Below are 121,772 nucleotides of genomic sequence, written 5' to 3' on the forward strand. Positions count from 1 at the left end.
CTCTCCAATCCCTCTCTCTGCCGCCGGCTCCCCTTCCTTGGTCAGATAAAATAGGCTACAACACGTTATCAGCACGCTCATGCCGCTGAGCTTAGGAATCTAACGTGGAAGTTTTCTCCATCAAACCAGTTCATCCAATATCATCACGCAATCAGATTCTTCCAAAACAACGGTTTTTATCTCAATATTTTGGCAACCCTGATAGAATGAACATTTACCATAATACATGACCAAATTTTACGTTTTTCGAATTTTAGATTCTACATAAATTGTGTATACATTATATCCATAATTGTTGAATTATGTGAATTTGATATTGCCATGAATTGCGTCAAATATATGTCCATGCATTAAATTATTAAACTCAATATGCATGCAATTGAGTTTTATAATCTTAAAAAAAAAAAAAAAAAATTACAAAGTGCTAGGGTTCTTCGAACCCCACAATCTGAGGCACAAACCCGAGCTGTTAGCCTAGGGCTGCAGCCTATATGGTTGAGCCGCGCCGAGTCGCGAGACTGCAAGCAGGAGCCCTTGGCTCCAAGTTTGAAAACCCATAAACCCCAACGTCTTCACCATCACAGGTGGGCCTACAACCCAACCTTGACCTTGGGTCACTGTTCCGACGGCCTGAAGCTCGTCCACTGATGTAGATTAACCGAGATTCCTTCAAATCTCGTCGGATATTCTTTGAAATTCCTATTTGAATTTCTAAGGTTTTTGTTGAAACGTTGAGATTCATCTATCTTCATTCATATTCGTGATTCCCGTTGCCTCATGAACTTGCCCCGAGAATTTTTGTCCCAAAACACGACCACTTGAAGCGGCGGAGCTAGTTTTCTTCCCCGATGAGCTCACCCAGGTACGCTTGGGGTGTTTTTGGTCCCAACTCGAGCCCAATTGGGCCTTGGTTTTCTCGGCCTGAAAGATATATATTTTTTTTTCTTCTTCTTGGGTTTGCTTGAAGTAGCCCAAACCTTTAGCTCGGCCCAAATTCGACACCAACCCATAGGGCTATGATTTCCTCGTGCATGTGACCACACCTAATCCCAGCTCGTAGTTGGTGAATTGATGCACATGTACCGTGATGTATAGGATTGCGTCCCCCAGGAACACAGACGCTGTGAAGAAGTGGAGTACTTTTCTGCATAGGACATACAGTCATAGCCTGCTCATCATCGTACCAGATCAGAGCTCGTTTGGGCCTCTGTCTTTGGGCTTGCACTTGTAGCCCCTTTTTTTGTGATGCTGGGCCAACCTGCATGCTAGGCCCATGCCCATTCCAGCCTAAGTTTGGGCCTGGACCTCACAGTGCAAATTTACTCAGCCCACTCGTGGGCTTTGGTCCAAGTTTTTAGGCCCTAAGTTTTAATTGCCTAATTTTTTTTAGGCCCAATGGGTTTTATAATTTTTTTCACCCAACTTTAAATTTTGCCCGAAGTCCAAATAATTACTTCAATTATAATTACAGACCTGAAGTTCTATTTGTATATTTTCTCATATTTCTGTATATATATTTGCATTTGCCTACAAAAACATATGAACTTGAAGTTCATAATTATTTCGAAACCTGAAGTTTCTAGAAACATGCCTTGTTTGAAAACCTGAAGTTTTCTTTAAAAACATCACCCATGAAACCTAAAGTTTTTTCATGTGAATTTTAACCAATACATGTCTATTAGAACCTGAATGTTCTCCTCTTATGTGAATGGATTGATATTTTTCTCCATTACACTGATCACATCTTGTCCTTTATTTTGTGATAGGAACATGTCGAATTTGAACAAACTTGACTTCACCTCTTTAGAGGTCTGTGGAAGGAACTACCTCAAGTGGGTCCAATATGTGGAGCTTCACCTCACTACAAAGAATTTGCATCCCGCTATTGAAGATGATACGGAAAACCTGGTTAGTGAAGTTGAGAAAGCCACTGCCATGATCTTCATCCGAAGACATATTCATAATGTACTACAAAACCGAGTACCTTACTGAGGAGGATCCACGAGCACTATAGGTTGTTTTGGCTGATCAATTTGATCACCAAAATGACATCTTCTTGCCTGAAGCAAGACATGACTGGCAGCATTTATGTCTATGAATGAATATAATTCTGAAGTTTGTCGAATCCAATCACTTCTCAAGTTTTGTAACAAAATTTTAACCGAAGAAGATCTCATGGAGAATACCTATTCGACTTTCTTTGCTACTACTTTTTTCCTGCAACAACAATATATAGCTCAGAAGTTCACTAAGTTTTAGATTTGATCTCTGTTTTACTTCTCGCTGAAAAGCAGAATCAGCTGTTCATGAAAAATCATCAAGCTCAACCTACTGGGGTGATTGATGTGCCTGAAGCACACTATAGCACGAACCAATGCTAGGCTAGAAGCCACCCCGACAAGGTTAACAGAGCCAATGCCTATCTAAATGAGGAAACAAAGCCCAAAAGCGCACTAACCTCGCTCCCAAGGCTCCAAACTTTAAGAATAAAGGGAAAGCACCTAAAACGATAGATGTAGACATGTGTTATCGTTGTGGTTCAAAGAACCATTGGTCCCGTGTTTGCCGAGCTCCCCAAAAGGTTGTAGCTGAATATCATTCTCGTTGTAAAAAGTTTGAATCAAACTTTGTGCAAGTGGACGAATCGGAGAGTACCAAGATGGAGGTTTTTTACTTTCAAGAGGCCGTTACCCCTATGGAAGATTAGAATCTTAGATATAAACTATTTTCTAGTTGAAATTTAGACATTAGGGCCAAATTCCACCAAGTGGCTAAACCCCCTTGTGTTTTTGGTTAACTTTGAACAATTTTCCTTTATGTTTGGATTATTTGTTGGTGATTTGTTTTTTGGATATTAATTTTAATTAATATTCGTCCTTGAATACTTAAAATTATTTTGAATGGATATTTGTTTTAAAGAACTTTTATGCATGTGACTGATTCAAATTAATTTTCATTATAGGTATGAGTAGTGTTGACGTTAGTTGTTTGGCAGATAGTGGAACCACACGAATCGTTTTACGTGAATGCATTTATTTCACTAACTTCTTACCTAAGAATGCACTTCTGACAACCCTCTCAGGATCATCCAACCTGATCGAAAGATACAGTAAGACACGTATAATGTTGTCTAATGGTACAATTTTGACCATTGATGAGGCATTTTATTCTTCGTGTTCCGAAAGAACGTTGTTGAGCTTTAAGGACATTAGAGGTAATAATTACCACGCTGAAACCTATGTAGAAAATGGAGTTAAATTTATATGCATAACTTCCTACGAATATGACTAAAAGCGTATTCTAGAAAAGATGGAGCGTATCCCGAGTGGTCTATTTACTACAACCATACGCCCCATAAAGAGCCACTATGTGGCCGGCCCTAACTCTGGGACTACACACAAAATTACACTTTGGCATGATCATTTGTGACACCCTGGACAAACAACGATACGCTGTATCCTTAAATCTTCACACGAGCATCCACTAACCTGAAGTTTACATTCGATTCAAGGAATTGCATGTCAAACCTACTCCATGGGAAAACTTATTATTAAGCCTTCTTATGACAAGATTCGTTCAAATCCTCCTATTTTTTTCTACAAAGGATTTTGGGGCACATTTGTGGAATGATTCACCCTCCATGCGAACATTGAGATATTTTATGGTTTTGGTTTACGCATCCACACATTGGTCACACATGTGCTTGTTGTCCACAAGGAACGTTGCATTCTCTAAATTGTTGGCTCAGGTTATCAAGCTTAGGGCTCACCGCCCTAATTATCCGATCAAATCTATTCGATTGGATAATGCTGGAGAATTCACATCTAAAACTTTTGATGACTATTGTATGTCAGTTGGGGTTGAAGTTGAACATCTTGTACCCCATGTTCACACCCAGAATGGTCTGGCAGAGGCATTCATTAAGCACTTACAAATGAGTACTCGATTGTTGGTCATATGTACCAAGCTCCAGATCGTTGTTTGGGGCCAAGCAATATTGCACGCAGCCATGTTGGTCTGCTTGAGCCCTGTTTTGACCCAACCATATAGCATAATTCAGTTGGTTACCAGATACGAACCCGACATATCGTATCTGCGCATTTTGGTTGTGCAGTATATGTGTCGATTTCGCCGCCATTACATACAAAAATGAGACCTCAACGAAGGATGAGAATCTATGTCAGATATGATTCTCCTTCGATTATTCGTTACTTACAACCTTTGATAAGCAATTTATTTACCGCTCGTTTCTTGGATTGTCACTTCTATGAGACAGTCTTCCTGTTGTTAGGGGGAGATAAGAACGTCAACGTTCCTGAAGAATGACACAAATTATCGTGGATGACTCCCACTTTGTCTCATTTAGATCCCTGCACCACTTAGTTTGAAACTGAAGCGCAACGCATATTAGATCTACGTAGGGGAGATAACACATCCTCTACATTCTTCTACACAAACCCTAAAAACACATATCTCTCAGCCGCCGGCTCCCTTTCCCTTTTCAAATAAGATAGGCTACAACATGTTTTAATTTGATATCTTTTTTCTATATATTTATAAAGATTTTCTTATTCAACAAAAAAATTGAGCTTTTCTTTAATTACAAGGTTAAATTAGTAAATTTATATGCTAATTTTATTTAATTTTTTTACTTAAGGGGTTATATGAAAGGAAACTAAAACCTGAGAGGGTGTTAATATAATGTCTTAAACATGAAGTAAGTTTTGTGAAAACTCGATACCCTTCAGTGGGTGTGTGACATCCCACATCGCCCAGGGGAGTGATCCTATTGTAAGATCCCACATCACCCAGGGGAGTGATCCTTAAATGTATATTCCCATCCTTACCTAGCATGAGGCCTTTTGGGAACTCACTGGCTTTGGGTTTCATCGGAATTCTGAAGTTAAGCGAGAAGAGGGCTAGAGCAATCCCATGATGGATGACCAACTGGGAAGTTGCTCGTGAGTTCCTAAAAACAAAACCGTGAGGGAATGGTAAGCCCAAAGCAGACAATATCGTGCTACGGTGGTGGAGCGAGCCTGGGAAGGGATCCGCCCCGGGCGGGGATGTGACAATTGGTATCAGAGCCTAACCCTGACCATGGTGTGCCGACGAGGACGTCGAGCCCCTAAAGGGGGTGGATTGTAAGATCCCACATCGCCCAGGGGAGTGATCCTTAAATGTATATTCTCATCTTTACCTAGCACGAGGCCTTTTGGAAACTCACTGGCTTTGGGTTCCATCAGAACTCCGAAGTTAAACGAGAAGAGGGTTAGAGCAATCCCATGATTGGTGACCCACTAGGAAGTTGCTCGTGAGTTCCCAAAAACAAAACCGTAAGGTATCGTTTGGTATGTAGACGGGACGGGACAGGACGGAACGAAACGGAGCAAGAGCAAAGATGCCCTCGGATGGAAACAAGGAGGAAGAAGAAGGAGACGGAGAGGATATAATTTTGTGTTCCACAGATGTGGAACGAGTTGTTCCAGGGGGTGAGGCGGAACGAAAATTCACCCAAAACTCGTCCCATGGAACGGCTCGTTCTACCCGTTTTAGGCGCACCAAACATGGGACGGAATGCCTTGTCCCACTCTATTCCGTCCCGTCCCACATACCAAATGGTACCTAAGGGAATGGTAAGCCCAAAGTGGACAATATCGTGCTACGGTGGTGGAGCGGGCCCGGGAAGGGATTCGTCCTGGGCCGGAATGTGACAATTGATGGCGTGGTAGGGACCCAAAGCGAACAATATCGTGCTATGGTGGTGGAGCGGGCCCGGAAAGTGGTCCCCCTCGAGCTGGGATGTGACACGGTGTTAGGGTAAATAACCCAAAATATATTTATATCCATATTCGAGTTTTGTATACATCGAATATATATGTTTTCATTTTCGGACAGCGTATCATGTTGTATTGCTAGATTTTCAATTTAGGTTGACAGGGTCATATAGATATAGTTACCTTTTGGCCCCATTACAATAAATTCCCCAAAATACAACCGTTAGGTAGGTAGGATCATGCCACTTGTAACCTTCAGCAAGTGAAGAAAATCAACGACAGCCAATAAATTAAATGTACGTGACCATATCATATTGCCACGCATAAAGGGCTTTGCTCCTGCAACGGTAAGATAAGCCCTCGTTTGCCCTTATAAGTAAGCCACTCTTTGTTACTCATCCCCTCACCAGCTTCAGTTTCCATTCCCTCTCTATCTTGCTCCTCGATCTCTCTCTAAAAAATCTCTGCCTTTTTCTTCCTAAATTGCAGATCTTCGTTGGTGTTTGTGCATCTCAATTGCATCGCTTTCATATATTTGAAATATACATATATATAGTCACAGTATATATATTTGATCTGTTCTTTTCGTTTGGATCTTATTGATTAATTCTCCTCTCATGGAGTTTGGGAGATTTGTTTGGATTCAGATCTTGTTCTTTTCGCTGTGTTTGTGTTTGTGTTCAACTACACAAGGATACAAATTCTATGTCGGTGGGAGAGATGGGTGGGTGTTGAACCCTTCTGAGAACTACAACCACTGGGCTGAGAGGAACAGGTTCAATGTCAATGACAATCTATGTAACATCTCTTTCTTCTCTCTCTCTCTCGATCTCTCTCTCTCTCAATATTTTCTCTTAGGGTTTTTTTCGTCTGATCCATCTGATGTTGTTTTTGTTAACGAAAAATAATTTTCAGATCGTGTCTCACAATTTTGATGATTTTCGTCATTTGAATATAAGCATCATTGTGTGAAAATTATTTCTCTTTTCGAATCCTTTGAACGCTGCGACAATGTCGTTTTAGACATAAGCATAATACCAGCAAATAAAACATGAAAAATCTAATTATTATTGGTTCACAACATCAAACACATAAAACATGAAAAAAAAATTAAATAATAGGGAAAATATATGGAAGAGATCCTAAATTTCAGTTGTTTTTCTCTTTTTATCCGCCCTATATTTTAGGTCAAATTTTGTTGCTAATTTTTGTTTCCTCATGCCACGTGCACACATATACAGATTTCAAGTACCAGAAAGGGTCAGACTCAGTGCTCGTCGTGAACAAAGACGACTACTTCAACTGCAACATCCAAAACCCTATTCAGAAACTCGACGGTGGCGACTCAGACTTCACCTTCGACAGGTCTGGAGCTTTCTATTTCATCAGTGGTCAAAATGGTAATTGTGCAAAGGGTCAGAAGCTTCTTATTACTGTCCTCGCCCCGAGGCACCCCAAGCGACCAGTCCTCCCTCCTCCTCCTACTAGCCCCACCCCTACAGCTCCTGGCCCTAGCCCTACCACCCCTACAGCTCCTGCCTATCCTCCCGCCACGTCTCCTCAGCAGCCCTACCAGCCTCCTGCGGCATCCCCACCACAAGGGCCAGGGCTACCACCAGCTGCAGGCCCAGTCTCTCCATCACCCCCACCTGTGATTACAAACCCTCCTCCATCTGCATCACCAGGCCCATGGTCATCACAGCCGTCACCGTCGCCATCAACCTCCCCGGTACCAGCTGCCGGCCCAGTCTCCCCATCACCATCACCTGCGATTACAAACCCTCCTCCAGCTGCCTCACCAGGCCCATGGTCATCACAACCGTCACCATCGCCGTCAACATATCCGGTGCCAGCTCCCTCAATGACAACATCTCCGGTGCCAGCTCCGTCGTCAGGCTATACTCCAAGTACTTCTCCGCCCTCACCGCCCCCGGAGGGGCTCGCACCTACCCCTTCTGGCGTGCCTGAGGGGCCCACACCTACTCCGTCAAACGAGCCTGCTGGCCCCACACCTCCGGGAACTGTTACTTCTCCGCCGCCAGGGTCCGAGGAGTCGACTGCGCCGAAGCCGTCAAATAATGGAGCGTTACGTGGTGTAACGGCTCCTTCGAGTGTGTTGGTGTCTTTGGCTGTTCTTCTGGTCAGTGTGGCTCTCTCATGAAACGGATTTGTGCAGGGTTGAAATAACGGGGGAATAAATAAATAAAGTTAGTGCAAGGTGTTTTTTTTCAGTTTGATGATTTATTAGGGGCTGTTTTGTTAATTAGTTAATTTTCTTTCATTTTTCATTTTATATCATAGAACTCAAGAGGGAATTGTTTCGGTCGGGAATTAATTCGTATTTGTTTTCTAGTTAAATCTGAGATATTATTTTGGTTTTGTTTTCTTTACTTCAAGTAAAACTTGATCAATTCATTCTCTACATAACCTTATTGTTAATTTCCATATTCAATATTTTCTTTGACTCCAGTGATGCAAATGACTTGGTGATTTAAATTTGAAAAGGAGCATGCACCACATAAATTGAAGAATTAATGTTCATCTTTTCAAGGGATAATATTTGACTCTTTACATAACGTTACGATTGGAACAATTTGTTTTATTTATTATTTTATAAATATTATTCTAAAAAAATTATTCAATATGAAGACATCTAGAGATGATTCCTTGAACTTATTTGATTCATATTTATGTTTAAAAGCTTTACAAATTAAAAAAAAAAAAAATTATATAGATATGACATTTGATTACACGATGATAAAGTGAATAAAAGGCTTGCATTATGACATTTATATAGAAAAATGGCTTCTTACATGTATAAAGTCAAATAATGTCTAAGGGTTCAAATGAAAATGACCTCACACGTCCAATGAAGACCTTAGATGAGCAGCACTGTTATTTTTTATTTTATTTTATGTTGATGTTGTAAGTAAGATCTAAATATTTTATTGTAATAATTATATTACATACATATATCGACATAAATAATATCTGGCCAATAGATAATGATCTAATTATAGCATGGTAGTCACTCCGAACGTAATTGTGGTTTTCGATTAGATTAAGTCGGTGGGTTAAGCTGCATGAATACTGGCCACATGCATTTTCAGTGTCAAAATTCCCCACCACGTGCATAAATAGTAGTGAAAATTGAAGAATTCACGTCAAATGGATCACAATTTGACCATACACAGTGACCGACTACATTTATTGAAATTAAACATGTTTATTTGGTCAACGTGATAATGCTTGAGGTGAAATTTTTTTCGGAGGTAAATAATTAATTGGGGCGCGAATTTCTCTGATCATTAAATCTTTACATTCTTTTAGTACTCTCCTTGTATCTAATTTGTATATATTTGAAACGAAATTGCGTGTGTTAATTAAAATAGGATATTACGGACTGAAGTTCGTAATTTTAGATCTAGGGCTCATTTAAGAGTGTTTTTAAAGTAACTAAAAACGTTTTTAGTGAAAATATTTTTGGTACCAATCCTTAGCAAAAATATAAATGCATATTCGAAAAGCATTTAAAGTGATTCCTGCAAGAAGCAACAGTTATGTGATGCTTCTTGATAACTGTTGCTTCTTGAAGGAAGCACTTCAAGTGCTTTTGAAACCCAAAACATTTTCTCTAAAAACACTTACAATCATTTTAAATGCACTTCCAAACAAGCCCCTAGTTTGCATGGATTTCTCTGGTGTCAAAATTTTTTTGGATATATATTTGTAATATCCTTTTTTTGTAAATGAAATATCGTACTCTTCTTGAAAGGGAAAAGCTTTGTATACAGTGGGTTTGGTTCATCACGAATTGACCAAAAAACAGAAAACAAAAGACCAAAACAATATGGTTTGGTTGGTTTTTCGATTTCATTTGTTAATTTTATACTAGACCGTAGTGCAAAGTGACTAATTTTCTTGATGGTAGGAACCAAATTTACATGAACTAGGGTTTAGGGTTTATGTCGCTAGGTATTCTACTTAATTTTCTATAATGCTTCAGAGTATCAGATATTTTGGACTTCTTAATCATGAAATCTTTTTTCAATTTCATAAAAACCAATATCTAACAGATTAAAAGTCCAGCATAGTCTATACTCCGAGCACCATAAAATTTTTGTTATGTGATTAATTGCAAGTATCTCAGACGAATAGCTTCAAGGACTTTTCTAACCGGGAGGAGGAATAGGACCTGTCAAATATTACTCGACCGGTACTCATTTCATATTGGTTTTCGTCCCTACAATTGTCATTGAGGGCATTTTTCATATGAATATGTGTGGCCATGGATGTTGAGACTACTGAACCTCAACCATTGACTGGAAGCTTTGCTTGGCTTTTACATTATAATTCATTTAGAGCAATAAATCAGTGACCTTTCAGTCGTGGAAAATCAATAAATGTTGCACAATTGGACGTGTCATAAATAATTGTCCTCATCACATTATCATATATTTTGTAGAATTTGACACCTTCTTTCTTCTATAGTAAATTAAATAAAAGTCCTAAAAATTTGGGTGTATTTAATTAATCAGGAATTTAAATGTATAAAAAAGTCTAGGTATGCGTCATGTTTTGATTTTATAAATTTTTAAAAAGTCTTGGATTTAGAGAGCTTCGTAGTGTATTTTAGTCTTTAACAAAATCAACTTCTCCCCCTATAAGTTTGAGGGAATTTTCTTGAAGTATACATTATATGTAACTCCATGAAAATTCTTTACAATCCAATTGAATACTATCTTATATATAAGACATGATAATATTGTATGAAAAATTTTTCTTGAAGTATACATTATATGTAACTCCATGAAAATTCTTTACAATCCAATTGAATACTATCTTATATATAAGACATGATAATATTGTATACAAAATCCAATTGTTACGATTTACAACCCAACTTTTCATATCGATCGTTTTTAATATTTTTTTTTTCACTAAATACTTTAGCATTAGATGGTCATTAAACTAAAATATGATCTGAAAAATTCTTATTTATCTATGTAATTTAAATCAATAACTTAGAAAAATAAGAAATCTAAATTATCCTTCTTCTGCTTAAGGCCTTAGAAAATACATTATCCTAACTTGGGCTTTCATTTTCATGGAATAGAGAGGTGATACCTGATTCATTTGCTTTTGCAATGTGTCGGCAAGAACTACAGAGAGATGTGATGGGTAGGGTAATGCTGTATATATGTCCTTTGTCTATGTAGAGATGGCAACTAATGACGGTCCATGCATATGACATCTGGGAAGCTGAGTGATGTCAAATGCTTCTGTTCAACAAATATTAATAAAGCTTCAAAATTGTGTATTTGAGTATATTTTTATTTGTATTGAAATTGGATTAATAATAAGACCTTAGATATTGTTGGATGTTTAATATTGGATTAGATTGAATATTTCATTAGATTAATGTGTGTTGAAGAAGAAATATATATTAAATTGGATATGTCACTAGATTAATGTATGTTTAGACAAGAAATAAATGTTGACTTTTGAATTTTGTCCAAACTGAAGATAGAACACATACAAAATTCAAGCGAATGAGATTAGTCGAGTGGTCTTTTTTTTAGCAGAATAATTCATGAAGGAAGAAGAGAGTCTAGTTGTCCTTTTGTTGAAATTAGATTAGGGTTAGGAACTTAATGTTAATGTGAACTTTTACCTGAAAGAGGATGCCACGCACGGTTCTCAAGTTAACTAATTAACATGTGTGTGTTATGACTCATAACTCCCTTAATTTGCATTATAAGATCAATAATGATTCCTAACCACAGATTAGTACTCAATCCGTGTGAAATTTCTTTTCCTTAGGAGATGGGGTTGATTGGATAGTCCAGTCTACTACTTTGCCGTCAGATCCTAAACCCTAAACCCTACATATTTTGTATGACCAACATAATTTGATCATACCCTTGATATATTGGTGATCCTTTCCTAATGTTTGAGCTTTTGATCCTAGCAATTGTCTAACATAATAATATCATCGCCTCCTTTGCGCAATATATCGAGTTCGATCTCCGTTTCCCATCTCTTTGTTAGTATGTTTGTATAGTTTAGGTTGAGACTATGCTCAACTCTCTCTCTCCCACCGTTATGCCTCTTCAATGTAAAAGGAACCAAAAAATGAGCAATCGAGGACGTAAGTTTGATATACGTTATTGGCCGGTTCTCTAACAACTTGAGTTTTTGGGCTAGTTACATTTTGCACTCTTATAACGCATATTTTGAAACCAGTAACAAGCACGTCTGTTAAAAGTTATTCTTTTGTTAGCCGCAAGATAGAAAATATCTATTGTAAAACCAAATTTGGTTTTGAGTGAATCATATTTGCCTATTTGTCGATAATATTTTTGTTCATCACCCTTAAGTGATGGGATGCTCACCACCATATTTAATATTTATCACTGTTTGATGAATTTAAGTTTTGAGATCTGTGTAATGAATGGACTTAAATCTCAAAATTTCAATTTAAGGAAAACTAATGAAAAGTCTTAAAAAAAAACTTTAATTTTAATGAAAAATGATAAATAAAGGTGTAGTAAATAGTATCAGAGAAAGGTAAAAATGTTATTTTTCGTTAAAAGTGAATAGTACCGGAAGTGTTTCGTTAAAACTTCCTTAAATTTATCCTATGATAACAAGTAGGATGGTGAATTAAAATGTCATCATATTCTGAACACCTTGCTAAAATGTTGGGACCGAACTTGATGTGTTTCAGTTGCTCATACCTTAAGCAACCTTCCATCACTCAACATAGATAAAATACTGTTTACGAAATAAATTTTCAGTTTTAGAGGAACCGTGAAAACCTTGGCCAAAAAGAAAACAGTACAAGTCAAGATGCCTAATGCACACGACACGTGGATACAGTGACTTGTTCTGCTCTTGACAGTTACCGGGGAGTGACAAAGAAACGAGAAACCGCTTAATCATACAACGTGTCTATCTAGTCATGCACGGATACATTATCACTGTGAAATTTCGTATCAATGATACAATGTTATAAATAAAAACTTACATAGAGTAATGTGTTATTAAAAAGAAACGTCATAGTATACTAATATATGGAAGTTGCTCTCCTACAACGAAGAGAAAACTCTTGCATATGAGAACCCGTATGCAGCACCTCACAAACAAAATGTCGGCCTGCATGGTGGGATGCATGTTTAAAAGGCCCGTTTTTGTGTGAGATGTTCGTATGCTAGAATTTCTCCACAACAGGCTCATTCTTGTAATTAGTTTGTTGTTTCCATTTATCCAAATATGTTAGGAGAGTAAGAATTCAACATTCGTCAATGACCATTTGGTCTAAGTGACACTCAATCTCCGATGAGGTCTCGAGTTCAATCTCATAGACAATAGTGGATAAAAGAAAACAAATACACTGAACTTTGCTCATCATAGATAAAAGGCTTATAAATTTCGGGATGCACCGTCAATCTGACAATAGGCTACGCTAGTCATTTGCTCCTCATTTACATCAATCGATCTCCCAATAGCCTCAATAAAGGAATAGATGAAGCTGAGAGTTACAAGGGAAATAAACTAATAAAGAGGGCAGTGTAGCGACAAAAAAATACAAAATGAAAAGAACAAGAGGCGATCTGTGGTGCTTTCCGGGTACAAAAATGGCTGAAATATCATCAAAAGAACCACCATCTCCATTGTCGGGTCCTCTGCAAGGCATGAGACAGAGTTACAGTATTGTCGGATACATAGATGTATACATCGGCATAAGGTGAAACCTCAATTTTAAAAACTACGTTTTTCATAGATCAAAACCAATGCAGCATGAAAACAATGTGTTGAAAGTGAAACATGTGGTCCTAAGGTTCACCACCCGTGAACTAAGGTTGACAAAAGCTAATATTTAGAAAGCACTTTCTTCAATTTGTATGGAAACCCAAGTAGGATTCCAGCAGGATCTTAGACCTTTCATTTTACAGTTGGGATACCAACGGACTTGATAGTAAAGGGTGCTGGTACTGTGATTAGTTGAGGCAAAATAGCTTTTCACCAGTATTTAAACAGACTGCCGAACCATAAAGTTCTAAATGGAGCTATCTAATGGATGTTCAATAATGAAGAGAAGCCTAAATCAAGCATTACAAAACACGGAAAGCATCGTCCAAATAACACAAAGTTTGGACACGCAAGACTTCGTTAAACTTTGTATACGATTCCAGTACTACATGTCACAGTCAATTTTAACACTTCTATTACAATCTAAAGTCTAACTCGATTTTTATTTGAGAGTCGGATTGTAGCTAAATATAAGACACAAAATCAATCGCTATGATGCATTACACCACAAGGCATGCTTCGTTTAGAGACCAAAAATCTTAAAGATGATGAGTCAGGACTGAAACAGCATGAAGTTGAGCATCATAAGCTGACAACAAATAGGGAAACTGGAAATATTCTGGAAAGAATATCCGAGTAGTAGGGCATTAGTATTCTTCCTCCTTTCTTGCTTGGATAATAGGATACTAGGATTCATCAAATAAAGCATTTTTGTCATTTTTTTTGTAATTTATACTCAGAATCAATGCTCGCCAATAGCTAATAAAAGAGTGAAAAGGGAAAAGTGGTAAAACCTTCTGATTCTGATCTGGTGATTGTAATATAATGGGCTGGGAGAGGGTCGTCCCGCCGTCAATATTCTGCATGTACGGTCATACCTTCCCCAACATCTCATTCAACTGACCATCAAAATGGATATATAATGTCATTGCTCTGAAAAACAATGGTTCATGGCTAAAAATGATCACAGGAAAAGATGGCCTTCATAGTTGTTGTTATGTGCCTCTCATATGAAATTTTATCTATGATATTCTATTTGCTTCATTTCTTATACGTTTACTAAACTCATTAAGAAATAGAAAGGGCAAAGCAGGCTGTTCGTTTTTTTAGCTACATAACATTATTAAGTTACTAACCCTTTCTTGACGCCATCTAGTCTCCCACCGCGCATCCAAAATTTTGTCACCTAATTCTCTTTGAGCATTTAGAAGAACAGTCATTTCATAGAATTTTTCAGGGTTTTTGAGGTCCTCCTTGCTCCAACAAGATGCATTCAACGGAAGGTCCAGTTCCTGCCATTGCTCTGCTGCTAGTTCATAATTATCCGAAGTACAGTGAGCATCTTCCTTTTTCTGCCTGGTACATTCATGACTTAGACTAATATTATAGATTGAAGATAAATTGCTTACTGTGGAGCAAAAAATAATCAAGAGGCAACACGTGGATTTTTAGGTGAAGAGGATAAAATTACCCTCGAGACACACCGGTTTTCCTACACGCGAGCAGTGGGGAATCATCCATCAACCGAGTCAAGAGTGCCCAAAATAGGTAACAAGTTCAAATTTATCTCATCCATCTTTACTTCATATCCTTTACAAGGAAATCATTCCATAGCCTTCAAAACTTTCAACATAGATTACATAACCTCCAAAATATTCATTCCAAAAATGTGTTAATTGGCTAATTAATGGATTAATTACCTAATTAATTCATTAATTGCCAAATAACTCACACATTAAACCACAAAATGCACACAAAAAGCATCCCAAAGGCCGGCCACCTTTTCTCCAAAGGCCATGCCCTATAAATACTACCCATTTTTCTCTAAAAACCTAGTTCCACACTCTTACAAAACTCCAAAAAACTCTCCAAACACTTTTCTATCTAAATTCTAACTTTGACATCGGAGGTTCTTCAGCCAAAGCCGCCCCCCCCCCCACCTCATCGTGGGCACGTGAGGCTCTTGACCTAGACTTAAGGTGTTAATTGTTTTGTAGGTGCAATTTTGTCCAAGAAGAAAAAGGCGGAAATTTGCATCCACATTTACACCCCAATTTTGTGGCCTTGGTGGAGGATCAAGTTTCATGACTTCTGTTTCAAGGGCCTTCTTCGCTTTATAGTAAGGGATATTTTTCACAATAACAGGATCTTCCTTGGTTCAAGCAGGATCTATGGAGATCAAGGTCTATCAATGATGAGCAAATTTATATCAAATATCTTTCTCAAGAAACAAATTACAAAAAATTGCAGAAACAATGCACTCTTAAAAATGTATGAGAGTTCGATTATCAACATATGAATCCAGTTTTTGAACAAATGGAAATGTTATGAAGCAGATGGAACTCAAATGTTCCCTCAGTAAGAACAAAATTCACAATAGACTAATCACTGTTATATGACATTAAGAGCTGAAGCTTACATTAAGGTTTTTTTCTTCTAAAAATAAGAAAAGAAAGAGTTGTTAAAGAGAGACCAAAAGGCCAATAGTGGAACCTTAAATTTGTTTCCAATAAACTTTTCGAGAGATGAAGTGGATTTTTTCAACTAAAAATACAAATACGAAAAAACCAAGCTCGTTAGCTGAATGTTCCACAGAAGTGGTTATTATGCACAGAAATTTTCTTACTTCGTGCAACTGCTCCCAGCCAGGTTTTCGCTTGACCACCACATCACGAAGTTGATCATACCGCATAGATTCCTAAACCAAGAATAACAAAGTAACAAGGAAATAGATGAATAGATAATTAGACTAAGGTAACCAACGTTAATCTCACATTTCTCTTATATTGTTCTAATATCTTTAAAGTACAATACATTGGGATGTTGCCGTCACAATATGTAAGAAACAACATAAAAGCAAGGCTGTGTATAACTTTTGATGCCGTATTTATAAATTGTGAACCTTGTATTGCCACCAAATTTTTTTCTTGACATCATCATCGAAGTCGAATCCCCCCACAACCTGAGGCAAGGTAAACAGCCAAAATGCAGCAATGCTGGGATATTTCATGTTGTGAACTATATACTGAAACAATTAACAAGATCGTTAATAGGAATTCAGATAAAAACAAAACTTAGAAACTAAAATCTCACAAGAGTAAATAAATTTCCTTGGTTTGTGGTTTATTATTATAATGCTTGGGAATATGGAGCTCTAATTCCTTGATAGTTCCTTGACAACGAAATCATTATCATTCAAAAGTTTATAGATCCAATGCTAGACTGACTATCTTCAAACCCAAAGCATCTCCTCTAGCAAGGCCATGCCCACAACAGTCACCAAATTTCACTCTTTCGGCAGACTAAACTATAAGCGAAACTTTTATCGCTGCAGCCAGAGTGCCTATATTTAAAAAAAGGTTGACTCTATTAACTGTATTCAGATTAAAGAAGATATTCCTATTATCCTTTAGAAGCCAAAAAGAATTGAAGAAATGAGATACCGTTGTTTAATAATCAAACTGTGTCTCCAATGTTGAAAATAAATGAGTTCATATTGTGTCCGGGGCCTCATTTGTTGGATTAGGGAGGACTGCAGAAGGGAAAGGTCCCATTGTGTTCCCAAGAACGTATGCCCTAAGTCTTGGTCTTTCCGAGAGAGGAGTGGTGGGAGGAAAATCGCTTCTTGAAGTCATAAACTTAGATGGGAGCTTGTTATAAAATTCTCTTGCTAGTAATTACACTTGTCAAAACAAATATTTTCCCACTAAAGGTAAAAGCAGATGGCATAGGAAAAAATTGATACTAGCCTCATAGGGGTAGTCCATCTTCCTCAAAACATTGTAGGCTTTCCATGGAGGCTCCATGATCTGTGAGGAAAAATAAAATGGACCTATGAGGATGGAAGCATCATTAAGAATGAATTCATGAAATACGAGAACATGATTATATAATGCAAAAACTCTTTAAACTCAACTTTGAAAAGATAAATAAAACAAAGTAACATGGCTAGAGCTTTTTGATTCTTAACAAGTTAAATGGATATAGATTGTATGATTTGTATCATCGTACTAAACTAATTCCTTTTGAATGATTGACACAGGTTTGCTTGAAATAACACACGGCCCTTCTGAAACGTATTAAAGCAACTCCAAATATTACAACACTAAATCAACTAATGTATTGAGAACTCTACGAGTAATTGGAACTATCAATTGCTGAGGCAAGTTCACACATTAGTGTTGAATTATGCATTGCAGTGAAAGTGAAGATCTAGTTGGAACATTCAGAGTTTCAGATCAATGTAAGACATAAAACAATATAATTTCAAGCTTTATAAAACCAAAAATAGCTCACATCATCTGCTGAGATTCTGACTTGTAATTTGCCCTTGCACTCCGTACAGTCCATCACACCCTGCAATACAACATAAATTTCGTGTCAAGTTTATGAACGCAGATCTTCAGTTATGTGAGATGGTAACCCACATGATTTGGATAAAATTACTGATTATGAGTATGATATAGTGTTAAATATATGTAAATAAGTCAACTTTACAGGGTGCCAAAAGGTTTACCGTGCCATCACGGTTGGGCACTCTTTAGATGGCAATGGCGCATCAAGATTTATGGCGGATGGAAGGTGAACCAACTCAGCCCGATTATCAGCAATGGCATCTGCAATACATTCAGCTGTTGCTTTCTCTCCACTGCATAAAGATTCACGGAGAAATAAAACACATGAAGATAATATCATGTTGGTGGTTGAATAAAGGACTGACTGCATGATAATATTTATAAACAAATACAATTAAATAGACGAAACATACTACAAACAAAAGATTAAAATAAAATGTTCAACTAATCCAGCCTTAACTACCAACCTCGATTGTCTGAAACTATGGTAACAAGGAGAAAGAGTGAAGCAGAGCTGCATGTAGTTTCAAAAAGCATATTGCAACATGTTAATTTGTTTCTGAAATGCTATTAACGCCCACTTTTAGTCAAACAGAAGAGACTTTTTAAGAAATATTTGCCTAGAAATATAATAAATTCCAGCATTCAAATGGACTCTATTTTTAGAATGACAGCCATAGTTTAGTTTTGAAGGACTATACTATGAGACCCATAAGGAGCAGTAAAATCTTCTTATCGGGTTCATATCACAGATTTTGGCAACAGACTGGAGATTTTTTAGCTCATTCTGGGACTCAGTAGACATAAGTTATTCAAAATTATAGCACAACTTACAATTTTTTCCAACATATGTTTGGCTAGTTAAGACTTCAAGAATAATAGTTGTTGAATCATGCATCCTACAGCTCCATTTTTACATAAATATCTTTTCACTTTGTAACAAATAGGAGCACATTATAACTCATAGAGTTACCTGTTTTCCAGACATAGAGGTCAAAATCTAAATGAAGGAAAGTCTACCTTCTCAGGGTGTAATTCTTTGTTGAAAATCAATGTCAAAGTTAGGCATGGAAAGTTAGGCAATGTTAGGTATGGTTGAATAAAAATTATTAGGTGCAATTAATGTGTTTTGTGTGGTAATAAATAATCTTAGTTTAATCATTTGGTTTGCTATAAATACCCAAGTCCTTAAGCATTGTAAATCATCCAAGGAAAAACAAAGCCTAGAGCTAAGTAAGAAAAGCTTTGCTAATTAGTTTGTTTTGTGAGCTTTCTTTAAGAGTGTGTTCTATTTTCTTCTTCTTGGGATCATTAGAGTTATCTTGGATACTCTTCTTATTCAACAATTGGTATCAGAGCTAAGTCGGTCAGGGATCGTTCTTGGTAGAGCATTGGTTGTAAGTCTCTTGAAATTCCGAGTATGCTCTGTGGTTGCAGTTTTGACTGATCTTCCACATCAGAAAAGGTTTCTTGAGATTATTGCTGGGGTTATCACAAACCTTGAGAGGGAGCTTCTTTGTGTCGAGAGTAGTGTATTACTCTGCACGGTAGTCACTCAAGCTTGTTCGGTGTAGTCAAAGTCTTGCCGATACGATGGGTGATCTTCAAGTTGTTGGAGGAATCAAGAAGCTCAACAACCAAAACTATAACACGTGGGCAACGTGTATAGAGTCTTACCTTCAAGGTCAAGACTTGTGGGAGGTTGTCGGTGGTAGTGAAGTTACACAACCGGCAGCGGAAGATGCTAACGGCGTCTTGCGGAAGTGGAAAATTAAAGCAGGCAAATCAATGTTTGCCTTAAAGACCACAATAGAAGAAGAAATGATGGAGCACATTCGGGATGCTAAAACACCAAAGGAAGCATGGGACATTTTCGTTACACTCTTTTCGAAGAGGAACGATACAAAATTGCAACTTCTCGAGAATGAGTTGCTATCGATGGTACAACGTGACATGACGATTGCCCAGTACTTTCACAAGGTGAAGTCGATATGCCGCGAAATTTCAGAATTAGATCCAACAGCTCCTATTGGGGAAACCAGGATGAAGAGAATAATTATCCATGGTTTGAGACCCGAATATCGAGGGTTCATTGCCGCTATACAAGGATGGCCGACCCAACCATCACTTGTTGAGTTCGAGAATTTGCTTGCCGATCAAGAAGCTTTGGCAAAGCAAATGGGAGGGGTCTCGTTAAAAGGTGAGGAGGAAGCGCTCTACACCAAAAGTAAAGGCAGCTTTAAGCAGCGTGCTGGTGGTGGATCTAAAAGAAATGGTGACAAGGAAAAAGGTCATCAAGGAGGAGGGAGTTCTCGGCCAGGGGGAGCTCCGAAGTATCACGGCAACCGTGGTCAGTCCCAGAATAATAAAAGATTTGAGGGCAAATGTTACAATTGTGGAAAGAATGGCCACATGGCGAAGGATTGCTGGTTCAAAAGGCCTGCAGAAAGTAACGTCGCTAACTCAGAGAAGAAAATTGAAGATGATTGGGATGTCGTTGCGTCTCTAGCTGTGGAGGAAGAATGGGACGCAGAATCATCATCTTGTTGGTGCTCAGAAAATGAGGCATCACTTGACCCAAAAGAGTTTGAAGATACGTTACAAGGGAAACTGGGAAACCAAGCTGCCCAAATCCAATCAAGTCCAGATGAGCCTGAAGATTTGATTGTTGGAGACGATGTCGAACAAAGAGTGGCTCAGAATCCTTGGCAAACTGGCGTGTATCAACAACCAAAAGAAGAAGGTGGGCCAAGTGAAACGGAAGAATCAACTCCACAATCTCAACTCCGAAGGTCAACAAGAGCACGGAGACCAAATCCCAAATACGCCAATGCAGCCATAATTGAAGAAGCAACAGAACCTGAGACGTTCGAAGAAGCATCGCAGAGTTCTGAGTGGATGACAGCTATGAAAGAAGAGCTTGATGCACTTCAGCAAAATCAGACTTGGGATCTCGTGCCAAAGTCAAGAGATGTGAAACCCATATCCTGCAAGTGGGTTTACAAGATAAAGCGTCGTCCAGATGGGTCAATCGAGAGGTACAAGGCACGATTGGTAGCTCGTGGTTTCTCTCAACAGTACGGACTAGACTATGATGAAACATTTAGTCCAGTGGCGAAGCTTACAACAGTACGAGTCTTACTTGCACTTGCAGCCAACAAAGACTGGAATCTGTGGCAGATGGATGTGAAGAATGCTTTTCTTCATGGAGAGCTGGATCGGGAGATCTACATGATCCAACCAATGGGATTTCAGAACCAAGATCATCCTGAATATGTGTGTAAACTGCGGAAAGCACTCTACGGATTGAAACAAGCACCCAGGGCGTGGTATGGTAAGATTGCTGAATTTCTAACACAAAGTGGTTATTCAGTAACACCTGCAGATTCCAGCTTGTTTGTCAAAGCCAATGAAGGAAAGCTAGCTATTGTGCTAGTGTATGTGGATGACTTGATCATAACCGGTGATGATGAGGCAGAAATTCTTCGGACGAAGGAGAATTTATCAGTTCGTTTCCAGATGAAGGAACTTGGCCAACTCAAACACTTCCTTGGTCTAGAGGTTGATCGCACACAAGAAGGAATATTTCTCTGTCAACAGAAGTATTCCAAAGATTTATTGAAGAGGTTCGGAATGCTCGAATGCAAGCTGATCTCTACGCCGATGGAGCCAAATGTCAAAATGAGTGCACATGAAGGAAAAGATTTGGAAGATGTGACGATGTATCGACAATTGGTAGGTAGTCTGATCTACTTAACCTTGACTCGACCTGACATTTCTTATGCAGTTGGTGTGATGAGTCGGTACATGCAAAATCCAAAGAAGCCTCACTTGGAAGCAGTTCGACGAATACTGAGATATGTGAAGAGTACAATTGACTATGGTCTTTTGTACAAGAAAGCTAAAGACTGCAAGTTAGTTGGTTACTGTGATGCTGACTATGCAGGAGATCATGACACCAGGAGATCAACAACTGGGTATGTGTTTAAGCTTGGTTCTGGAACCATCTCTTGGTGTAGCAAGAGACAGCCAACGGTATCTTTGTCAACCACAGAAGCAGAGTATAGAGTAGCAGCAATGGCAACTCAAGAGAATGCATGGCTGGTACAGTTGATGAGTGATCTACATCAACCAGTAGATTATCCAGTACCATTGTACTGTGATAACCAATCGGCCATTCGCTTGGCGGAAAATCCAGTCTTTCATGCAAGAACTAAACATGTGGAAGTGCACTACCACTTTATCAGAGAAAAGGTTCTACAAGAAAAGATTGAGATGAGACAAGTCAAGACGAATGATTAAGTTGCGGACTTGTTCACAAAAAGTTTAAGTACAGGCAAGCTCGAAAATTTTCGCTGTCTGCTCAGCACAGTGCAAAGAATGAGAGCTGACATTGAGGGGGAGTGTTGAAAATCAATGTCAAAGTTAGGCATGGAAAGTTAGGCAATGTTAGGTATGGTTGAATAAAAATTATTAGGTGCAATTAATGTGTTTTGTGTGGTAATAAATAATCTTAGTTTAATCATTTGGTTTGCTATAAATACCCAAGTCCTTAAGCATTGTAAATCATCCAAGGAAAAACAAAGCCTAGAGCTAAATAAGAAAAGCTTTGCTAATTAGTTTGTTTTGTAAGCTTTCTTTAAGAGTGTGTTCTATTTTCTTCTTCTTGGGATCATTAGAGTTATCTTGGATACTCTTCTTATTCAACATTCTTCACTTGGTATTGCACTCTTCACTTGGTAGTGCACCCTCCCTGATCCTCTGCACATGGTACACCGCAATGCCTGCCAACCATTGCAGGTTCCACAGTTCCTGCACTTCAAGATTGCAGTTAAGAAATCATCCAACTTCTATAAACCATGAACCTAGTAATGTCATCAAGTTCACCAAGGAAAAATTCACAGCTAAGATTCTTTTACACCTAATTTGGCAGCTTAGAGAGAAACCATCATTAGTACCATGGTTTAAAAATATTAATATACACATAAAATGTTCTACATTGTTGTGTGCAAATTACTAGTGAATGATAGAGAATGATAACTAGCACAACAAAAGTAGTACACTACAAAATTATAGAAAGGCAGCACCTTTATACAATAATACATATAAGTTTCATTTTCTACTTAGTTTAACATGTTTTCCGTTAGATGATCAACTACACACACACAGACACACAAACATATATATATACACACACACGAATATATACATGGATATATATAGTGCAACTACAAACGATTACAGTGCTAGACACTGTAATATCAAGCATAGAAAACAAACATAACTAAAGATAAGGACCACCGTGAAAATTGAACGGATAAATTACCTTTGGCATATCACCTTCTTTCCCATCTCTAATGCTATGCCATAAGTCCCTAAAGTAGCAACTCGGGAACGCCAAAGCCACGTTGAGCAGAGCCGGCAATGTCGAAAGCAAGAGTGAAAGGAGCGAGGACAAGCTTGACAGGGAACTCGAAAATGTCAATGAGCTGCTGGCCATATTTTTCTGTGAATATTTTGTATTGAAAGTCAGCGAACTTCTTGACGTTCTTCAGCGTACGGCCTTTGCCTGACATGGTTGGATGAGGGAGGGACGGATGGATATTTGGTTTTGTAATTTGCAGAGGTTGATTTTTGGTTAGAATTGGATGATGTACCGCACACTGGGAGGAAAGAAAGATGTTATCTGGGATATGTATATAATCTCATGCACTGCGGTTAACGTCTCTACATAACCACAACCAAACGACCCGCTATTACTTTTTGATATTATGACACGATAAGCCAATAATAATTTAGTTTGAACTTGAGACCTATTATTTATATCGATGAAGTAGACGATTAAGTTAAGTCATACAATGTGTTAATTATAATAATATAATAAACTAGTTATTTATGGAAGTCGAACCTAAGACTTAATTTTGAATACAATAATATGATAAACCATCACTCTAAATAGAAGCCTCTACCTAGTCATAAAAGGTTTCGGTCCTAGCTTGGACCAATTATATATAGAAATAAACTCTATATTGTAATAAGTTATAGTTCTTCTTAGTCTCGTTTAAAGAAGCTTCTTTCACATCGTAATAACTATCAATAAGTCCAAAAATATGCAATGTTACAAATAAAAATTTAAGATTAAATGAAATATTTCGATAAAGTTATAAGGAACAATGATTTATCCTTTTGTGTATTTTTAATGATGGGAAAGAAGGCTCTGGGTCGCAGTTCTTGAAAAATGCTTTGTGAAAGTTCTAGCGTAATATATATAGTTTATGACTCTGCCATGCCATAGGCAGAAAAACGTGTTGAAGGAGATCATGTTACGTATTCACGTATTCGAATGTTAAGATGGTCTGCTAGGGTCTTCGTACCTACTATGAATTGATAAAACTTTCCCCATTGCACTCACTAGCAGCCTAGGTCCTCTAGGAAACAGATCCTCTCCAAATCTTCTCCTTCAAAGCCTAGAGATCAAGTGATTCGGACGTTTGAAATTTGATTCTACAGTAAAAAATTAATATAGTTTTTAAAAGTTTTTAGTAACTTCTATGTTTTTAGCCGTTGATCAAATTTCAAAGATTCAAATCACTTAATTCCTGAGCTTTAGAGAGGAAGATCCGGATAGAACTAATTGAAAAATGCAAAAATAACAAAACAGACTTTGCCCAATCACAATTAACATTTCAGTCACCGTCTGGTAACAGAATACAGACTTCAGTCAGAACCCTTGAACTTTCTCATTCTTTATTGCGTAGGCTTTAACCTAGTGCCGAAGCACACCACCAATCACAGTTTCTCTCTCTAGCTAGACCAGCAATGGCAGTGAACGGACTGAAACTCGGTACGACGTCGCAGGCCTACTTAGAAGGCAAAGCAGTGAGCGACACCAAGGCTCTGATATCCGAGCTCTGCCGCCAATTCTACCATCTCGGATGGGTCTCAGGAACAGGTGGCAGCATCACAATCAAAGTTCACGATGACTCTGTTCCGAAGCCTGAGCAGCTTGTAGTCATGTCTCCGTCTGGTATATCTCACTCTCTAAAATAATTTTGTTCATTTTTTTGGGTTTTTGGGGTTTCTGGGTATTCATGGATTTTCACCAATTTAGTAAGTCTCTGTTCTGTGTGGTTCTTTTGGTTGTTTGCTTTCTGGGTTTTTGTAATTTATGCTAAATGTTGAGTGTTTTGGCGCTTCTGTGTTGTTTGGTATCTGGGTTCGTATTATTAGAATTTAATTGTGGGGTTTGTGTTGATTAATTTCTGTAATTTTTTTATGATGTGCCTATGTTTTGATTAAGGAGATTTCATTGTAATCGTGGTTGGTTTTTCGCTTGTTAACATTTGGTTGATTGTGTTAAGAACTAGAACTTTGAAAGCTAACGAGTGCAAAAGTCTGAGAGAATGTTCTTCTTATTCATTGACTCAAAACACCGGCATAAATAGCCGTTCAGGAAACAAGCAATCAGAAAAATAAGCAACAAAATATCCCACGTCTAACAACCCTAGACTATTGGGATTCTCCTAAAGATTAGGTCAAACACTAACCATGTTCCCTGACAAATAGGGATTATTAACAGAAGCAAATTAACTCAATAAATCAAATAACAATAACAGATAAATATCCAACATTCCCTCCCTTAAACTGAAAGCTATTCAAGCAATCAGTTTACAGAAGATCCTGACCAAACTCCAAGTAGACCACGCAGCTTCTCAAAGGCTTCTAGCTTCAGAGGCTTGGTCAATATGTCTGCAACCTGATCTTGACTTTGACAATGAACTAGATCAACAACACCTGCCTTTGTAAGATCACGAAGGAAATGAAACCTGACATCAATGTGCTTGCTTCTTCCATGCAGCACCGGATTCTTGGAAAGTTTGATTGTTGAACTGTTATCACAGTATATCAGTGTAGGCTTCTTCTGAATGCAATGTAATTCCTCAAGTATTCTTCTTAACCACACAGCCTGACAAGCACAAGAAGCAGCTGCTATGAACTCAGCTTCGGTTGTAGACAATGTGACAACTTGTTGCTTCTTTGAAGACCATGAAACAGCTCCTGAACTTAACATGAACACATGACCAGATGTGCTCTTTCTATCTTCCAAATCCCCAGCATAATCACTGTCGCTAAATCCCACTAACTCATTGCTTTCATCCTTCTTATAAAATAGTCCATAATCCATAGTACCTTTCAAATAGCGAAGTACTCTTTTTGCAGCCTGATAATGAAGTTCAGTTGGTTCCTCCATAAACCTGCTAAGGAGACTAACAACATACATCATGTCTGGTCGAGTGGCTGACAAGTACATTAGACTTCCAATGATTTGTTTGTAATAGGTGCTATCAAATCTCTCTCCTTCAGCATCTCTAGTAATCTTAAAACCTGGTACAATTGGATTTTGGACTGGATTACAATTTGACATTTGAAATCTTTCCAGAACCTCCTGAGCATATTTCTTCTGGCTAATAAAGATTCCAAAAGATGATTGCACTACTTCAATACCAAGAAAGTAACGCATCTTTCCCAGATCAGTCATATCAAATTCACTCATCATAGATGTTTTAAATTCAAGAAACATGGCTTCATCATTTCCAGTGAATATCAAATCATCTACATATAGACAAACAATCAAAAATTTACCTCCTTCTCCAGATTTGACGAACAAAGTATGCTCATGAGGACACTTTTGGAATCCTGCCTTAGAGAAGTAAGCATCTATACGACTGTACCAAGCTCGGGGTGCTTGTTTCAGTCCGTATAATGCTTTTTTTAGTCTGAACACCTTTTTTTCATACCCTTTTTGCACATAACCTGGAGGCTGGTCAATGAAAACTTTCTCATTTAACTCACCATGCAAGAAGGCTGATTTCACGTCAAGTTGATAAACAGGCCAAGAGTTTTGTGCTGCCAATGATACCACCAAACGAATGGTGTCATGTCTTGCAACTGGTGCAAAGACCTCAGCATAATCAACTCCATATTCTTGAGTGTATCCCTTTGCCACCAGTCGCGCTTTGTATTTGTCAACCTCTCCTTTCTCGTTGAGCTTTGTTTTGAAGATCCATTTAACCCCAATGGTTTTTTCTTCTGCTGGAAGATCAGTCAATTCCCAAGTATCATTTTTCTCGATTGCCTCTATTTCTGCATCCATAGCTTTCCTCCACTTTATATTATTAACAGCATCCTCAAAGAGCACTGGATCACTGTCTGCAAACAAAGCATGATGAGTAACATTATCATCATCTGATAATTCATCTCCACTTACATAGTCTGTCATCCAAAAAGGCCTTTTCCTGATCCGTTGAGCATCTAAGTTTGAAGGTTGATCTTCAGAAGGTTCGATTGCTGGAACATTTGACATCAAATCTCTGGAAGATTGTGCTCCATGTTCTACTATGTTTTCAGTTGCTGGAACATTTGGCAATATACCTTCTAAAATTTGTACATCACTCATTCTTTCATTATTGATATCTAAATCAAATGGAATTGATTCAGATACAGTGTTGCCCCAATTCCAACCGTTGCCTTCATCAAACACAACATCACGGCTGATAATGATCTTCTGAGTGACTGGATTGTACAGCCTATACGCCTTTGATTCTTCACTTACACCAAGTAGCACACATTTCACACTTTTGTCATCAAGTTTGCCTCTTTTCTGATCAGGTACATGTGCATAGGCTAGACATCCAAATATTCTGAAGTGATCAACAACTGGTTTGTGTCCGGTCCATGCTTCTTCAGGTGTCATGTTTTTAACAGCAAGTGTGGGGCTTCTATTCAAAACATGAACACTCCAGTTGACAGCTTCTGGCCAAAACTTCTTTGGGATGTCTTTCTCTGTCAGCATGCTTCGTACCATATTCATAATAGTACGATTTTTCCTCTCTGCCACCCCGTTCTGCTGTGGTGAATAGGCTGCAGTAAGCTGTCTACGAATTCCATTCATTTCACATAAGTTAGCAAATTCATGTGATGTGAATTCACCACCACGATCAGTACGAAAAGTCTTTATGCAATTTCCAGTTTCTTTTTCAACATGTGCACGAAATCTTTTAAATGCCGCAATGGCCTCAGATTTTTCTCCCAAAAAATAAATCCATGTCTTACGACTAAAGTCATCAGTAAATGTAATGAAGTACCTTTTGTTGCTGTTTGACGTTGGATTAATTGGTCCACATATATCTGAATGAACCAATTGCAATACTTCTGTAGCTCTCCATGTGCTCTCTTTTGGAAATGAGTCACGATGCTGCTTTCCAATAATGCAATCCTCGCATATCTTTGAAGGAGTCTGAATTTGAGGTAGTCCTCTTACCATCTTCTTTTGCTCCAGGGTCTTCAATCCATTAAAGTTTAGGTGCCCATAACGATAATGCCATAGCCATGTTGTGTCTTGTGTGGTTGAAGTGAAGCAAGTTTGATCATCATGTGGAATCTGTGTGTATAGAGGGAACATCCGATTTGTTGTCATTTTGGCTTGTGCAATAAGCCCCTTCTTCGGATGATGAATCTGACAGTTGTCTTTCTGAATAAGGATTGCAAAACCCTTTTCTTGTAGCTGACCAAGACTAATCAAATTACTCTTTAGTTCTGGAATATAAAATACACCAGTGATTGTTTGCATGCTACCATTCAATCGAATTTTAATATTCCCTTTACCCATAACACAGATGCTAGAATTGTTTCCAAGCTTCACATTTTCTCTAAAATTTTCATCTAGATCAGAGAACAAGAGTTTATTACCACACATATGATTGCTGCAACCGGAGTCTAAATACCAAGTATCACCTGATGGGTTTTCCTTTTTGTCGATGTAAGCCATTAAGAGCATTTCTTCTTCGGTCTCAGCAAGATTCACCTTAGTTTCCTTCTCTTTATCAGGGCATTCATATTGATAGTGGCCAAACTTGTGACAGTAAAAGCATTCGACACTTGCCTTGTCAAATTGTGCTCCTTGATTGTAGGAAAATTGGCGTCCTCTGCCTCTGCCTCTTCCTCGAAAGCCTCCGCGTCCTCTACCTCTACCTGGAGATGTTCCTTCATAAGTGGTGATCTTCAAGGCTTGCTCCTCCACAACATGACTAGTCATCCTCTGCTCATGAACCAATAATGAGCTTTGCAACACATCAATCGAAAGACTGTCAATGTCATTTGATTCTTCAATGGAACACACCACATAGTCAAATTTGCGGATCATTGAGCGAAGGATTTTCTCAATGACTGCAACATCTTCCATATTTTCGCCATGAATACGCATCTTATTTGCGATCACCAATGTCCTTGCAAAGTAATCATTGACTGACTCTCCTTCCTTCATGTGGAGAATCTCAAACTCTTTGCGAAGAGCTTGAAGTTGGGCACGTTTCACTCGTGCTGTACCTTGATATTTCTTCTTCATGGAATCCCAAATATCCTTAGCAGTATCCTTCTTAAGGATGGTTTCCAGGATGGCACGATCTATTGCTTGAAACAGGTAGTTCTTTGTCTTCAAATCCTTCAATCTTTGCTCCTCCAATGTCTTTCTCTGTGTCTCTGTCAAGACAGCCCCACTAGCGGGCTCTGCGATACCAGTTTCAACCAGAGTCCAATACTCCTTTGATCGCAAGAAATTTTCCATTAGCATGCTCCAATGGTCATAGTGACCATCAAAGCGTGGAATCGCAGGTTGCACAAAATTGTTTTCAGACGCCATTGAGTCTTGCTGCTGCAAGATGAAAGCTGCTGCTTTTTCAAACCAGGCCCCAGTGGGGGGCTCTGATGCCAATTGTTAAGAACTAGAACTTTGAAAGCTAACGAGTGCAAAAGTCTGAGAGAATGTTCTTCTTATTCATTGACTCAAAACACCGGCATAAATAGCCGTTTAGGAAACAAGCAATCAGAAAAATAAGCAACAAAATATCCCACGTCTAACAACCCTAGACTATTGGGATTCTCCTAAAGATTAGGTCAAACACTAACCATGTTCCCTGACAAATAGGGATTATTAACAGAAGCAAATTAACTCAATAAATCAAATAACAATAACAGATAAATATCCAACAGATTGAGGATATGCATCTTTGAAGCTTAAAGGCAAAATATTGTTTGCTTTTTGGGTTTATACTCTGTGCTAAAGAAATTGGAGTTTCCTAATTGGAACTGTGGGTTCATTTTCAATATGTGACCTTCTATTTTGTTTCTGGGCTCAATTTTTCATGTTTTTTTTTTCTATGTGTGCAGGCGTTCAGAAGGAGAGAATGGTACCGGAGGACATGTATGTGTTATCTCCGAATGGATCTGTCTTGTGTTCTCCATCTCCGAAGCCGTACCCGCATAAGCCTCCCAAGTGTTCTGATTGTGGTCCACTTTTTATGAAGGTTTCAATTCCTTGTGCTTCTTATAAATACTATAAAATTCTTGTTGGAAAGAAAGTGTGAATTAGTTCCAACTAATGTTTGATTTGGATAAATCAGTCAGAACATTTTAAAACTTTGAAATGACTCTTCTCCAGTTTTGTACATTTACAGTTGATGGCTGAATATGTGATTATGGCATTAATGAAAACTTCTGAGGTTCTTTTAATTTTATACACTGTATAAGCTGGGTAACAACTTTGTTGGCACAATGGAGTGGTACTTCTAAGTTTTAGCTCTCATAGAATACAATATGAAATCTTAGTTTTACAACCAGAGTACCTTTTCCAGAGCTATTGGTTGTGGCATGCTAAAGCCGCTGACCAGGTGGGGACTGTAGTTCCTACCTGCTCCAAATATTGAAGATGGTAAAAGAAATTTGATCCATTATCTTTTCCCACGTTTCATTAGCCATCAAAATAATCACTTTTGAAGACTTGATTGCTTATGACTATTGGATCCCTATCAGAATAGAGCCAAGAGGCAATTGATTTCGCAAAGAGAAATGTCAATGAATCTCAGTTACAAGGTACAATGCAGATCGATTTGAACCTTACATGACTTAGGATGTAGAGGGTCCCAAGGACTCATCTGAATCATGTCAAGTTGGAATATTGGATAGAAGTCTGGAATTTAGTCATGGGCCGAATTTGAAATCTTCTTATCTAAAAGAAAAGAAAAGAGAAGTTGTACTTTGTTGATACTCTGTAGCGGCATGTGAGCTACCATCTGTATAAGCTATTTCTCTTTGCTCACACTATTTATTTCACCATCATTAAGTAAAAAATGTGGTCGATGCATTATTGTGGTTCCATTGTTCCATATTTGATGTTAGTGACCTCTTATTTATGAGTTTTCTTTTTGTTTGTTAGTTCTGGATACATGTTCTAATTAATGTTGAGCAAGTACTACTTGCTATATTTTTAAGGCCAGGTTGCTTCTTGAAGGCACTTCAACTGCTTCAGACATGTAAATTTGACTAAAACATTGTTTTAACCTTGTAATGCGATCCATTGATCCTGTGTCTGTGTTTTCTCATTCCATTTTATGACAAGTCCTATTTGAGGATGCTGGGGTTCATGAATACTCACCATTAGTTTAATTTTTGGGAAGACTGACACCTGTCTTATGAAAATTAGTAGTTAATAATTATTTCCCTTGTTTTCCAGGCATATGATATGCGTGATGCAGGAGCTGTTATTCATAGTCATGGGATGGAATCTTGTCTTGTAACAATGATCAATCCATTAGCAAAAGAATTTCGAGTAAGTTTTTAATCCTGGCATCCATTAGTGAGGAATAAAGGAATTGCTAATTGATAAATAAACACAGGGACCTGTTGTTTTTATTCTTCTGTCAATGTCCTATTTTTTTGTCCGAATTTTTATGTTTGCCTCCCCCTGCTTGAAAATTTGGATATTTCTTCATTTAATTGACTCCCGCTTTGAATGAGAGTTAAAGCAGGGTATGGATTTCAGAAATTTGGGTAGTTCAGAACTTAATGTTGCAGTGATTTGTAAAAAAACACGTGCAAAATAATGGCGTGCATGCTTTTCAGTTTTTTTACTTTCTTTTTCAGAGGGGAGAAAGAGAGGAAGGGGGGGGGGGGGGGGGAGACTGTGGGTGTTGCCCTTTCTCTATGTGATATTCCTGCCTACTTTTACTGGTTGTCTGTTTTAATGGTTTGTGTTCCTATTTCTGTGTACAAATATGCAGATCACTCATATGGAGATGATTAAAGGAATCAAAGGGCACGGTTATTATGATGAGCTTGTGGTCCCTATAATAGAGAACACTGCCTATGAATATGAGCTCACAGAGTCTCTTGCCAAAGCTGTACGTTCCTGTTTTAAACTCAATTTGGTTTTGGTGTGATGATTCTATCCGCTTTCGATGAAATAAAGCTGCTATTATGAATGATGGACTCCAAAGCTAGTATCATGATGGACTCCATCCTAGTATATGGCTGTTTCAGTTTATGCATGACACAGTTATGTACTTAATTCTTTGTCATTTCATATTGTTAGCTTTGCTAATGGATAAGGTTTTTTGTTTTCAAAATAACTGTTTGATTGTTATTGGAAGAAAAAAAAAATCAATATATTAAACTTTGAATTTCTATGTGGATGAGTATTTTGCTTGCCTTCATGTCCAATAGATTGAAGCCTACCCGAAAACAACAGCTGTGCTTGTTCGTAACCATGGGATCTATGTCTGGGGTGACTCGTGGATCAATGCTAAGACTCAGGTGATGCTTATGATACTAATGGTTAGGCAGTCAGTGTAATTATCGAAGCTTATGTTAACTGTTGATACAGATGGCTAACATATGGATCTGGAAGAATGGAGCCTTTTATCCTGATGCTTATTCAATCAGATTTTTTTTCTTTTCCAGGCTGAATGTTATCACTATCTCTTTGAAGCTGCTATCAAACTTCATCAGTTGGGTTTGGACCCAACTACTCCAAACCATGGCCCTATACAACAAAATGTCAAGGGAGTTTTAGAAAGTGGTATTCACAGAAATATATCTGTGAAGGCAGCGACTGCAGCTTCAGATAATACATCTGAGCCGTCACAAGTAAGTTTTTTTTTTTTTTTTTTTTTTTTTTAATTTCTCAGGTTCTGAAACTTTTAGTATCAGGCTTTGAAGTCAACCCTAGTTTTCTGTTTCTTTATATGTTTATTTCGTTTTACTGCAAATATTGTCTTTTGGTTGAGAAATGTTATAGTTAACAATTTCATGGTTTTTTGTATAAACTTATATTTCTTCCTTCTATTTATGGATTTCACTTTTTCTGTAGCGTTGCATTGTTCTTGACATTGAGGGAACTACTACTCCCATATCGTTTGTGACTGATGTTCTCTTTCCATATGCCCGCAATAATGTTGGAAGGCACTTGTCTGCAACATATGACACTGAAGAAACCCAAGATGACATAAAGTTTTTGTGTATCCAGGTAAGTTTTTTGTTCAAGAATCAAGAGTGCTGTTTTGTGGACTAACACCTGTAAAATCACATTAGTATTCAGCTGTTAATTCTGGGTCAGTAGTGCACCACATGACATGTGAATGCACCATGCCACTGATTAACAACATGATAATAGTGTTGCTTTAGAATTAAAGTAGTCCTTTTTACTTTCATTGCTATGAAAAGAAATGATTTTGTTTTTATTTTTATTTTTATTTTTATGCAAGTAATTAATCTTTTTGATAAGAATGTGAATCCTATTAGTTTGTAATGAGCAAACCACAATTTAACCTTTTAATCCTTACCATAAGTTATACCCGAAAAATGTATACAGCAGAGTTGGACGGCTCTGGGCTCAGGCTAGCAATTTAATTGCTCTTTATTTAAAGAGTTAAATTTAGAAGTTAACGGAAGATCATAGAAGTAAGCTGGACACTTTGAAATCATACTTAAAGTTCTACATCCTAATTGTAGGTTCAAGAAGACCTGGAAAAAGGTGTTGCTGGTGCTGTTCCCATCCCCTCTGATGATGCGGGGAAAGAGGAGGTTGTTGCAGCTTTGGTTGCTAATGTTGATGCAATGATAAAAGCTGATCGGAAGATCACTGCCTTGAAACAGTTGCAAGTAAGCAATTTTGGATATTTAGAAGGAATTTACTTGCTACATTTTCGTATCTTTTGGGATATAGCTGACTTCTAGCTATTCAGGGTCATATCTGGAGAACTGGATATGAAAAGAATGAATTGAAGGGAGTAGTTTTCGATGATGTACCAGAAGCTCTTAAGAAGTGGCATGATTCAGGCATAAAGGTGCGTGCATGGTCAAGATATAGCTAATCAAGTGTTAATGTTTCCGATGTCTTTGGTGCATATGCTAACCAAACAAATTAGATTTAATTCATTGGTGAAGTTGATGTTAATTCCTCGATGTCATACCTTCAATGTTGAAATTTTGTACGGCAGGTCTACATATACTCTAGTGGTAGCAGGTTGGCACAGAGACTTATATTTGGTAACTCAAATTATGGGGACCTAAGAGAATATTTGTCTGGATTTTTTGACACCACAGTGGGGTAAATTAACTCAGAATCCTTTTCTACTGTTAAAAAATGCTTTCACTTAACATTAACGTGTTCTGCTTCCAGCTTTCCAAATTCACTTCAAGCTAGCTAATCTCTCTCTCTCGCTCTCACGCAGAAACAAAAGAGAAAGTACCAGTTATGCTGAAATTGTACAATCAGTTGGAGTTGATAAACCATCGGAGGTTTTATTTGTGACAGATGTCTTTCAAGAAGCTGTAGCTGCAAAGGCGGCAGGTAATGATTTGCCTGTGGTTTACCCCCACCCCTATAGAGATGTTAAATGTAGCCGGGTTTTAAACACCCTCTTCTCGCAACAGGGGTCGCTTGACTAGCACGTGACCACATACTGTGAGAGGATGGTGTATACACCCGGTTACAGGTCGCTAGACACTTTTCTACCCGTTCCAGTTTATTGTTGCTCCAACATAACAAAAGTAAAAAGTAAAGAACGAAAGAAAGAAATTAAGAAAGATGAAGGAAACTGATCAAACAAAATTCAAAATTTTTTTGGCATTGATGTTTAAGAGGCACTTTTTTATTTAATGTTTCAGGATTGGAAGTTATTGTATCGATCCGACCAGGGAATGGAGCTCTACCAGAGAATCATGGTTGCAAAACGATCACTTCTTTCTTGGAAATCTGAATTTGTACTTCTCCGTAAACTGGTAACACTATAAATCATATGAATAATTATAAGAATAAAACATGTAACAATATAGTCAAGTTTCGAGGGGCGTAACAAAAAATAAATCGTTTAGTAAGGTGAGTAAAAAAGATGTGACAGTTGAGCGGACGTAGAAGTATCTTTTATTTGAGTTAATTACACTTTGTAACATTGTAGTGTGGGTGTGTGAGGGTTTAGTTCCATTTTAGAAAAATAGAGATGAAAACAACCCCAAAGCTACGGATTTTTAAGCCGCTCGGCCGTTCGTACCTCTTATCAATCTAAATCAACTTACATGGCAGTGATTGAAGGTGCAAAGTCGAATTTCTTTCCTTTCATGGTTGGAAGGGCCACCTTAGTCCTAGTAGTCACCCCTACAATACCTTAGTCCAAACTAGGTTTCCTACTTGTTTATGTGATTATCTAGACAAGTCGAACAAAAACTTCTTTTTAGAGGACTCTGAGCAGAAAAACATAATTCATTTACATTTGGAGCATTGTTTGCAGACCTAAGTGCATTGAAGGTGTGGGATTGAAGAAAACAGCAGAGCTGAATCAAGCTTTGTTGGCTAAAATTGGATGAAGAATTCATGCTAAGGATACATGCCTTCAAGTAAAAATCTATGAGAAGAAATACAAGGGAGTCTATTTGGATACTAAACTACTTGAGAAGTCTGACTACTCTTACACTTGAATTATGGAATTGATTTGTTGCGTAAACGTATGAAATGGAGAATTAACACATGTGATGGTGCCAATTTTTGAAAAGACCATTGGATGTTGCATGCTCCTTTGATTAATTATATTGATTCCAATAACTTTCCTAAGGAGGATTTCTCAGTCTCTACTTGCTTTCATGATGGTTGTGAAAGAAGGCTTGTTTTTTTTTATTGGTTTGGGAGTTGGACTGTCAAAATCCCTTCCAAACTTAAGTTTTTCCTTTGGCTCATTAGTCAAGGCAAGCTGCTTACTAATGAGCAAAGAAATCTAACTACCCATTCCTCTTGCAAACTTTGTCCTTGGCCATTGGAGACATTATGTATATTCTAAAGGAATGTAGTAGAGCTCAATGCATTTGGGAAATTTTGTGTGATCCATCTCAAATGCACAATACTTTTAACTTAGATTTGAAAGCTTGGATGAAAACTAATGTGATGTCTAAGGCAATGTGGTTTGCTAAGATAGCATGGAATTGTTTGTTTGTTTTTGCATGTTGGTATACCTGGAAATGGAGGAACCACCAAATTTTTTAAGTAGAATTTTTCCTCCCTACTAATCCCAAAATGGTTATTGTTGGAACTGCCTATGATGGATGGAATCTCTTCTAAAAATTGAAAATGCACCTCATAGGATGCATGTTATGCTGAAGTGAGAGCCTCCTGTTATTTGAGCACGATTGGTGTTGGAGGAATTCTTCCGTGACCACAATGGTGATTGGATGTGAGGTTTCTCTATTAATTTAGAGGAATGGCAGATTATCGAAGCTGAAGTTTGGGGTTTGTACTTCAGGCTCTAGCTTGCTATTGAAAAAGGTATATCTAAATTAATCATCGAAATGGACTTTGCTCCTGCTGTGTTACTGATGAACCAATCTATGCAAGATACTCTCATCCTCTCACTACGCTTTTGAAGAGTTGTTGGGATATGATGAGACAAATTGTGCAATGTGAGCTAAAACATATTTTCAGGGAATTGAATGGTTTTGCAGATCAGCTAACCAATTGGAGTTACAATTTGAACTTTGGTCTTTAGGTTTTTGAGCTTCCTCCCCAATGGCTTCAGCAATATTTAACGGATAATCTTGTAGAAGCTCCTAAAGGCCTCTATATTCATATTAATGGGGTGTCTTCACCCTCCTTGGTCACCTAAAAATAGGTCCATCGTTGTTTTTGGACCAATTTTTCTCATGACACGAACGCGAGGTTAAAAATCATAAGGTCACAAATAAGAAGTTTTTATAAAGAAGAAACGCTTATGTTGCATCAATCTGTTGTCCATAAAAGTAGAAATGACACAACCAAATGCCACGCCAAAAACCTCTCAAAAAACTAGTACTTAACCTCATAGTAAAACGGACGAAAAGGTCAAAGATGTAACAATTTGTAATGTCAGGATTTTTTTGTTCAATTTTAAAACGGGTGGTGCTACATACATCAAGTTTATGCACTAGATTTGTGCACCAAATGATGTGGCATATTCTATAATATATAAATATCCATTACAATCATAAATTAAATTCTAATTTTAATTAAAGCACAAATATGATTGGTACCACAATAGTGCAAAAAATTGATTTGCCTAACATTATCCTTTTAAAACATATCAGACCAAACAATTAGATGTTGCAATATGTAACTGGGCCTTTTTTTTTCTTTTCTTGAGGCTGGCATGTTTCCCAAATTTGTATTAGCCACCTAAGTTTTTCTTTGATAAATATCAAGATATCCAATTTCCATTAAAATCCAAAACTGGTTCAACAATCCAACAAAAGCAAGACTACTTGTCAATTTAAAACAGGTAGATAAAAGATAAAATTTTCATGCATCATCAAATTGCAAAAGATAAACAAAAAAGAAAGAACTTTAGCGGTTTTTCAGTTCACTGCACCTACTTCTTGGGCACGCCGCACACACTATGACAGAAATTGAGTGTTAAAAAAGGAAAAAAGAAAAAGTCTTAACATTTTCTCTGCAGCTTTAATATGCTAATTCAAATTGTACTTTAATTTTTTGCTTTCTTCCTCCTTTCGTTCTCAAGTGTCATAAGAGTAACAGAAAGCCCCACTTTCTGGTTTCTTGTTTTTCTTTCTTGCATCTACACGTTAAGAAAGTTGTTATTCTTCCCAGTCAACTGAGTCGACATCACAAACATTACAAACTCATATTTATATGGGAAAGATAAACATACAGAGAAAGAATGTCTGATTGTCCAACCCTAAATTTATTTCCCTAGTTGTATATACTGCATATTATTTCAGCATATGGTAAACTTGTACATAAACGGAAAAGGCCTCTAACGATAAAAATCCCAATACTCTTCCTTTCATGTAAATTGAAATGAAAGTTGGAGGGAAAAGTCTCCACGATGAGGTTATTGGGAGCAGAAATGACAAGTACACGCCCTTTCTTCTTCTATACACTTATATTTAATCATGTTCGTTGTTTACGTTTGACTTATTCAATCTGAAAAATAAAAAAAATAAAAAAAAAGATGTGAAAATCTAAATATGATGTGTAAAAATCAGCTCTCTATTGAGATATAGGCTCATATAGCAGTTTACTCTCACTATCACGAAAGAAACCCTCGTTGCGTGTAAGTTTATTTTATTTTATTTTTCTAACAAAAGCTATGTTCTTCATAAGTGAGTACTACCACGAAAGAAACCCTCCATCGGTTATTTCAGACAAGGTTTTAATAAGATAAACTCTGAAATACGTACAATAATCCTTGAATTACATGTATCTGACAAATGAGTGTTGCCTATATTTTGAGCTATTTGTACAAAGCAAAACAAATAAACTCATGTAATTCGAGGATTTGTGCAGCACGAAGCATACTAAGCCTGCATTAATAAAAAAAAGGACTTGTGCGCTCAATCCTCACAGTGACTTTGAGTAATTGATGCATTGTGATTATAAGAAATGTCAAGGCTTAGGTCGCATGCATGCGTAGACAACTAAACGTAGCATAATACACCGAATATAAATGCTTCCGACAACTTTGTACTATTTCTTCAACAAAAATAAGAGTCAATATTTTGGGTTTTAATCATGTTTTCCCTCTCCCCAAAAATCTCTCCTTAAGGAAAAGAAAAACGATATTTTCTAGATCATACTACATTGAATTGTTTTGTGAGTTGCAAAATATATGAGTACAGTAAATATACTAGAAAAGTCATTTTCGCATCTTATTTTCTCTTCCTGCACTCTTTTCTTTTATCTTTGGTTTTTAAATCGAATACGTAAAAGAAAAATAAAAAGAGAGATATATAAAAAGAAGTGGAGAATGTTCGAAATCACTACTATTAATGCATTAGCTAGCTCAACAATTTCAACAGCTCACAGGTCACGAACAACATGACCATATGGTTAGGTGGAAGTTTCATATATGTATGGCCTTAGATTAAACGGGAAATGTGGTCCTCCTCACTCCTCAATGGAGGGGGGACCCTAGAAGAACCCTTCAACAAGTTGAATCTACTCTAAAAATGTACCAATTAAATTATAAATTCCAAATTACATACCCTTGACTCTGGTTAATTTATGAGTAAAACTTAACATGTGACGAAAAACAAAAATAAATAAAATTTAACAGTAATTTCTTTTATTGCAGGCCTAAGTTTTAACCAAGTTAGTAAGAGTAGTGTGCTACACTTTCTGTACTTAAATTCGAATCTCCTTCTCGTAGTTTAAATGAGCTTAGTGTAATTATAAAAGAAAAAATAACTGAAACTTCTTATTGTTGATTGTCCACTCCAACAGCCACACCCCTCATCTTTTGAAAAGTCCTCTCCGATCCTACCACACACACATGCTGAGAAGAACAAAAGAAAATGCATTTTGCAATTGAATGAAATGCTAAACTAATGAAGTGGTAAAATTAAAATTCATATTCCCATTCATATATGCTCACTCAGATTCCAATAGAAAATTGATTTTCGATCTTCCTTAATTTGGTTCTATAGAAATTAAAAAAAAAAAAAAAAAAAAAAAAAAAAAGCCATAAAAGTTGCAAAACAAAAAATATAGAAGGAGAAAAGAAGTTGGAGGAGGAAGTTGAAGGCTAAGCTTTTTAGCATTTTTATGGAAGAGATATGAAATTGTACAATTAAAACAAAGATCTGTACCTGTCATTGAAAAATCATCCAAAACCCATTAATCTTCACTTCTCCTGACGATCATTTTAATCAAAACCCACTCGCAGTAAATATTACTTACTACACATCTCTCTCTCTCTCTCCTCGTCATTTGATCAAGAAGACGACCCAGAAACTCTCGGCGAAGTGACCGGAAACAGAGGCAGAAGCCGCGGCTCCGGGTCTCTCAGAGTCGTCGTAGCCCTCGGCGACGGGTGCAAGTAAAACCCTTTCTCCGCAATCGCCCTGTCCTCCTCCGACGAAGAATTTCCCAGTGACGGCGACGACGCCGACTTGTCGAACTGGTCGTTCAACGGCGTCACCGGGCTGAGGGTGAGTGACGGAAAGTCGAGCAGGCTCGGGGAGAGTATCTCCTGATGACGTGGAGAAAACCCAGAAGCCGATTTGAAGTTGGGGATGAGGGTGTTGATCATGAGGGTGTTTTTGAGATTGGTGCTCCGCCGCTCGTAGAGCTTGAAGCCCTGCTTTTTCGGTGGGGCGGTTTTGATTGGTGGGATGTTGAAGTTTTTGTTGGAGGGTGGCAAAATTGTTGGATCTTGGTGGTGGTGGTGGTGGTGGTGGTGGTGGTGGTGGTGGCTGTTGTGGTGGGCGGCGGCTGTGGGTTTGGGGGAGGACTGGTGAGTGACAGTTTCCGAGGAGCCGGTGAGCATTTGGACAACATGTTTGAAGTTCGAGGAGTCAGCTTGGACAAAGGTTGTCGGGTAGGGATTGGAGTCAGATCTGGGAGTTGAGACTTTCGGGGTTGTCGGGATTTGAGTCGCCACCGCCGGGCTGCTGCTGCTGCAGACGCTGCTGTTGGCGTTGGTGGTCATGCCATTGTTGTTGCTCCTCGGCGAGTTTATAGGGGAATACGAATACGGCTTCTCTCTGATTTCTTGAGGTCTTGAGCTTGTGATGTATTCCATTTGGAATAGGTGGGTGTTTTGTCACTGCCACGGCTACCAAAAACCGCTCTGCGACTCAAGAAAAATAGAGAGAGCTTGCTTTAAGATGGGGTTTGGTTGCAACTTGGAAGAAGACCCTGGAAGAGTGAAAAACAAGGCTTTCGGTTTTTGGTTTTGGCTTTGAAATGGGAAAAAGAAAAGAAAATAGAAAGACAAAGAGGGTTGTTGCTTATTTGCTATGTTTTGTTTTCTTATGGTTGAATATTGCCATTTTCTCTCTCTTTCTTCCTTTCTCTTTTTCTTCTTTTATTGTTTGATGGAAATGTTTTTTAAATTACTCTAACTTACGAGAATGAAACTAAGAGGGTGTATTCAATTGAGATTTTGAGATATTTTAATTTTTTGTTCAAATTCATGAGTATTTAATCAGTATTTTAAATGATTCTTTGAAAGTCGGGGATGTATTTAATTATGATTTTAAAAGAGTTTATAACATCTCAAATGTATGCATGTGTATTCAATTGAGAATTTGAGAGACTTTAATGAATTTATAAATCTATGGATTTTTAGTTTAGGGGGGTGTATTCATTTGGGATTTTAAGGGAGTTTTAATTCTTTTAATGAATATAGGGGTATTCAATCAGGATTTTAAGTGATTATCTGAAATTCAAGGTGCATTCAATTAGAATTTAAAGATAGTTTATTATAATCTTTAGAAATCTGGGAGTATTCAATTAGGCTTTTAAATAAGTTTATAATATTCCAGGTGTATTCAATTAGAAATTGATTTTAAAGAATTTGAGAAAGTTGAGGAATTAGAGGAAATTGGAGAGATTTTGTAGTGTATTTTAAGCATCCACAAATCTCACCTCTCCCCATAAGATTTCAAGGGAATTGAATCAAAATTTTATAAGGAATATTTACAAATCAATTAAACTCCACAAAAATCCATGTATTTATAAATTCATTAAAGTCTCTCAAATTCTCAATTGAATACACTAATTGATTTGTAGAGATTTCATATAAAATTTTGATTCAATTCCCTCGAAATTTCATGAGAAGAGGTGAGATTTGTGGATGCTTAAAATACACTACGAAATCTCTCCAATTCCCTCGAATTCCTCAACTTTTTCAAATTCTTTAAAATCATTTTCTAATTGAATACACCTGGAATGTTATAAACTTATTTAAAATCCTAATTGAATACACTCGGATTTATAAGGATTTTAATAAACTAACTTAAAATCATGATTGAATACATCTTGAATTTTAGAGAATCACTTAAAATCCTGATTGAACATCCCTAGATTCACTAAAAGAATTAAAATCCCTCAAAATTCCAATTGAATACACCCCCCTAAATTTTGATTTTAAAGAATTTAAAAAAATTGGGGAATTCGAGGGAATGTAAGAGATTTTGTAGTGTATTAAGCATTCTCAAATCTCACTCATTCCCCTGAGAAATTAAGAGAATTTACTTAAAATTTTAAATAGATTTTCTAAAAATCAATTAAACTCCATAAAATTCATGGTTTTATAAATAAATTAAACTCTCTCAAAATCTCTTTTAAGAGGTTTTAATACTATATTACTATTCTTATTTACTTACAAGTGTAAAATTTCAAATTCAACAAGAATGTTAATATTCAATTATAGTTGAATCACGGTGGGACTTTCACCTCTTTCACTATTTTTACAATAAATTATTATTGCATAAAATTTATTTTATTAAAAAATTTGAAACTAAAATATTAAAAAAAATTAAATATGGTCAATTGACTTTAACTTACGTCTTTCTTTATTTCTTTTCTGAGTAGTTGGACTAGAGATGCCCCTTTTTCCTCTCTCGGTGGTGGATTTTTCTTTTTAGGTGTTTGGAGTGAGGTTGGGATGGAGGAGGGAGGTGATTGGTTGGATTGGGAATTTGAAGGGCGTGAGCATGTGTGTGCCACCAATGGGAAACTTATCATCATATCAAGGACAAGAGTGAGAGTGAGAGAGGCATTGACTTCAGAGCCCTGACTGCAGACTTCAGACTGCAGAGAGGCTCTTGTGTTGTGTGCTTTGCTCTGTGTGATGGGATTGGAGAAGATGATTGAAACACACATGTGATCACATCACAATCACCTCCCTAATACATTCACCGTCACGCGTCCTTGGGGGGTTTGTTTCCCACGCTCCTCCCTTTTCTTATAAGATGTTTTAACGAAACATTCTCGGTACTGTTCACTTTTAACGAAAATGATATTTTTATTCTAAAAAGTCAACCTGGTACTATTCACTTACAACATTTTTTTATCATTTTGAATAAAACTCAAAGTTTTCAAATCATTTTCATTAACTCTTCTTTAATTATTATCAATATCAATATCAAATAGTTAACCCAAACAAAATTTTACATACCAAGAAAAGTTTCATCTCATCATCAGTATTGTATTGACATTTAAAAAATTAAAGAATTAAAAACTTTTTTTATGCAATAATTACTTATCCAAAATAAATAAGACTAGGCAAATATGAAATATGTATTTTTTTTTTTTTTTAATGCACTCAAATTTAATTTTTCTACATTTAATTTTTATTAATCTAAAATAGAATATTGCTAGTATAAAATGAACACATGAATAAATAAGATTTAAATATCTATTCTGAATCAAAGGGCCGTTCTTGTTATTTTGTTTTCTCATTGCTAAAGAATTGTTCATTATTTTGTTTTTATTTTTATTTTTTTATTACTATAAATCTAAAATATAAACTTGTTGTCTACTCGTATCATAACACGTGGAATTTTAAAGGCATCAGAACATGCACCATTTTTCTACACCGAAAATAACATGTCCATAAGCTCGACCCACATTAGATATCAGTATAATAACTAAAAAATGCACCACAATGTATAATCACAATGTACAATTACACTAAGCCAATTAGCTTTGAGTGTCACTTCTCTTTTCAATGTTAAAAGATGTCTTAAGTTTATATCTTGCATCTCCAATAATAATAAATAAAAATACTATTATAGTGATATTCGTGAGCCAAAATTAATGCCAAATATCCAGAATACGACACGCGAATTTTTTTTTTCAAAGAAGACAAGAACGCCTTCTTTAAATGGGTAGGGCCCACAAACATTTTCCTGCACAGTCCAACATTGTTGGAGGCTTCAGTAGCAGACTACAACATCATCAAGCTCATCTTCTCGCGGAAAGGAGGAAAAGTTTTAATTACTAAATCCTATCTTTAATATACTTATAATTGAAGATCAACTCAAACAAGTAAGGAATCCTCATCACAATCAATTAAGGATACTTCCATCGTCATCTCGAGATAATTAGTATCTTTGGGATTATTCTTTCCTCATTCATCGTACAGATGACACACCTTGGTCAATGGGAAGCCGCCATGTGTAGGGCAAAACCCTAACCCTATGGCCGACCATCTCCCTCTAAATACCCCATCTCCATCAATTCATGGTAAGCTTTTGTGACGCAATTAAGCCCTAGACACTCACTCTTTTTAGAGAGAGATCCATTGGCCAAATCCCCCTCACCTCGTGGGTGCATGAGGCTTTGGCTCTGATCAAAGATGTTTATCTCTTTTGTATATACAAATTCGTCAAGACTGAAGACAACGAAAATTTGCTACCACAATACTATACTAATATATCTGTAATAAAAAAAACCCTAATCTTGAATCTTAAACTCATAAATCTCATAAGACATATGAAACTATTTATATACTCTTTGCCATCATTTGAAATTTGTTTTTAGAACTTATTAAGAACATAAAACTTGGATTTATAGACATTAAAATTGGATTTATTTTGGTGTGAGACTATCACAATGTGTATGACACTAGTTCGCACATAACCCCAAGTGAATCTCACATGTAGAGCCATTTTTTTTTTTTTAAAAGGGAGACAACTAGTGGCAAGTCATGGTTATCCATCCCTTCTGGGGCCAGGAAAACTCACACATGTAGAGCCATTTAGACGGAATAAAATTGATAGAAGGGTGAAAGAGAGTTGAATTTGTATTTCATAAACTACAATCAACCGTTATTTTCTCTAATTATTTTAAGGACAAACTTGGGTTTTAAGTTTCATGTAGTGGCACAACTTTTAGACTACATCTACATGCACGCAAGTTATTTAATTAGTTACCTCATCATCTCATTTGTGATGTCAAAAGTAAGATTCCAACGTAAAAAAAATCTCATATTTTATCATGTTAATTAATGTTATTATCTCCATTAACCCAAAGGTTATTAGTATTTTATATAAATCTTGGAACATGAATCAGTTCGGTTCCACGATGAGAGTAATGGTTAGATTCTAACTTTCATTTTCTCCAATCCAATTCTTAGTATGTTCCCTGCCCACATTACTTGTGGTTCTTATTTTGTTTGCACTTTAAAATATTGCAAAGAAATAAAAAGAAAAAGAATCAAATTCTAGTTATCGGAGTTGGGGTGGGAAGAGGGCAAGAAAAGTGGAAGGAGGGACCAAAAGTCCATTACACACATCTTCAACTAAGAAAATATATAAATAAAAAAAAATTCATAATGACAATCATTGTTGTTTGTAATGTGGACAAGTCTTTACTTATAAACATAGAAATTATTAGCTTAATTAACTTGTAAGATTTGATTAGTGTATATATAAGAAACCAACATAAGGTGAATAAATATCCCATTGCGATGTTAGAGTGGGACATGGGAAGGTTCAAGGACGGATACAAACTTGTTGGAAAGGTTAATTTGTTAGCTTTTTGGCTTATTATTAGTTAAGGGTATTTTTTTATGGGTAATGTTAGAGAGACTAAAATTTTAAAGAGTAAATTACATAAAACTACCTTAACTATTGGGTCAGTCACAGTTTTATACCCCATCTTTAAAAAATTTCAATGTCATACCTAGGGGTGGAAAAAATTCCCAAAAATCCCGAACCGAACCAAAAAAATCCCGATCCCAAACAAAAAATTTCCCAAACCGAAATTCCCGAAATTTTCTGGATGCTATCCCGAACCGATCCCAAAATTTCGGTATGGGATTTGAGATTGGCTTCTCGATATTTCGGGAATCCCATACCGAACCGAAAATATATAATATTAATTATTATATATATTATTCTTTTATAATTGATGCTAATAGTTTCTAATTCATGCTCTGCAACCTGGAATGCCCTACACCTTGCATATATTTTCATGTTTTGTTTGATATTCATGTGGATTTTATTATTGCTGCTGCCATGGCTGATGATTTTAGAAGGCTTGATTCTTTTGTCTCTCAACATATTGCCAAAAGGGTTTAATTAATTTGAATTTTGACTATGATAAAAACAGTCAGGCATGCCAGTGTTCAATTAAATGATAGTGTGAATGAAATGAAATTCCTAGTTCATGAATGTGTTCTTGAATTATATATTTGAAGAACAATTCATAATTTCATATTTCAATTTGGGATTCCCGATTTGTCCCAAAATCCCGAAAATATTTCGGGATTTCCGAAATTTGGGATTCCCGAAAATTTGGTTTGGGATTGGTCTTCAAATTTCCGTCCCGAAAAATTTTGGTTTGGGATTCGGGATACTAGTTTCGGTATGGTATCCCATACCGAACCACCCCTAGTCATACCTCATCTACAAATTTTTTACAATTTCATACATTTTGTCAGTTTTTTGTCAATTCTTCCGTTAAATAGTGATGTGGCTTGAGACAGGCCCACTCTTTGTTAAAATTTAATTAAATATTAAAAACTAAAAAAAAATCATTTAATATATATATATATTTTTTTTTTTTGCATGGGGACCCACCCCTTATCCCTTCATCCTTTCTTCCCCCTCTCGTCTTCCCCAAACCCAAACCCAAATCCCACCCACCCCTTCCAGCAATCTCATTCACCACACCCAACCCAAACCCAGAACCCGGCCGACATTACTCCGGCTTTGACCGTTGTCGACTGCATCATCTTTAGCATCAATTTCACATTTTCGCTCGCTCTTCTTCTTGTCGTGGACCCAATTTTGCGACCGTTGCAGTGAACAGATCAAATGGGGACAGACCGGAGCGGGCAATCAGCGAGTTGGGGCCGGTCCGACTAGTCGCATTTGAAGGTCACGCGGACGAGCCAGAATTGCAACTCGTTGACTAGCTGGTGGGTGGAGACTGAAAGGTCGAGGAGGAGGGTGGGTTTGGTGGAGAGGCGATCGTGCTGGATGCACAACCACACGTGGCCGCATCGGTGGCTGAAGATTATGCCGATGACCATGAATTTTAAAGGGCCGGTCTACTGGGGCAAAATCGCCACGTCGTCATTTTGGGTGGTTGAGGTGGATGGCTGTGCAAATGAGAGAAGGGATAGAGGGTCAGGGGGTGGGGTGAGGGAATGATGGATGCGCAGATAAGAGAGATGAGGGAGGGTCGGGAGGGGGGTTGGGTGCAGATGGGATTGCTGGAAGGGGTGGGTGGGATCTGGGTTTGGGTTTAGGGTAGACGGGAGGGGGAAGAAAGTGTGAGGGGATAAGGGGTGGGTCCCCATGCAAAAAAAAAAAAGAAAAAAAAAGATTTTTTCTTTTAGTTTTTAATATTTAATTAATTTTTTAATAGAGAGTGGGCCCCGTCTCAAGCCACGTCACTATTTAACATAAGAATTGACAGAAAATTGACAGAAGGTATGAAATTGTAAAAAAATTGTATATGAGGTATGACATTGAAATTTTTTTAAAGATGGGGTATGAAACTGTGACTGACCCAATAGTTGAGGTAATTTTATGTAATTTACGCAATTTTAAACCAAATTATGTAAACTAAATGATGAGGTTGTTGATAATTGGATTATTAATTGTGTGCTTATTTCTTATTGGTGACACATCATTTGGTTTGCAAATTTGGCTCTCCCTAGAATTATCCATTTTTTATATTTTGTGTATAGGATTTTTTTGTAGGTTAAATATTTGGATTTTTTTGTCTATTAAGATTACGGTTAGTTCTTTATAAATATGATGTTTTGTAATTCAGGTGATGTGAGTCTGGCAAGAAGTCTTTTTGGAGTGTGTAGCATTCTTGACAATTTTATAGTGTTTTAGCGTATCATGATTATCAACTGTTTTGCGTATTATGATTTTCAACTCAACTAATTAGAATGAGTTTACAATGATATATATACCAAGGGATGAGCAAGAAATAAATTAGTATAGAACTCACTATTCACGAAATTCGGACTAAGACCTCTTACTTACAAGTAAAAAAAAATACAACTAGATTGAACACTAAGTGAAAATTGGATTTAAAAGTTATGGTTTCTTGAAAGTAGCCATAAATATTTTCCTTCCTTTTGAAACCCGATCAACTCGCAAGGAGCTTCTAACTATTAATTATATGATGTGGAATCACAATTATTAACTTTGGTATCCCTAACATTATCCTTCCTAATAAGATTCACAATTATTAAATTTGGCAAAAAGATAATATTAGAAAGATCAAAATTTTAAACTAAATTTGTAAACCAAATGATGTATCACAAATAAAAAATTAATACGTTAATCAACACTTGAGTTATAATTCAATTATCAACAACCGCATAATTTGATTTGTAAAATTTAGTTTAAAATTTTGATCTCCTTAGTATTATTCGTGGCAAAATGATGGTTTTAATTATCAAGTAGGTCGCGAAGGGATGGTTACCAATGAGCAAATACCAGCAATGTGGAGTCTGTAGTGATCTTTCACTGTACTGAGTATTATTGCAGGACCAAATTTTCTTTTCTTTTTTGTCTAAATTTTCTGGATCCATAAACTTTTTATATCCCTATGTCAACAGGTTCATCAATGCAAAAAGGAATCTGAGGAGCAAAAGACAAAATAAAGAAGCTCTCATGTTGAAAATAGAGGGGAGATATGGACCCCCTCATTATGGGGGAAGGACATGCATGTTGTCCTTTGAGATGAGGATAGGGTTCATCCTAAATCCAGAGAGAGATTATAAAGAATATTATTGAAACTTTAAAATAGTTCAAACAAAAATAAATATGAGCCATCGATAATTAAGTTTAAAATTGGTTTACAGACCGATTTTTACTTCGAGTAATTTTATTACACTTTTTCTCCTCCTATAATACTAGTTTATTTCTAGCTTTCAAATTGAAGAAATCAAGGACGGTCAATAAAGAAAATGGTGACTTTGTATTAAACCAATACAAAGTTACAATGTTAACAATATATCAACAATATTTACACTAATTATAAAAGATTCGGCTTGTGTTCACCCTGTGTGGGAACCTACTTGTTCCCCAACTTATAATTAACGTAGTTTTGACATACAAACTTCATAATTGGAATCGCTCATTCTTTTTATAATCATGTAAAGATCTCATTTGCGAAAAAAATCATTCAATTAAGATGACTTTTACCCATTCATATGCATCAAACAAATAGAAGGTTCATCATTAATTAGGGTGCTAATTGTTATCGAAACTGTTGATTGTTTTGACATTTATTGACGGCCAAACAATATTCAAATTGAATGATTTTTTGCAAATGTGATCTTTAGTTGATGATAAAGAGAATGAATGGTTCCTATTATGAAGTTCATACATTGAAGATACGTTAATCATTGGTGGGAGACAAGTAGATTCCCCTATAGGAATAACGCAAGTTTTATCCAATTATAAATAGGTTAATCATGTATTACATTACATAAATGCATCTAATATAAATACAAATTATAAAATATGCCAGCTGACACATACTGTAGTTGACACGCCTTTTCTCATATTTTTTATATTTTGAAATAGGTCAATACAGATTTAGACAATGCATTGCAATTTATGTTATGCAGAATTTGTAAACCCAGCATTACAGTTTTTGCTTTATTATAATCAAATAAGACAATTATTAAATTTAAAAGGTCTATAAAAAAAAATTTCAACATTAAGTGTAACTAATCAAACATCCACTTGAATGCACAGAAAAACAGAACCACAAAACAAAAACTACATTGCAGACTTGCAGTGTCTGAATCTGCAACAAAACATGCAAGTTAACCTTTATTCCTCCAACTTTTCTAATACATTGGATAGAAATAAGTCAAATTTGAATTCAGAACTGACATTTCACTTCAACTTTTCATGTTCACTGGAGATGGTGTAAAGTTTAATTTGTTATCAATCAGTTCTTCGCGTGAGTTTTTAACGATTGAATAATATGTTGTAAATCTACCGTAAAACTTCTTGATTAAACAATTGATAAAACATTTAGTAGGACTAATGCTAACATATTTTATTATTCTGAAATGACGATATTGTATTCTAATCCAAATCACAGGAAAAGTTTTTCAAACTTTAAGTGCATGAGAATCATATTTGTACTTAGTTAATTTGGCTAATTAAACTCGCTTATGTAACTAATGCTAGCTAATGTTCGCTTTATTGTTTTGACCATACCTATTTTTCCAAGTTCACTATAAAAATTCAACATGTAGAGCTGTAAAGATTAAAGTGTATTCGTGTCAATATATATAACTTATCTTACACAAGTGCTGATTTAAAAATACAAAAGAAGTTGGGTTTTCTTGTGGTCCTCCCACATTTTGACAACATGAATTTTCATGATGTGTTAGTATTAGTGTGCTTCAACCCTAATTAAGGTCACTAATCGAAATGCAAATTAAACACATAGCTATTAGGTTCAAAACTTTTTCAACAATAATTATCTATAATATGTTTAATTAGGTCGGCCGGCTTGACCAAAGTGCATAAACAATGCAAATATTAGGTGGCATTTTTTGGTACTTCTTATGCTTCGAAAGGCGACAATTTTCATGAAGAATCATATAGCTTGATATTGCTGACTTTGTAGGGTCCGCCGACTTTGGTAGTCTTCTTGTTACCTCACCATCGCAGCCGGTGCACCTTAATGTTAGGCACATGTTGTTATTTTTTATTTTCTTCATACAAACCGGCCGCTAGTTTAAATTTAATTATCCCTTTTTTTTTTAATAACACTCAAACCAAATTTAAAAAATAAAATAAAATAAAATTTTGCAGGAGGCTGTGGGTATCGTATGAGATGAGAGTCTCGCCAGATTGAGTTAGACTAAAATTTGTCGACATTGAATTGGTTCAAATCGGAGACTGTCAAAGGGAATATAATACTGGTCCCTTCTTGTTTGAATTGCAGCATGCCTTGTCATCTATTTAAAGCTTCTCTCTCTCTCTCTTTTTTATTTTTTATTTTTTATTTTTATTTTTATTTTATTATTATTATTATTATTATTTTTAAGTTTTGGCTTTAAATATTTGTTTCGTAGGAAATAACTTTTTGAAATAAGTAATAGGTTTCAGAAGTAATATATATAAGGGAAACTTTGAATGCGATCCCTAACTATGAATATTCTTTGATTGAAACCTTGTTGGTTTTTAATTTTGATCAAAGTCTCTGAAATTAATATGATAATTTTTTTTCTATGTATGTTACTATATTTTTTAAATTAAAAATTAAAATTTATAGTTGTTTATTTAATGAGATTTTAAATAAAAAATCATAATTTGTGCGATTAAAAATATTGAAATATAAATATACTATTGTTTGTGCATGTGTATAAACATGGGTACATTCATCAAAAGGCTTTTTAGCCAAAATGGTCCCTGAGATTTGCATAACACATAACTTTGGTCCCTGAGATTTAAAATTAATAGAAATAGTTCTTGAGATTGTCCACCATCCATAATTTCGGTCATTCCGTTAAAATGCTCCATAAAGTTGAGGGTATTTTTGTAAAATCAGCCCACAACCCCTCCCTCAACCCTTTATTCCCCAAAACCACGCCCCCCACTAAATCAACAATGAGCTCAGTCTCTGGCCTTGGAATCAAAACCCTTTCTTCGAAACACAATGCCAAGTCCCTCCAATGCTCGCACTTGACAACATACTGTAAGGCCCTTCTCAACCTTCTGCTTCCACAACATATAAAGCTCCTCAATTTTCACCCTTAGCCTAACGCTTATGTCGTTGTTATCGACGTTTTTGGGTTCTTCGATTGAGTCTTCCATGAGCCATTTGAGCTCTCTGCGCAAAAGGATTGAGTCCGTCATTACTCTTTGCTACTGATAATTCTCCAAAATAATGGCAGGTTCACCATTACTCTATGGACCAACAACCCTATCACTAACAATCGTCAAGCATACAACCCCCGAGCTCGAAACTAGTGAAAAGTAATTCGTCAATGGTAGCTCCATCTTAGCACCCCTTTTGAACTGGAAAACCAAGTTCGGAAACTCCAATTTTTCCTCTTTCAAAATATTGAAACAGGGTCTCAATCCCATTTTGGTTTCCACGTCCTTTGCTATCGTGTAATTTTCCATCTGTGACTCAAACCCTTGCGCCATAGCTTCGAAAACCGGCTTCTCCATGAACGTGATGGTCGATCCGGAATCCACGATCGTCCTGCCACTGCTGTCAGCTCTGAGGACGAGAAACTTGTACGGAATCTTCATGTGTTTCTTGCCCCATGATGATTTTTCTGAGCATTATGGAGTAGTACTCGCGAAATGCAGAGTTTAGAAGACCTGGGTTTTTCTAAAATGATGTGTAGATCCAGCTCTGAGCTTTCATTTTGTTTCTTCTGGTCGAAGAAATGGGGGGTTCATCGGCGCTGATGTTGCCGGTGTACAGAACAAGGTCACTGCTTTGTGGGGTATTGTCGAATTTATGGGAGACTAAGTAGTAAGAGAATTTGGAGAGCTTTAATTGGGACGGCAGCGATTTCGGTCCGCAGCCTAATCCAATGATTTTGGTGGGCTGATGGATGGGGAAAAACGAGCAGCCAACGAGAAAATCAAGGACAATTTTCTTGGGAAATTTTAGGGACTCGGAAAGTAAAATCCCAGCTGTTATAAGAGAAATGAGAGAAAAATGGTGAAAAAGAAACTGGAGAATTTGATTTTACAAAAATACCCTTAACTTAACGGAGCTTTTTAACGGAATGATCAAATTTATGAATGGTGGACAATTTCTATTGATTTTAAATCTCAATGATCAAAGTTATGTTTTATGCAAACCTCAGAGACCATTTTGGCTAAAAAGCCTTCATCAAAATTAAGCAAAAAATTATTGTACCAAAACAAGGGTACATTCTTCAAAATCACAATATATATATATATATTAGGCTTAATAACATTAGTAAATTTCTTCGATTAAACTTGACATGGATACATTCTCAAATCAAAGAAAAAAGAATGTACCCATATAAGTTTAAAAATGGATTAGAAAAAAATTGAATAGATTTTATATATAAATAAAAAAGGGTACATTTTACATATAAGAAATTGGTATATGTAAGAATGAGTACATTTTAAGATTAAAAATTTTAAAAAATTACATGAATGGGTACATGTAAGATTAAAAAATTGAAAACATTTTTTTTTTTTTTAAAGCTAATGGGTACAAACTTATATTATTATTTTTTTAAAAAAATTTTGGAAATGTTTTGAATTGAAAATTAATTAGAAGTTTAATCAAGGTATGAGTATTAAAATTCTAAATCGATTATTAATTTTTATTTTAAAACATTATGTAACTGACATGTAAATTCATTATTATATTAAATGCTAGAGACTTGGATCAAAATCCGAAAACTAATAAATCAATAAACATTAGTAACTGGGTACCAGATACTAATTTTTCCTATATATAAAATACCTCTACCAAAGCACACAACAGTTGCAATAGTATTTTAAAAATAAATTCAAAGTGCCTAACTTTTGTGTATATATATGAACTCAAAACTTCGATGCAATTTAGAAGACATCGTAGTTATAGAAATAGGATCGATCCGTATTAGACAATCATTCAGTTGAGGCATAATTATATTTGATGCATGCATGCATGCATGACTCGTTTTGTACAAACCCTCTCTTTGAAAATATATTTCCACAGTTAATCACTACACTCATTGACCTACTTTTTCAAAGCAATACATTAGAAATTCTGTATAGTCATAATGTTAAGATCAAATTAATTTTATAATTATAGGAAAGTTATTATATATTAGCGGTGTAGTTAAAATATAAAATGACTTAGTTATCCTTAATGACATTTATTTAAATACATGAAACCGTATTAGTAGTGGATCATGCCAATTTTCAAGATATGACATTGAATAAAGTAAGACACCTAAGAGCATCTCCAAAATAGATGTTAAATGCAGAATATCAAATTTAAATTTGATGGCTTAAAAGGAAACTTGGCATCATGCAAAACTTCTTACTCCATCCGATATGTCAAAATGTTTTAGTTTATATATTTATTTAATTTTTTTTAACAACGATATTGTCTACACAGAGGGGGTGGGGGAGTAGACTAAGCATCATAACAGACTAGAATCGAACTTAAAACATCTCACTTACAAGTGAAAATGAATACCCCTAGACCTAGTACTAAGTGGCTTATGGGTTATTTATTAAAAAAGGTAGAAAGTAACAGCTTCAAAGAAACAAATTAAATAGGTTGTATTTATTCTGATAAAAAAAAGGCTGTATTTATTGTGAGTCCTAGCATTAATTAAATTAAAATAATTTCGCATCAACCTCTCTTGCTGTCATTTTTGGAATAGGATCATTTTTGTGAGGATTTAGAGGATCAATCAATCGTATCCGTTCATCGTATATCGTGCGGTTATAAATTATTTTGAATTTTTTATTTAAAATTGAATATAAATAGTACTTAACGAAAACTGACCGCACGATGTACGATGAATGGACACGATTGATTGATCTCCGGATCCCTACAAAGAGGATCCGAAGAGGATCTTGGTCGTCATTTTATACTCTGGGAGCACCTCCAATTCAAGTCAGCATTGGCTCATCAGTTGGAGCCACTTTTGCTATTAAAAATATTCATTTGTGTCTTTAACATCTCATTTGCAGATGTTCTAATTTTTGAAAGCTAGTGCATATTTGGAAAAGTATTTTATTTGATCTAAACTTTTTATTTGTCATAATAAGACATATTTTTTAATTTATTAAAAATTAGTATTATGTCGAGGCAAGTTTCGTAAGACGGAACTTAAAAAATTATAACTTATTTACATATATAGTATAATATATAGGGTATAGGTAACGAGGTTCTTCCGATCATTATTCATTTTGTCCTCCTCCCAGATGTTTCTTGTACTTGAAGGTTCACTTTTAATACTTTTTTTTTTTGTGGTAAAGTAAAATTAATTAACTAGAGGATCCTGGACTACAACTATTTTTAGTACAATAAACAAAAAGCATTTATAACAACAGTGAGAAGGTTTTAGTTTTAATACCATCGTCTTTCTTGCGTAATATAAAAAAAACTAATCCGTATATCTCACTAGTTTTATGAAGCAGCCAAAGTATCATGATTTCTTGTTAGAAATATAATTTTTAATATTTAATTCGCAATGTAATTAGTAATTACAAGTTAGAACCAAGTGGTGTACATAGTTTTTTCCCCCATAACAGGTATCAATTTATCTAAGGATGTAACTGTTCGATTGGCCATCACTTAGTAGTACAGTATAGTCGTATTCCTCTTCATTTATAAGTGAGAGGACTTAGGTTCGATTCTCACCAAAAGCGAATTGAACCACATTATTACTAGCTCATTGTGAGGTTAAGCCCATCCCTCCCTGTAGATAATATCGTTTATTCAAAAAAAAAAAAAAAAAAAAACTGTTGGATTGGCCAAAAGGATTTTGGGAGAAGCCAAAGCCACCCCCTATTATGCTCAAATAATTGTTTGAATAAAAAGTATAAAAAAACGTAAAATGAAATTCCATTTTATATTAGCAGATGACGATTTACTGCAGTGACGGAAAATAATAATATTTATTCACCTTGATATGGTTTCGATGTTTACTTATTCTTCTCCCCTATAACATTTAACAATTAACCCATTAATGCGTAATAATACCTATGCACCTTGATGTGGGTTCAATCCTCACTGATCCCTCTTCCCTCTTACTGTTTAACAATTTTTTTTTTATTTTTTTTTTTGAACAAACGATATTATTTACACTGAGGAGGAACAAAAATTTCATTTCATATTAATTATTCTTTATCAACTATTTATAATATGATCAAGGGAAAAAGTGTCTTTGATATGTCGCAAAAAAAGGGTGAGACAAGTTAATACATGATGAATATAACAGATGACATAGTCAACATGCTGAATATAACAGATGACATAGTTGTCCAAATTAAGCAAGACCCAAACTGATCTCTTTCGGCTGGTTGTCTACTGATTTGAAGTAATGACTTGCAAAAAAGGTAACTTCTATTCATAAGGCTACATGAAATGGACGTCCCTTGGATGCTAATTGTATGAGTAATATATTACAAGTAAGAGAATTAACCCAAAAAGGAGAGAAATATTAATTGTTGCCTTTCAAAGGTATTTGGTACACTATTAGGTAGTCAACCAATGATTTTGACGGCAATTAACTAGCTCTTAGTTTAGTGATATTTCTCATTTTTCATATTAAAAGAAAATTCTAGTTTGGATCATCACTCCCCTGTTAATAAAAAGAAAATTATGATTTAATTCGGTAGCATAACACGGCACACGGCTTGCTAAATTTTTTCTTTGGTTGCTGAAGATATGTGATACAGATAGCGAAACGAACTAAGATTAGATTGAGCCAAGAGTTCGATTATCTTCGACTATTGTATTAGACGATATGTATGTAATGTGAGTGTGTGCATGTAAGAGAAAACCATATCATAATCAAATGATCGCAGAGAAGATAGATACAAACAAGTCATGCATGCATCAATGTAGAGGGAGAATAGGGTACAGAAACGTTGAAGAAAGCACGCAGAAAGTGTCGTGGTGGGTGAGTGTTTTGGTTGGACCTGAACAATTTGATTGTTTAAGTGAGGAGGACCTTGACCTGGAATCTTTTATTCTTTATTTTTTATATTTGTAGAGACTAGAGAGAGAGATATGTCCATATGCAAGCCTTTGTTTTCTGAGTCAAAATTGCAGATGTCCTACATCTCTGCTTCCTCACGTTAATTTGGTATTTGCGATGATGATAATAATAGCTCATCCCCAGCCCGTATGGATATAATAAAGACTAAAGTGGTTTTTTTAATGTAAAATGAGATTTTTTTTAAGTGTTAATGACTACGTTTATCAAATTTCTAGTTTTATTCTAAAATACTAAGTAATGAATTATTATGGAAATAAGGCCATTTTTTTCAACTCATAACGTTCTGAATTCATATCATTCATCTCCTCTTATCTTAGTTTAAAATGATAATATCACTTGTAATAATAAACTTAAATGATTTTTTTTTCTTCTTATTTGTGGAGAAAAAGTAATTTGGTAGCGAACTAACTGAATATCATTGTAGAAGTTGGTAAACAAATATTTGCTTTAAAAAAAAAAATTAGTAAATAGGTTAATGAGAATCAACTTCATTCTCATTTGAGTTGTCTTATTGGCACCCTACATATTTCTTGAATACACCCTACGTAAAAAGTTAATGATAAATGACTTGCATACTCTACAATGAAATGACTGCTTAGAATCCATAAGGTTTTTAAAACAAAATTTTTTGGTTTTTTGTTTCTGAAGACCCCAAAGTTAGATAACCTATATCCTAATATTCTTTTTATTTTTTTTCAAGTTCTCAAACCCATTTACTACCCTCCATTGTTGTACAAAATTCTAATCACTAAAACCGCAAACACATTAATGAAGAAAAGCTTTTATACTTTTGACGAATGGAATATGAAATTGACTATTTAGAGACTCCGAATGACGTATATTTGTTTTGTTTTTTTGGTTTTGTTTTTTTTTTTTTTTTTTAAATTTCCATCAATCTATAAATTATTTAAGAATATTTTCTATTTAGTTCTTAAGATGGGTGGGGTGCAATTTCATTCAGGTTTTGGGTAGGAAGATCGAAGATGCTATCCTCCAGACTCATCATCCATGGAGATTATAACATTGTATATACTTTGTCTTCGACACGAAGTGATTACTCCAACTTAAACAAATCAAATGTTAGGTGTATTCGACAATTTTGGGAAGACAATAAAACAACCCTTCTCAGTTTAGTTCCAGGCAGAGAGTAAATAAATTTATCAATATAGTGGTAATTCCAATTCCAATTCTTTTTTAATATTCGATATTTTCCTATTATATTTATCTCTCTATCCAAGTTGAGGTTCTTCGGGGATGGTAATTTGACATGTTACAATATGAATCCAAAAGATTATTTGAGTAGTTTAGAAATTAAAAATTAAAAGTTGTGAAGTTATATTTGACTCTAAATATACTAGGGTAAGTTTTATTATCTCTAATGCATGTAAATCCATGTTCAACTTTTAACTCTTGTGCATTATAGAGACATTGAGTCAAAATTTAGAGTCATGTAGAACGTTTTTATCTTGTAATTAAGGTGACGGTCATTTTTAACTCTAGAGTTAAACCTAAAGTCAAATGTGACTTTGCATATAACTCCAAAGGCATATATGACCCTAACTTTTTCGGTGCATTGTAGAAGAATTAAGTCATTTTAAGAATCAAATATAACTTTTAACTCTAAATTTTTCGTTCATTAAAAATAGCCTAAAGTATTGAAGGTATCAATGGCACTCCAAATATTTGTTAATGGTTATTCGTGATGATGGATCAGTCCTTCAACACCATGCTTGTAATTTGACAGACCTGTTTGATAAGAAATTATTAGTCCTACTTGGAATTTAATAGATCTTCTTAGTTCTTTATGCTGATGACACAACAGTCATATGAACCAAGTCAAATTTGAGACCAAAATGCTTGAGATAAAAATATGTAGTCCTTTTCACAAATTGTATTTTGCTGACCATAGCAAGTTGTACTCGTATTTGTCTTGTATATGCGCCCACTAATAAGGATTTATTCTGGCAAACAAAAGTTGGCTTTCACCTAATGATCAAACTTTATGACGTATCCCTTTGTTATACCCAATTAAATAAGAACGTTAGTAACTTTCTTATCACACAGTCCAGCATATTATGTTGTTAGTTGCCAATTATATTTGCTAAGTAGATAAATCAGAATGTATATGCGATATTAAATAATAATATTTAAGAACATGTCAGTCTATCTGAGAAGAGATGAATATTCATCTATGGAAGATTTTCTCTCCTATCTATCCTCTTACCAAGACTCAAATGCAGTAAGCCACTTTATCAAATGAAAGGCATAAAGACCATTGACTCTAACCCTTCAATAAAACAGTGCATAAAACACATAAAAGTTTAGTGTGATAATTCAAGTTGTATTTTGCTGACCATACCAAGTTGTATTTGTCTTGTATGCCTTCTACTGAGAGTTTCTTTTTGGCAACAAAAGTTTTTACCTAATAAAAAACCTTATGATGTATTATTTCTTTGCTATATAAAATTAGTACGAGCATACAAATTTCTTGTCACACAATTGAACATATTATCTTGTTAGGTATTATCAATCAAATTGTTGAGTTGATAACGTACGTTAGATATACAATTCTAACAAACAATCTGATAACATAACATGTTAGACTATCTAAAATGATATGATTATACCTTAAAAGATTTTCTCTCCCATCGTCTCTATTTTAAGTGAGACTCATCGTAAGGAATGAAACTTTCTCAAATAAAGACATAAGTATTTTCATTTACTTTAACCATTCAATAAAACGGTATTAGTGAGATGAATTTTTAGGTCGATAATGTGACAAAGTTGAGCAAATAAAGTTGTGTAGGTATGGCGAGCAGGCACTTCAACCAGCAAGAAAGGTTGTTATAGTAAACTTATTATAAGTAGTAGTAGTAATTAATTTTATCTTGTCGGATTAGGTCTCTGAGATTGGGGACATTTGAGGATGGAACATGGAAGTTCGAGGGACCGCACTCCACACTCAACACTCACATATTTGATATCCTGATCCTCTCCTCTGTCACAGGTTCATGATAGTTCCGTTGAATTTTTAGGGCAGATATTAGCTGTCTACCGTATAACTTTTTATTAATACTTTTTTGTGAGTTTGTCTTAAAAGTCAAAGTGAATAATTATCAATATATTTATATTAGAAGTAGAAAAACCCAAGAATTCAGAGACCATCACATAACAATCTCAATGAATCATTGGGGGAGAAGAAAATGACCCTGCATGCGCCCCAACAATCGTAAATTATCATGACAGACTTTGAAAAAAAAAATGAAGATTGATTTTATTCCGATCCCTTTTCAGCTCATCCCAAATTCTTCATAGGTAATGTATATGAGAATTCTAATATCATAATCATGCACCATGATAATGGTGCTCAAAGAAAAAACAACAAATATTAGTGTGTAAGATTAGGAGTGTGCTTGAACAGATAATTTCCAACGGGCGAGAAACGCTTGCTCAATAGTTTTGGGATGTGAGTGGCTGGTCTAACAATTGCACTGGCTACTTTACATTCCACAACTATCTTGCACAATTATCGTGACGAAAAACAACAAAATGATGGGAGTTATTCAACAACCAACCGTAGAGCACGAGCACGAGGACGAGGAAACCTCAAATTTATTTGGTGAAATTGACAAGATCTCCCAATACCATATAAAATAATAAAAATTCTCTGAAATATCAAAATCATGTTAATAATAATAATAGAGTTCATGAATTCATGGAAAACATACGGATTCAGCCAAGTAGTATAGAACTTCGGATTTTCCAATGGAAGCTTTCGATGGTGGTGGCGGTGGAGATCTAAGATGGTGGGGAGAGATTGGTGGTCAAATATCATTTGTCAGCTGGGAATTTGTATCTCGATGTACAACCTTGCAGTTGGGCTATGGGCGGAGTCGGTGGTGGTCGTGATTCATCACTGGTGCGGTGATGGCTTGTAGTGGTGGTTTGGGCAACGAGATTAGATACGTCTGTGCTTGTGGTAGTGGCTTGGATGGAGACAGAGAGATGGCGATGGTAGAGAGAGATTGAGCGTACGTCGAGAGTCGAGACAGAGAGAATACAAACAAAGTTAGGACTGTCAGCCTTTGGACTATGGCCTGGGAGAGGTATGATATAGAATCCAACAATAAGGATTTAATCTCACTTGACTAAGTAAGGTTTTTTTAGTAGTTTAAAATTACCAAACTAACCTTTTTCTTAACGGGTTGAAAAAGGTTACTCGCATGTAGACCTGTTAAGAACTCGTTATTAACGGATTCGATAACGACCCGATTAGTTAACGTGTTTCATGATTCCTGTTATTTTCGTGTCGTTTCGTATCGGATTAAATGGTCGTGCAAGGAACTGCCAACTCTTATACAAGCTATGGCAATCCAATCTCTAATTTTAGCTTAAAACATAAATATTAGGCTTTTAAATTGCCTCTTAGTAATATGATAGTGATATTTCTCTTCACTTGTAAGTGAGAGATCTTAGGTTCGATTCTCGCCAAAGACAAATTTGAACCAAATTATTATGTCTAGCTCATTATCAGGTTTAGCTCTTATTTAAAGAAAAAATATGTGGGATTAGTCCAATCCGTTCACTTATCATTGCCCAAGTGAATCCAATTGAGCCGGTGAGCGAGAAATGATCCTTCGAGTTTTCGACTGTTTACATCCTGTCAAACTCTAAATTCACCTAAACCAGGCATTGCTTTCTTTACATCCCTTTTATAACCATTTTGATAATCATTTTCTTTACGGAAATGATAAACACACAAGTTTAATTATGATGGTTGATCGTATATGATTTAACTAATTTGATTGATAGAAATAAAAAGGTGTGTGAAAATGAACTCTTTTTTTGTACTAATGAATTTTTATTTTATTTCAATTGATATCGTGGGAGTAAAAAATCAAACTCGAAATATGTAGTGTAAATGTGAATGCTCACAAATAACTGAGTTACAAACGATTTTAATAGGTACGTCGTGTGGATGATGACAACGTAGAGGTCCGTTACAACCCGGCTACAATGCATGGCAAACAGCGGAACGCCAGACCCAAACTCGGCAGACGTCTTCAAAGTAACCAACTAGGAGTCTTTGATTATACTACCCAAATACGTTGCCTTGAGCCGCCAATGGAAAATACCTATATCCGAGTGCCGAAACCGGGCTACCGCAGTTCTCATGCGATGACATCGGAGTTGCTTCGGTAGCCCAAAAAATCATTCCGGATAACGCTAATGGTACCGTAGTTTGCATAAAGAGCAGATCCACCGGAGAAAAACCTATTGGCTTACGATGATAGTGACGTTCCGGGCTCGACTATCGTTGAATTCGAAGAGAAAGACGACAAGTCGCGTCAAAGGTATCAGGTAGTTACGGTGGACAGTAAGACCATCGCTCTCCGGAGCTTGTACAAGAAGTTTTGCAGGTATGACAGCAATACCGACGACACTAGCAGAGATTTTAGCTTACTTTTAACAGCCATCGAACCGAGCATGACTAAAGAAACATATTTGCTTTCGAAGAGCCCGTTCTGAAGAGGACCGTTTCCGTTGATTTCCCTTCGATGATGCGGGACTCCGCTCGCCGTGCTCAGCCAAACTGCCACAAACAAAACTAGCAAAGATGATCCCGTCGCCATAACCATCAGCTTCGACACAATTTCTCCACGACCACCACATAGAACAACAGCGCATCAATTAAGGCGGGCGCCAAGATCACCTTTGAAACCAGGATTCCATTTGTCATGAAAGGTAGGATATCGAAGTTTCGGTAGAGGCCAGCTATACGCACGAATACGGTGGACTGTCAGGTCCAGGTTCAGTTGGCGAAAGAGAAGAAGGTAGAGGTGAGCATGACACCGTCATCATCATCCGTATAAAAAATTATAGGGTTTTTACACACGTTTGTTGCATATATGCTTTTAGTTTGTGCACCAAACTTGGATCGCAAATGATAAATTAATAACACTGTCATGCTAGGAGATTCGAGCCACTGCGGTTTGGCGAAACCCTGTAATTGGTGCAGCAGTATATCTCTTGACAATGTCCCTTTCAGAAAACAACAGTCCAATTGAATCGTTCCGTGACTCAGTCGTATTGTAGATCAATGTCTCAGAATTGCACCTTGCAGAACACTAAATAATAAGAAACTGCAGAATGAATTCATCGCTCAATCAATATTAAAAGTGCAGAGTGACATATACACAAAAATGAATGCCAAATGAGAAAAAATGGCGTTACAGAGCACAGCCGATGAGGCATTCAATGATTAGCAACAACAAATTTTAGCCTCGGAGTGAAAATTCAATTGTTCACTGGCAGTAAACCTTGAGATACAACCCCTATAAAACTATTTCTACCATTAAAGTGCGCGAGCAAGACTTTTAAACTCATTCAAACAAGAATGGAGTGTCTTTTGACGCTTCTGAAGTGATTGTCGCTCGTTCTGCAGTACATCAATTGCGCCAGGTACGACAAACATGTCCATGAACTTCTCATCGTTCACAGCAAACAAATCCAAACCAATAGCCAGAACAAGCCGATCCCGACTGCATAAAACAGGAAAATATATAACAATGTCACCAAATCTGCCAAGGAATGATTTCCATGAAAATGTACATATTAGTATGATCTATATCCAAGCCAAATTATGTGGAATAAAACAAAAGAATTTAAAGAACGACGAATTTGTTTTTTTGTAGAAAGGTTCTGAAGCATTAAGTATTTGAGGGCATTTTGCAGGGTTCTGTAGGAAAGCCAAAAATACGTATGAAAGAAGTACGAAAGACAGACAGGAGGAAAACAAAAACATGAAAAACGAAATGACGCGGATAATTCGAAATGTTCAATTTCACGAAAAATCTCGCGGTCTTGAAAGTTTGACTTGCAGAAGCAAGGTCATTGGTAAGATCAGCAACCTGTGTGTGCAATCAACATATAGTTAAGGAAACTCACCAAGGTGTTAGGAAACCAGAATTCAAAGCTGATGCCACATTTCTTTCCACAAGAACTTCACGTATCCGCCCGAAGTGCTGTGCAGCTGATGAACAGATTTCTGTGTAAGCTGTGGTTGATTTTAAAGTGCCATCAACGTTTCCAAACAAAAGGGAACCACCATTTTGTTGTGTTCTTGTATTGTCAGAACTTCTGTTATTTCCAGGCATTCTTGAAATCCGCTTTCTTGCTCCTACGTCAATGCCATTCCCAAGATCCTTCTTCAAGCCACCATCACATGGCTGATCAGGTGATGGGGTCTCAGGCACCGTCATTTGGCTTTCTCGAAGAGCATCTCTGGCATCTGCACCTTTTCCAGGAGTAGTTTGGTGTGCGTTCTTTTCTGGAGGTATATTCTCCTGATCTTTCATCGTGGCATCAGATAACTCAAGTAAAAATGATGTGACTGAAGGCTGGTTAAAGTTATTACTGGAGCCAAAACCGCTTTGAAAGTCATTGCCATAACAAACCAAAGAGTATGGACTTGTAACTGAATCGAGGTGATGCCGAACTAGTTGCTTGCACTGTTTAGCCAGCTCCTTTATAAATCGGTTATGTGCCTGCCTAAGAGCAGCATGGAAACCAATATATCCATCCATATTTCCGGATTTCCTCCCACCTACACAGTAAACAAGTAGCCCAAGGTTTTATTATCAGAACTGAGTACTATGAGTCCCATAAATATAAAGGTTCATATTTGAATCCTAGGTTGGAACTCAACAAAAAGAAATCAGGGGAAAATATAAAAGAGAAGCATTTATGTAATAAGTGTTAATGCAGGAAGCCAAAGATACAGTGAACATTCAATTCCAAGGAGCATGAAATTACTCAAAGTTCCACATTCTACTCATTCCCTCATCTGTTAATGCACATTTCATGTAAAACATTTGATCTGGAAAAATCAAAGTGTAAGGAGGACAGCTTCTTACATTCTGAATCACGGTTGTGAGTTCGTTCTATGGCAAGATCAAAAAGATTTCCCAAAACAAATGCAAGCCGATCACATGCAGTGTCAAGAAGAGGAGCAAGCCATGAGCGTGCAGCAGAACGTGCAATCTCTGCAGCTGCCTCCGTCACTGCTCTACCCCCTCCTCGGCTAGCATGGGCAAGTAGGATATTTGCCACCTGTTAGAAGATGACTTAGAACTTGCCTCTGTACAAATTATAAAAAATTCCTAGCTAAATTGATCTAGCAGAATATGTATTACCTTCTCCCTAGACACTGGAGGACATTCAATTGAATATGCAGCACAGTGAAATTCATGCATAACCCTTTCAAATGCAGCTCCTCCATAAAGTCGAAGGGTAGCATTGGGAGGCATTATATCTGCTGTGATGCCAGGCCATCCCCCAATACCACTTTCTGATTGCTCCTCCATAGTTGTTTTCCCCCATTGCTCAGGGGCAGGGTCTGCTGCTCCATCAATCAAAGTAGCCTTCGAAATTTACAAATAAGAGGGAATACAGTCAAGCTATACCTCTCAAACTCAAAATTAATCAGAACCTCAAAAAGAGAAGATTTTATTGTAGCATATGAATAAATGACAATGAAATGCGCCGACGAATTACTTGTAAATAGAATGAGAATCAACAATTAAATTTCTCTCTGACGAGTGCTTTTTTGGTTTGAAGACTAAGTTTTTTCCTGACTACATGTGGCATTCGCATTAATGAAGCAGCAATGGAGGATGATTGGAAAAAATTGAAAAGACACGCATATAATAAGTGTTGAGAATTGCCGGAAATACTATGGAAAGTTAAACTTAAATTCAAGTAAAACTTATACTTTGTATTATATGTTTTGAAAACCTGTCACAGATATTACTCACCACATGATTGCTTATAGAAGCTGCATACAGCATTGCAGATCTCCTGAGCTGAGCAACATCAGAGGTGGCCTGTATTTTTGAGTCCACTTTGGCTAGTTCACAGGTGACATCACTGCAGCGCTGCTCAAGCAAAGCAAGAGTTGCTGGTGCGGCTTCTTTGTACCTTTTCTGAAGCTCAGATTCTAAATAGTCTCTCAAACAGCTAAATCCAATATATGGTCTGAACTTCTCTTCATTAAAGCCTCCCTTAACACCCTCACGAAGGTGTCGTAAAACTTCACAATCCACTTGAGCTATCTGCCGGCGAAATTCATCATTTGAAATAGTATTCCTATCCTTTGGCAGTGCAACAAAAAATGGATGAGTGTTATCGCCAAGATAACCACTTGCACTCAAATAGCGGTCCACCTCCCACCGGTCACTAAACTCCTGCATATATTACATTCATAAATCCAAAATTAATATATCAAACAACATAAACACCATTTCAACAGAAGTACAGAACCAATTTACACTGCACCAAACCATGAATACTTAGTGAGCTATTCATATATTTACCATGCCATAAATGGGCTCATGAAGATTTAAACAACTACATACCTTTAACCGATTATCAAACTTCGAGACCACGATAATCGTCCTTCGAAAGGTCGGATCAATATCCCGAATGGCGTCCAACCACAACGAGGAGCACCACTCCACACTACTTTGTTGGAGAAACAAGAGTATACGATGTGGAGGACTAGCCAGTGACTTCACCATGGAAAGAATTTCATCAGGAGTTCTTTCAGGCTCTCCTTTCTTTGCCTACCAACAAAATTCAAACCATTAACACAAATCAAAATAAACGCACATACGTTGCAGTACTTGAATCGTAAAACCCACCTTAAGAACAAAGCCCGGAGTATCTATAATGGTGAGGTTCGGGCAGTGTGCGTATTCTGCTCTCATAACAATTGGCTTTGAAGAAACTGCACCTTTAGTTTTCTTCAACAGTGTCTCAGTGCGGGACTTAATGATGTCTGCAATGGCCGATGGCAAAACGACTGGGCTTCCATATTCTTCAGTATCCTCTTCCTGTTTACAATACTCTAATGATTAATACATTGTGTATTAAACCATCATATATCACACAACTGAAATTATTGGGGGAAGTCCAAGGGCATTAAAAAGAATTGCAAGAACATCACCTACATAGTCACGCTTGAAAGTTTAGATTTCAACAGTACGAAACTTTAGTTATGTCCAATGTCGTGTAGTAAATGACTGAGTAGAGTTACCGCTTTCCTTTGGAACCAACACCAGATAAATGAAAACCCATTTTTCTTTCCGTTTTTCATTTCTATCAGTTTTTCGATTTGCCTTAAACCCAAAAAAAAAAATATATATATATATATATCAAAAAGGAAAACACATTTCAGAAACCATCCTACCCAACCTTTGTGCCAAAAACTCGATCAGTACACCGTTTAAAACAAATTTTCTGCATTGATCGTAATTGCGTTAGTATTCCACATGTCTGCATATGAAAAAGCCTAATAAAACTCAGATCTTCATGGCCATTTATTTCCCCCAATTTCTCAGAAACAGAAGATAGCTCATTACACACAATTCCAAATATGCTTTGTTTTATTCCCATATGCTTCGAAATGTCGAAACATTAAGAATCCGCAGAAAACAAGTACATTTAAAGCTCAAACTATCGTCAATTTTCTCAAGAATCCTCAGCAACCAAACAGAATTGACTAAAAAACCCTAAAATTATCATGAACTAACTAGAACAACAAAATGCAAAACAATGAAGGAGCTACATTGCATACGAAAGAAGGAAGACCTGGAATCGGCAGCGGGGCTCAAGTGCGGTGGGGTCGTGGACCATTTGGAGAATGAGAGGACGGCGAGTGCCCATCTCGACTTCCCGGACATTGAAGCGAAACCCGAGGAGTGCTTCGAGGAGAGAGCTCTTGCCGTCCGATTGTCCACCGAGGGCAACGATCTCTGGAATCGGGAGTTTCTCTCCGAATGCCACCGTGGCCGCCTGGAGGCGATTGTAGGCCTCGAATCGGGACTTGGAGTTGGCAAGGGAGGCCAACGACGAAGATGACATTTCGCTCTCGGCGGTGGAATCGGGGTGAGGATGTTTCCGGGAGCGGGATGATTTTCCCGACGGGGTTTTGGTCGGGGTTGTGAGGGTGGTGGTGTTTGCGGACATTGCTGCACAGAGATGAGTGAGAGAAAGAAGAGAGGGAGTGTGAGCGTTGGGGGGATTTTTGAATTTGAATTTTGAGAAATGAAGCCGATCGTCGTTTATCTCGTTTCTCAACGAGAGAGGACGCGAACGGCATGCCGTTGTTTTGTGGGTTGGGTTTGGTTTCTGGGGTGAGAAGAAGATGGGCTCGATTTTCGGCTCAAATCTCTTTTAGGTCCAGTTAATCGTTCATTTTGCCTGATAAACGATAGATTTTGTTAGATTAGATATCGACGGTGTTTGAACTCACGTCATCATGTAAGGACTCAACACCTTTCTACTACTGTGGTAAAGGACCACTTGCACAAGGGATAGTACACTGAATAGCACAAAATTATTCATACCAAACATGAATATCATAGATTAAAGTTACATCTTTAATAAAAGACATGCTGCTTAATTATGAAGTTGATTACTGTTTTTTATTTTGTCAATAGTTTAATAAGGACAATTTTGAATGAGAAATATTGAGGAGACTCTCTCAAAAATGAGACTCTTTGTAGACTATTTATCATCTCATGTTTTTCGCATAATATTTTATAATGTTCAAACGAGAATTGACGTTAAACTGTAAAGTAACAGAAAGTTCATAAAAAGGTTTACTTTGAGAGAACGCCTTTAACATTTCTCGTTTTTATTTTTACTTAAAACACTTCAATTCACAACCAACACTTGTTTGAAGTCATGAATATCGCTCGATGAGTGTTGAAAATCACATCCTGAAAATCACGTCTGTAGCCTTGAAGCTTGGGAGTAAAATCCTAAAATACTTTGAGACAATTTTTCTGTCAAATAAAGACGAAAATTAAACCTTTTTTTTTTTTATTTTTTTTTTATTTTTATAAATCCTTTCCGTAGCAAGGAAGAAATTTTATTGTAAAAGTAATTTAAAAGACAAAGGCCCACAAACAAATATTAACAAAACAAAAAGGTGCCACCCAAGCTAACTTTAAAAAACCCCGCCAAGAGCCCAAAGTTTGATACAAAGCACCAGAATGTTCCAAATTCCTCCCATTGCCACAACAGTTCTTCCCCATCAATCGAATTCGATTTCCCCAATTGATGCCACAACTTCCACCAAGTGGCACCACAGAGACAAAATGAAGTGATACTCCATCGCCCAGCCACAAATGCTGCACCGGTCTAGGCTAGAAATTGAAAGAAGATTGTGGGATTACCACAAATAACACTGCCAACAAAGGTAGACAGAGAGAAGAAGGTGGTGTTGTAAACACCTGAGCCGACGTAACCACCGGAACTTTACATACCCTCTCGAAAGAACGCATCAAAATGCATTGAAAATTAACTACAGACCTAATCGAAAGAGTTCGAAGAAGATGGACACCCATAAGGTATAAAGGATTGGTTAAAACGGGAAGTATAAATGGGGAGAAAGGTAGCAAAAGGAACGAAAGGAGGAAATAGAAAGAAAAAGGCCAGATCTTCCACTGACCCCCACCATGGCAAGGGCATGTAGCAATGAAATGAACGGGTTAGATGCTACTCACACTAACGGTGGGAATGACTCTCAAGAAGAGAGAAAGTCTCTCACACTCGGAGACAAATCTCATAGTGTTTTTTTTTAAACCACAGCAATATTTCTCTCGAAAACAAATGGATTATTTTTGCCTCAATTGAAAATTTGGATTGTATCTTGATGGTGCACAAAATCAGTGAGATTTTGGAACAACGTAAAATGTCAAGTTTGTGACCTTCACACGGTTGCTTTGATCATGTTGTGTAGGTAAATATGTAGAAAGATAAAGATAGGGAAGCAAACACAAGATGTACGTGGTTCACCCTACGTTAGGTTACGTCTATGAGGGTCAAGGGCTTCTCATTAATAGTAAAGAGTTTACACAATATATAGATTCAAGCATATAATCATCATTAGTGAGTTCTAATGACAAGTTTAAGTACAATAATGGCTTAGGGATTATTTGTTGGAGAATGGTCTCCTTTTATAGTTGAGGAGAATCTATGGCTTCCGTCCACGGTTAATGTGGGATTCTAAGAGTTTTATTCTGATGTTGACATGTGTTGTGTTGTGATTGGTCTTCTGGTTGGAGAGACACTCTTGTGCTTCGGCAGGGGTGCATTAGCACGACTGCTTTAGTGGATGTATGAAGGTATGAAGTTGACCAGTGCTTGGTAGTTTCGCAATTAATGAAGTATGGTACAAACATATCTAATTAATTATCACACTTTCAATGTGGCCCTTAATCTGTTACCTAAACAAAACAAATTAAATAACCAAATTGAAAAAAATAAAATCACAATAACCAAAATTGAAGTCGAGGAACTCAATGACTAACCATACATTTTACCGTAACATAGGACTTTAAGACAAATGGTTTAGAGCTGAAGTAAAACATTCATCTCGAACTTGGGTACCTCATCGATCCAAGTTCCCTCTTCTCCAGTATCGCTTGAATAAAGAAAAACATAAGACTTGAAGGGAAGCATAAAAGCCATGGTTAACACAAAATAAGGAAAAGCTTCCCGAGTAAGAGGAATGTTGGTAATGTTACTTTCAACATTAAGATTCAAAACATATGTATGTATGCACGAGACGTAGTACGTAGTTTCTGGAAAAACAAGAGACACATGAGTGCTAGTAAAGTTACCTTAAAATAATTTCACCATAAAACTGGGGAAGCATTTTGTCTCAGCAATGTCTAGCTCTTCAGACTCTTGTTTTACAAGTAATTAAATTAAATCATTGAGTTCCACTCCTCTTTTTATTCTCCAAGTCTTATAAAAAGACTAAAAAAATCCAGAACAAATTTAATGCTTTAATGACAGAGGAATACTAAGGTGACTCTCTCTCAAAAGCGAAACTCTTCATATATCTCTGTCAGCTCACAATTTAACGTTTATTTTCGTGCCAACAATGTAAAATATTGTGTCAAAAGCATGAGGTGATAGATAGTCCATGCAGAGTCTCATTTTGAGAGAATCCCCTTAGCATTTCTCTTAATGATAAGTAAAGACTTAAGATTGTTTCAATTTTGATGGATTTGTTCTTCCTTTAATTAAAGTCGTTGAGTTTCATCCTGCTCTTAAGTCCGAAGCAATTTTGATGTTTCTCCAAGATCGTAAAATCCCTCATCGCGTCTGTTATCGTTGATTTAGGATATTCAAACACTTGCAATTAATCTGCAGGTGGTCGACATCCAGTATATAATTTGTGAAGCAAACATGGTGGCAGATCAATTAGCTACGTATGGATGGAGTAACGTGCGTGCTACGTAACATTTCTAACTACTCAAATGAAGGATTTGAGAGCAGTGGTGGATATCTAGGATTTGAACCTTCGGTCCCAGTGTTAAATTCAAGTTTTTCAGATAGAAACAGAGCGCAAAGCACACAAAAACAAAAATCAATTTATTCACTTAGTGGGCTTGTCGTAAACATGTCAACAGATATCAGCACATGCCGAAGTAATCATATGAGTGACATAGAGAAAATTTGTCAAGTGTTGTTGACGTAACATGTTGAGATATGTCTAGCATGCATTATATCAAACATTTAGTAGGCACAAAAGAGATCCGTATCAAACATTTGAAGAGTCATCAAAATACTTCACCTATATATTTTTCTCACTCATATGGTCCTAAGACCACCTTGATCCTTATTTCCATTTGCCTTGTTTGAGAATGTGTATAAATAAAAGCCCTAAGAGCAAGCCCAGCGTGGGCATTTGCTCGGGGGACGGGGGAAAGAATAGGGGCCCGAGGCCCCGTGGACCAGCACCAGCGTGGGCAAGCCTGAGTGAAGGTGGAGGCCCGAGCTCCAGGCCCGTGGAGAATTGCCAGCCCAAGAGCCTGAGGCCATGTGACATCAGCGCTGACATCAGCCTGGCGTCAGGCATTATTTAAATTTTTTTGTGTCAGGCGCGTGCACCCCACTCGCGCTTGGGGGCGCGTCGCCGATACAAAATTAGAAAAAAAATTAACTTTTTCAGTTACCGTTGGGAAGCCACGTGGCTTCCCACGGTCCGTTCGATCTCAACGGATATTTAATTTGGACTATTCGATCTTAACGGTCAAAAAAAATAAAAAAAAGTCTTATTTAATATCCACCGTTCGATCTGAGATCAACGGTGGATATTAATATGCTTTATAAATAAAAAAATAAAAGAAAAAATAGTTTTAAAATTAAGAAAAATTACCGTTGTGACACGTGGCACAATCTGGAGTGTTGGAATTCAAATTTTTTTATATCCAACGGCAGAGATTAATTAATTGAATAAAAATTAAAAAAAAAACTGTAAAAAATTCAAAAAAAAATATGAAATTTTAAAAAAAAAAAATTTTTTTACTTTTCTATAAATACCTTCTCATTATCATCTACCTTACACAACAATTTCATATTTTCTCAACTACTTTCAATCACATTCCTTTCTTTGTCTCAAAGTTTGAATCCATTTTTTTTCAACAATATGACCACTGGTGTAGGTACGAATTGGTCGCTTATTGAAGATGTTGCGTTGTGTACTAACTGGGTTGAAGTTACTCATAGTTCGCTTACGGGTAATGAGATGCAGTTGCGAGAAATGTGGAGTCTTATTCATACCAATTATCTTGAGAAAATTGGTGGGAAAAGAACCAAAGCGTCGGGTTCAACCCGTTATCCAATTAGGCCTCAAGGTAAGAAGGCTTCAAAGAGAAAATGGAGTGCTTCCAAGAATGATTATGCAAAGTTCATGGAAGAACTTACTCGCCAAGGTGAATTGACTTTGGCGAGGGAACTGGCGAAATATGAGGCTGATAAGGTTAAAGAGGACGCAAAAGCTGCATCTATTGAGAGAGAATTTCAGGTTAATGAGAGAGAAAGAGAGCTACTTAGGCAAGAAAGGGAACATGTTAGAGAAGAAAGACGGGCTCAACGAGATTGTGAGATTATGAACACGCCCTTAGAAGGGAAGTCTCCAAATTCTAAATTTTTTTGGAAGTCAGAGAAAACGGACGTGGTGCCAAAGAGGCGTGCAAGAGAAGCGATAGCAAGCCAAGATGGTCCTAGCACCACAAGAGAAGATCATCCTAGCATCACAATTGGTTAAGTGATGATGAATAGAGTACTTTTTGTAATCGGAGCCCATAATTTTTCAATCACTTTGGGTTGTAATTTATTATTTATTGTTTGTATTATTTATGTTGTTTCCAATTTATTGAATATTTATTCAAATTAATTTGGTAAGTTATTTATACTAAGAGAATATTTATTGAAATGATAAAAACACACTAAAAAATATTTATACTAAAATTACATAAGCATACGGAATAATTAAAAACTCACTAAAAAAATTACATAAACATACCAAATAATAAAACACACCAAATAAAATAACATAAACATACCAAATTCAAAAAAAACACACTAAATGAACTTAATTATCTTCAGCTTGTTTCAATGCCCACTGGTGCTCTATCAAGTCAATTTGCCGGGCATTATGCATGTCTGGCATTTGAAATGCAGTATATCGTTGAATGAGCCTTTCATTGTAACGTTCATCCCTTTGTAATGGCTCATGTTGCACGAGCTCATCGGTGGCGTCATGAGCACAATATATACGTGTGCTTGAATTGTTCATCGTGTCAGGCTCATATTCATCAACGGCTTCATAATCGTACTCATCTTCCACAATCATGTTGTGAAGAATGATGCACGTCATCATGATGGATCGAAGTGACTCTACATCAAACAATCTAGCAGCACCCCTGACGATCGCCCAACGAGCTTGGAGGAAACCGAAACAACGCTCCACATCCTTCCTGCACCCCTCTTGACAGCTTGCAAAGTGTTTTTCCTTTGCACTTCGTGGACGTGGCACTGTTTTGACAAATGTTGACCATCGCGGGTAAATGCCGTCAGCTAGGTAGTATGGCCCGTCGTACATACGTCCGTTGACCTCATACGTGACTTTTGGTGCCTTTCCTTGCAGGACATTGTTGAACACTGGGGATTGGGTAAAGACGTTGATGTCATTTTGAGCTCTCAGGACCTCGAAAAAGGCGTGCCAGATCCATGTATCAAAAGATGCCACCGTCTCCAAAATGATACTTTTTGCTCATTTTCTGTCCTCATAAGCACTTTGCCATGCACTTGGACAATTTTTCCACGTCCAGTGCATACAATCAATGCTTCCAATCATCCCAGGAAAACCACGCACCTCGGCCTTCTTCAACAGCCTTTCCAAGTCCATGTTTGTAGGTTTGCGGAGGTACTCAGTGGTGTACATAGATTCGATTGCTCCGCAAAACCTCATCAGGGACTCAAGAATGGTTGATTTCCCCATCCTCGTTATCTCATCCACTTGGTCCGCAGATACTCCATATGCAAGCATCTGCAAGGCAACAATAATTTTTTGCTCAGGCAGTAGACCCATAGCACCAAAAGCATCTTTCTTTTGCACAAAGTAAGAATCATGGTTGCAAACAGCAATCATGATTTTGTTGAACAAATGTCGTTCCATTCTAAAACGACGTCAAAAGTACGTATCAGGGAATGCACTATTAGGAACAAAATAATCATCCAAGAGTTCCATACCTCGTCGTTGCCTGCTTCTATCAAGGTTTCTGGAACAGCTGGACCTGCAGATCTGAGCCATAGTTTGGATGACTCGACGGGAATGTGAGGTTCTGCCCATTCTTACTTCATCATCTCTCCTTCTACGCTCCTCATCCTCTTCCCTCTCATTTTTTGCCCCCTAATGATTGAACATTGCTTCTGATTGGTTAAACAATTATTCCTCTTCTTGATTGAGTTCCCACATCATCCTTGAGGAAGAAGAAGATATTGTAAGAAAGAAGCAAAAACTATGAATAATGATACATATTTTTGTGAAGAATGAAGCAGAAACTATGAATAATAATAGAGATCTTGAGAAAATTAGTGTGAGATTTGTGAGGATGGATGGTGGATTATATGGAGGATTCAGAAAGAATTAGGTTGTACATAATGCCACGTGGCATGCCGTCATTCGTTAAAAATCTGATGGAAATCTATCCTCAAAGATTGTGAACAGATTATGACATGTGGCGTGACGTGATTGGTTAATAATCTTATCAGAAATCCATCACCAATAATTATATTTTCGGATAATGACATGTGGCATAACGAGTACGATTAAAAAATTTATCGGAAATCCATTCCCAATAATTGTCTTTTCGGATTTTATGACAAGTAGCACAACGACAACGATTAAAAATCTTATCCAAAATTACAAATAAAATTATTTTGTATTATTTAATAATACTTCGGATAATGACACGTGACGCAACGAGAACGATTAAAAATCTTATCCGATATTACAATTAAAATTATTTTGTATTATTTTATAAATAAAAAAATACTAATATTTTATTGTCTATTGCCAGGGCTATTGAAGTGTAACGGTGGAGATGCAAATGCTATTGTCAGGGCTATTACTGTTCATTAAGGGCAACTACTGTTCATTAGGTGGATTGAATAGTGCATAACCTGGGGTGAGGGCTGGAGTTGCTCTAATAAACATTAATTTCGGTTCCAAGTGGCGCGACATGCACTTTGTCTTTCAATTTGGATTTCATGAAAAGTTACCTCACTTCAATTGGAGCTAGCATTGTACTTCTTAAATGACAAACCCTGGCGGAGTTAAAATTTCACGTCAGAGGAGACCTATCATAGCAGTATCCAAAACCCCTCAATTTGTAAACAACTTGTGACAAATTAAAATAAATGTTGATGCATGGTAAATAGTGAATTGTCTTAATGGTTAAGCGTTTTTATTTTTAATTTATTGTGGTCTAAATTCAAATCTTTCTCCTTTATTTTTGTGTAGAATATCGTTTATAATAAAAATAAACGTATATTACTCATTTAGCCTTATTATGTTTCTAGTTTTTTCTAACAAGGTTAAAATAAAAAAATAGGAATCAGGGTTGCTACTGACCATCTAATTCGTACCTTCTATCTCTATCTTCTTGGTTCTCTACCACATTATGCAATCTTGCACCATAATCAGAACCTGTCTACTTTTTAATTCATGCTTTAAACATCAACTTTGTGAAAGACCAATCAATTGTTTAACCGTTCGATTAATGTTGTCATAATTTTAGTGTTTAACAAAATGACATGATGACAATTGTTAGATAACTAAATGATTTTCGTCTCAATTGATTTTTGTAGAGTTAATTTTTAAATAATAATTTAAAAAATAAACAATTTGAATCATCGTGCAATATACAGAATATAATATAAAAAGAAAAAAAGAAAAAAAATAGAACAAAAAAGTTTAAACGAAAAGGTTGCCATCATTAGACAAAACTTCACATAAAGCGTCACGTGCAAGTGGCCAGAATAAAAAGAAGAATTAGCTAGTAATTAGGTCAACGCGCGTAATCTCTGTTTGATTTGGTCAGAAATCAGAGGGCAAGAATGCACGAGAGTAGTCAAACCCTTCCGATTTTGGCAGTCCTGATTTGTTTATATACGTCGACAAAACATTGGATCAACCAATCAACCTTAGTGGGTGTAACATGGCCTAATTGTGACGTAAACGCACTTTCTGCCGAAATAGAAGATCCTCGACGAGCAATGCTTATTACTTATTTTTCAATGATTATACTCAAAATTTCATATTACTCCTTTTTAAATATATCACTCTTATTAAGTTTTACGGTTTGTATTTTGTTTGTAAATATTAAAATTTTATGTTAAGTTTACACAATAAGTTAGCATAATAATTTGGTATTGAATAATCATTTATAGAAATAAAAAAAATAATGTATATGTACACATACTGTTCTAATTAAAAATCTATGCTTCATGCCGCTTAGGTCCCGCCTAGGCACTAACCAGATAATCACCGTTCTGATTAATCTCTAGATATTTGAAAATTAAGAAGTGACGCCTAAACATGTTTAGGAACCCACCTATATCACAATTCTCACTTAAACAAAACATAGATAGCTTACATTTTGCATTCTAATTTTTCACTAAATTGTTAGAGGCTTGTTGAATATTTGGATGAATACTCATTATATGTTTGTTCCCTATGTTTTTAATATGTTCTAATACTTTATGATCTATATGTCATTCTATTTAGCAGTTCATAAATCCCAATATAATTATGTATTTCTTTTAAATATTAATAGACACTTATTTATACAATATGTAACAAGTTTACTTAAATCTGCCTAGTCCCCTGCCTATATGCCCCACCTAGCCATTAAGCCCCAACTTGACGCTCTACTAGCGCTTAGCATTTTTTAGAACCTTACACATCAACACATGTCCTGAAAGCTAACATTTTTTACTTGAAAATAGAGAGATATTTGTAAATAGATCAAAATCCACGACAACTCATGGTTTTTACATTTACTGAAAAATAAGAAGTTTTGAACACATTACATAAACCACTCACACTGAAGACGAAAATCTCGGCAAGACAAGCTATCTGCTGAATCTCACTAATCCCGAATAACACACGACCTTCAATTTACATATTTTGAAAAATATCAATATTAAGCAATAAATATATTAAAGTATTTTAGCAATAGTAAAAGAACTCTCAATATCGTGGATGTGAATTACAAATATGTTGATCGTATGGTGATTGTATGTGACACATCTTCCTTTTGTCAATAAACATGTTATCATCATGTTAGACGGTAGACACAATGCAATGAATATATGAATTTTTTTAGTAACTCTTACAAATATTTTCTTATGTTATTTTTTATAAATGATAATTTTTAGTAACTTTTACAAATATTTTCTTATGTTATTTTTTTTTATAAATAATATAGAAATATTCACAAATATTACATAAAATAAACTCAAAACAAATTACGACACTACAATAAGACAAACCACAATTAACTTATTAGTAAATTCACCACAAATATATATATACACATACATGTATACACACAACCCTCATTCAACCAAGGTGGAGATCACAAGTAGCACTAGACCAAAGACTATTGGTTATACATATTTATTTGTTTATTAAGTGATTCTTATATATGCTCTAATTTCAACTTTTGTTACTTAATTTGAAAATTATTTGTCTGAAAATCCATTATTAAATAAATAAAAGTCTTAGTTGACAACTTAATACTTGTACAAAAGTCACACACACAAATGTTTTCTTCTTCTTTTATATGTATAGGTTGCCAATGTGACAACCAATCTAAGGCTCTTCCAAGGGCGGAGAATTAGGAAGCCAACCTCTTTGATCTCATGTGCTTTAGCCGAATATAATGCACTAATCAATGGATTAATCTTGACTCATTAGTTGCGACTAATTGGTTTATTCTCCTTGTTTATCAATTGCAATGTAGACTTTCCTTGAAACTCAACTTTTAAGTTTTAATAAAATAGAGAAAAAAAAAATTAAAAACTCAACTTTATAAATGTTTAATTTTATATTTAAAGAAACAACCTACAGTATAAATATCCACATCCTCCCTTTCTTTACACTCTTGTGGCAAACGAACCCCCTATTTTTTGAGACAATGGCCAACCTCCTCAAGCTCGCCACCATTTTCTTCCTCATGATACATTCACTCCTAGCTCTGCATTTTCAAATGGCCTTCTCATTGTCGGAGCTCGAAGAAAATGACGAAGTGTACGTAATCGACTCCCCGAATCCCAACTTCAGATCAAGAAGCAGGTTCTTGGCCAGCATCATCAAAAAAGGTGCACAATGTAACCCAATCAAGAACATTTGCAATGGGATTTCTGCAAACAAAGGGACCGGCATTCTCTATTGCTGCAAGAAACATTGCCGAAATGTTCTTAGCGATAAGAACAATTGTGGAAAATGTGGGAATAAATGCAAGTTTGGAATGCGTTGTTGCAATGGAACTTGCATGAATACTACTTCGGATGCCAACAACTGTGGCAAGTGTGGTAAAAAATGCAAGTATGGGGTTAAATGTGAGTATGGATACTGTGGGTATGCTTAGAAATATATATTCATTGTTAATAATAAATATGATGTGGTGGACAGGTTGAGTCGAACACTAATTGTGAATGTAGAGAAATACGTGTTCTATCACTGGGGATCTAGAAGCCCCAGTTTTGTATTCCATTATTGCGTTTATACCTCACAATAAACGATATAACTACTTTTAATAAGGTGGCTAGAGTGTTCATCTTGTTTTAATTAGCATGTTCTTCGCAATTTAGTAACTAAGCTAGGTTTGTAATCTGTTTAAACAGCTGCTTCTTTTCCAATTTTCTTCAAAAGCAAGTCCTCTTTAATTTTCGCTCAAAGCCTGTAAAGGTTGTTTGTTTTGTTTTCCAAATGCGATTGAGAGATTGGAAAACTTGCTGAAATATACTTTACAAATTTAAATAACTGAAATGATTCTTTTTTAGGATTTGATCTAGGTCATCAATGTATCATTTTCTTTAGGCGAAATTAATGATAGTGGTTTTATTAGCATTTTAAGAAAAAGAACAACTTCAAATAGGACGTCCTAGGTTAAATCTGAAGGATCCTCAAACAAAAAAGACTCCAAAACAAAAGACAAGGCCAACTTACCAATCTAATAGCCACTATATTGGGGGGATTTTTGAGTGAGAAAAACATGAGAACACATCCATCACTCCAAAGCCAAAAGAACTTCAATCCTGACAACTAAAAATAAAATCATTTCATAATCCGCCTCATGGGAGACTTTGCACACAAAATTACCAACAAAACTAGGAAGGGAACACTCTTTTGCATATATACAAGCATCACTGACTCTAAAGAAAAATTGCAAAAGAAACAAATAGTGACCACGACAATAGGCACTATGCACACGGAACCACCAACGATGCTATTGGTTAATCAGGATAAACCGCACCAATGCCACCACGAGACGTGAACAAAATAGAGCCAAAGTTCGATGCAGGGTATGCCTGATCTTTTGAAGAGAACCTCAGGCTTTTAGGCTACAAAAAATGCCAACTCAAGACTCTTTTAGATCCATGAGCAGTTATGTTAGATTGTTCCCCGTTTTGAAACTTACAGATAAATAATGAGCTCGCAAACTTCTCCTTCTTAGAGTTAATTTCCTCTATTTGAACCAATGTAAAATTGGACATCAGAAATGTCAGGCTAAAGACATTAAGAGTTAAGCTTGAACATAACTGAGGAGAGGGTGATGCTAATATTCAAACTCTTGAGCTGAATGGGGCATATTTGGTGAGCCTACTAATGTAAAACCATAAAAAAAAACATCTCCAAACAAACAGTCAATCATAACCTTTGTTATAGTGGGCAAAAGTAGGTGCAAGTGTTGAAATTGTCTGTTTCTCCTTCCTAAAAGTTCTCTAACATCTTATGGTTTGCATTCTCCTTATACCCTAACCAATGTCATGAAAAAAATGACATAAGAAAGCCAGGGACTCGTGAAGATTTAGTCCATAGGGTGGAGATTATATAACATGTAACAAGTGCTTGCAACTTTGATAAAACCAATTGGTGTTACATTCGATCAAACCAATTGGCGTCCAGGCATTGCGAATGTTAGGGAGAGCGTCTACCGTTTTGGGCTTAGTTCAGCCCTCCCTGTACCAACATAAATCTTCGATTAAAAGATTAGTAGGAAAGGTATACACAAATTAATCGAGGACATGTTGAACATATTGACAACATAACGACATTAGAAAAAAAGAGAGAAAATATATGAGAGATTCGAGTGAGTTTAAATTGGAATTACTGTAATATCCTTAAATTTAAAAGTAATTATTAACTCTTTATTAAAATAAGGGATGCTGGCTAAAATGATTTAACATCAAATTTCAATTTTTGAATTGAACAAAATTAAATCGACAACATATGGATGAGATGTCAACGATATAGCGAGGAGATATCAACAACATATTTAAAAAGTTATCATTTGAGCAGTCAGAGACTGAAATTAGATCGTCACGGCCAAAAAGCCTTTAAAAAAAGAAGTGAAATATAGTAAAAAAAATGACATCTTATGATCCTAACTCGAGACCAAGACAACCATTTTTGAGCCGTTTTCCGGCCAAACACTGCGAGTTAGCCGCTGAAAAAGGTATCATTCTCTTCGTCTCGTCGAAAAGTATGCTTTTTCGTTTTTGAATCACTTGATTTCGTTGAGTATTGAAGAAGTTATGAACGTTTAAAGTTTGCCCAGTTTCCAGTGAGTTTTCTAGTTTTCCCTCGGACCAGTCAACTTTGAGACTATTTTCCGATCATCTCTGGCAACCATTGGGCTTCCAAATAGGTATAATCTTATTCTATTGATATATTATGGGTCAAATTTTGTTAAGAAACGATTGAGTTACGAAGCTTTAAAAATTGCCCAAACTTCCAACCAAGGGCTCCGAGACATTTAACGGAGTTTTTAACCAAATGACCAAAATGATGGATGGTGGACAATCTCAGGAACCACTTCTATTAATTTGAAATCTCAAGGACCAAATTGAGGAGTTATGCAAATCTTAGAAACTATTTTACCTAAAAAGCCTAAATTTAATTTGCAGGCAAGAATTCTTTTATTTGGATGGGTACCAGACCAAGGGTGAACATTATGAATCCAGAAGATTTGAGGGACCCCTTCAATAAATATGATACTTCACTTAGGAAGTTGCTCTCCGGACTTGGGACTATTAATGGTGAGAAATGGGTTAAACACAGAAAGATTATCAATCCAGCATTCCATCTAGAGAAGCAAAGATTATCAATCCAGCATTCCATCTAGAGAAGCTAAAGGTATTCTACTCTTGGCAACATGCATGCATTCAAAATTCTTGAGTTTTTTTCTATCCTCTTTTTTCTTCTATTAATGGTGATAATTTCTGATTTTTTTTTCTTTCTTTTTTTTGGTTTGTCTTGCACACCGCAGGGTCTGTTACCGACATTTCACCAAAGCTGTAGAGAAATGATTGATACATGGGAAAGCTTGGTGGCCAAAGAGGGTGTTCATGTGAGTTAGATGTGTGGTCTTCGCTTGAGAGTTTGACAAGCGATGTGATTTCTCGAGCTGCATTTGGAAGTAGCTATGAGGAGGGAAGGCAAATATTCCAACTTCTAAAGGAGCAAATGAGAATTTTCTCATTAAGTTTAAGAAGTGTTTGTATCACAGGATGGAGGTAAAATTTAAATATCTTTTTATGAAAAAAGAAAAAAAAAATGTTACAACCATTAAAGAAAGTGCTTCAATTTGTACAGTTTTACACCAACCAAGATGAACAGAGGATGAAGGGTATCGACAAAGAACTAAGACGGTTACTCAAGGGTATCATAAACAAAAGAGAAGAAGCGATTAAGACAGGTGAAGCCCCAAAAGATGACTTATTAGGTATACTTTTGGAGTCCAACTCCAAAGAAATTAAGGACAATGGCAGGAACAACAAAAATGCTGGAATGAGTATCGAAGATGTGATCGATGAATGTAAGCTATTTTACTTTGCCGAGCAAGATACCACTTCAGTGTTGCTTGTTTGGACAGTGATTTTACTAAGTCAAAACCAGAATTGGCAAGATCGAGCGAGGGGAGAAGTTTTTCAAGTCTTTGGAAGTAACACGACACCAACCTTTGATGCCCTAAGTCGCCTACAAGTTGTAAGTATACATTAATACATTAGCATGAGGAGATGCACAAGTAGTTAGACACTTTCCCAATGTTTTTCCTGAGGAGTTACCTGGCTTACCCCCAGATCGTGAAGTGAAGTTCACCATCAATCTACTTCCAAGTACCAATCCTATTTCTCTTACACCTTACCGTATGGCTCATGCGGAGTTAAGGGAACTTAAAACTCAGTTGCAAGAGCTTGTTGATAAGGGTTTCATTCAACCAAGTACATCCCCTTGGGGAGCTCTAGTTCTGTTTGTAAGGAAGAAAGATGGAACTTTGAGGTTATGTATCAACTACAGGCAGTTAAACTGGGTGACGATTAAAAACGTTATCCGTTACCTCGTATTGATGACCTCTTTGACCAGCTTACAGGTGCTTGTGTGTTCTCGAAGATTGATCTAAGGTCTAATTACTACCAGTTGAAGATCAAAAGCGATGACGTTCCGAAGACAGCTTTCAGAACTCGATATGGTCATTATGAGTTTCTTGTGATGCCATTTGGGTTAACTAATGCATTAACAATTTTTATGAACCTGATGAATCAACTATTTCATCCATACCTCGACAGGTTCGTCATTGTTTTCATAGATGATATTTTGGTGTATTCTAAGAATGAAACTGATCATGCTAGGCATCTACGTTTGGTTCTAAAGACACTAAGGGCAAATCAGATGTACGCCAAGTTCAACAAATGTCAGTTTTGGTTGGATCAGGTGTCATTTTTAGGGCACGTGATATTAGCTTAAGGTGTGCTTGTGGATCCTCAGAAAGTAGCGGCCGTGGAGAATTAGGAACACTACCCTTGACAAAGTTGACTAGAAAAGAAGTTCCATTTTTGTGGAATGAAGAGTGTGAGCAGAGTTTCCAACAGTTGAAGTACCTTCTCACTCAAGCACCTGTCTTAGCACTTCCCGATGATAGTGGGAACTCGAGATCTACAGTGATGATTCTCTGAATGGTCTTGGGTGTGTGTTAATGCAGCATGAAAATGTGAATGCTTATGCATCACAGCAGTTAAAGCCCCATGAGATGAACTATCATACTCATGATCTCGAGTTGATGGCTATTATCTTTGCTTTGAAATTTTGGAGGCATTATCTTTATGGGGAAAAGTGTAAGATCTTCACTGATCATAAGAGCTTTAAATATATTTTCACTCAACTAGATCTTAATCTTCGGCAACAAAGGTGGGTAGAGCTGCTCAGTGATTATGACTGCACCATTGAGTATCACCTAGGTCGTGCTAATTTTGTAGCTGATGCTTTTAGTAGGAAGTCTTATGCCCGACTTAATGTTCTTTATGCAAGTCGCATTCCTCTTTTGACTGATCTAAGATCCACTGGAGTAGCTTTGGAAGTGGAGCGACATGGAGCCCTAATTGCCAGTTTTCAGGTCAGGCCGGTTCTATTAGATCGTGTCCTCGAAGCCCAAAGGAACGATACAGAATCTCATGAATTGATACAGGCAGTGTCAGATGGGAAAAGAAAGACCTCAGGATTAGAGATCCTAATGGCATATTGATGCAAGGTGATCGAATATTTGTGCCAAATGTTGAGGAACTAAAGAGAGACATATTGGATGAAGCACATATTTCTACTTAATCGATGCATCCCGGGAGTACTAAGATGTATCATACCATTCGACATTTCTATTATTGGCCAGGTATGAAAAGAGAAATTGCAAAGTATATTAGTCATTGTGCAGTTTGCCAGCAAGTTAAGGCGAAAAGAAAAAAGTCAATTGGATTACTACAATCACTCCCGATGCCCCAGTGGAAATGAGAAGATATTACAATGGATTTCGTGTACAAATTACCTCGTACGCGAAATGGTTATAATGGTATCTGGGTGATAGTAGATCGACTTACCAAGTCAGCACACTTCATACCTGTTCGTGAGAATTATTCACTGAGTCAGTTGGCCAAACAGTTTATCTCTGAAGTTGTTAAGGACCATGAAGTTCCAGTTAGTAGCATTTCTGACCGGGATGCCCAATTTACTTCGAAGTTATGGGTAGCTTTTCAAGAAGCTTTGGGATCGAGATTACTTTACAGCACCGCCTATCATCCTCAAATCGATGGGTAGCCAAAGAGAACTATCCAGACTTTGGAAGATATGTTGAGATTATCTGTCCTACAATTTGGAGACGCTTGGCACAAACGCTTACCGTTGATAAAGTTCACCTATAACAATAGTTTCCATTCTAGTATTGGTATGGCACCATTTGAAGCGTTGTATTGAAAACCATATTGTACTCCACTATGTTGGTCTAAGGTTAGTGAACGAGTTTTGGTGGGCCTTGAGATCGTGGATGAGATTACACAAAACATTCAGGTGATAAAGGCTAACCGGAAAGTGGCCCAGGATTGACAAAAGAGTATCGCCGACAGACATTCCACTGACAGAGCTTATAAGGTTAGTGATTGGGTATTCTTGAAATTATCATCGTGGAAAGGTGTTATGCGATTCGGAAAGAAAGGGAAGGTCAGCCCTAGGTACATCGGACAGTACCAAATTGTTGAACAAGTTGTGAAGTTGCTTATCGACTCGCTTTGTCGCTAGAGTTAGCGAGAGTGCATAACGTGTTTCATGTGTTGATGCTATAGAGATATGTTTCTGATCCGTCACATGTAAGCCCTCCTCAACCACTAGAGATCAATCTAGATTTGACCTACGATGAGGTCTCAGTGACTATCCTCGATTGGAAGGATAAGGTTCTTAGGAATAAGACTGTACGGATGGTGAAAGTTTTGTGAAGAAACCACACAGTCGAGGAATCTACTTGGGAGACAGAATAGTGCATGCAAGATATGTACCCATGTCTGTTCTATGGTTTTGATTGTAGTCGGTATTGAAATTTTGAGGATAAAATTTTCTTAAAGGGGTAGATTGTGACGACCTATCCCTAATTTTCCTATGTAATTTCTACCCTGACTTGTGAATTGTTTATTATGCCCTTAGAGGCAAATGGCGTGGACGTGTTTATTTTTCTCTTACTTTATATTCTCGCTTCCGCAATTATTTTGTACACATTGTTACAAGTGTACATGAATTTTATCAATGTGAAAACACTGTTACATATAGATTTCGATTTCCTTTTACTGTAGAAAGTCAGAAAACTTATCCCTAGTTTCCTATTTATTCTACGTGTGCCATTCCCTTTGTGTCACTCACCAATCAACTCCCTCAAACCTCTCACCAATCCCATCATTTCCCTCTACACGGTACCCAATCAGAAATTAAAAAAAATGAACTCTCTCTTTCTCTTCCTTCTCTCTCTCTTTTCCGTATACCATTCCCTCTGCAACAACCCTTTATGAGCTTCAAAGATCACATATCGAACCCAAGAATCTCATTTTCATGCTCATCTCACTTCCACGAGCACAACCATACCCTTAGAACTCAGTTTATACGAGATTTAACTCGTTAACTCGGAAAGTCTAAACTCGGACGATTTGAGTTCGACGTATTTTCGAGCGAGTTAGGAAGTTTTGAAGCTTAGGGAAACTCCTACACAACTCCTCGAGGCTCCTTCAACAATTTGGAAGAAGTTTGGAAGTGAAACGACCTAGTTTCGAAGAGTTCGCTTTTGTCCGAAACTTTCGAGATGATTTCTAACAACCTTCATCCACTTTTTGGACTCCAAATAGGTATAATGCATTCTACTCTTCATAAGCTTCAAACCCATATAAAGTAGGTCGAAAATGGTTGAGAAATGAAAAAGTTATGCAAGTTTGAAAATTTTCCAGAAACCAGCGAGATTTGAGTTGCAGATGGCGGCGAAGGACAGCGGCAGACGATGGGGCTCGTCGGAGCAGAAGGAGAATATTCTGTCAAAGTTGACGGAATATTCTAACGGGATCAGGTAACACAGTTAACCTCTGTTAATGACTTAACGGAATATTCCTAACGGCCGTTAAGCCTCTATTAGGGTTAAGCTGCGTGTGGGCGCACGTCTGGCCATGCTTTGGCCGGCACGTGGGGGTGCGTGCAAGGTCCAAAATTATTTCTAAAAATTTGGGGACGTTCATGACGTCGAGTAGATCGATTTCATGTATTAAACCCTAGGTTTGAGCAAACTATGAGGGTTTTATTTAGGTTTCTGTATATGTGCTTTAATTAATTCTAATATAGTTATTTCATATATAGGGGAAACGTATCCCGAGGACTTACAGGGCCAGGCTAGGCTCGAGGGCTACCATCCAGCGACGTACTTGTGACTACTATCCAGCGACGTACTTGTGAGTGGCAGTTTTTTTTTTTTTTTTTTTTTTAAATACCTATACATAGTTATAGTTTCCTTAAATGCATATTTACTTCATTTTTACGCTTATAATTGCCAGTCTTGTCGGGTAGATTGCGTTAGGCAATCCGACTTGTATGTGACAGTGCTTCTACACCAGCCTTCACGTGATCGTAGTACTAGAGCATATTGATTACAACCAGTCTTGTTCGTGTCAGAGATTATCTGTTTGAACTCGTGTGTCAGCTTAGATAGATGAGCACTTAGTTGTACTTGATTATCACATGATTATATTACTGTGGCATTTGATATCTTATGACTTGGCATATTTCCTAGTTATATTGTTGTTATTGTTGTTTACGTATGTAATATGTTTTAAGAAAACTATACTTGTTTTACGGCGAGGGGTTAGTATATTCGAAAGTAAAGGTGTTCTTATAAGCATTGTTTTGCTGACCCACTCAACTTTATTTTTTGCCCCTTCAAAGACCTAGATAGTTGTACTCTTTGTGGCACTTGAGGAATCTCGGCAATTATGACATTTTCTCCAGTTTAGGCATACGAACTTATCACTGTTGTGTAATAAATGTACTTTAGCTGCTTTGACTACTATTTGGTAGTCGTACTGTCTTTTAAGCTCTGAATAATTGTAGTGGGTTATTCCCACGACTTGCGCACTCTTTCACTGCTTGGTATAATTAGTTCTAATTAGTTTAAATTTATTCACTTTTTCACATCACTTACCTTTATGGTTACGTCACCTCACGGTGATGCCCAGCATGTTTTGACCTTCCCAGGTCGGGGTGTGTCAATAGCATGCCCGTAGGCTCCCAAAATAGACACTCCAAAAATAATACAAGGAAGGGTGGAAGGGTAACCTATTGGCTCCAAGCTCTCTGACCTTTGTACAGTTACCACACTAACTCCTCGTATGTACTTAGTCCTATCACCTACACAATTGCCTAAACACTATGGGAATGGTGCACTGAGCAAAGCAACAACCTGGATAAGCTACGAAGAATGTGCGAGTGACAATAATTCAACGTATATGATTGTTAGGTTGACATTTTGTAAATATTTTATACCTCTTCTACGTATTATTTAATCGTAAATTTGTGTTAAATTATTAAGTTTAATGTGTTCTGTACAATTTTTCTAGAAAATATGAGAAACCCAAGGAGTTATTGAAGTTGGGTTGTGTAAGCTGTGCGAATCGGGGCAACATTTGAATTATTTGTTCGTAGGGCATGTTAGCTCAATAAAATGCTATAAATTATACATATACTAAACCTCAACACAAAAAATACTTTTCATTAACAGTGTTATTCCATTTTCACCCCTGCTTCTTTTTTGTTATTTCAACTTTGCCCTTTCTTCTTAACACCGTTTCAGACTCTAGGCCCACTGTTTCTCTGCTTGACTCCTCCCCCCGTCTTCTTCCTCGCCTCACTTTTCTCTGCACCAAGCAACTCGATTTAGGGCTTCACCATTTCTCTTCGAATCAAGTCTCTATTTCTCTTCGAATCAAGTCTCTATTTCTCTCCCTATTTTCCCAATCTAGGTTTCCCTCTCTCTCTGTGGAAAAACCCCAGATCTCGCCATTGCCGGAGAGTCGAAGCTCGACGCTTCGAGCTTCAATCTGCCTTACTGATCGCCTCTTCTCGGCGCCTCCACCTTAACCCCTCTGGTAATTTCCCAACTTTTCCCCCAATTTTTTTTCTCTCTATTTCTGCACTTCCGAAAGGTTTCAGATTTTCGCCTTCTTAAGCTAAGAAGCTTATGTTTCTAAAAGGACCTTGATTTTGCGTTGAATTCGGGTTGTTTCGTCGTGAATTTTGAATTTGGTTTCAACCTCAATACGTTACAGCAAAGTCTTGTGATCACTAACTTCATCTTCAAATTATTCGAGTAATCAAAGTTTAAATTCCAATTATTTGTTTGATTTACACATGATGTTCCTGCTTAACATGTTGTATATCCTAAAGTTTATATGAAAACTTCTACACATTGTTAATTGTCATTAGTATAGAATAAGTTTCTCCTCGAAAAATGATATAAAAAATACTACCAATAAGCCTTGATATTTGGCTTATACCATGACAAAACTTGAAGAATATATTACTACAATTGATGCTACTTGAACACACAAAATTGACATTTTTGTTGACACTCTCAATATTAGGTGATACCCACATACAATGGTAAAGCTCATATGTATTACAAAATGTGTCAACAAGTATGTTAATTTTGTTTGTCTAAATAGTTTTACTGTACTATTATATAGTAGAACAATCCTTGCATCAAGATGAAAAAAAAAAAACAAATAAAAACGAAAGAGTTATACAATTTAGACATACAAAAATTAAATGTGTCAACAAGTATGTTAATTTTGTTTGTCTTATAGTTTTATTGTACTATTATATAGTAGAACAATCCTTACATCACGATGGGAAAAAAAAAAAAACAAATAAAATCTGAAAGAGTCATACAATTTAGATATACAAAAATTTAACACATTTGTTCACACACTCTCCAATACAGATGCGGTCCCTTAACAATAGTAAGGCCCATCTTTATTTGAGAGTGTGTCACCACTTGTGTTAATTTTGTGTATCCAAATAGTTTTATTGAAAATGAAAAATATATAATAACAAGTAGAATCTAGTCCCTAAGTCTTCTTTTCATCCTCGCCATGCACACTGTCATCTTCAAATAGAGCGTATCTTGTACATTATCAAGGAAACAAAAATATGCATACCTCCGAGTCTTCGTAAGAGCTAAAGAACCGCAAACTCCCCAAAATCCAACAATAAAACCTAGGATTGCAAAGATATAAAACCAGGGAAGCTCATCATGTTCATTGTCCACATCTTGGTCGACATTGTTCTTACTATCCACATCAATTTCTCTACACTCATTCGGAAGTGGAGCACCACAAAGTCTAGGGTTCCCTTCAAATGCAGAAGTGTTAAAGCTTTGGGGTTGTGTACCTGTCGGTATTTGTCCTTGAAGATCATTGTATGAGACATTAAATACTCTCAAGAAATTAAGACTCGTCATTGACCAGGGGATTTTTCCAGAAAAATGATTTCCAGAGAGGTCCAAATGCTGTAAATATTTTAGGCTAGATATTTGGTCTGGAACTTCGCCAGAAAAGTTATTGTCGTCAAGATACAACCAACGAAGAAGTTGCAATTGGCCGATCTCAGCAGGTATACTTCCACTAATGTTATTGGCCCTTAGATGTATTACTCCAAGAAAGTTAGATAGTCTACGCGGTAAAAAAATACAAAAATAGTTTTTTATTTAAGCCGAAGATTGGAAGTTCAAATTCATAATTGTTCACTCGAGATGCATTCCCCATTAACATTGGTAATCTACAAAGTTGTTTAGGAAATTCACCTGAAATTTGGTTGAATGACAGATCCACATAAAAGAGTTTTGGAAGAGTCCCCAACCAACTTGGAATTGACCCTATGATTTGATTATTACCCAGAGCCAACCCCTCTAGATTCTTTAGGTTTGATAACCACCTAGGTATCTGACCAGTAAGCCCAAAACCATCCAAACTCAAAACACGAAGATTCTGAAATCCATGAAAATTAACCATGTCATCATCAGTTGGCATTGCCTCGCGGTTGAACGAACCACCCATGAGGGGTGTCTGAAGACTTTTGGAACATATAAATACCTTCATTACCCCTGTGAGATTGGTCAATCGTACAAAACTAAGCGAGAGAAAAGACAAGGATTTCAATGAAAGAATCTTAGGTTGTATTTGTCCTTCTAGGTTTGGATTACCACTCAACCGAATTGCTTTTAGATACCTGCATGAGTAAAGGCTTATCGGCAAGGTACCAGTGAAGTTATTCCAAGATAGATCCAGTTTACTAAGGTGGCTAAGTTTGGAAAAATTAATCACGGTGAGCTTTCCTTCCAAGTAGTTGAATCCCAAATTTAGTTCTACGAGGTTTGTGCAATTGTTCAAAGATGGGGGCAAATGACCTTGTAAGCTGTTGAAATCAAGATTCATGAATTTCAACCTGGAGAGCTTTCCAAAATTGAGAGGGATGACACCTCTCAGATGATTTAAGTAGAGGTCAAAGATTGTGAGGTTGACAAGGTTGGCGATTTTTTCACTAATGAGCCCATTTAGTGAATTGAGAGGTAATGCAAGTTCCTCAAGTTTGGTAGCGTTATAGATATCTTCTGGAAGTGATCCTGACAAATTATTGTGACCAGCACGAAGAATCTGCAGCTTGGAACACCTCCCGAGCCCACGAGAAATGTTGCCACTAAATTCATTGGAGGAAAAATCCAATATTCTTATGGAATGAGATGATCGGAGACAAATGGATGATGGGATATACGCAGAGAAGGTGTTGTTGCTAACATTGAAACTAGTCAAATTCCAAGCTTGTTGAAAGAAAGAAGATGTAATTTTACCATGGAAGTGATTGCTTGACAAATCTATTGTATGAATATTTTTGGGTGGTAGAGAAAATGGTATCTCTCCGGAAAGAAGGTTATAGCTCAAATCAATTATCTCAAGATGTTTCAAGGACGAGAAGAATTTAGTTTCAAGTGTGCCATAAAGTGAATTGTGAGAAAGGTTCAAGCGGGTGAGATATGTGAGATTTCCAAGTGATGAGACAGACATACCTCCTTTGAGCCCGTTGGAAGGTAAGAGCAAGTGAATAACACAACCCTCCCCATTACAAGTGATGCCATTCCAAAGACAATAATCAACAGAATTACTCCAATTTATGGGAGGAGAAGATAGAGTGCGGGCGAAAGCTAGGAGAAAAGTGTGTTCAGTTTGGTTGCATGCTTGAATATTTGTTGTAGAAATAATGCAAGAGAATAAGAAGAGGAGGATGAGCCATTTTGTAATTTAGATATTGCTTACAAGTTTGAATTTTAATTTTAATTTTTAATTTTTATGCAGCTTTGAATTTTTTATTTTTATTTATTTTTATTTATTTATATTTTTTTGTGTGTGTGGTTATGTTGTTATTGTTGTTGTTATTATTATTAGTATATGCTCACACACACACAAAGTGTGTATGAATTTTTTATTTTTTTATTTTTTTAAATGTAGGAGAGAGGAAGGAGAGAACGTGGCAATGGGGAGACTTAAAACAAAAATCAACAAAATTTTGAGTTGGGCAATTACGTGACTGCTCTTAACTTTTTTATTTTGATAGAAGACTAAACATTATTTTGGCGCTCTTTTAGTTAACAAAGAATATTTTATTAATATGTAGTTTAGATTATTATTATTGTTGTTGTTGTTGGTGTTGTTGTCACATCCCGGCCCGGGACGGATCACTTCCCGGGCCCGCTCCACCACCGTAGCACGATATTGTCCGCTTTGGGCTTACCATTCCCTCACGGTTTTGTTTTTGGGAACTCACGAGCAACTTCCCAGTGGGTCACCCATCATGGGATTGCTCTAGCCCTCTTCTCGCTTAACTTCAGAGTTCCTACGGAACTCGAAGCCAGTGAGCTCCCAAAAGGCTTCGTACTAGGTAGGGATGAGAATATACATTTAATGATCACTCCCCTGGGCGATGTGAGATGTTACAATCCACCCCCCTTAGGGGCCCGACGTCCTCGTCGGCACACTTCCGGCCAGGGATTGGCTCTGATACCAATTTGTCACATCCCGGCCCGGGGCGGATCACTTCTCGGGCCCGCTCTACCACCGTAGCACGATATTGTCCTCTTTGGGCTTACCATTCCCTCACGGTTTTGTTTTTGGGAACTCACGAGCAACTTCCCAGTGGGTCATCCATCATGGGATTGTTCTAGCCCCCTTCTCGCTTAACTTCGGAGTTCCTACGGAACTCAAAGCCAGTGAGTTCCCAAAAGGCCTCGTGCTAGGTATGGATGAGAATATACATTTAATGATCACTCCCTTAAACGATGTGGGATGTTACAGTTATAACTTTTTTTTTAGCTTTGAATTATCTGGACGTTTGAATAGAATTTGCACGCGGCATGAAAGAAACAATTTTTCTTTTAGCTTTGAATTATCTGGACGTTTGAATAGAATTTGCACTGCATGAAAGAAACAAAAGTGAAGACCTTAGTTGGTCATGGAATCGAAAGAGGGCAGCAAACGCAACTAAAGTCACTGATATTCCTTCTTATTTATAGGTAACACGTTTTAGGTTTCACTAATGTAAATTACGATTTTAATCTAAATTATTATGTTGGTCCCATTTTAATAGTATTTAGTGGCATACATGGTATGCAAGAAAACAAAAGATATGACCCTAACTGAATGCATGCAAATTACAATAACCGGTTCAGAGTGAAATTAGAAGAGGAGTTACTCATTAAGAAAACTCATCACTTTCAATTCACAAGGAATGGTTGGGGACTAAAATGAAATAAGTTTCTTTCAAGCCTAATCTAACCCCTTCTAATTCCTTAAAACTGAAAAATCATTCAAAGACCTTCATTTGAGCTTGAATCTAATCCATCTTAGACACCAAACGAGCACAAAAGATGTTATCAGATTGCAAACTCCCAAATTGAAAAACTTGGCAAACAACCATGGCGGGACATTAATTTACATTTTGCAAACCCTTGAATGCGTCAAGGAGTACTCACGTGTATAAAGTTGGAAGCATGTCTTAACTTTATGGATTTGACTGCCACGAGTGAAGTTGAAGCAGGTCTTGACTTTCTGAGTTTGCTTGCAATTCAATGCATGCACAATTGTATGTAAAACCACAAAGTCATGACCTGCTTCCAACTTTGCGTGTGCTTATCAAATCATGTCTTCTCTTTGAAGACTTCCGCACCACCACACCAATACAAGTTGAACTTCAATTGTTGTAACACGACGCAGATAGACAACAAATATATAGGTAAATCCCAATTTGGTTGAACTTCGGAAAGATTTCGGCATCTTTATTTTTTATTTATTTTATTCTGCTTAATTGTGATTTGTATTCTAGTGACGTGTAATCTAAATTTCAGTTCCACACAAATTGTACTTGATGGCAACTTTGCCATTTTCTTCCCATTGTTTGAACTACAATAACTTGTACTAACTGTTTGTTTCACGAAAGGTCATTTACTCTAAAAATAACGCGGCCCTTTTTACTGTGGAAAATATCTCCATAACCCAAATCCGAAACTCTTGTACACCGTCTTACAATATTTCCCAAGACCTCACTCTCTCTCTTCACTCTTGCTCTATGAAAATCATAACAATGTAATTAAAGGGTGATAATATCACACATACAATAAACAGAAAGCTAAGGTACTTAAATATCCAACCCTTCACCAACTTCCCTGGTTTCCCTGCTCAAAAGTTTCGTCGTTAACGGATTTGACAAAGTTTGTTCATTTAAATTGCATCTAAAGAAAGAGATATGTTTTCATCCTAATTGTTAAAAATCAGATACAACAACATCTATAGCGATTATGAAAATAAATGCAGTCTAAAACCCCATCCACCCATCTTTCCATGCCTTGGTTATTTGGAGCCTTGGCAGCAACCTTGGCGATTTTAGCCCCAAGCCATATTGTTTTGGCTGATGTTAGGGTGACGTTAGCCACGAGCTGCCCCAATTGTATGCGCACTTGCGTAAAAGAATGTGTGGGACCCGCTTACAATGTTCAACAACTATTTCCAAGGATGTTTGCCATGTGGCTCCATCCTAGCCTTCCGATCCCAATAGTAAGCAAAAATTTTGGAAATAATAATAATAACTAATAATAATTCTATAAAAATCAGAAAACAATTCAAAAAAAAAAAAAAAAAAAAAAAACAAATCAAAGAATAGCCAAGTTTCTTGAGCTTCAATCCATTCTCTCCCTCATTGTAACTTTTACTCATATGATATTGAAGACAGAGTATATACTTGACTCTCGATTCTCCAATTTGTTCGGAATTGAGATTCAGACACAATCTTATCAGAATACAAACTACAATTGAGCAGAATAAAATAGAAAATAAAAAATAAAAACAGCAAGAAATTTACAACCTCACCAAAATACGGATCACAATTGAGCAGAATAAAATAAACAAAAAAATTAAAAACAACGAGAAATTTACAAAGTTCATCAAAATCCGGATTAGCTCATGTATTTGTTGTCTATGTATATTGTGTTACAACAATCGAAGTTCAACTAGTATTGGTGTTGTGGCGTGGAAGTCTTCAAAGAGAAGACATGATTCAAGCAAAGTTGGTCGGTCTTGACTTTGTGGGTTTGCATGCAATTGTGGACGCAATAAATGGCAATGAGAAAAGAGCTGCACGCTATAGGCTACGTACAACAAAGGGTTTAAGTATTGCGTGTGAACAAAAAGACTGATTTGGTCTTAGTTGTTGGCGTCAATTTAATGAATTGCCGGTGTATGTCTATGACTAGATGCAATGTTTGTGCATTTGGTAAACATTCGAAGTTGAACACGGGGTGAGATAAAATCAGAGAGTAAGAGAGAAAGATCTTTTGGGAGAGAGTTGAGTTTTTGGAAAATAATGTGAGAGTTTGTGCAAGGGTTTCTATTTGTTTTATGTTAACTCAAGTGTATCTTGTACTTGTTATTTTTATAGCGAAAAACAATATCTCTCCTAGAATGTAGGCACATGATTTTGTTGATCCTCGTAAAATTTTCAGTGTCTTTATTTCTTATTTATTTTATTTTGCTCAATTGTGGTTTATATTCTAGTGTAGTTATGTGGAACTGAGATTTAAATTACAACCTCACCATAAGGTTTGTAGAATAAAATAAACAAGAAATAAAAACATTGAGAAGTTTTCAACAAAATTCTACCTATGTCCTAGGGGAAATATTATTCTTTATTACAAGAATAATAAGTACAAAATACACTTGAATTAACATAACCCAAACTCGAAACCTTGTACATCCTCTTACAGTATTCACTCTCTTCCAAGAGATCTTTCACTCTTACTCTCTAATTTTCTCTCAACCGTGTTCAACTTGGAATGCTTTATAAATGCACAAATAGTGCATCTAATTATAAGTATCCAACAGTAACCCATTAAATTGATGTCAACAACTAAGACCAAATTGATCTTTAGTTCACACGCAAAACTTAATCTCTATGTTGTACCTGGCTGGCTTTTAGCGTGCGACACTTTTCTCCATTTGCCACTTAATGCATGCACAATTGCATTGCATGCAAGGCCCACAAAGTCAAGACCTGCTTCCAACATTGCTTGCAGCAGTCAAATCATGTCTCCTCTTGGAGGACTTCCACGCCACAACACGGATTTTTTCAAATCTCTTAAATTTGTCGGCATCTTTATTTTTTATTTATTTTATTATGCTCAACTGTGGTTTTGTTGATTTGTATTCTCATGAGATTGTAATTTGAATCTCAGTTCTGCACAACTACAACAAAATACAAACCACAGTTGATTATAATAAAATAAACGAGATGTAAAAACATTGAAAATTTTACGATATTAAGCAAAATCCTATCTATATTACCCGAACCCACAAACAAGTACAAGATACACTTAAGTTATAATAACTCAAACCCAAAACTCTTGTACACCCTATTACACTAATTCCCAAAAAATCTCTATCGGGAGCTCTTTCACTCTTACTCTCTGAAAATCATAACAATGTAATTAAAGGGTGATAGTATCACACACACATTACAACCATTAGATGCACTCCTTAATGTCAGAAGGATAATTGTTAATCTTGAGGGCTTTTGTTACAACAATTAAGGCTGGTTTGCTATTGTTGTGCTTTGAAAAAAAACTACTTCTGCTGTGCTGTGAGAATAAGCAGCTGTGAAATAAAGCAGCAGATTGTTTAGTAAACTCTTTTGTAAAAGTGTTTTTGAAAAAAAAAGCAGTATTATAGTGTTTGGTAAATTTTTATGTAAAACAGATGTGAAAAAAAATCGGTTTTTCAAAGCTGGGTTTTGCAGCTTCTTGTTTTTGGCTTTTTTTCACCCAAAACTGTGAAAAAAAGCTGAAGCTGGATGTTTACCAAACACAAAAACAGCTCCCAACTTTTTTTTATACCAGCTTTTTTCAAAATCACCTTAGTACCAAACCAAGCACAGCACCCCCCAACCCCTGTTGCCCATTTTTAAGAAGAAAAAGGACTTATGCAAAAGTGTTGTCGAAAGTTAAGAAACGAAGAGAACACTTGTTATCAGCAACCATTTAACAAAGTCCAAACGAGAAGCAATAAACAGAAAGCTAAGGTACTTATATACACCCAACCCTTCACCAACTTCCCTGGTTTCCCTGCTCAAAAGTTTCATCGTCAACGGACTGACAAAATTTGTTCATTTAAGGAAGTTTTAACGAAAAGTCAACGATACTGTTCACTTTAATAAAAAATCATATTTTTATATTAAAAAGTCAAACTTAGTACTATTCATTTTACCTCTTATTTTATCTTTATCGTTAAAATTAAAAATTTTCAAGTCTTTTTCATTAATTTTCTTTTCATTTAAATTGCATCTAAATAAAGAGATATGCTTTCATCTTGATTGTTAAAAGTCAGAAACGGCAGCACCTATAGCTATTCTGAAAATAAATGCACTCCAAAACTCCATCCACCTTTCCATGCCTTGGTTGTTTGGACCCTTGGCAGCAGCCTTGGCGATTCTAGCCCCAAGCCCAGCCGGGTTTGGTTGACTTTAGGGTAACGTCAGTCACGCACTAGTTCAATTTTTTTAGCACTCGCATGCGAAACAGAAAAGAAGGTGTGGGATTCGCTTGCAATGTTCATCAAGGAAAACTAATAAAAAAAATTTGAAAACTTTAAGTTTTAACGATAAAGATAAAATAAAGAGTAAAATAAATAGTACCAGAATTGACTTTTTAGTATAAAAATATATTTTTTCGTTAAAGTGAACAATATCAAAAAAATTTTGTTAAAGTTCTCTAAAAATGTTTGCCATGTGGCTCCATCCTAGACTTCTGATCCACAAATTTTTCTGGAAATAATAATAATAAATAATAATTGCTTAAAAATCAAAAAGCAATTCAAAATATTGTTAATTGTCATCACTGTATAATAAGTTTCTTCTGGACATATGATATAAAAAGTACTGACAATCAGCTTTGATATCGACTTACGCCATGGCAAAACTTTAAGAATGTCTAACTATTATTGATGCTACTTTGACACATAAAATTATCACTTAGTTGACACACTCTCCAGTATTAAATGAGACTCACATACAATTAGTAGAGCTCAAATGTATTACTTCAAGTGTCAACAAGCATGTTACTTTTTTGTGTCCGAATAGTTTTATTGGACTATCAAATTTTAGAACAATCTTTACATCACAATGAAAACAAACAAATAAAAACTTAAGGAGTCATACTATTTGGATATACCAAACTAACACATTTGTTGACACACTCTCTAATACAAGTGCGGTCCAAATACAACGGTAAGACTAACCTTTATTAGAAAGCGTGTCACCAAGTGTGTTAATTTTGTGTATCTAAGTCTTCACATAGAGCGAATCTTGTACATTATCAAGGAACTGAAAATATGTGTGCCTCCATGTCTTCTTAAGAACTAAAGTACCGCAAACTCCCCAAAATCCAACAATGAAACCTAGGGCTGCAAAGATATAAAACCAGGGAAGCTCATCGCTTTCATTGTTCGCATCTTGGTCATCATTCTTATTATCCGCATCAATTTCTTTGCACTCATTTGGAAGTGGAGCACCACAAAGTTTAGGGTTCCCATCAAATGCAGAAGTGTTGAAGCTCTGGAGTTGTGTGCCCTTTGGTATTTGTCCTTCAATATTATTGTACGAGACATTAAATTCTCTCAAGAAATTAAGGCTCGCCATTGACCAGGGAATTTTTCCGGACAAATGATTCGTGGAGAGGTTCAAAACCTCTAAATATTTTAGGTCAGATATTTGGTCGGGAATGTCTCCTAAGAAGTTGTTGCTGTTAAGATACAACTCACGAAGAAATAGCAATTGGCCAATCTCAGTAGGTATACTACCACTAATATTATTGAGCCCAAGGTCTATTGTTCCAGGAAAGTTAGACAACCTATGTGGCCAAAAACGTGGATTTTTATTTGGGAGGCTGATGAGAGGAAGTTCAAATTCATAATCGTCTAGTCGAGATTCATCCATCATTAACATTGGTAAGCTACAAAGTTGTTTTGGAAATTCACCTGAAATTTGGTTGGATGATAGACTCACAAAAAAGAGTTTTGGAAGAGTCCCTAACCAACTTGGAATTGACCCTGAGATTTGATTAAAACCCAGATACAACACCTCTAGATTCTTTAGGTTTGATAACCATCCAGGTATCTGACCAGCGAGCCCACATCCGGCCAAACTCAAGAGATGAAGATTCTGGAATCCATGAAAGTCAACCATGTCATCATCAGTTGGCATTGCCTCACCACTAAACGAACTGGTAAGGAAGAGTGCATGAAGACTTTTGCAACGCATTAATATCTTTATTGCCCCTGTGATATTGGTCAATTGTACACTAACAAGCGAGAGGAATGACAACGATTTCAATGAAAGAATCTCAGGATGTACTTGTCCTTTTAGATAAGGATTTACACTCAACCGAATTGCCTTTAGGGACCTACATGAGTAAAGGCTCATTGGCAAGATACCAGTGAAGTTATTCCCACCTAGGTCAAGTTTGCTAAGGTGGCTGAGTTTGGAGAAATTAGGCTTGGTGAGATCCCCTTCCAAGTAGTTGAATACCAAATGTAGTTCTACAAGGTTTGTGCAATTCATCAAAGATGGGAGCAAATTACCTTGTAAGCTGTTGAAACCAAGATTCATGAATTTCAACTTGGAGAGCTTCCCAAAATTGAGAGGGATGACACCACTCAAATGATTATAGAAGAGGTCAAGGATTGTAAGGTGGGTGAGGTTGGTAATTCTTTCACTAATGACTCCATTTAGTGAATTGAGAGGTAATGCAAGTTCCTCAAGTTTGGTAGCATTGTAGATATCTTCTGGAAGTGATCCTGACAAATTATTGTGACCAGCACGAAAAATTTGCAGTTTGGAACACCCACCAAACCCACAAGAAATGTTTCCACTAAATTCATTGTAGGAAAAATCCAATACTTTTATGGAAGGGGATGATCGGAGACAAATAGATGATGGGATAGGCCCAGAGAAGGTGTTGTTGCTGACATTGAAACTAGTCAAATTCCAAGCTTGTTGGGAAAAAGAAGATGGAATTGCACCATGAAAGTAATTGCTTGACAAATCTATTGTTTGAATATTTTTGGGTGGTAGAGAAAACGGTATCTCTCCAGAAAAAAGGTTATAGCTCAAGTCAAGGATTTTGAGGTGATTCAAGGACGAGAAGAATTTAGTTTCAAGTGCACCATGAAGTGAATTGTGGGAAAGATTCAGGTGGGTGAGATGTGTGAGATTTCCAAGTGATGAGAGAAACATACCTCCTTTGAGCCCTTTGAAGGATAAGAGCAAATGTATGACCCAACCCTCTTGATTACAAGTGATGCCGTTCCAATGACAACAATCAACATTACTCCAATTTACAGGAGGAGAAGATAAAGTGCGGGTGAAGAGCAGGAGAGAGATGTGTTCAGCTTGGTTGCATGCATGAATATTTGTTATCGATATCATGCAAGAGAATAAGAAGATGAGGAGGAAGCCATGAGCCATTTTTTAACTTAGATATTGCTTACAGTAACAAGCCTACATCTATATATAGGAGCAACTAAAGGTAGCTATGCATGACGATTATTTATTTCATTTGCTAGTTGTTATTTGTTTGTTTCCTTTTAGCTTTGAATTATTCAAACCCATGTTTGAACACAAATTCTAAAAAGCGTCATAACTCATAAGATGGGGCCACACATGAATAACTAAACACAGCTAAAGACTAAAAAGTTGCTCCTTGCCAAAAATAAAGAGACTATAAAGTTGTTTTATCACTAGTATTGATATTCTTTTTTATCTATAATTAAAACATTTTTAAGTTAAATTCGTGTAAATTGTGAGTTCAATAAAAATATTGTTTCAACCCCATTTTAATACGTAACTAACTTGGCTCTTCAATTACACAACCGATTCACATAATTTAGTGCTTATGATCATAATTATTAATATATAAATCACTAGGTAAAAATTATATCTAAAAAACAAACGGATTCAATAAAAAGAATTAAGAACCGTCTATCTGGTTGCTATAATTGATTCAGCTAAATGGGTTGTCAAAATTACAAGAAATTGGAGAATGGAGAGGGAAACAAACATGATTTACGCTCAACAATCAATTACCCAAAAGAGGGCTATGTTGGCACCTGAAGAACTCGAGCGAGAGAGTGAGAGGAAAGGTGATAACGGTCCAGTGGTGGTAACAGAGCCTGCTGCATATCAGAGGAAGAGGATGGGAGAGAGCAAAAGCCACAGTTGCTCACTGACAAACTGACGCTGCAACGAAACTGGTGGCAGCCATGGCCCCCGGCACCAGGCCCGGCCTAGGCCCATTGCAAGCAGGGCGACCGTCCGGGATCCAAAAAAATTAGGGGCACCAAAATTATTAGGGTGTTATATTTATATATGTTTTTATAAGAGTATAAATTTATAAAATTTGGTCAAAGAAATTTAACTAGAACTGATGGTTTTGTTGTTTAAAATGAATGAGGAGGTTTTAGGTTTAAAACACCGTGTGTGCTTATTTACATTCCAATTTTTACAAATTTCTTTTCATAACAGTATAAATTTATAAAATTTAGCTAAATGATAAAGAAGTTTAATTAGAAGCAATGGTTTTTGTTGTTTAAAATTAACAAGAGGTTCTAAGTTTGAAATGTCATGTGCATGTTTATTTTTTTTTTCAATTTTTACAAATTTTTGTTTGGTTGTTAATTTATTTACTAGCTAGTAGCTGTGTGCGTTGCTATTTTTAAATATCCATTCCAATTCAAGTCTAATCTTCAGCAAAGAGTAATACATAAACTAAATTTTTAGACCAAATTTACAAATAATATTACGTGTCATCAAAAAGGTTTAATTTAGTGTTCATTCATTACTTATACATATCCTTAAAGACTCAAAAACATTAATAGTTTTTCGGTCTAATTTCAAACAAAATTTCAAACAAGCATAGAAGACATGATCGCATGGCACTGCCAAACTGAGAAAATTGGCAAACAACCATGACCACAAATTGAATGTACATTTGCAAACCCTTGAATGCGTCGAAGAGAGATTTCCCAACCCTTATGCGTCAAAGCCAGATTTTCCACTCTGAAAAGGACCTTGTTATTTTTAGAGTAAATGACATTTTGCAAAACAGACAGCGAGTGCAAGCTGCCATACTTCAAACAATGGAAAAAAAAAAATGGCAAACTTGTCGTCGAGTACAATTCAACGCATCACTCCACCTCGAGGTAAAACAGGGAGTGTAAAAATGAATCACTCTCCCAAGTGAAATGGTTATTCAACGGTTTCAAAGAATTGCAGATGACATTCAAAATCAGAATTTCATGAAAAATAACAGAACCATGATATTCTCTTAAGATAACATCCATCAAAATAGTGTAAAAATGAATCACTCCCCTAAATGAAATGGTTATTCAACGGTCCCAAAGGATTGCAGATGACATTCAAAATCAGAATTTCATGAAAAATAACATAACCATGATATTCTCTTAAGATAACATCCATCAAAATTTGAAATTACTTAAAGAAAACCTAATGTGTATTTCTTCTCCATTGAAAGATAGTTTGGAGTACCACCAACATTATGAGTTTTGAGTCCATCCTGAAAAAGGATGTGAAGATCAGAAAAAATTTAGGTTTGACTCACTTTTTTTTTTTTTTTTTTTTTTAACCTTATGTTGCTTAATCTATTTTGCAAGTCTAGGTTTTTAGGTTTAGTTTTGAAGGGGTTAGGTTTCATGTCTTCTCCCCCTCCCCTCTTCCTTGTATTTTTATCGTTTTCATTTCTAGAAAAGTAATGTTTACGTCTCCCCTTGTTTTTCATGTATTTTTTTATCATTTTTTCTTGTATCATAAGGGGTTAGGTTTACATCCCCCAAACTAGATGTAACTTCTTTTTTATTATCAATAAAATTTTCCTCGTACTGTCAAAAAATTTAAAAAAAAAAAAAAAGAGAAAAAGAAAACTAACGTAGTTTAACTTAAACAGGTAGACCTAGTCATTATCGCGCACAAGCAGAAAATCGATTTTAATTAAAATTAAGTTAATGTTTGTATCTATAATTTAATTAATTTAATTCATGTAAATTCAGGTTCTAAACTCTTTTCTCTCTAATACTAATAAAATAAAAAAAGAAGTTATAAACCATAAATGTTTAAAATATTTGCCACTTTTTTAAGAGAGAGTCGGTTATGAAATATTTGCCAATATTAGTTTAAGAAATAGTTGATTATGGAATATAGGGCTATGAAATGTTTTTCACTTATTTTTTAAGAAATATTTGCCATTATTGTCTCACAAATAGTCGGTTATACAAATATTTGCAGGGCATGAAAGAATCCGCATGCAAACTGCCAATCCGAGAAAAACAAACCATTTAGTGTACATTTTTCAAACCCCGGAACGCGTCAAAGAAAGATTTTCAAACACTTGAATGCGTCAACACACAGTTTTCAAAGAGAGACTTTCCACAGTGAAAAGAACCTTTGTTGGATTTTCAATAGATCAGCACCTCTACGTCGCTCACTGCCACCACCTGGAACTCCTCAAGCAGACCTCTCGGTCGACAAAACAGATTTTTCCATTAGTTCAGTTCCAGCGTGGGAATCCTCCTTCCAGGTAATACACTATTTATTCCACCGTCATCATCTCTCCTCTTCTCTGCTTTCATTCTATTTTTTTTTTTTTCCTTGTTTGATTTATTTGCTGCCGATCGAATTTGATCTCATATGCAATGGTTCTAGAACCGCAGTTTTATTAGAAAATTTAGTTTAATTTAATTTTTTGAAATTGATTCTGCATAGTTGATGTTTTTCGTTCGAATTGAGGGTTTGGTTGTGTAGATCCAGGTCAAATGAGGGAAAGGAGGACGGGGAGATGTCAAGGTCGGCGCATGCACCGATGCCGCACATCACCCACACGTCACACAGCCCTCAGGCTCTCAGGCTGTCAGTTCCTGCCTGGCCTCTCGCTCGGGCCTGCTCGGGCTTGCTCGCCAGCACACGCTGGACTTCATCACTCAGGCTCTTTGGCCCTGTTCCTGCGCCTGTCCCTCGAGCTGGAGCACAAGGTGGAAGTGCTCTTAGGTTTCAAAACAGAGGAATGCAAGAGGTAAACAGGGAGTGTAAAAATCAATCACTCCGCTAAACGAGATGGATATCCAACGGTCTCAAATGATTGCAGATGACTGCTTGAAATATAACAGAACCAAGATCTTCTCTATTTTGAAATGACAACGAAAAGAAAATGTGTGTTTCTTCTTCTCCATTGAAAGATAGTTTTGACTACCACCAACATTATGAGTTTTGCGTCCACCCCGAAAATGGATGTAAAGATCAGAAATAACTTAGTTCAACTAACAGATAGACCTAGGCATTATCGAACGCTTATCAAGCAGAAAATTGTACTTCTCGACTCTTCTCTACCTCGGGATGTTCCGGCTTACCTTCCTCAAAGAAGATAGTAGTAACCAAGTGCGAGAAACAACACAACTAACAAAGCAGCAGGAGCGGCCCATAGCCAATAGTTAGTACTCGACTTCTTCCTCTTCATGATGGCTTTTGGTAGTGCGTCTGAACCTCTTGCTCGACCTCTGTTCCTCAGACTCTTATCCTTTTGCACCTTCGCCTTTGCCGGGACAGGAGCTTCAATCTTTTCAATTACCTTTTCGGGTTCTGCAACCTCGGCAACAGGTTCTATCGGTTCCTCAGGATTGCTCTCGGGTGTAGATGATTTCTTCTTTGCCTTCTTTTCACGCTCCTGAAGCAAGTCAAATTGGTAACTCCTGTCAGTTTCTAATTCCAACAATATTAAATAGAGCAAACTACTACAAAAAAAATAAAAAATAAATAGATAATTTCCTTCAGCTTCTTCTCGGCTTCCTTCTGAGCTCTAATAGCTGCTTTTGCTGCATCTTTCTCTGCCTTCTTCTTCTTCCTCTCCAAGGCCAGCTTATTTTTTTCAATCTCCTCTACTCTTTTCATCTCCTTCAACTTGGCAGGATCAATTTTATTTTCATTTAGGGTTTCCTTTTCAGAAACAAATATTTCCTCGTCTGCCATGTCAATATCATCTGAAGTAGATTTTGGAGCAGTTGCTTTATTTTTGGCTTCTTTCTGAACTTTCCGCACAGGCGAAGTATCTGATGGAGCAGATCTGGTATCTTCCTTAACTTGTTTTGCATTAGCTTTTGGTGCTGTCTCTACTACAGGTGCTTCCACAACCACCAACGGCTTCTCATCTGGGTTTCTTATACGTCCATCCCTACTCATGTTCCGGCTGTCGAGAGATGGCAAAATTTTTTTCTCATAATCATCCCTAAAATCCTTGTTACTGTTCCAGAGGGACATAAATTTCTCGACCTAAAGAAAAAATACCAATATTTAGAATGCAGTTTTTATACTTTATATGGAGGAGTTAACTTGTTATAAACAATGCAAAGTCATATAACAAACCTCTTCATGTGAAAGTGCTTCAAGTGCTTTAACATCGTTCTTAGCAGCAAGATTTCTCGCTTTGGTCATGACCCCACGGCTATGGTAAAAGCCAGCATTCTGAAAATCAGAACAATGTAATAAAAGGGTGATAATATCACACATACAATACAACCATTACATGCACCCCTTCATGTCAGAAGGATAACTGTTAATCTTGAGGGCTCGTTACAATTTAGACGACAGCAACCCCCAATCACCACCACCCCCACCCTCGCCCCCCCCCCCCCCCCCCCCCCAAAAAAAAATGTATATAACTATATATATACACACAACACTATTTGCATGATTTACGTTTCATATTGCAAAATGGTCCAAATAAGAGGCTACATACCAACCGAAATTACTCAACTCTAACAAAGCAAAGAAATTAGAACTGAACTAAATTTCACACACCTTGTTTCCAATATAATTCTTCAAAATGTGCCTTCTCATCTTTTTAAGATCACTAGATTTTTAAAAATGAAAAGGAAAAGGACTGATGGAAAAGTGTTGTCGAAAGTTAATGAACAAAGAGAACACTTATTATAAGAAACAATAAACAATGTCCAAATGAAAAAATAAACAGAAAGCTAAGGTAATTCTAGTTACAACTACTTATATATAATCAACCCTTCAACAAATATACTGGTTTCCCTGCTAAAAATTTCATCTTTCAGCATAACAGACTGACAATGTTTGTTTATTTAAATTGCATCTCAAGAAAAAGATACGGTTTTCATCCTGATTGTTAAAAGTCAGATACAACAGCACCTACAGCTATTCTGAAAATAAATTTTTGCAGAGCAGATTCAACCCAATAATTCATCTAGTACAAATATGCCACATATTTACAGTGAAAACACAAGGATCCCTGGCTTGCTAAATTGGTGGAATTAAAATCACAGTCAACACTTTGAGATTTTGAGTACCCCAAATTAGATAATTGATACAGAAGCATAAAAAGAGAGGAAGGAAGGAGGGGCCCCGGGGGGGGGGGGGGGGGGGGGGGGGGGCGGGTGGGGGGGGAGGGGGAGGGAAGAGATAAAGTGAGAGAAAGAGAGAGTAACTGAAAATGTTGCCAAAACAATTCAAGGCTTACCGCCTCATCAATCTGTAACCTAAGTTGACGAATATTTTCGAATGCTTTATCCCTCTTCTCAGTTGCAATGTTCAGCTCTTCCTGCAATGATGCAATTGCCTTGTCAATCACCTTCACTGCATCATCAAGGTGCTTAATTTTGGACCTAACACCGTCTTGCTCCTTTTTTACTTCCTTTAAGTCACCATCCATAAGCTACATTAACAAGATTTTGTAAATGATTAGTACACATTAGAAAATGATGTAAATCTGCAACACATTTTCAGGAATTCAATGAAGCATAAAAGACCCAAAAAGATACAAGTAAAAACAGAATCCCCTTACTTTAACTTGGTCCTTGAGGGCCTCTTTAGGAAGCAGTTTAGCTAGCTCAGCCTCACGTGCAATAACTTGTCCCCTTGTGTTCTCAAGAGCTTTCATCTCTTTAAGTATTTTCTTTTCCTCAGACAATGGAATGCTCTCATGCTGTATATAATACTGCAACCCTTGGATCTGTTTCCAACAATATGTAATGAGTGAAAAAACCAAGAGGTCATAGGAGTAGGAAAAGACAGAAAGAAAAAAAAAAAAAAACTGATGAATTTGGTGATGCACAGAGTTTGGAAAAGAAACATACGCGACTGTTAAGCTCTTCCTCAGATGAACATAAACCACCATTGCGCCTAGCAGTGTCTGCACTGCGCAGCTCTCCAAGAGCCTGTCGTAGAGGCTGTAAATCCTTAAACTTCTCATCCACAATTGACCTAATTTGCCTGTTGTCACTCCTCAGAGCCTTAATCTTCTCAATCAATTCTGATCTTTCAATCTGCATAAATAAAAAGTGGAGCCAATAACATAGTCAAATCAGTCATTTTTCTAAAATCGAAAATAAACAAAAGTACATTGATCCACAAATTTCCAATTTGCATTCAGAAAGATACTAATTAGATCATTTTAAAAAATAGATAGAGCAGAATTTTAATAGCACAACATTAAACAAGTACGACCCCCCTGAATCTATAAGATATTTTCACACGTAGAACTTTCATATACTTCTTTAAAATCAAAAAGTAATTTTCTTTTTTTATCATCATATAATACAAACCAACTGGAAATAACATCTTGCACGTACCGGTAGAACTGGTTTTGGGGGAAGGATGGGGGATCAGTTCCCACTAAGACACCAACATAATTAATAACCTTGAAATAAACATGTGAGCTATACCCATCCCCCGCCCAAACCACATGGTCTCCAACAGGACGTCGCAGCCTAATTTCTCCAGTTGGCCACACAAAAGAGGGTCCATTCTAGTTCTTGCAAACTGACAACTTAGGCAATTGTGGATGTCTATTAGCATCTATTCTATTGTCATATATCGTAAACAATAGCTACAACAAGGAATCAACAATCTAAACAAACAGATAAACAATTACGTTATGTTTACAGCAACGCTCAAACAAATGAGAATCACTAATAAGGTCAGAAGATTTGACTAACCCTTTTTGCTCTTAGTTCTTCAATGATGTCTTGACGGGTTTTATTCCTCTCATTCACCTCTTTAGAAGCATGATCAATCCTGGCTTTTATTTTTGGATCGTCAATTGTTCGGTGCCTGACAAAATAGAAATAATGGATCTGCTTGGGGGCAGGCCACTCATCAACTGCATCCTTTGGGAAGTTTGAAACCGAAACCTCATTCACTTCCTTTTTGTCTGATTCATCACCATGAGATCCAAACTGTATGGGCTCATTACCGCCCGGACCTTGATCCAATTTTCCATTTTCCATGGTAGAATTCCCTCCTTCGGTGACATCCCCCACTGGTCCTTGAATTGCCTCAAATCCCACAACTTCAACACCCATGCTTTCAACCAAAGAAGAGCCTTACAAAACTGAAATTCCTGATGTAGAAGGCAAAGAGCATGTTACATCACGAAAATAACGAAAGCAAATCCAAAATTAGATTCTTTTTACCAGGTTTCAAGTTAAATCACAGGGTTAATCAACACATTCTTCAAGAAATCACATTTCAGTCAATCATAGGAATACCTAACTGATCACAAAATAAAATCTGAAAAATTACAGATTTAAAAACACACCCTTGAATTCAGATCGTCAAAAGAAACAAATCTTAAAAAATTGGATCGAAACCCAGCTGAAATATGCAGTGCATGGGCATCTAAACGCTTCAAAGATCATTCAAACACCAAAAGAAGATAAACCAATATCATAAAATTAACGATACAAAATTATCCGACAATCAAAATCACAAGATGAAAATAGCCATTAGACTAGACGTATACAATTAACGACTTCAAAGAAAAACGCATCCAATTTCGGAATCAATTCATGAAAAAAAGATTGGGACTTTACATCGAACAAGCAACAAAATCCAATCAAATCAACCCAACATACACGATCCAAATACAATTCTTTGACAAGAACAATCGAGACCAATCGGATCGAACCCATTAACCAAAATTTACCCAGAAACAAAAAATTGAAAAGAAAAAAAAAGGAGAGATTCTTACCAGGAACAGAAACAAACGGAAGCAGTAAAAGAGAGAGAGACAAGGAATATCCTTTTGGTAAAAGAAAAAGGGCCCCAAATCCAAGTATAGGAAAACCCAGAAAACGGAAAAAAAAGGAAAATGGTCAAGAGATCTCCTCCTTACCCTTTTATTATTTCCCCTTCTTCCTTCCTTCCCTCCTCCAATTTCTCTCTCTTTCTGAATCCTATCTCCGAGAGAGAGAGAGAGAGAGGTGAAAAGGAGAATTACTAGGAGAAGGCGGTGTTTATTTGTAGAGAAACGTTTCTGGTAAGGCAACAGCATTTGGGGTTTCTTTTGTTTTTACTGCTGCATCCAGTAATTGTTGGACTTAATAGATAAGCGTTTTCCCCGTCTCACCCCCAACAAATCTTTACTAATTAATAGAGTACTGTTATCAATCAAAATCATATGAAATTATCAATTTTAATTATTTAATTAAAACAGAACATGAATAAGAAATATAGAGTAAGAATGTAATTTTACACAACTAAATTTTTTTTTTTTTAATTTCAAAACCTCATCTATATATAATCCTAACATATCTCTAATTATAAAAAAATAAAAATTGGGCCCGTATTTTTTTGGTTTCTCATGGATGAGAAAAGTGCATACCAAGAGGGAGGAGGAATTCACTCCCCACTCCTTTTTTTCTCACGATCCAGGAAATTATTTCTCAATTATGGACTTACTAAACATGAGAAAGTCAACACTTTTTCATTTCTAAGTTATCTTTCTTGCATACCAGACGTAGTCTAAGGACGAGGAAGAATATCAAAATAAATTTTTTTGAAAAAGTTTTAACGAAAAGTTATTAGTACTGTTTATTTTAATGAAAAATCATATTTTTACATTAAAAAGTTAATCCCATACTATTCATTTTACCTTTATTTTATCTTTATTATTAAAATTCAAAGTTTTCAAAACTTTTTCATTAGTTTTTTTTTTTTTTTTTTTTTTAATAGAGCCGGAGTCAATGTATCCTTTTTTACGTATAGAATTTATGCCATAATATACTTCAACATCTATCTTATTAATTAATAAACCAAAGAAGGAAAAAAAAAAAAAAAAACTAGTGAAAAAGATTTGAAAATTTTGAGTTTTAACGATAAAGACAAAATAAAGGATAAAGTAAATAATATCAAGTTTGACATTTTAAGGTAAAAATATGATTTTTTTGTTAAAGTAAACAGTATCACATCATTTTCGTGAAAATTCGTTTAATAAAAAATTCGAAATTACGGAAGTACCAACAAAACGCGTTAGAGCTCCCGAAAGGACGCGGCTTTGGAAGGGGACTTGACGTCATCGATGGTAAGTACATACACGTGTCCTTCGCACGGGCTTGGCTACGCCACGTTTGTCAGCGCGTCACAGGGACGCGCATAGAAAAATCAGATTAGACATGGATGCGGATGACATCATGGAATGATGAAAGTACGAAAGTAGCCATCTTGAATGGTCTACAAAAAGGGTACTTTTGTACACGTGTAGTATCAAAAGTCAAACTATAATGGGCGGTTGGTTTAGAATCTTGATTCTTGATGATGATTCACTATTTATGGTATTTGTGGATTTATTGCTTTTTTAGGGACTAATTTGCATTAGGTTTTATTCAATTTTTATCTTTTGTTGAGTGGACTTAACAACCAAAAAAAAAAAAATTTACAGTCGCTTGCAAGTTGTATATAAGTAAAATTTAGTCAATACACATTTGACATAATGTAGATTGGAACACTACTTCGCAGCTACTGTTGAAAGAACAGCAATTATTGTTGCTAAACTTCCAATCACAGATGGACGTGTCCGATCATAGTTTTCAATTTCAATTATTTGAACACGTGTCCACCTGTGATTAGTGTTCAGTAACAGATATTGTTATTCTTTCAGCAGAGTGTTCATGTAATATATCAAAGAAAATCATACATATTCTCACTAATTCGTGAATAAAATTAAGTTGAAGATCAAACTTTGCAAAACGAAAAATTGAACACGTTTATCAAATTTGCATGTTGGTGATGTCGCTTGTCGAATATTTCTTCCTGCGGGCTTCCTTTGTTTCTGGGTGGCATACGTTTTGGTGGTTCGTGGAGGATGGTGCGGCCTTCTTCCTCTTCAACTTTGGTTTTCTGGATGGTGATGGAGATTGGCTTCTAAGCTTCCTTCTAGCTTTAGAAGCTTAGGGTTGTGTTTTGTTGTTTGTGGTTTGTGTATGCTGGGCTCCAATGTAGAGTTGGGCTTGTTTGCTTTTTGTTTTTGGAGGTCCATGTTTGTTATTTGTAATTATTGTGGTTTTGGACCCCTTTGTGTTTAATGTTTCTGTGATTTTCTCTTCTTGGTAATAATATTACCTTTTAACCAAAAAAAAAAAAAAAAGTTGGAAATTTTGAATTGGAGTCGGAATTTCCAATCCAACTTGTATCTCTAATGTTAAAGGTCTTGCATATTAAAAATTAGTATTTTCATGCAAGGGGTTTGTAACATTGATCGTTTAAAAGCATTAACTTTTGCACTTAAAGATAAAATTTTGTGTTTTAAATTCCTCCATTCCTAAGTCAGAATTATATTCCAAATAATGATAGAAATGACTCAACGCAAGAGCTTTTGGAAGTAGTGTTCTTGTACTTTGATGAAGGAAATTAGTTTTTGTGCACTCTCTTTGTAGTTGTCTTTTCGAGATGGTAGTCAATGAGTGACGAGAAGTACACCACTAATATCTACCACCTGACATTCTTTATTGACCTCACATAGAATGACAAAAGCCTGGATCTCTGCGTGCAAGATGTCGCTGGGCAACACCGAAGTGTTGATCGCACATGAATTGTGAGGCCGGATCTCCTCGACACTTGAATCTTCTAGTCCCTTTGGTGAAGCCCTTGGCTTAGACCGTCCTTCTAACCCTCCTTGACCAATCCAATGTGATTTTGGCATCAACACTTCTCTCTTTTTCAATGTCGCTATCCATGTTCACGTATACAACACATATAGTATATACCAAATGCATTGCTTAGGTTAGTGGTGGTGATATGTGGATTATCTCCCGTAATTTTCGGATAGACAAATCATCAAAAAATAGAAAATCAATTGGAATTTTGTTTCTTGTAAGTATTAAACACAATCTATATTGGGTTAGCTGATATAATTTATGTGCATATCTATCAATACTCAAATGAAATATTTGCGTGACACTACTTTTATGCTTTTTAAGTAGTATTGAGTATATGGTATGTAACTGCAAAATTTAATATTTAAACATAATCAAGATAAATAGCTTTTTATTTGAAGGAAATGGCGATATGATATTATTGAAGAAAATTAGCAATCCAAGATAAGAAGAAACCTTGAAGCAAACAGCAACCGGTAAGATATGAAGGATTGGGTGGGCTTACTACAAATAAAACTTGGCCATCGGACTCTCATCCCACACCAAGCACAAATGTATTGTACTTGTAAGCTTCACACTAATAGAATATTTGACAGAAGTTAAATCGTATGACGATATTGATGTCCTTAATCAAATTCAAAGGCAACGTGTTATCAATTGTTTCACAGACCAAAATGATCATTTGTGACAAAAATAAAAAATAAAAAAAATTGAATAAAACAATTTGAGAACAAACATAAAGTTGTCATACTAATAACTGTAAAAGAGTAATTTTACTCAATACCCTATTTATAACTGTTAAATAAATTTAAATTTCGAAATATGTATAGTAAATAAACATTATTTTTAAAATTTTACATATTCGACAATGATAAATAAGATGATGAGCAATACCACCCAGTTGAAGGTGGGAGCAAAATGCACTCACCAGAAGATATAAGATTTCAACTTGATGGCCATTTAAATTGCAGACCAACCCTCATTTTCTTACTTGGTATTAAATATTTCTATTGAATTTTCCAACATGTTATAATAGTTTATCTTCCAGAAGAACATTAAAAAAATGTTTAAAATACTTTTCCATCCACATTTGGTCCGCTGATCGAACGGCCAGAAAGTTTTGTGCCGTACTGGCGCAAAAGTAATGATTGGATGGTTGACTAACGTGACGACCACCTGGAATCTTTTGGCCATTCAATGCAAAGAATGTTCGTTGGGTCCAACGCGGTGCATGTTTACACGCAATAACATATTTTTTTTACCACGGCTTGAAATGTTTTATTTTTACCAATTTACTTGCAGTAGTTACTTCTGTAACAAATTAAGTTAAAAAATGTTATATCAATATATATTTGTAATGTTATTTTAATAGAAATAAAATCCACATGATTTAGTGAAATCAATTTTTATTAAAGAGAATACAAATTAACATTTTTCAAAGAAGCATGAAGGACTAGTGCGTGTACATACACAAAATCAAGACTGAAACAATAACGTACAATGTACTTGGTGTTTTTATTTCTTACGCTTCAGTGCTTTGTCTCTCTATGTCGATTTTGCTTTTATTTTTCATTTTATGTTAACGAATAGAGGTGTGGAGAAGATATAGATAGAGAAAGGTGAACGATGGTGAAGCACCTGAAATCTTAGGTTTAATTTCTCCTTCACGGTTGTCGTTTGTATCAAAAACAAAAATTCAACAATAGTCCACAAAGTTTGTTACTGCATTAAATTCAATGCGTTGCACTTGACGTTGAATCTAATCAGATTTGGAATAGCTTCCACCGTAAACGCAAGTTTCTGAGAGCATACGTTTTCGATCTATATATATATAAATTGTTATTGACACTCTAAAAATCTCATTCTACACTTCAAACATTCTATATTTGGAAAGAAAAATACACTTGTGAAGAGTGTAGAATAAGATTTTATATATATATATATATATATATATATATATATAGACCACCATAAAAGCTCTTTAAGAACGTTTGGTTCTAGTTAAACCATCATAATTAATGTTCATGAGAGGGCAATGCATGTGTAACATATTAATTGATGGCGTTCAGATGCAATGTTGTCGGGTCCACGGTGAATCCTTGTAATTAAATATAAATTCGGGCCTTTTGGTGATTCTTCCACTTTGAGCTCCAAATTTTTTGGAGTCTAATATTGGTTTTATATATTATTACGAGCGATTTCAAGTTATAAGAGAAGAGAAATCGTTTGAATTCAGTACGTGGTGAATTATAGAAAAAATATCTTATTAATTAGGATAATTCATTATTTACATAAACGTCTTTAAACATTTAAACATCTTAAAAAATCTCATTTTATAATTAAAAAGAAAAATACACTTGTGAGGAGTGTGTAATAAGATTTTTGGAATGCTAATAATAGTTTCCTATTTTAAATGTAATTAATAAGGACAATAGTGATGTTAGTTGTAAACGATGACAAGCGAGAATAAAACAATTTAACCACTTTTTTTTATTTTTGGGTGAAAAAGGGGACGATAACATTACTTGAAGGAGGACATCCCCGATAACATCATAAGGAGCCTCTTTCCACATAATGGTACCAATTGAAAGCGCCCACTTGGCTAGCCGATAACATAGTCATCTTCTTTTAAAAGGTCCAGATCGAGGGCATTTTGGTCAAATTAGAGGTATCATTAAAATGAAGTGGTAACTTCTGAAACAAACAATATTATTTACACTAAGGGTGGAGAAGTGGGTTAAACCTCACAATGAGCTAGCAATAATGTTGTTCAAATTCACCCTTGATCAGAACCGAACCTAAGACCTCTCATTTACCAATAAAAAGGAATACTACTAGACCGTAGTACTGTGACGAAATAAGTTCATGTTAAATAGACTTTAAAATGTTTTAGAACAAACTTGGAACGGAAAATAGTGGAAGGACCGAAGTGAAAAAAGTCTAAAACTTAGGGGACAAATTCGCATATAGGTCAAGCATTATGGTCCGGTATTGATTCAAAAAAGTTGTGGCCCTACTTTTATATGTCATCGATGAGGCCAAAAAAAAAAAAAAAAAAATGAAAAACAAAAGAAAAGAAATTCATAAGTCAAACAAGTAGAAAGCCAATGAAGAGTTAGCATCCCACTGCCTGATTGGTTATCATTTTCATTTTGTTAAAAATAAAATTTCATTGGTTACTTGATTTATTTGTCAAATTTTAGAGTTTAGTCTTTTATTTCTATTAATTAATGAAATCCTCTTTGTTAACTAAAAAAATGGTGAAAAGACAATTTAATCTTCTATCACACAAAAAAAATGATGGGCAATAATGTAATTTCACATGTCCAAATTTTACTATTTTTTTATTGAAACTTCACATACATGTGATGTTAAAATATATCTAATATTTAAAAAAATAAAAATAAAAAAAGTCCCACTCTCCCCACGTTCTCTCTCCCTCTCTACTTCTCATTTTCTAAAAAAAATGTGTTCATACACACAAAATGTGTAGGCAAATGCTAGTAATATTATTAGCAGCATACTTTTCCACTCCAAAATCTGACTTTATATGCAATTTTACCAAACTTCATAATCATTGCATAAACTATGCTCCTAGTGGCAAATATTGGAAAACCACCAAACAAAATATTTCCCTCTTTTTTTTTTTTTCTGAAAAAAAATATTTCTATCATTGGATATAAACAAATAGGTAAACTAATTTGGATTTGAAATGGCTCAAAACAATCAATAGTATGAACACTATGTATCCTAACTTTCTCTGGCATACTATGGAAGAGCTTAGAGTCACATAAAGAATTAAATATGACTTTGCATTTAATTCCGAGAGTCATATTTGACACTGAGTTATATATGACTACAACTATTCTGATGCATTGCAGAGAAGTTGAGTTAAATTTGAAGTCAAAAGTTATATTGACTCTTTAACTTTAGAGATACCCTAATATTTCTTCATTAAATCCCTTAGATTGAAGCCAAACCTTCTAAATGCACCCTGGTTCCTTCGGGACTAGATGTTTTTTATGTCAACCAAAATTGTTTTTTTTCAAGAAGTGCTTGAATTTTTAGTTAAATTTCATCATGTTTATAGTAAAAATATTTATAGTAAATTTTTGTCTTGTTAAATTTTTGTTCACCCCTAAAGTGAGGGTGATGCTCATCCCTCATTGATTGCCATTAAATTAGTTTTAATTTTGAGATTCGTGTCTTAGATCAATTAACCAAACTAATCTAATGGTAACCAAGAGGAAAGGGGAGCAAAGATGCACTCGCTACAAACGTAGCGCAAACAGGTTAATAGGAGATTTTAGTTTGACCGAACAAATTAGAGTATTTGCAGAACAAATTAGAGTATTTCCAAATGAGACGTCAAAGTGTCCAAATCAGTAGTAATAGTAAAAAACAAGACAACAACAGTGTTTTCTAACAGAAACGCCAAAACAGATGTGGCATGATATGAATTGGCAACTCTCACCGTTGCTATCAAAATTGGCAGTAGCTTCAATTTTTTTTTAATTGGTTATTAAACAAATTTTATTAGTTATTATTATTTTTTGTTTTAAAACATTAATTATAATAGCTTAATGTAATAAAATAATAATTTAATTTGACATATCAAGTGAATATCAAAACTTTAAAAGATGTCAAAATATCATATAAACTGTCAAATTTAAATTTTATATTTAAAATTTGACATATCCGTTAGAGATGCTTCTACCTTTAATTCTCCTTAAATGGATCATTATTTGTAACTGCTTTCTTTCATCATTTATGATATTGGTTTGACCAAATAAACAATAATTTATTCTCCTTAATTTTACCATATGAAATATTGATGAAATTTATGGCAAAGATAACAAATTCCATGAAATCAAACACTCAATTCATGACAAACGACAGCATTTGATCTGCATTACTTTCCCCCACATGGAATCACCACACTAACTAGCAATTACAGCTGAAAATTACACATTGATGAGGAAAAAAAAGTTAAAACAAGAAACTAATTTTCGTTGGTTTGATGAACCTCCATATATTATCCGTTATTCACCAAGACCGTAGTCGTTCTTAACAGTCTAATAAAAATGCTACCGCTTCTCCTTATTAAAAAAAAAAAAAAAAAAAAAAAAAAAAAAAAACAGAAAAACAGCAAAAAGGGAGAGCGGAATGAAACCACAGAGATTGTTACTGAGAAACAAAAACAACAGCAGACAAAACAAGAGATGGAAAACAGTTGAAATCAGTTGCCGTGTTGGTGAATCCCAGATAGAGGAGACCCAGCAAAACGGAAACCCCTGAGTCTCCGAGTCCAGGTGAGAGAGAAACACATTCATTCCCTATAAAAAACAATCAATCTTCAATCTCCCCACTTCCCCACTCTCTCTCTCTCCTCTCGCATGATTTTGTCTCTCTCTCCAAATCTTGTTTTTGTTTTTCCATTTATTTATTCCACAACGTGCACGGACGCTCTTCATCTTCTCCACCAGAAAAAAAAAAAATCAGTAGGTTCTACTTCTTCTCTCACATCTCTCTCCCACTAAAGTTTACATCTTTGTATCGAAACGCATTCCAACTTTTCTGGGTTTTATTTATTTTCTAATTTTGAGCTGACGATTCAGCTGCATGTGACATCTGATTCTCTGTTTTGGTTGGATTACACAGAACTGTAATATTCTGATCTGGGTTTTCTTTGTTTTGCATGACTGAATCAATTGGGTTGTGTTTTTCTTTGACTCTCTGCCGATATTGCATTTTGTTATTTGGGATACAAAATTAGGAATTTTCTTCTGATTAGACATAGTTTTTTGCAGCTAATTGTGTCATTGTCAACGCACTTATCTGATGGTTTTTTTGTATTGACCCATTGGAAACAAGGTTACAATCAATTCTTTAATTATATATTTTTGATTTTGTTTGCTTGAATCCTCTGTTGTTCCTTTGTCGATTTTCTTGATGCTTCAATTGTGTCTCTTCTGCTATTGCTTTTGCTTGCTTGGTTATAATTTTATAAAATAAGTGTTGTTTTGGCAGTTATTAGCACCAATTCTTCTACTAAATTTATACGGCAAAGCTCCAATATTCTTTGTTTTACCAGAGTTATAAAGTACAATTTATGAATCAAATGCATACTTTTTAATAGTTGGTGTTTGATTCAACAGCTGTTTCAAAAGTCTGGATTTTGGAATATTATTGAGAAAGGAGTCTCAATCTGCATCTCATCGGCGTTGTTTAAATCTGCGAGCGTGCTTGGTCATTTGAGGAAAAGGGTTATATGGCCATAGTTGTTGATTGGAACAACCCATCTTAAGGTCTGGTAATGGGGTCTGCAATGGAGAAGAAATGGCTATTCCCTCTTGTCATAAGCTCTGTCATATGCATATTCCTTCTAGCCACTTCCTTGAACTTGGGTCTCGTCTCTTCACGACAAGCAATCAATTCGATCTTTTCCTTTTTACCATCTAGGGTAGTAACAAACCAATCTAGTCCAGCTTTTGCTGAGACTATAGTTTCACAAGGTCCACCCCCTCCTCCAGTGCCATCGATTCCCCGCTTTGCTTATTTAATTTCCGGGTCAAAGGGGGATTTGGAAAAGCTTTGGAGAACTCTCAAAGCGCTATACCATCCATTGAATCAATATGTTCTTCATTTAGACCTTGAGTCACCGTTAGCAGAAAGATTGGAGCTTGCTTCGCGAGTGGACAACGAGACTCTCTTTAATACAGTTGGGAATGTTTTCATGATCAAGAAAGCTAATATGGTAACTTACAGAGGACCAACAATGGTTGCTAATACTCTTCATGCCTGCGCAATTCTTCTCAGGAGGAGTAAGGATTGGGATTGGTTTATCAATCTCAGTGCCTCAGATTATCCCCTTGTTACCCAAGATGGTAGGTCCATATCAATTATAGTTGTAAACTTTTCTTAAAGTGTGAGCTTTTGTGCTAAAAGAAACCGTTTGATTTGTTTTTTGCAGATCTTATTAACACTTTTTCACCTTTAAACCGAAATCTGAATTTCATTGAGCACACAAGCCAACTTGGCTGGAAGGAGTGAGCTCTCTCTCTCTCTCTCTCTCTCTGGACATATACAGAATGTTTACATATTTATTACTATCACTAATGCTATGTTTACTTTTGCCTTCCAGGGATAAACGAGCAATGCCTTTGATTTTAGACCCTGGCCTCTACTCATCGAAAAAACAAGATGTATTTTGGGTTACACCACGGCGAACATTGCCCACTTCGTTTAAATTGTTTACTGGTGAGTAATTTACTTAGTTCCTAGATCTCTGGTCGCTCACAAAATTTTTAACCTGGCAAATTCAAAATCTTCATGTACGAGAAGACTTAACTGATGAATCTGAACATGGGAAATTCAGTGAAATGTATGTTTTGATTAATGATATTTTGTATATGTTGTTGCCTAGTTTGTTCTTTCTTCTGCTGAGAAGAAATAGCCTGGTTGCTGGAATTCTTAGTGAGTCTTTTGGGGGATTTACGTAAGCATACAACTTGGTGCGATAATCTCATTGTTTGTTACCTTTTGTGTAACATGTCTACCCCGTTTGTCAGGGGATGAAATTTGTAATTTCAACATTTGATCAGTGAACCAATTTGAAAACTAGATGTATTTACTTCAAGCAATTTTAGTGAGCAGACTACATTAGCTGATCAGTAGCTCTCAAATTGATAGAGAGTTGTTTGTTTTCACTCCGTATAAAACGATAGTATTGGCTGTAACTTAGGATATATCATTTCATCCTACATTGCCAGTTTTGGTCTTTGTTTTGCACAATCAATTAACATGCGCCTCTGTTGCAGGTTCGGCATGGATGGTCTTATCACGCTGGTTTGTTGAGTACTGTGTCTGGGGTTGGGACAATCTTCCGAGGACCCTTCTCATGTACTACACAAACTTTGTTTCTTCGCCGGAAGGCTATTTTCACACTGTTTTATGCAATGAACCGGAGTTTGCTAAAACTGCCGTCAACCATGATTTGCATTACATTTCTTGGGACATTCCTCCCAAGCAGCATCCCCATACCCTCAACATTAATGACACAAACAAGATGATTGCAAGTGGTGCTGCCTTTGCTCGAAAATTCGGGCACGATGACCCCGTCCTGGACAGGATCGACAAGGAATTACTTCACCGAAGAAAAGGGAGCTTCACTCCCGGCGGTTGGTGTGCTGGCAAACCGAAATGCTCCAGGGTTGGGAACCCGAACAAGATCAAACCAAGTCCAGGCGCCGACAGGCTTCGCCACCTCGTGGGTAGGCTTACCTTGACAGCCAAGTTTGGTCAAAACCAGTGTAAATAGTTTGTGTTGACATTCTTGGAAGTTGAACTAGTGAACGAAAAAGAATAGAAGTTATACTTGTATCAACAGTCAAAGACAGCAGTTTGTTGGGAATTTAAAGGGATCATCTGTTTTTTAATGCTTAAATTTGATGGAATTAAGGTTGATGAGGAAGATTAAGATTAGTGTCCCTTTGAGCATATCCATAGGTTGTCACATTCTTGAAACCAAACAGGTGTTTGGTCGTCGTCGTTGTTTCTGTAGGTTGATCTATATCTGCAACTTTTACAATCATACATTATTATATGTTGTAGGCTCTTACTGTTCTTCCACCTTGCTTCTCTTATCCTTTTGGGTAAATCTTCTCTTCAGAACTTGGATGTTCTATGGAACTTGAATTTTGGCCTTGCTTTGTATTCTTAATAGTTGGACTACGTGTCGGTTTGATAACCATTTTGATTTTAGTTGTTTTAGTTTTTGACATTAGAGATAGGGTATAAATACATTGGTTAAATTGAGAAGTGGAGGAAGGGTGATGAGAGAGATAAAAGATAGGGAAACGCACACCAAGTGAAAACTAAAAAACAAAAAAGCAAAAGTCGTTCTAAGTTGTTTTCGTTTTTTTCAATTTTGTTTTTATTCTTCGTTATTTTTTTCTCTCCCTTGAGCAGTTCTGGATCCCTCTTGAGGTCCTTGAGCAGTGCTTGAACACCTATCGAGTGGTTCAAATTCTCTAAGTTTTAGGTAAGTCGTTTTGAATATAAGAAGTATCTCATTACATATTGATGATAGATTAATTTCTCTTCTCGTGCAACCTCAGTACATGAAGTGGTATCATCTTTCGGTCTCCTAGTTAAATACTACACCAAAGCAAAGCCGAAATCCTCAATGAATAATAACTAAGATTGGAATTTCAAACTTTTGCTGGCTTTCACTTGACTCACTCCTTCTGATTGACCTAAAAATTCATTGACATGTCTGAAATTTACCTAACTTTCGTTGGCAATGAAAATTAGAAATTGACAAAAGCAATTTTAAGCGCTCGTAGTGAATAGTGATGAATGATAATGACATCACGCTGACTAGACTCTAAGGTGGGTGAGGATAATCTTCCATTGTAAACCAAATCTTAAAATAATTATTGTACCTTTAGTTGTGGTGTTTACATCAAATTGGGTGGCAGAAGATATCAACTGTTTGACTCGACCCTTCCAGATTAAAAGAAATCAAGAACTGATTGTTTTAACTAGGAAAATTGGTGGCCGGACTTCCATCATTGAGCCTCCATTTTTTAAATGCAAATGTTGCAGTGAATTAGGTTTCGTTAATCGATCTATTGCGCTCAAATTTGAATTTTCTTTTTTCTTCGTTTGAAAGTATTTTTAAAATGATTGGAAACGCTTTTGGTAAAAATGCTTTTGAAACCAATTCTTAGTAAAAATTGAAGAGGATCCTGAAAAAGTACTTTAAAGTGCTTCATGTTTTGTGCTTCTTACAAAAAGCACTTAAAATGGTTTCGGACCCAAAATCTATTTAAAAAAAAAAAAAAAAAAAAACAGTTTCAGTCATTTTAAAAGTAGGTTCAAACGAAGCAATAATCTCGTAAGAAAAGAGAAATTATTTTTATACACTTTTGTCTTATGCGCGC

The 121,772-nt window shown here is 36.2% G+C and overlaps 7 protein-coding genes and 5 pseudogenes across 18 annotated transcripts; 5 read left to right on the forward strand and 7 right to left on the reverse strand.

The window, feature by feature from the left end:
• The first annotated feature begins 6,096 nt into the window (after positions 1–6,096).
• LOC137716330 (uncharacterized) lies at positions 6,097–8,156 on the forward strand. The gene is made up of 2 exons (XM_068455769.2): positions 6,097–6,575; positions 7,019–8,156. The coding sequence occupies exons 1-2, from the start codon at positions 6,395–6,397 to the stop codon at positions 7,936–7,938; spliced, it is 1,101 nt and encodes a 366-aa protein (XP_068311870.2). The 5' UTR covers positions 6,097–6,394; the 3' UTR covers positions 7,939–8,156.
• Positions 8,157–13,286: 5,130 nt separating this feature from the next.
• LOC137716527 (uncharacterized) lies at positions 13,287–23,637 on the reverse strand (annotated as a pseudogene). The gene is made up of 12 exons (XR_015960525.1): positions 23,274–23,637; positions 22,675–22,759; positions 18,968–18,984; positions 18,109–18,240; positions 17,889–17,948; positions 17,342–17,401; positions 16,495–16,617; positions 16,219–16,290; positions 15,640–15,777; positions 14,729–14,884; positions 14,387–14,491; positions 13,287–13,465 (listed from the first exon to the last, which is right to left on the reverse strand). The product of XR_015960525.1 is annotated as an uncharacterized LOC137716527 (transcript).
• On the forward strand, positions 19,402–21,402 carry LOC148697789 (uncharacterized; annotated as a pseudogene).
• A 946-nt stretch (positions 23,638–24,583) lies between the features above and the next one.
• Positions 24,584–35,829, forward strand: LOC137715989 (putative bifunctional methylthioribulose-1-phosphate dehydratase/enolase-phosphatase E1 1). 3 transcript variants are annotated; one of them, XR_015960527.1, is made up of 13 exons: positions 24,584–24,974; positions 30,173–30,309; positions 31,515–31,610; positions 32,062–32,181; positions 32,504–32,593; positions 32,741–32,926; positions 33,150–33,305; positions 33,791–33,940; positions 34,024–34,125; positions 34,279–34,388; positions 34,513–34,631; positions 34,949–35,197; positions 35,299–35,829. XR_015960527.1 is itself a non-coding variant. In XM_088690715.1 (13 exons), the coding sequence occupies exons 1-12, from the start codon at positions 24,767–24,769 to the stop codon at positions 35,038–35,040; spliced, it is 1,566 nt and encodes a 521-aa protein (XP_088546841.1). In that variant the 5' UTR covers positions 24,639–24,766; the 3' UTR covers positions 35,041–35,062; positions 35,569–35,708. The 3 variants fall into 3 exon arrangements, 1 of the variants encoding a protein (XP_088546841.1); XR_015960526.1 differs by having other exon boundaries at positions 35,690–35,829; XM_088690715.1 differs by having other exon boundaries at positions 24,639–24,974; positions 34,949–35,062; positions 35,569–35,708.
• Positions 35,830–37,480: 1,651 nt separating this feature from the next.
• LOC137716448 (VQ motif-containing protein 4 pseudogene) lies at positions 37,481–41,044 on the reverse strand (annotated as a pseudogene). Of its 2 annotated transcripts, none has more exons than XR_011065676.2 (2): positions 39,908–41,044; positions 37,481–37,875 (listed from the first exon to the last, which is right to left on the reverse strand). The product of XR_011065676.2 is annotated as a VQ motif-containing protein 4 pseudogene, transcript variant X1 (transcript). The 2 variants fall into 2 exon arrangements; XR_015960528.1 differs by lacking the exon at positions 37,481–37,875 and adding an exon at positions 37,932–39,594.
• Positions 41,045–51,811: 10,767 nt separating this feature from the next.
• Positions 51,812–62,411, reverse strand: LOC137714552 (putative aspartyl protease At4g16563; annotated as a pseudogene).
• Positions 62,412–62,917: 506 nt separating this feature from the next.
• Positions 62,918–67,946, reverse strand: DRP5A (Dynamin related protein 5A). Its single transcript, XM_088690716.1, has 8 exons — positions 67,429–67,946; positions 66,480–66,671; positions 66,195–66,401; positions 65,595–66,023; positions 64,974–65,201; positions 64,695–64,890; positions 63,727–64,384; positions 62,918–63,320 (listed from the first exon to the last, which is right to left on the reverse strand). Exons 1-8 carry the CDS (start codon positions 67,804–67,806, stop codon positions 63,134–63,136), a joined length of 2,475 nt encoding a protein of 824 aa, XP_088546842.1. The 5' UTR covers positions 67,807–67,946; the 3' UTR covers positions 62,918–63,133.
• Positions 67,947–78,328: 10,382 nt separating this feature from the next.
• Positions 78,329–78,946, forward strand: GRI (Stigma-specific Stig1 family protein). Its single transcript, XM_088690222.1, has one exon. The coding sequence runs from the start codon at positions 78,348–78,350 to the stop codon at positions 78,798–78,800; it is 453 nt and encodes a 150-aa protein (XP_088546348.1). The 5' UTR covers positions 78,329–78,347; the 3' UTR covers positions 78,801–78,946.
• Positions 78,947–89,273: 10,327 nt separating this feature from the next.
• LOC137714550 (uncharacterized) lies at positions 89,274–91,470 on the reverse strand. The gene is given in 2 exon segments (XM_068453743.2): positions 89,274–89,963; positions 89,965–91,470. Coding segments are annotated over 2 exon segments (1,998 nt in total). The 5' UTR covers positions 91,339–91,470; the 3' UTR covers positions 89,274–89,339.
• A 6,363-nt stretch (positions 91,471–97,833) lies between these two features.
• LOC137743279 (tyrosine-sulfated glycopeptide receptor 1 pseudogene) lies at positions 97,834–100,344 on the reverse strand (annotated as a pseudogene). Its single transcript, XR_015960529.1, has one exon. The product of XR_015960529.1 is annotated as a tyrosine-sulfated glycopeptide receptor 1 pseudogene (transcript).
• Positions 100,345–104,076: 3,732 nt separating this feature from the next.
• Positions 104,077–109,244, reverse strand: LOC137715353 (proton pump-interactor 1). Of its 3 annotated transcripts, XM_088690719.1 has the most exons (8): positions 108,924–109,206; positions 107,890–108,293; positions 107,029–107,217; positions 106,737–106,904; positions 106,413–106,607; positions 105,293–105,391; positions 104,669–105,199; positions 104,077–104,594 (listed from the first exon to the last, which is right to left on the reverse strand). In XM_088690719.1, the coding sequence occupies exons 2-8, from the start codon at positions 108,253–108,255 to the stop codon at positions 104,289–104,291; spliced, it is 1,854 nt and encodes a 617-aa protein (XP_088546845.1). In that variant the 5' UTR covers positions 108,256–108,293; positions 108,924–109,206; the 3' UTR covers positions 104,077–104,288. The 3 variants fall into 3 exon arrangements, with proteins under 3 accessions (XP_088546845.1, XP_088546844.1, XP_088546843.1); XM_088690718.1 differs by lacking the exon at positions 104,077–104,594 and having other exon boundaries at positions 104,633–105,199; positions 109,068–109,244; XM_088690717.1 differs by lacking the exon at positions 104,077–104,594 and having other exon boundaries at positions 104,633–105,199; positions 107,890–108,284; positions 108,924–109,174.
• A 7,667-nt stretch (positions 109,245–116,911) lies between these two features.
• LOC137724331 (beta-glucuronosyltransferase GlcAT14A) lies at positions 116,912–120,456 on the forward strand. Of its 4 annotated transcripts, none has more exons than XM_068463071.2 (5): positions 116,912–117,330; positions 117,984–118,712; positions 118,799–118,874; positions 118,970–119,085; positions 119,646–120,456. In XM_068463071.2, exons 2-5 carry the CDS (start codon positions 118,142–118,144, stop codon positions 120,143–120,145), a joined length of 1,263 nt encoding a protein of 420 aa, XP_068319172.2. In that variant the 5' UTR covers positions 116,912–117,330; positions 117,984–118,141; the 3' UTR covers positions 120,146–120,456. The 4 variants fall into 4 exon arrangements, with proteins under 4 accessions (XP_068319172.2, XP_068319173.2, XP_088546846.1 ...); XM_068463072.2 differs by having other exon boundaries at positions 116,966–117,137; XM_088690720.1 differs by having other exon boundaries at positions 116,998–117,326.
• Positions 120,457–121,772: the final 1,316 nt, after the last annotated feature.

This window comes from Pyrus communis, chromosome 3 (assembly GCF_041283825.1).
Source record: "Pyrus communis isolate YQ-2024b chromosome 3, ASM4128382v1, whole genome shotgun sequence".
Classification (NCBI taxonomy): domain Eukaryota; kingdom Viridiplantae; phylum Streptophyta; class Magnoliopsida; order Rosales; family Rosaceae; genus Pyrus; species Pyrus communis.

Bases quoted from the DNA above. Each gene is read 5' to 3' on its own strand.
- LOC137716330 (XM_068455769.2), top strand. From the start codon at position 6,395: ATGGAGTTTGGGAGATTTGTTTGGATTCAGATCTTGTTCTTTTCGCTG. The intron at 6,576-7,018 runs GTAACATCTCTT...ACACATATACAG, and splicing joins CAATGTCAATGACAATCTAT to ATTTCAAGTACCAGAAAGGG.
- LOC137724331 (XM_068463071.2), top strand. From the start codon at position 118,142: ATGGGGTCTGCAATGGAGAAGAAATGGCTATTCCCTCTTGTCATAAGC. The intron at 118,713-118,798 runs GTAGGTCCATAT...TGTTTTTTGCAG, and splicing joins TCCCCTTGTTACCCAAGATG to ATCTTATTAACACTTTTTCA. The intron at 118,875-118,969 runs GTGAGCTCTCTC...TTTGCCTTCCAG, and splicing joins AGCCAACTTGGCTGGAAGGA to GGATAAACGAGCAATGCCTT.
- DRP5A (XM_088690716.1), bottom strand. From the start codon at position 67,806: ATGTCCGCAAACACCACCACCCTCACAACCCCGACCAAAACCCCGTCG. The intron at 66,402-66,479 runs GTGGGTTTTACG...TTTTGTTGGTAG, and splicing joins CTCCGGGCTTTGTTCTTAAG to GCAAAGAAAGGAGAGCCTGA. The intron at 65,202-65,594 runs GTGAGTAATATC...TAAATTTCGAAG, and splicing joins CTTCTATAAGCAATCATGTG to GCTACTTTGATTGATGGAGC.
- LOC137715989 (XM_088690715.1), top strand. From the start codon at position 24,767: ATGGCAGTGAACGGACTGAAACTCGGTACGACGTCGCAGGCCTACTTA. The intron at 30,310-31,514 runs GTTTCAATTCCT...CTTGTTTTCCAG, and splicing joins GTGGTCCACTTTTTATGAAG to GCATATGATATGCGTGATGC. The intron at 34,126-34,278 runs GTGCGTGCATGG...TTTGTACGGCAG, and splicing joins GGCATGATTCAGGCATAAAG to GTCTACATATACTCTAGTGG.
- LOC137715353 (XM_088690719.1), bottom strand. From the start codon at position 108,255: ATGGGTGTTGAAGTTGTGGGATTTGAGGCAATTCAAGGACCAGTGGGG. The intron at 106,905-107,028 runs GTATGTTTCTTT...TGTTGGAAACAG, and splicing joins AGGAAGAGCTTAACAGTCGC to ATCCAAGGGTTGCAGTATTA. The intron at 105,200-105,292 runs GTTTGTTATATG...TTTTTTCTTTAG, and splicing joins AAGCACTTTCACATGAAGAG to GTCGAGAAATTTATGTCCCT.
- GRI (XM_088690222.1), top strand. From the start codon at position 78,348: ATGGCCAACCTCCTCAAGCTCGCCACCATTTTCTTCCTCATGATACAT.